A 137,111-nucleotide genomic window follows, 5' to 3' on the forward strand; every position below is an offset into this window, starting at 1 on the left:
AAAACAATTAATTTTCTAGGTTATCTTCTACATGGACTTGGAGCTGCTGATGCCAAGACCTATTCAAGTTATACTTTGTTCTCTTGTGTTTTATAAGCTTTACTGGTACTTGCTTCACTGTGCAACTGCAATATACAAGCAAGAAAATTTCTTTGTATTTTACTGACGTATCTTCCTCAGTAAGTTTTTGAAAATTAAAACATGGAACTTACCACTGGACTTTTAGATTAGGCACAGCGCACTCTAATCTCAGCCTGTTACCTGATCTGTGTTAACTCTGTTCCAGTTTCATTTAGCATATGGCCCAGGTGTGTTGGATATAGAGAAATACATTTCATAAACTATGTATTTTGCAAAATTAAATTATCATATCAATTAAAAAATGCTATTTTAAAGAAGATTTGCAACATACCCACATTGTGTTTGTTCAAGTATATTTGCTGTATTAGGACCACAAATCATCAAATCATAAAAAGAAGTGTTTTGAACATAAAACCAACACAATTAAAGAAACAAACCACTGCAATTTAATAGCAACAATCTCACTTTACAAGATAGTAATGATGGAAACTTTGCAAAGGAATGTGAAAAAAGAATGTAATTAAAAATGACAGATTTAAGACAACAGAAACTTGAAATTAAATAGCACAATAATTCTAGTATGCGGAAGTTCTATTCAGAATGTTTACTTATGCAGCATTCTGATTAATAAGTGACACTGTATCACCAGCACTTACTGACATCTGATAAATACTATTCCTTTAAAGTAGCATTTTTCTGTTCAGTGACCTTGCACAAACTGACAGTAAGTAATCCAGAGCCCAAAACCAGTTCACAGGTGGTCAGTACAAAATTCCTAAACAGAACAGGAAAGGACCTGGCACATACACAATGAGTAAAACATAATTTACTGCTAATATGGTGATCTCAATATTCAATGCACTCCACAGTATTTTAGATTCCTTTTACAACATATATCACTTTCAAACATGAATCAAAGCAAAAGGTGATCTGGCTTCATGGATGGAAAGGAGCATTGACCTGGGAACTAGGGAACTGGGATTCAGTTCCTGGCTAGAGATCAGGTTCCCAGGTAAGACAAATGGTAAGATGGAAATTACAAGACTCGCTTCCTATGAAAGCCTTGAAATTTACTGAAAATAAAGCAATGAATGTGAGTTGGGGCTTGTTATTAAAAATTAAATAGGAACTGTATAGCATTTATATCACTTTGGAGATGACTTAATTGTTAACTTTAGTAAGTGTGACTGCTGCTAATTTGCAAAAAAATAATGGAATGAAACACGATAAATGGAATGTCTACGAGGGATTCCACAAGAGTGGAAGTCACATACTTCCTGTTCTTTGAACCCAATTCATGAAAAAGTGAGAAGAGTGTAGTAAGTGTGAGTATCCACAGAAATCCTAGGAAGAAAACTGGCCCACGGGAAGTGTGACTCCACAGGGAATTTTGGTGATACCAGGATTTCATTTCCAAAATCTTCAGTGATACTTAAGCAAATCATTATGTATTTATCAAGATACAGAGGATGATTTTCTGAAAAGGGGTCTAAATTTCAGTATTGACTTAAGTTCATGAGAACTGCAAAAGAAAGTAAGTCACATGCGCATAAATATGCACAGGAAAAGTGAAACCAAAGTATTTTTCTTTTTAAATAACATTAAATAATGTGATACCCACTAACAGAGGAAAAAATCCACAAAGATACTTTTTGCAGTTTATTTTCAATTATAATTTTTGGATAACCAAGCAGCTCTGTATGGAAAAAGCACAGAAGAGTAATTCTGGCACTTTTGGACAGTACATTTATTTTTCCCCCAAATTTTTCTAGACACATTCAGTCCACTTGCTCGGTCAATAGTCCATTTTATATGAGCATGATTAGCTCATGTAATTCCAGAGGAAACTAACAATATATACAGTCAATGAAACTATCTTCTTGTCTACTCTGGGCCCTTTAAAATGTCTTCTAAGTCTATCCTGGCTAAACAGAATCCACAATATACATGATAGCTACAGAATACACTGTATTGAAATGAGAAATGCTCAGCACAAAATGGGACTCTTGGCATGCAGCTTAAAATAAAAGGTAGAAGTTCAGAAGTTTATAAAATCTCAAATGGGGTCAATTAAAAGGACTTAGCAAAAGAAGGGACTGTTCATTGTTACTGTAAAAAAGGCACTTTGAGAAAATGGGACCAGAATTGGAGGAATCTTAGTTGACATAAAGTTCAGTTTGGTTTCATAAAAAGGCTTCAATGCTAAGGGATGCTACTCAAATTTCCTGCAGTTGTACATTAAAATAAATTGCTGAGTAGTTATATAATAAAGGACATAAAATGTTTACAACCAACTTGTAAAATTAAGAAAAGCATAGTATAAGCAAAATATTACTAAAAGCAGCAATGCATAGCCTTTCATTGAGATAATGCACAATTTTGGACACCATGTGTCAAACTCCTGCTTTTAAGATACTTTCAGTAGCATTATCAACATAAAATTGGCCTACAAAACAAAAGCTTTACCAGCTCCCATTCATAAGGAGATTGAGGTCATAAACCAACCAAAAACAATTTGTCAGTATTTTCAACATCCTGGATGACCAATATCAAGTATATGGAATAACAATCACACTCTTTGTTCAGCTATCTCACTGGAGGCAGCTGTTAAATCAGAGGAATGATTTTAATTCTTTTCTAACATTTACACAGTAATGCATTTAAGTTCTTTCAAATGTTGCTCACCACAATTTGTTTTTCTCTTTTCTCTCCACAACATAAAAAAAAAGAAGAAGAAAAAAAGAAAAAAAATATCAAGCACTTCCACAGAAAGGATATTTGGCAATTTTATACTCCACTGAAGGGTGGATTTTCACAATAGCTCACTTTAGATTGAAAGTCATTAGTGGTCTTTCCTCTCGTTTCTGCCAAGGACTCTTCTTATCTTCACCTTGGTCATCTTCCTCATCCTCCTCATCTTCATCATCGTCATCTTGAACAGATGTTCCATGTTCAGGACTAGTTAATGGCTCTGGTTTGGTATCCACAGTTCTGGTTTCCTCCTGCAGGCTGGGCAGCTGCACACCACTTCTCTTACTGGTGCCTTCTAGGAGGCATCGGAGAGCATTGTCCTCAGGGCTACAAACTGCTGTTCCACACTCGCTGCCACTTTGGTCCATATCATCCAAGTACACAAGCTGTGTGTAAGCCGTGCTATCCGAAACCTTCCGCTCTCTCTGCTGGTGCTCCTGCACTGGGGGGTGACTCTGTGGTGCAGACAGATGATCTCCTCTTCCCTTTCGGGCAGATTTCGGTTCGTTCATGTCAACACCAGAGTCCAAACTGGCATCGTTACTCCCATTCCTACCAGCTCTTTGGAGATCAATGTATGAATGTCTAACATGAGCATTTGAGCGCCCATCGAGAGAAACAAACCATGCTCGAGGATGAGGCAATGGCTTTCCACCTCCTAATTCCATCAAAGCCTTTTCTGTAAGAAGCTGCACTTCGCTATTCATTTGAGCCAGGGATGCATCGTTAAGAGAGGCAGGAATGGAAATAGATTCAGACATGGAAGCATTTGGCTGACTCCACTCAGCTGCACCTGCATCTTGCAAATGTTGCTGAGATATTGCTTGGGATGCCAACTGCTGGGGCTGCAGCTGCTGGGCGGGGTGTGGAAAAAGCCGTGTGTGAGGGTTAGGAAGCTCAGCCTGAAGTCTTTCTATATCAATCTGCTGGTCAGCTGGGACAACCAGCGGCTGGCTAACAAAAGGGTGTTCTCCAGGCAGCTTCATGTAATGACCTGGGATGACCAGTGCAGGCAAAACCTTTCTGTAAACACTGTCATTGACTTGGTCAACAGAATTGCAGCAGATTAGCTGACCTGGTCGAGGGAAAGATGTAGGTCTTTCAAGGTGATCAACTGAACGAGACATCATACAATCAGTAGGTCTGCAGTCCAGCAGCTCTTTTTCAGGGGCTGAAGGTGTGGGGTATATTTGTTCCTGAATATTGTATTTACTTCCAGTAGCAATATGGTTCATAGATACTTGAGTTTCTCTCTCTTGCTTTTCAAATAAAGGCTGAGAGAGCATAGCATTGTAACTTCTCCTATACTCATCTTTGATAGGGGACTCATAGCCTTCAGCTATTTCTGTAGACTTTCTTGTCTTTAGAGGAAAACTATCTGCTGATTTGTGGTAGTCTTTTCTTAGCGATCCACTGGGAGTCAGGTCATCCAAGGAAATTCTGCTCTTGTCTTTCTCCTTGTCAGAGAGCAGTTCCTCTCGGGAGCTAAACTCCTGGGAAGTACTGAAGGAGTGTTTGAGCATAGGTGTATGCATATCTGCTTCCCCAGTAGGTGATACCATCTCCATGTGGGCAGCACTGATTAATTCCTTTGCCCCTGAGTTTTCAGCATGTCCATTGCTAGCAACGGACAATCCACCTGGAAATTCCGACTCACGACGTGAAAATATTAAATTTATATGGGACATTGAGGTTGCTTGATCTTTCTTAGAAGTGTCCAGTGCTGTCGAAAGTTGCAGTTTCTTATGATGTTGACGTGGTCTTAGACATTTTCTTCTACAAAAGCCAGTAACAAAAGAAGTTACACATTTATGACTGTTGTACACAAAAATAAGAGAAGCAAGTGTGTCTTAACAGAAGTTTTTTAAGCAGTGATTAGTATTAGGGGAATTGAGCTTTTATTACATAATCTAAAAATTAAAAGCTTATCCCAGCAGTGAAGATAAAATTAAAGAATAACTAATGTCAATTGGGAAATATCTCAAGTACCAATTACAAATTGGAGTAAATGTCTGGTGAAGGCAAATATAAAATCACTCATTAGTAGGCACTTGCTGATAAAAGTTTAACATTCATTTTAATACAACACCAATAGAAAAATCATTTGCAAATGCATAACAGGTACAATGACAGAGATCTTGAACCTATGCCCATGTTTGATAGGAAGTTACATGGAGAATACAGGTACTCAAGTACCATCTTACCAAAGGCAGGGATTTATATGTTTCATGTAACCAGGAACACAGGAAATTTGATCTCACTGTTTCTTTCAAGTGTTTGCTTCCCTTTTTTTTCCCCCCAAAGTAAAAATGTTTCAATACAAAATTTTTTAATTTCATAAGCACAAAAAAGCTTGTATTTTCAACATGAACTAAGGAACCAGGATGGTGAATCTTACCTGCAGTAATACAAAAGCAGACACAGCAAGACTAGAAGTATGAGAGCCATCCCTCCTAAAATTGCCAAAAGAAACATTGTGTGATAGCTGGTAATGTCGTGTGTTACAACGGGACCTGGAAGGCCAGAAAAGAGAATTTAGACCTGTAATAACTTGCAAACAGGAACAACAGTCAAACAAGGAGAGGGACACCTTCTCTTATTATCAGGGCGCTAAGCAACACTGCTGCTCATAGTCCTGGTGCCTACTGAGCAGACCATCTCTGGAGAAGGGAGCAACTTGTGGAGAAAGCATGTGCTGGTTTTCATGACTGCAAGTCCAACTAGCTCATTCTGTGGAAAAGCAGCTAGTTTCAATGGAAGCATGCATCAGTGAATGCTGCCTTCCAGGTCCTAATGCTGATGCTGTGTGCCAAAGCTCTCACCACTGGAGAAAATCCATCCCAGCATCTCCCAGCACTGTAATGCACGAAGCAACAGGGTGGGCAACAACTGCTCTTTAACATCTGTGGTGCTTCCCACCAAACAGTACAGACACTGCATTACAGAATTCGCTGGAAGATGTGTTGGTGCTCTGAAGTCTAGATCAAGCCAAACCAAGCAGATCTTCAGTAGCTTTAAGAAACAGGCCACTAGTGAAACAGAGTTGTAACTCCAGGTTTAAATAATGCTTAGTAAATGTTCTAACATACAAAGGAATGCACACATGTGGACAACATCTGTTCAGAATTATGCATGAGTGACCCTGTTGGTTTGTAAAATCCTTATGATAATTTTGAAATAAAGACTCAAATTTTCATGTGCAGGCAAGGAGGTACAGCACCAGCTGGCAGACTAACATGCATGTACTGTGAAGGACAGCAAACTTGGTCAACTTAACGGTTCTAGGCCATAAGGTTTGCAAAACCTCATCTGTGGATCTTGAGTGGTCTGTAGAGCCACTGCTAGGAAAACAAAGCTCATTTTTGCCCATTTTTGAGATAAGAAATAAAATAGATTCAATTAGGAGATAAAATATGCAAAAATACATTAACTCATTAAAAGTAACATAAATTATATTGCATTTGGGAAATCTAAATATTTATACATTCTGTCCCACCACTACCTTTACATAATTGATCGTTACTGTTGCTTCAGGACATTAAGCAAAAAGAAGACAAGATAAATCACTTGCATTTTTCATGAAAATGTTCCTATTGCAAAAAAGTTTTAGGAACTCAGATCTAGCCCTAGAGGGAAGGAAAAGTAAAATACAAGTAGAAACTCTGCCATACAAGTTAAATCACAAGGACAAATAATCCTTCTCCTGTTAAGAGTTACAGGCCTTGTAACCTCAGAGTTACAAGCATAATTTCCTGACTAGTGTAACTTCCTTGCAATTGGGGACAGAGCTGTACTGGGAAATGTTTGGCTCAGAGCAGTTGCTTTTTCTTCAAGTACAATTATTTTGTAAGATTCCATTGAATTTAATATGATAGCTTATTCAGATCTGCACCTGCCTCTGAAGTCTGTCCTGCTGAGATATCTAAAGTCTGTTCAGCTGAATATCCCAGCTTTTAATATCTATCATTTAATAGAACCTCAAATAAAAAGCTCGCATATTAGGAAACAACTTCATGATATGTGTAAGTAGACTTTAAAACCTCTCCTCATGTAAGGGTTTGGTTTTTTGGTTATATATGGTTTATTGAGCTTGCACAGCCAAGGCAAACATGTTTTCATTTCTACTGGATTAAGTTTTCAGCTGGAAAACCTAATAAAGAAAATCTGTAAGGAGTTCTGAGTTGGTTTTTTTTTGATTGATTGATTGATTGGCTCTTTTATACACAGAGGTATCTCAGATAACTGGTGCCTGAAGAACTAACACCAAGAAATCTGAAGCAGCCACAGGCAGAAAAAAAGGAAGCAGAAGTTGCAGCATTAATAATCTCCAAAGACACAGAAGCACATGTAATTAATGCCTAGTTCAAAGCCATTTTCTACAGTTATGCCAAGAGGTTTGCAGATGGCAACCAGTCACCTCTGTACCAATGCCACTCTAATAAACCACCTTCTAAGGGGAAACTTCTAAGCTAAGTTATTCTCAGTGTAAATTAATCAGTCACTAAGATGCAAAGCATAACTCAGGGCAAAATGTGCATCTTCAGTGCAAAAGGAAAAAAGTGTCCACCCATCCATCCATCCATCCATCCAACCAATAGTAATAGCTAACCCAGGATAATGCTGATTTTAGATGAATCTGTATCTCTGTTAGTTTCTGTACAGAAACTTCACAGCACCTGTTTTTCTACCGGCTGGAACACCAACACATTGATGCTATGACTCCTGTCATTTTCTAGCAATAGCTCTACCAGGCAGTGGTGACATAAATGCATCAAAGCAGAACAATTAAAAAAGTTCCCCATTGAAATGATACAGGTATTTTGAGCACCAAGGTTGCCCCACACAATCCCGAAAAGATTTTAGCCCTTTACTTTCAGATTTCTGTTTGCTAATAATCCATTATTGATCAAGCTGTGGCATCGCAGATGAGCTCATTCTGAAAAATATACACATTATATATGAATAAATAATTACCCAATGCTGCAAATATCAATAAAATCCAGTTCTATCTTACCTGGGATAGTAGGTGACATAGCTGCAACCCAGTAGCCCAGCTGAGGTGCAATATAAGTCCAAGTCAACTGACTTCCTTCTTGTTGTACAATGCCCAAACTACTCTTCAGCCATGTCCCTGTAAATGTAAAAGTTGTAGGAAGATGTTACAGATATTCACACATTCCTCTGCAAACAAGAGGAAAATCAAGCAGTAATAAAGCCTATCCATGTGCGGTAGGGATTGTTGCTGTCAAGTGGGAAGTTGTGCCTTCTGGTCACTGGCATTTAAGAGCTCCCACAAGCAGTCATCCCCATGGCTTTGTAAGAAGCAAAAAAATCCCAAACATAAAACCTTTGAGATTAAATAAAACTAGTGAATCTTCAAAACCTGTTGAAAGAAAACATTTATCATCATATTAGATTCCCCTATTTTGAAGAAAGATATTCCTGAAGCTGATTATACATAGACAGCCTACTTTAAAAATGTAGTTCAAAAGATTACATCTCTCAGTCCACACGTCAGTTCTATACACCACCTTTCTACCAGCCCTGGCTGTCAATTTGTAGAAGACAGAGGAAAATGCTTCCTCAAAATAGTTTTCCTATACAGAAAGCAAGCTTATGAATGTTGCTGCCAATGACTAGAATTACATTGCACCATCACTTTTTATTAACTTGGTTAATCATTCAGAATCTGTATAATACCCACAGGAATACTGTTTGGTAACAGATGATGAGTTTTTTAAAACATGTTTCTCAAAAGAAACAAAATTGATTTTTTTTAGAATTACGAAATGATTATTTCAAAATAAGTAAGACTAACAATTTTAAAGCAATGTGTTTAAGTTCACGTAACTCGAGTAGTCCAGACTGACAATCTGCACTAGCTGAGAGCTGCTCTACTTCCTGAATATTAATTTTATTCCAAGAGTTGGGTCATGAGAACCTTTACAACTGAACCAGCTGAATGCCTTTTAGTAATTCATTAAGACCTCTGATTCTAGGGCTGTAGGAGAAAAAATCATCTTAGTTTCTGATGTAACAAATGCCCAGAATGGCTTGCAGACTGTTCCTGTATTCATCCTCTTTGAACGAAACACAGAATTGCTGGCCTCAACACGGAGAGCAATCACTGAGAGGCCACCCTGGTGCCATAATAGAGGACATGGACTCCTTAAGGAGGTTCTTGACATATTTTGGTGGCCACTACCAGGATGCTGATCTGTGTACAGAGAAGGGATAAACCCCTCTGCAGTTTTGTAGTGCAGCTCTCTATTTCTGGGCAGAAGGGGGAAGAATGCTGTATTTCCCCTACTCGGCTTCAAATGCTCACTTGAAAGGCAAGCTGCATCATGTACTTGTGATTCCCCTTCCTTTAAGTAAGTCTCCTGCTTGTAATTCCCAAAATAGTGCTTTTCATCAGATGTCACTCAGGACTAAGCAAGAGCATTTTGGATGACAGTCATCTGAACATTCAGCAGTGAGTACAGAACACACAGAAGAGGTGCTGGGGCTGGATTTGTTGTTTTTATAATACATCCAAGATCCTGACGATTTCTTCTGTGTTCCTTAGATTATCCATCTGTGCAAACCCTCTACACATAAGAATGGCTTTTCTGAGTATTTATTTCCTCCCTACTACTGATTTTTCCTATGTAAGACCACTGTCTTAGGTAAATAATAAACCCATCTGAATACAGTGAAAGGTTTAGAAGAATACATGGTTGAGAGGATTTCTAGATTGAGGTGAGTACTACTGCCAGATGTCCACTGTATTTGCAACCAAATGGAATTTGTGGGCAACAGGGAAAAGGAATTGCTGATGTAATTATCAGTTTTCCAAGTATCGTTTCCAGTCTGTAGATGATAGCAATAATCTGTTATTTCATAAAGAAAGGCACACAAATGATTTTGATTTATGGTACTAAAAGGACCAAAATCTGTGTACACAGATTTGCATATGTGGCATCCATAACTGTTGCAGCAGAACACCTTGATGTAGCCACTCATTTGCCCCTCTTAGGGAACCATTTTCAGGAAAAATAGAATGGAATTGTCCACAGTTATGTGTGAAGTTTCTGGAAAAACTAGGAAAAGTAGATTTCTTTTTCTCTACTAATATGGCCACTAACCCTTCAGATTGTCTATCCATGTACTTTCAGGGAAGATGTCATACTAATAGCCCTGAAGGTGAAAAATAGTCCTTAGGGTCACAAAATGTTTTTATCTTGTCTCTAAAATGCCATTTGGTAAAAAATTCTGTAACCTTGAAATTTTTCTTTTTCTGCAAGATTTGGATGGTGAGAATATGCACCAACTATTCAAATACACAACAATGTCAATAACAAATAAAGTAAAACTTTAACAGAGATATAAAGTACTGATTAAAAAAAAAAAGGAAGGACCTGGGTGACGAATACATCATGTTTCACATACTCTTCTTACCATCTCTAAGCCCTTTAAATTCACACACAAGCAGAATGCAGACGTATGAAATTTGTAGCAAAGTTCACTATCTTCGGTGTCTATGTCTGTCGCTGCCTCCTCGAGCACAAGCTATTACCGATTCCCTCACTAGGGGGAACTTGTGTCCAGCATGCCTTATCCACATGATGCCGCATGCCAAAGGACGCAGTCCTCCTGCTGCCTCCCGAAAAGCCTTTTGCTCGGTAATACTCTGCATAATGCAGCGATCAAGAAGCTCAGAGAGGCTGCAGGCTTATCGCTGCGAGCAGAGCTGTGCTGCCGTCCTGCCAAACGAGCAGCAGCTCAGATTGCTCATATTTTAGCAACAACAGGAATCCTTTCTTTGCAGTGGAAGCAAATGAGTCTACTGCACAAGCCTCAGTCAGGTTCCACACTTACCTGCTGCTCACTTAGCTCACCCGTTCTTGCTAACCACTGGACATACTCCAGGCAATGTGCTGGTCTGTATAAACTAAGGAAAAATGTAATTCCCTCTCTCTGTTATGGATAGTTAAGAATTTCAAATGCATGGGAGATATATCCAATATTGGTCATCTTTAAACAAAAGTGATGCAGTTTTTGTTGACCATACCCTACAAATTGGTGTATTATGACAGAAAATAGTTACTTTTTAAATGGCACTGTCCCAAGTTCCTTCATCAGGATGACACCAATGTGGGTTCCTGTGAACCATGAGTACACTATCTCACTGTCGGCTCTTTTTTAATACTTTCATTGTCCGAAACTTTGGTGCTAAATTTGCCTCTTAAACTTTCACCATCTCTTACCAATAGTCCACTAATAAAACAGAGCATCCTCCCACACTGTGGGATGAAGAAAGCAAAGAACTCCATCCTTCAAAACAGCAGCAACAGAACAGTTTTGAGTGGAAACAGCTGAAACACGAAGTCCTGTATTGCTTTCTTTTGTGATCAAATAGCTGAAAGCCAACCTAGTGTTACTGGAGGGAACTGACGTACCTCCAGTATTCTGCAAATCCATCCATCAGCATTTCCAGGTATCTCTCGTATTTCATCCTTTATAGGTTCTAATTTCCTGGCTGCTTTTCAAGTATCATTAAACAAGAAGTGTTCTTGTAGCTCCTTACATGCAATGGCTTGCTGTAATGACTGATGTTGGACCTTCTGTTGAGCAAAACCCAATTCCAGACTGGCTGTGCTCCTACCATTTCACACTGCCTTACATGACCAGGAGTTCATTGCTGAGCAGCCTTGAGAAGGAATTCCCTATCCTGCCTCAGATTCCTCCTTGGAGTGGAAAAAAATATGTTTTCCTGTTCTAAAAGTGAAGCTAATTACCCTCTGTGTCTTCACATACTTGCTGCTGTAAGCAAAGGAGGAGACTGGGACAGTGAGTAAAGAACTTTGTCCATTTTTCTATCTGTTCCTATGCAGTAGCCTGCAAATGGAAGAAGAGCAAGCAGCATTCATTCTTTCTGTGTTGTTAGGATTACAACTGCAGAACTAAGTAGGATTTAGAAGGGAAGAGAGGTCTTACCTCCCTGTATGCTGTGTTCTGATAATTTAATCTGTTATGCTCCAAATACGTTGTAACATCTACTTCTTCCCCCCACCCAAGTCAGCAAAATCAATGAGCTTCACTGCTGATTAATATTTCTACTTTATTTGTAATAATTGTTAAGTAATAAGCAATACAGGATTATTAAAAAAACCCCAAGCTGGTAAAAAGAGCTGTAATGGAAGTGATCATTTTTGTTCAAGACTGTGTAGTTCCAAAGAAAACTTGTCAATGCCTCTTTGGAGCAGAAACAGCAAGCTCAGTATAGTTTGTAAGCACTGCATGATTTAGGCCAATTCACCATTAATTCTTAAAGACTGTCTGGTGCTTCATGGAAAATTTCTATATATAGAGACATTCTTGCTTATAGATCATTTTTACATTTCTCTTCCTCTTTTTCCTCTCTTACTGCTCAGTGGAGCCAACACGCTGATCCAAGATTCAAGTCAGGGGAGCTGTCTCCTGGCTCAAACTAACAGCACAGAGAGAAATTAGGTGTTTAATGCTTTTCTCAACAAAATTATACTGCCTGTTACTGACTTTTTGGAATAAATTATGTAATTTAACAAATCTATTCTTCATTCTTTCTTAAAAAGCTTATGAAGCATCTACCCATCACTCTTTCATATATGAAAATCAAAAGCAAGGTAAGAGAACATGGCAAAGAATATAAAAATGACAGTACTTTAAAGATACACAAATCAAAAAACGATCAGATAAAGAAAGCTGACGTCCATCTGACTGCAAAAATATCAGAGAAGTTTGACTTCTGCAGAGCAGGAGAAACAAATTCTGCTAGAGAGAAGCATCTTAATACTTTGCAGCAACTTGGATTGTGATGAACACATTTATTTAAGGCAGCTTTTAGGACTTGCCAATAGGGGTTAGAGGGGGGTTATCATGAGCAAATTTAACAGCAAAAGGTTTGCACACGAAATCCCTATTTCAAGACACATTCAGCATTAAAAAACACCTTTTTGTAATTTAATTTGGTTTACTTCTGAATCAGACTGAAAAATGGCACTTTCAGCAAGGAGAGTACCCAGAAGGGCAGCTATTGCAGAGAAGCCACTGAAGAACAGCTATTTTAGACTATCCCCCTGCACAACCACTGTAGGTATGGCTGGTTTGCCCAGAAAAGAGACGTCCTGCTGTCTTCAGAGACATCAATTATTTGATGTGACAGCTTGCTGGAACCAGGCAGCACAAATGGATCTGCTTCCACTGTCTAGATACATGACACCTCTAAGTATGACACTGCTTCCATATTTTAAAGCTAGACTTCATTATTTTAAATTCATCTGTAGTAAAATCCAGGGAATGGTATGTCCCTCTGGCTTCCACGTGTGACTGAGCATGCTGGCAATCCCATGCTGCTCCAGCTCAAGCAAATGGCAAACTTCCCACTGACCTAGGTGAGGTAGGACTGCCCCACACCACCATGTGCTCTAGGGAGAGATGTATGGGACTCTTGCTACAGCCAAGAAGGAGGAAGACAACCTCCCCTCTTGTGATCTGGCTGCAAGGGGAGTTTGCTCGCTGGCACCCCAGCACAGATCCTGGCTCTCTGGGAGGATGTACAGAGCTGCTTGCCTCAGGTTTAACTTCCCAAGCTGACCATTTCAGAGCCTTCCAGATCACTACTGCTGCAGGGACTTCTGCTGACTTTGATGGGGTGTTCTTTCTGTCACTGACCAAAATAGTTCTGGTAAATGACTGTCAGAGGAGCGTGCTGCAGCCAGCAACTTCCCCCAAGGACAGTCATAAAGCCTAAGTATCGCTTGTATTTAAATATATGGTAGCTATGGTGGTTTACTTCCATAAATTAATTTTACATGTGAGCTTTTGGTAGAAAATTCTTCCATTGATCAAATACTGTTTGCTTTTCATTTTGTTTCTTTTAACTGGCAACAGGATCATCCAATCCCACTCAAGCAGGGAACCAAACTGTGTTATTTACAACATTAATTATTTCCATCCAATAGGTTTGACAAATAAGAGGATTTAATTAGTCAGAGAGAAAATTAAACATTATATGAATTTATTTTTATTCAGAAGATTATCTTCCTTAGACAAAAGAGCTTTAGAAAGAAAAGAAAGGTACTTCTAACCATACTGCTTAATAGCATAGATGTTTTAAATAAATATTCCTTAATGAGAAGTGTTTTTCTTTCAGCATGGATCTCTTTTGTGCTGTCTACGATGTCTTGTAAGATTGGCCTGCTTAGGCAGAGATTCACGGTTAAACAGAGATATATGTGTCAAAAGGAATGAGGCAGGTTGTTATTAGACAGTGTAGGGCAGCAAAGGTTATTCAAAACATACTAAAAATGCTTCTAGAAGTAATTGATTTAGACACTGCGAATAGCAGCATTATTATGAAGAGTTAATCAAGGGCAAGTTTGTGAAAATAACTTCTTAAAGCAGGTTATGACATACATAAATTGTAGCTTTTCATCCTACCAGTTGAAAGCTGCTTATCAGATTTCTTCTTCTGACTGAAAATCACCCCTAATCTGCATCAGGAGGGGAAGTTTTACTAGACAGGGGTGAGATTTTTTGTTTTACTTTTGTGCATTTTCTAAAAAACTAAAAGCTTGAAATGGAAGTTGAAAATTCCTTCCTGAATATTGGTGGAGCTTACTCTCCTCCTCACCTTCCCCCTAATATACATGGGTTTAAAAATTCATAGTATTTAGGTTAATATTACGATTTTGTTTTCAGGGTTGCTAAGCAACATAAAAAATAAACATCCCTGCTCTGAGAGTCCATAGACTCATTATACTTCCACTCTTACAGAATTTGTTACACAACCCTTCCAGGGCTAAATCCTGCTCCTGTTCTAGCACCACCACCATTATTTCTTTAACTAAAAGGGAAATGCTTTTACCATCATACCTTGAAGATTTTGGCAAGGAAATCTAAGGGCTCAATTTATTGTTTGTGTCTGAGAAGCTCTGTGGGTTTTTCCATCTCTTCTCATTTTCCCCCTTAAATCACCTGTCAAGTGTTTAACAAAAGAACACACCAGTTTTCATTATTTAATAATCTTAATTATATCTAGGCAGAAGGCAGGGCACATTGTACACAGAACTGCTTGCATTGCTTTGGTCTCCTCAGTATTTCCTTCCAGGATGCCAGAACAGAAGGGAATTATTAAAGAAAATGACTTTGATACATAATTACTGGGTAATAATTGTCTTTCAAAAGGAAAAGCTTAGTTATGCCTGCTGGACCACCATTCCTAGTTACTGGTATACGTGAAAGATACTGCCTTTAGAATTTGTTTTACCACACTACTAATCACATTCTCTCAGTTACTGACAAAATTATTAGAACAAGTAATAAATAAAAGCACATGCTCAAAACACTGCATGCCTTTTCCTTCCTTCAGCCTCACATCACACTCACATTCAGTTTCTATTTTTCAAACTGGAAGTGGAAATAGAGGCACACTGGGATTTGATCTAACATTGCAAAGCTGCAGAGGAAGGAGTTCCCAGGTCCTCCTCAGTCTCTTCCAGCCCCATCCAGGCACTTCCCACTCCTGCCTGGATTCCCACCAATCTCCAGGTCCTCTTCAACTCAGGCAGTTGCACAAGCACAAAGGTCTTTTCTCCGCTTCTGAAGTTTTGATGCCTGCCTCTTTCCACCTTCTCCTGCCATGGCTTCTATAGGTGGAGCTACAGGGCCATCTACATGACACTAAATTATTAAAACCTGCTTCCAGAAGCCAGAGACTTGTTTCCAGTTTTCTTTCCTTGACTACGTATTAGTAGATTATCTGCACAAAGATCACTATACTTTGGCATCAACCTGATTCCTTCAGTGTCTCCTTAAGCACCACCATCATGCCATACCTCAGCCACTTTGCTGTATCTGCAGCTCGGATGGTGTATGAGGTGGGCACAGGATTAAACAATCCATTCATTCACTTTCATATGAGTAAGCCACAACATCCATTTTGAAAACACACATTAATAAATAAGCACAACTGTCTCCTACGATCCTCTCCAGAGGAATCATGATAGTGAGAACATACCTCAGTGAGCTACACTGTGAAGTATCAGAGGAAGAGGTTCTTCTCCTTTCAATGCTGAGGTCTGTCTAATACTCTGAAATTGTATCTGCACCTATTATGTAGACATTGTACATGGTAAAAAGCTGGGCTTGGTAGCTGCCATTTCTATGGCAACACACAAAATATGAAATTCTTTGAGAGCAGTTAGTTAAGAACCTGTATTCCTTAGTGTATTTAGTCTTTAAGAATAATTTAAGCTTTCCAGCTGAGATTAAAAAGGAAGTCAAAATCAAATAGTCAAGAAATTTTTAAACTACAGAAATAGCTTAACCTTGAACTTTTGTGGTTTTCACCTTTGCAAACCAATCTCCATATCATCACTGAATCTGGTCTAGAACCATGTGTTCTGGATATGATTATACTAAGCTCAAACTTCTGGGGTGAGGAATGTGATTTCCTGAGTACGTCCATTTCTCAGGCATAGAAGACGCATTTCATGGAAAAGCGCATGAAGTCCCAGGCCACGTGTGCAGCTGCATGCAGCCCAAATGCAGGCCATCCCTCCAAGGTCAGAAGCACATACTCACACCCAGTGTCCAGATCAAGTGACAGGCTGTGAATGTTTCTGTTAGATGATTATCTTCTGTTAGTCACACAGGGCTATGAATGTGGTGGCAGTCAGACATTAATCAAATTCATAACAAAAAAGAAACATAAGACAGTATTTTCTTTGGGTGGATCATCACTACTACCCTGTGGAAGCTTAAATTCGAGACTTTTATAAATCATCTTATTTGCAAACAATGCACAGTGAACTACACAGGTAGATGTACAGTAATCTGCTTACATATTCTGCCTGACAGTAGCTGTTGCTCTCTCCCTATAAACACCGTGAACAAAAAACAAGCATCGTTTCACTTCTATGAAATTGCAGTCAAGTTTAAGTAGGCACCAATACTGCTTACATGTAAGTATATCCTCATTACTTCTTTTGAGCACAGAAAACATTATCTTGATTTTGCTGAGGAAGGAACATCTGGAAATTCCGGTTCTACAAAAATCAATACAAATTTTACCACTGACGGCAGAACATCACCCAGAAAAAACATGTACCAGACTTTTAAATGCATTTAGAAATCTATTATGGCATTAAATGCAGTCAGAAAGCACCAACCAAGAACAGCACAGTACATAAAATACTGTGTTTTATAAAGTTACAAAGAGTTCCCAAAGATATTCTTCTTTATATTCTGCCATCACTTTACATGAACACATGGTTGAAATTTCAGGCACTGGGGAAACATCCTCCTCTGCAAAGAAGCCACTCATTTAAACACAACAAGGTCACGTCCAAGATGCACACCAAGTGTTTAGGGAGAAGGAAGAACACAGACACAGTATTCTGAACTTAATTTACATGTAGTGCACAAGAAATAACACATTTTAAGGAGGATGAACAAAAGGGCAAAGGTTTAACCTTTCCACTCCAGAATCCATTGCCACATAACTGAAAACAGTGCTGAAAATACTTTCCTGTTGATTAATTCAGATGCATCATATTAATAAATCTCATTTTCATATTATGCACACTGGAATATTTGATAATATTTTAAAGTCCTTCATACAGCTCCAGATGTGGATCTAGAGGTCTAGGTTCAACATAATGCCTTCATACCACATGGAATGAAACTGAGGACTTAAAATGGAGAATGCTCACTGAATCCAATGAAAACCAGACACCTTAACATAAAACATAAACCATTTAAATGGGGCCTGAGGAAAATACAACTGAGCAAGTGCTGTGTTACTCAGTCCAGCTGGTGGAAGCTGGAGATGATACAGGAGGCAGAAAGTTTCATTTCTGCTGGGATCTGTGGTATTTCTGACTGAAGAGGACAAGGCTAGAAAGAAGTTTTGAACAGAAATTTGGTGTCCAAGAATAGAGAGATTAATTATACTGCTGTAAATCCTACTGACATCAAGGCAAATACACATGGAAGAAGTCATGATCCCAGCCATCTGTTTACAGATAAAGAAAAAAAGTTTTTCAGCCCCCTCAGATTGATAAATACAACACAGTACTTGCTAGGAAAAAAAAACCCCAAAACCCAGAAAACCCCACTGAGCACTCCTGATTATAGAAAAGAGAAACCCTGTCTTTATGTTCAAACCTTTTAAGTGCATACTGTGAAATAAAACCACCATCCCACAGTAGTGTGAAACACAAGACATGGGTATGTCCACAGCATGGAGCAATTAAGCTGCATTTTAGTGTGCAACATCAATGCATCTGTGTTTATTATTACCAACACCCAGAAATGTTGCAGGAAACAGTGGTGGACCAACACAAGAACAAGATTACATGTATTTGCTTACCCTTAAAACATCTCCAGGGCATTGACAGCTGATCTTCATTTTATTAACTATTCAAAATTATATTATTGCTTTAATTCGCTTGCTGTGCACACAAGGCAGTAGGTTTGTTTCATAATGAAAAATTTCATTTGGAACAGTATGAAATAGATGCAGCAGATTGCCTTATTTTGATGTCAGCCTGTTTTTTCTGGCTGCTTGTTTCATCAGTGTCAGTGGAGCCACTCTCAGCCTTAAGCAGACTATGCTGCTTCTCCTGCTTCTCTCCCAAGGATAGAAAGCACGGTCATGCAAATACAGATTGTTTATGGTAAACATCCTAAAAAGCCATTAGTTATTTTTGGCTGCCATAAGATGCAAATACGCCTCATTTTTGTGGAAACTACGAAAATCTCTGCATTTCCAGTCAGATGCCTTTGGGTTCATATTAGTTCATCATGAGCTCAGCAAAACATATGAGACACTAAGGATTAAAATATATCTGTAGTATTTCTGTCACTTCTCCACATCCTCTGAAAGTAAAAAGTATTTCTGCTTTTTAGAGCAGAAATTATATTTCATGCAGTAATGATGACAACCACATGGACTCTAAACAAAAACAATGGCTTGCACAAACAAGCATCCACTGTACTGCTAATCCATGAGAGAGAAGTGCTGTGTTAGCGCCTGGTAAGACAGTCACAGATTTCTATCTGTGGCATTTACTCACTGCTCAGAGAAAAGCATGTAAATTTAAGTCACTGGAAATCTATTAAGGAGAGACTGAGACATAACCAGCACTGAAAAAAGCAGCCCTGAAATGAAAGACAAAATCAGAATAATAAGGTCAGAGGTCCTATCCTGACAAGGCACAGATCTAGCAGTGCAAGTGGGTTACAACAACTTATCTGCCAGCTAAGGATTTCTCCAGCATGGAGCCATTCCAGTCATTAGCCATCCATCTCTCTCCACAGTCCAAGAACAACAGGGATGTGGAATGACAGGATACCACCATGTTCATGCTACATATGGCTAGTTTGACAGACCTTAGGGTGTTAAAGTAGCCTGCAAAAGGTAGTGTGGCTGCTCTACTTATTAAATTAAGCTACTCCAATTTAAATTGGTTGGGATGTGGGCAAAAATCTACTAGAACTGGCATGCTGTAGTCAGGGCTTAAAATGCATCTTTGTTCAACATCTTTGGTTGAACAGAAAGATGCTTACTTCAGCTGAAGCGTGAGCTGGAGCCTGAGCCTATCATCTTCAATACCTTCCTCTCCACAGCTTTGTGAAGCTAAGTGGCCTGACAAAGATGCATTTTGTTTAGCAGTCCTCATGCCTTCTCCTCCTAACACAAGTGCTCCAGTAGTTTGTCATGAATCAAACAAGGCTGGACTTGTCTCAAGATTGGGAGCCTCAAGCCTGCAACACTAATTAACTAACCCATATTGATCTATACTAATATATATACTGCACACAATAGGGTAACTAGCTCTTTATACACAAAATTAAAAACCATATTCCATACTAAGAGAGAGTTTTTGTGGCCTCACTGCAGGAGAAATCTGGCCATAAATGAGAAAGCTCCATAATCAAAATCTGAACCATTTACTTGCCATGAGTAACTGGCAATTAGACAGGCTGCAGCTCTAGCACAGCTGACAGAAGGACTGGGGAAGGACTGCTTCTTGTGGGGAAAGTAAACATGACTCAGTCTTCCCTGTCTTTTTTTTTAATAAGGGAAAACAAAATAGTTTCTAGAAGAATGATTCAGTTTCGGGAAGAAAATAGTGAAACTTATTGCCAGGACAGCACAAGAGAAGTGTCATTTCCACAGTTAAGGGAAAAGCCAAATCCAATAATTGCACTCTTTTTCTACTATTCCAGTTTATATCATACTCAAATTTACTCTTTACTAAATTGTACTGCTTTGCTCTCTAATACAGGCAACTTCTGACAGAAGATTCATAGGCATGCTGTTGGAAAATACATCACTTTTTTCAGCAAACAGAGGCAGGAAGGAAGGAAAAACATTATTTCGCCCTTCACCTCTCTCTTCCTCCTTTTCTCCGACATGCTGCTTTCATGCTCATTGCTCTACTTCTAGGTGTGATCATCGACTGGCTCAGAACATTTGCCTTGCAGGACAAAGCCCCACTGATTGTCTATACAGACCCACATTTCTGGCTCCTTTTTCTCTCAGTATCAACCTTTCTCACCTTCCATTCTCCTTTATCTTAACAACCATCTGGTTCATACTTCAGATGGCACAGTGCAGTAACTGAAGGGAGATCACCAGGACAAGACTTATGCACTTCTTTGTCCTTTAAACTTCGAAGCTGTAAAGAAGGCCAGTACAGTGTACCAACTAGCAACAAAATAAAGAAAATAAATTTTAAAAAGAGCCTAAAACATGTATTTCTGGGAAAACTCCTGTTCACAATGGCAAACACTATTCTGTAATATAAAAACCTGAGTGCATTTTACAGGTTTTATTAATTAGTCATTCCGTCCTTTCAAAATATTTCATCAATTTTTCATTTTTAGAATTTATTTAAATCATTTACATGTATTTTCCTGACAGTATTAGTAAATCTCAAAGTGATTTACAAAAGAAGTCAGTACTGTATTTCCTATCTGGCAGGCAGGAAACACAGCCTGAGCCAAGAGAGGGACCCAAGGTCAGACAACCGGCTGCTGGCAAAGATAAGGCATGTTTCCATTTCTACACACTTCCAATTCAGTGCTGTAGTGAACACATCTCTCCTCAGTTTGTGGGTGAAATGCAGTTCTCTCAAGTTTTAAAATAAAATATTTAATAATTGAAAAATGGTACATTTATAAAAACTTTTGTTTACAATTGGCACACAGTGCTAGTCAAGTATATTTGCATATATACCACACATTACTTGATCAGTAAAACTCAATTGTCTCTTCTTTTAGATAGAAAAGCCATCTAGGGAGCCACAATGAGATGTTACCTACCAAATTTTTGGTCAAACCTCCATGCTGGAACGTGAGCATTGTGTTTCAGGTTGCTGTTTGCTGGCAGAGGCACTGTTACGTAGATGGGGCCGTTCACGGGGACGGGGGTCCCATCGCTGCTGAGGAGGTGGACGCTGACTGCAGTGACAGGGGTGAGGTCATACCTGGTGCTGTTTCCTAACAAGAGAGTGAATGAACACCGTGACTACAGAATGTACAGAATTTAAGGGATACCTGTGTGGTTCAACACCGCAGTACTGCATCAACCCAAGTCTCAAGGGATGGTAGCAGCAATTTCCTCCCTGCCTTACAACAGAACCTCAAACCAACCAATCAGCCAGCCAACAGACAACCCTCCCCCTGCCAAAAAAAACAAACCCAAGCCACAAAATTGAAGGAAGATGTATATGGTCTATTTTTCACTTAATTTTGGAAAAATGTGAAGACAAAAAAAACTACAATGTAAAAATCTCCTGCATATACTTTTTCATGTTAATTCAGCTTAAATAAACCTGTATGAGCAACACGGCCATAATTGTGGCAAAAAAAAAAACCTCTTACAAGTCTTTATTATAGCCTCAAATGCCCATATTGTTAACTAACAAACTCCAAAATAAACAGTGGCACCTCACAAATGATCAGTCACATGCTTAAGAATGCCAGGTTGCATTTCCTTTGGCTTTTCACTGAATAAAACCATGCTAAATGGTTTATTAGCATATAAAATGTTATCTTCTTATCTAAGACAGTAATTACTCTTTATGTTTAAACTGCATGCCAATGAATGTCACTTAATGATAACATACTTTTAAAAAGCATTATAACCCTTCAATGATTTAACCAAATGAATCGATGACAGGGATAAATATCCCAGGCATATGTACATAGGTGAAAAAAAAAACCTTGAGGTTTAAACCCTTGAGGTTTAAAACTGAGGAGATCAGGAGCTCACAGCAATAGCAAAAGTAGTTCAAATTGGAAGAAATAGAGCTTCCAGTTTTGCAGGGGGCTTGAGCCCCGCAGGCCCAGGCAGCTGCCACAAGCACCATCCCAGCTGCCCCTGTTGTGCTGGCTCTGGGGCTGTGTAGCTGCTCTTCCTGCAGAGGGGCAAATCTGGGAGAAGGAAGAGGGATGTATAGCTGGCAGAGATGGGGCACTGCCCCCACTGTAACCCTGGTGCTGTACATTGCACACTGCCTGTGAGAGCACATTCACACCCACCACTGATGGCACACCAAGAGGTCCTCAGGAACATGCTGTATCTCAGCGACAGTGCTCAACAGGATGAGCACACTTGAGGGAATGGTGGGAAAGCATTGAGACCTTTATGATTTCTTGTAACTCTGGTTAAGTCTCGAGAAATGGCCTTTATTAAATTTGATGTCTCTGAGTAACAGCTCACCAAATAAAGACATCACCAGGAAAGGAGGTGGGGAAGTGGTAAAGGGAAGGGAAAAAAAGGTGACAAAACTTCTCTGAAATTCAAATTCCTTGGATTTTGCAGGATTGTCAAACTGAACAAATGGAAAATAACCAGAAGTAATGTTTGCAAGTGGCTGATTTATGAAAGAATCTAGTCTGATGCCCACTTTGCCCAGATTTCTAGGTGTGTGTCAGTGTTATGTGGCTGGTGTGCAAGGGACACACAAGCTGCCTTCACTGACTATGAACAGAGGGGCAGATGTTGACCTTACAGAGGAATCAAAGTACTGAGAAAACAGGCACTTTGAAGGTGGCAATGCAGGAAAGACACAGAGCTAACAGATTAAAAACAGACAAGTAAGTGTTGAAAATTCAGCTAGATGTAGGGGAAGGTTGCCAGCCTACCCATGCACCTGTAAATGTGTATTATAGGCTCCAGTGGTGCACAGTATTGTCCCCTTAACACCTTAGAATATAAAACAGCAAGATAGAGGAAGGAACTGGTAAGTGAAAAGCTGTTTCTTTATTCCCGATCATTCAATACACTGCCTCTGCCATGCACCTGTAACTTCTGTCAGATTAATGCTTGACCCCAGGACTTGGGCCACTAAGGTTCTCAGGCTGGTATCAGAGAAATAAATTCCTCTTGCCAAGTACTGTATCCTGACGACACTCTTGTATATTCAAATTCCAAATGAAAAAAGGTATAACTTCAGATTTTAAATTAATATAAAGGATCAAATAATGTTTTGTATTTTGCATCTATTAGATATTGAAAGTTTTGAATTTTTCTTTTATTACTGTCTTGATATAGCATATATCTCTAAAAATTACTTTTCAGTCCCAGAAAAAGCATTCTGATGGTGAAACACAATTTTTCATTAAGATGCACTAATACTTTGCTCAGCACTGGGCTGAACAATTTATATCAGGGTGAAGAAATTTCTGAAATCCACTGCATCTTCTAGCAAGAAGAAATATTTCTTCAGTTTGCCATCTTGTACAGTATGTTAATACTCATTAAAAAGATAAAATGTTTCTCTTTTTTGTTGTGAAGGCAAATTAAAATCAATGCTTATGAAACTCTCGCATCCTGTAAAACTGATACACACACACAGATTAAATGGGAATGGACTTCAATAAATGTCAGCTTTATTTCTTGTCATTTTTTGACATCTGGTGACCTGTAAAGAGCTTTAAAAATAATCAGATAAAATTCACTGTCAGTTCAGACATGATGCTTTATAAAGAAACAAGCAGCCACAAAAAGCAGGAGGAGTAATGGTTATTAGCCAGCTTGGTCCATTGAGGCAGACAATGGAAAGTTTTGTTTAGTTGGGTTAAAAGGACAAGATTTTGTGGAACCATCCTCCTGGTCTCCAACTGATAATTAATATAAACAAGAAGCTAACACTATACAGGTTTGTTACTACTTGCAGTGAAATTCTTCAAATTTTTATGTTTACAACATGCTGATTCATGCAATGAATTCTCACTGCTCTGTATTACTAATTCAACACCAGGTGGTATTTTATGAAAAATGCTGAACTTATAGAGAATAGGTTTTAGCTAAAACTACTATGAAGTCACTCTGGACAAATACTGAGAGACCTAAATGGAGAGACCTCACCAAAATGCTACAGACATGTAAATAAACTGAAAAAGAACACAGAAGTAATTGTGGGGTAAGGAGAGGTGGGAGAGAGGGAAGAGACAGTGTTCTGCCAAATTCCAAAACTTCCCATGCAAATCAATGCTAAGTTTTCTTAGAATTCTAAAATTTGTAAATATTCTTTTTCTCTTGAGACCAGAAATATTAAAAAATCAAGCAGGTGTTGACCTAATTTCTTATGCTTTCAGAAGTTTTCCAGGCCAAGTCTTCACCAAGTCACTTGGGAGATGCAGAAAAGGTAGTCAATCCAACTTCACAATTTTAAAGTTTCATGTTTCCACATCAGGAGAGGCTTCTACTAGAGACAGAGGACATTTCACTTCTACTATAGTGCATAATAAAATACATTGCATTTGTAGTCTGTGTTAACACCATACTGAATACTACAGTATTTGGAAAACAAGCCACTTCTCGGTCTCTTAAATACCATTTCTTTGCCAGTCATTTTGGTCTTTTAAAACATAATTCTACCTGAAGGCTAAAAGTCAAATCCAGGGTCCCTGTGCTCAAGAAGAAAAGTCTCTGTCATGCAAGAATACAGAAGACTGAAAAACCCAAGGCTGCATTAATCTGTTTTATAGGGGGATAGGAGGTAAAACAGGAGAAAGACAATGTCTTGGTTGTGCAGTTCTCGTGAGATGGGATCATCTGAAGCCTTGGAAAGACCTGTGATCACTAAATAAATTCAAGAATGGGAAGCTGAGTTGCAGAGTACTTAGGAAAGATTTGGGAAAGAGGAATCCCCCACACACTGCCAGCAGTTTGTTCAGTTGGTTTAGAGATAAAAAGAACAGAGATGAGGAAGTAGACAAATGAGTGAGATCAAATGTTTTCCTTAATTTTAAAAAAGATTAAGAGATTTTGATCAGTCTGAGTATGAAAAGACAGAGAAAACTGAAGGTTGAAGATGAGAATAGGAAAATGACAGGGAGATAGGATGAGATAGGATGAGATGTACTCACTGGAGCAGACAGAAGGATTGGAGTAAGGCTGCAGACACATTTCTTGTTGTAATAGAAAAGGAGATGCACAGATTTGTACAAAGGGAAGAAGGGGGAAGCTAGCAAGCTACCATTTACACACACGACCTAGCATTCAAAGTCACTTAGATCAACACATCACAAGTAAACGCATCCTGAGAAACAGCAGGGAGAGACCCCAAGGGGATATTTAGGCTGCTTCAAAGCAGGCTCAACTATGCCTCTGCCATCCTCACGGGTGACTGTCTAACTCTGTCCAACACCCTCAAACAATTAATTCTACAGCTTAAACCATCCTCACCATAGCAAGGTTTTCCTAATCACTAGCCTGAATCTCTCTTGCTACACTGCATGGCCACTGGTAACTTTCTAACCCACTATGGGCACAGAAAACAAATTATTCTCCTTTTCACACCAGCCTTTTAAGAATTTGAAGGCTTCTCATTGTGGTTCTGCTATTCTTCTCCTACCTACGAAACACGAATTATTTCACTCAAGACTGAATGAAAAGTGGAAAAAGACTAGCAGGCAGTTGCAGTCATAAAAATGTATTACAACTTTGAATTTAACAGTGGTTGTGTTTCTACTATGAATATTCATTGTTTTCTCTTTGGTGCTAGACGAATTTGCACATTTTGGCTACACTCAAAAGTATCAACAAAGCCATTGAAACAACACAGTATTAAATCCTTGAGATATAGGCATTTTATTTATTTTTAGAAAAAAAAGGTGAACAAGAATTTTTATGGCATCCTCAAATTCTCTCGTTCCTTCACATTAATCTCCATCTTTTATGTGCACATGCAGCGCATTTGGAGACTCAGCTCTGAACTAAAAGTGTAACCAACTCGTCTGATCTCCCAAGGCCACGGAGTTTTCATCTTTGCTATTCAGTGGCCCCGTTTAAGGGATAGCAGACCTTGCCCTCTTGCTCACTGGAACAGCATATTGGCAGGGCAGTTGAATGCATCATGTCACCCAAATTTGAAAGAATGTTTGCTGGAATGGGGAATGGAAAAAATTATATGATCAAAAGTCAAGCCCTGGACCAATATGAAATCAGAGCAAAACCAAAGTAGTGGGTTACCTGTTCCATTTCCATCTAATCCCTGCAAATAAGGGAAACTGTCCACTTCCCAGGGTGAACTGGCTGAAGTCAGATATGCTGTCAAATCACTGTAGCTAGTGTTCTCTGGCAATTTCACAGATCTTCTCTGAAAGTGAACTTGTGGCTGAGTCCGTGCACCTAAAAATATTAAAAGTGACTTTATATCCAAGGTGGGCAGAATATTTAGGTGTTCATATTCATGGAAGCACTTTTACATTTTTTTCATTATAAACTGTGGTAGCTTGAGAAGGACAGAGACATCAGAAGTCTATTATGAAAGATGGATAACCCGTATTCTTACAAGTATTTTGCAGTTGGCATTATTTGTCCACAAGTATTCCAGAGCAAAACTGTGGAGGCACCTACTGTCAAAAGCTTTTCTGGCTATGTTGTTTCTCCTCCACTTTCATTACATGCCTCTTCTAATAACTGAAACGAAAACTAAGTTCAGAGGTAGGGTATGCAAAAGCTTAGGAAAGCATCCAGTTCACCATATTTGTTCCAATTTTGTTTTCCCTGAAATAGCAAGATAAATGTATTTTATACTCTTTAAAATTATTTTCTAAGAGACAATTCTACCTGTAGTCTCAATTAACTTATATAACTTCTGTATTTAGATTTTTCCAAGCTTTGGCCATGAAAACTAACTCTAAAACTGAGACCGGTCACTATTGAAATCACTGGATTAAAAGATTCACTTGACAAACTTTGGGTGAAAAGATTTGCCGTATTTTCCCATGAAAAGAACACATCGAAATAGAACCAAATTACTTGGCATGTAAGATTTCTCTCTTTTCCTCTGTCTTGTATAGCGTTAGCATTTCTTTCAAACTCACTAGGTGTTAATTGAAGGGTCTTTGCTGCAACATGATTTAAGATCGTTTCATGTATTATGGCATTTCATGTCTCATTTAAATCCCAGCTTACAAAGTCAGTAGTCTTTTTCAAAGGATACTCACCATTAATACTGTTTAGCAACACACAGCAAGACTCCATCTGCAAGTTTGTGTGCACAACATGCAAATTAATTTTTAAATCAAAAGCTATTGTATTCTCCAGAGCTCATTTTGAATACACACAGAACACTTCCCACACAGCACAAAATCAAGAGGCAAGCAGTTTTCTTCTTAATTCACATTGGACTATGTGATTCAAAGATGTCAACTCAAAACAATTTTGCATCTTTTCCCCCATTAGTCTCTGGCAGCACTTTTAGGTTACATGTAGCTTCAATGCAAGAAAGAATAACAAGCTTGACTTGCTCCTAAGCTTTTTAACTGTGACTGTCATTAACCTAGAGACTGGAATCTTTTCTTGCATAATTTTCCAGCAGGAACTCTAGCTGTGAGAAAACATAAAACTCAACAAAATGTTGTATTGGCCAAGAAAAATGTCTGTATACAGGAGCAAGTACCTCCAAAGAGCTGATTGTTTTTTAGCTGTCATTTCTTTTGTAATTCTGCAAGAAGAAGCTATAAAATTGCTTTTATTTTTTTAATTTCTGAAACATTTAAGTGTTTACAGCAGGCTCTCCAGACTGGCAATACCCGCAAGTGTTTAATATAGTCATTAAACAACACCCGTGTGAAATGGGAAGAAATCTCCCTTAACCAATTTCTAGACTTAAATGGAAAACTATGTAAAAGAATAAATAAATCGCAACAAACTCAGGCAGGACTTATCTCCTGTGTGCTCTGCAATACTGTAGCAGCTTGCTGTACCTCAGGGACTGATCTGCTCAGGCACTTTGGAAACCTCTGACTGCACTGCTAAGTGGGCTCCTACAGCCCATGGGTATAAATATCCACAGTAACAGAACAGGAACACCCCCCTCTCCTTCCAAACAAAGAAACTGGTATTAGGATTATCACCAACAGTTCAATGTAAAATTGCAGGATTTTCTGCTGTCTAAATCTCTGGTTAAGGTGCATTATTTAAGTTGCCAAGAACTGGTGTTTTATTTCCAAAGATGCAAACTAATTAAAAATTAAAACCCAAGTAACTGCTGTTGAGTCTGTAATGCAGTAGTTTATGGGACTTCTATTAAAAAAAACAGTTGGGGTTGGGGTTTGAGCACTGGGAGAGTCATGAACTGCCAAATTTTAACCAGATAAGGAGGACTCAGAAAGCCAACCTCAGCTCCTTCAATCCTACAAGCAGCACAAAGCCTTCTTATGGCTGAGCTCCAAATCTGGGAGGAAACCTGTGCAGCAATGAACTCAGATATAAGCTCTGAGAATGAAGAAACAGCCTCCTCTGTAGATAGTGCATACACAGACAATAAATCAGTGCAGAGTAGTTAATTCACACTCTGGAAAACAAATTCCTCCAGATTGATGCTCACTCAAAACCTGACACTCACCCTGACTCTCCCCTCAGTTCCTCAGTTGGGTCTCCCACACCTGGCAGGAGACTCCAAAGGGGCAGAAGACTGGGAGCTTCCAGAGAAAGGCTTGTGAGGGAAGCAGCTACCAAGGCTTTCACCTTCTCTCACCACCTTGCTACAACATAATCTAATATTCTCCTTTACCAGCGGCCATAGTTGATTTTGGGGTGTATGTTTGGGGATAGATTTATTGAGGGAACTGGAAGTGGGAGAAACTTGTGCTGACCAGACTCTTAAGCGTTTTTTTCACCAAGTCATCACAGCACTGGGACTGGATTATTAGCATTGCTTCTATTACTGAAGATACCTAGTTTTTACTTATAAAATCCAGTTTTTACTTATAAAACCCAAGCACATGCAAGTGTAAAATAGGCATGTTGAGCCCCTTCCACACGGTGTGTGCCATGAGGTAAAGACTGCTGAGCATGGATCTTATCTTCTTTAAACAGCCTCTTGTCAACACATCAGCCATGATTCAAATGCTGTCAGCTCCAGCTTGCCATTACACTCCTGAGGATGTAACCTTAACGAGTCCCTGTAAGGCACCTTTTGTCACACTGGATGTGTGACATGTGGCACCACACCAGCATTTGAGGTTTAATCTATGTGAAATAACATCTGAAGTTTCACCAATTCATGCTCTGATTGCTCATAGGTCGGAGACAGATAGAGGGTCCCCATACAGCTTCCATTCACTGAACGCTGAAATTCAGTCTGTCACTGTGCTGCTATTAAATAACTTAAATGACCCAGTGGTTGGCAAGCCCCATCCCTCACAATTACTGACAGAGCACAGCAGTGGATTGTAATGCCATCATGAAAATGAAGCTGCCTGCATCAACTCAGACAAACTTCTCAACTGCATAATACGTTGCTTGCTTGATTAATTACTCAAATGCAATTGGTAACTTGGGGTACCCAGACAGCCTTTCTTTCCCTTTGACTGGTGCTTCAAACACCAGTGTTCCCAGTCTGTTCCTGGTATAATGATTTCTGGTTTGCTCTCATTTTTGCACTAAGGTAACTCCTGATCAGCTCTTTTGAAACAGCACAAGGTTACTGGGAAGTAAATTAGAGAAAATAACAGAGAAAAACTAGGTCACGAGGATTTTGGATCGAGACTAGAGAGGCTCCATTCAAATACTGGAACAATGTCTAGGCTGTCTTTCATTTAGGCTTCATCACAAGAGAAGTCCCAAGAAAAGAAATGCCGACTGGACTCATAAATTAGATTTTACGGGGGAAGACTGCAAGTTCAAATCCCAGTCCTTAGCATACTCCAGGTACCACTTTCTTCCTTTATCTCTTTTTTCTGCTATCCCAGTAGAACCAGTTACATTATTCTAATTTACATATATTGTTAACACACTGGATCAATTCACTGAAGGAAGGAAGATTATGCTGAAAATATTTATGAGTCTCACTCAGCTGTTAAATGTCCCTCTAGTCCTTTAGCATCCCCCATTTTTTGAAGGAAGCTGTGAATATGAAAATACTGTTCTTTTTCAGTTAATTGCATAATATTAGTACATTTGCATAAGAATAAGAGTATTTAATACAACAGGATAGTGGAATACTGTTGGTAAACAATGTTTCATGTTTTGCCTAATGCCTTGTGTTTTAACCCAGTTCACTGTCCATCTAATTTACCCCATTAGACAATGTCCAGCTCTCAAATTGCAGAATATATGTACAGCAGCTGTTTCTCCAGATCCTTCTGAGCATTCCATCAGCTACCTAATTTGTTGAATGCATTTTCAGTTGCAGTTGTATCTAGTGCTATCATTAATGAAAAGCCTATCGTGTCTGGATGGCTTCTAACTGAAAAAATATGTCAGGAAGGCGTAATTGTATTATATTCTCTCAGATAGAACAAGGTTATCTTGGAATACTATTGAGGGCACTATTCCCTTGTTTATTAACTATCCAGTAGAGTTTAAAATGATGGCAAGCATAAGACTTATTGTGAATAAGACACCACTTACGCACAATAAGAGTGCCCACAGAAAAGGACGTCCCCTTTCTGGTTCAAGGTAAAAAGCTCCTGTTGTTAACAGACTTACCTCAGCCAGCACATCAATTGGATTAATTTACGTCAGACCCCTAGTCAGATGAACATTTTATTCTTCACTGTGCAGTTCAGAAAACACTGTTCCTCTGATTGATACTACAGTTGCTTTAACATGTGTTTGGCCTTACGAAAAGGTTATTCAAACTTTATTCTCCTAACACAGTGGGTTTCAATGTGTAGGATTTAGGTTTGCAGGCAGTCTGACAAGGGGTCCACAGGAAAAGCAAGTTTATACAGGGTATACAACAATGTAGATACAAGAAATTTTCAGTTTTTCTATGCCCTAAATTTCTAAGTCATTCACACTAGGAAGCAAGAAAAAAAATCAAACCAGCGAAAATTCTTAGACATTAAGAACACCAGAAAATGCCTATTTCAAGGATGGTTAAATGAGGCTAGATGAGAAAACATCCAACAGATATCATAAGAAACTTAATCTCTAGCTCTCATATGGCACACTAAAGTCCAAACTCATTTATTACTGTGTAACTTGAATTCCCTAGTCACAGCAGTTAGGGACGAATTCAGCTATTAATTTGGTAAAACAATCCCACAGAGAAGCATTCCTCAGGGAACTCAGAACTCCCCACAGAATACCAGTCTCATTCACAGGACAGAGTTCAGACAGCAATTGGGCTGTCAGGCTTTTTGTGTAGTGTCCCTTAAATTTCAATTCCAACCTCCAAAAGCCAGCATACCTTGAAATCCTGAGACTATCTGGACTACATCATCATAGACCATGAGAGTAGCTGAGCGTTCAGGAAGAAGGCCGAGGCTCAGTGAAGAGAACACTGTGAGAGAGAAGTGGTTTAAGTGGGATATATTTAAATTCTTATAAACATAATCCAACAACGACAGTGGTTACTTTCTTCACATTTTTGCAAAAGCAGGCCACCCAAACTATTAAAATTATATTGTATACATGACAGAAACCACATGCATTTTCTGAACCAAACAGTTAAACTGCCACAGAAATTACTGAACTAAACAAAATGTTCTACGCTTTGACTCCTGCACGTCATGCATGGCAGCTCAAAGCACTGAAGAGTGCAGTGTAAAGCAGGGTTTCATGCTTTACATGAAGCAATTCCCAGCTCCACAGAAAGACATGAAATACATAAAGAGAATTGAAACACTGACTCAGTCTGGCTGAGTTATTTTTCTGTGCAACAGCTATACTTCTTACCTCAGGAATATTTTAATGAAACTTAACTTTTAAGTACTTTGAGATGCTTACATTAAGTCATACAGAAAGGCAAAGTATGATGAATAAGTCTGAATAATTTGCTTTAAAATGCAGCATGTACTTACTGAGTCACCACCTACACCAGGGAAGTGTTATTTATAGCAGAACTACTGTCATCCTACCAGTGGTGTGAAAGGGGATGGATAAACGGTACTTGCTGCAAGCAGTCTGCCTTGCAAGGACCTCCCTTCCCACTGGGTACTGACACTCCTTGCAGGGGCCTGTGTCAGTACGCACACACATCTTTGCAGAGTGAAAAACAGGATATAATTTCATGCCAAGTTCTTCAGACCCAGAAGATCCAAAACCGGGAAGAAATTAGCCACAGAACCCACTTGCCTCCTGCATCCATGAAAACAGAAAGGAGCATGACTGCCTGCAGTCCACACATGGCTTTCAAAGATAGAAGGAGGAGACTAATGCAGACTAGTAATTTTTGGTAATTGGACAGCATCCCACACCTGGAGAGTACTCATCCTAGTCTGAAGTAAATGCCAGCTGAGGAAGGCATTCCCAGAAAGAGTCAATAGAATAACAACTCAAACTCTTCTGATTTTCTGGAATTTTATGAATTTCCTCTACATTAATACACGTTACTTAACCCAAGAGATCATACAGATGTTAGCTACCAACAGGGAGACTACAGTATTTCTGCTTTAAGAAAGATATTCGCCTTTTAAAGATCAGAAATTTTAGTGTTTGGGAGAAGTACAGGAGAAAGGAGAAGAAACTAGGAGAAACACACTGATAAAAACTACCATCTAAAAGATGGTCTTAACGATATAAACATTAAAATAAATAAATAAAAATTAAAAATCATGTTATTGCAAGTACAGCTGGGAATCTTCTTTCCAATGCCCTACAGGTGAAACAGATTTACACATTAGGCAATGTAAGTAAGAAAGCCTAATGCAAGTAGCACTAAGGCCACACAATTACAAAATTTGTCTTTACTCCAATAACTTAATTTGTATGAAGAAAGCTAATATAATTTAGACACCCTGGGGAGCTCAATACAATCAACCATGCCAATGTCTTCTTCCATATATGCCAGACTATAATGAATATATAACCTCTAAACTTCCCTTGGGCTTTTCTGCACAATCTTTTCTCAGCATGACAAAGACAGAAAGCCACACCGTTTAAGGCCAGAAGGATGACAGTGATGATCCCGCCTTATTCCTGTATAACTACAACCTTCCCTGGATTAATTATTGCTGCAGATTCAATAGCTATACCGAAACTTGAAAACATGTTGTAGAAAAACTCCAGTTTTCTTTTACAGGTGTCCAGTGGTGAAGAATACACTGTAATATCAGTGTTCTAATAAATAATTATGAGGGCAGTTAAACTATGTGCCTCTTTACCCATCAAAATTTATAGAGGTTAGATTTCCAGCCATTTGATCTTCTTTTTATACAAGCCTGCTAGACAGAAGAATTCTCTCTCACCCGTTTCCTGTTCTCTATGAGGGTATTGATGGACTATGATCAAATTACCCCATGAACTTTCTCGCTGGTGAACAAAAAAAATTAAGCACTTCCAAGTCTTTCCCTGGAAACCATATTTTCCAATCTTTTAATCACCCCTGATACAAGTCCACAGTTTCAAACATTCTTCTTGAAACGTGGATCCAGAGCTAGCTACACATTTCCCTGAATGGATATGCCAAGGACAAGTCCTGAAACACTATACTCTGCCTTCCCAGTTTTTACCTTATTTTACAGGTAAACAATTCCAGATGAGTTCTCCTTTCCCAAAAATACTATAAACATCATCCTCTGCTCCTAAAACTGTATTTCACCACATTGACAAAACCATGGTTTGCTTTGACTGACTGTCCTGGTTTCAGCCAGGATACAGCTATTTTGTTCTCTGTTGCTGGTACAGTGCAGGGTTTTGGATTTGGGATGACAATAATGTCAGTAACACACTGATGGTTTGGGTGTTGCTGAGTAGTGCTTACTCTAAGTCAAGGACTTCGCAGTTTTCCATGCTTTGTCAGTGAGAAGCTGCAGAAGAAGCTGGGAGAGAGCACAGCCAGGACAGCTGATCCAGACTGGCCAAAGGGATATTCCATATCACAGAATGTCATGGCCAGTATATTAACTGTGGGGAGTTGTCTGGGAGGGGTCAACTGCTGCTCAGGGATGGGCTGGGCAACTGTATTGTGCATCACTTGCTTTAACCGGGTTTTACTCCCCACTCTCTTTTTGTTAGGTCTCATTCTTATTATTATAAAATTTTACTTTATTTCAATTATTAAACTGTTCTTACCGCAACCCATGGTTTTTACCATTTTATGATTCTCCTCTCCACCCATGGAGGCTGGGGGGGAGCAAGCAGATGGATGGTACTTAGTTGACAACTGGACACTGACCCTACCAACTAAGGGTCAACTTAGTCTGAACTGTGCTGTCTCAGCAACTCCCTCTCTTCATTGCATACACTGCTCCAAAAGAAGCGTCCTTTTTAAATAAGGATTACCAGTCACAAATGTTTTCTTCCGAATTATTTACAAAGAAAAATCTATGCTTAGTTAAGACCAGACAGATGAACACATCTTCCATCATGAACACTTCAACAACTCAAGTGATGTTAAATTAATGAACTGTTAATAAGTGGAGTCATGGCTCTGCTGATAAATATTTTAATGCAAGAAGAGATCTTAAATCTTTCCCTCCTACCATTTATCACAATGTAAATAAATAATCCTCCTGTTTAAGCAGTAAAGAGCTAGTAATTATTTTGGTTAATGTAAGAAAAGTTAATTTCTGTCAAATTATAAGAACAGAAAACCCTCGATGTTTACTCCTTGAAGCTACTACAACAATATCTCAAGTTCAATGGCTGCACAGCTTTTCAGCATAAGGCTATAACTAATGCATATTGCCTGTGATGGAAGAATCCTGATCCTTTAGGAAAGTTCTGCTACAGGACTTTACACATTACCACCCTATGGCTTTCAAACCTACTCCCTGCTCGTGGTTATCCTTTTCCCATTTGAGGTAAATACGGCCATAGTCCAATTACCACAGCACACAGGATGGCATATCAGCTTAAACACTGCCCTGGGTGGAATGCTGCTCAGAATGGGGGATCTGCTCTCTGAGGGACAGCTCCTAGGACTGTTAAAAAGCATTTTTGGGAAATGAGGATCCAGCTGTATGGGTGTGTCCAGACTGCATACTGCAGAATGAACATTGAGATATGCTGCCTGCTCCCCATCATTCAAGCCAGCGTAAAAATAACAACAAAACAACTTGCACATTTTTCAGAACTTCTGTACTGTGCTAGTTAAAAGCATGCTAGGCATTTAAATACATGGCATTTAAATAGAAATAGATCTTGGAATGTTTTTTAAAGACTACAGGCATTTTAGTCAGTACAAAAAATAAAAGCCTAAGTATCTTGGTCCTTAACTTTTACGTCATGTACCTTTTCAGGACTAATTCAAAATCTACATAGGGCATATCAAGTTGTAACTTGTTGTTTCTTTAATCAAAGAAAGGAGTAAGTTCAAGGTACCGAAAGCAAAAGAAAGGATTCCACTTCCAATTAAATCAATGACAAACTATCTTCCAGTTTCAGTGGGGGAGGATCAGAGGTGAAACGAATCTACCTTCTGAGCTAAGCTCACATTTCAGCCATGGAAAGAAAGATTTTGTGGAACCTATACAATTACTGCTCTTTAAACTTCAATGACTTACTAAAACAAGAATGCCCTGTTTAATTCTCTTCCCTCAAAATCAGTACTTAAGAAAAACAACAAGCAAAAAACTAACCAAACAAACTCCAGGCTATGGAAGGGTACATCTCATTTAAAAGACCTAGGGTACGAGTCAGAAAGGTAAGAGACACAAGGCAAGGTTATTGCATACTTTAATAATTTAAAAGCACATAAAGTATGCTGAGGAAGCTGCACTTCATCTTACTGAAAGAGAAGAAAACCCAAAGGAAAGTGCTAAACAGAGTCACAGAACAATGATGGCTGCAAGGGACCTCTGGATGTCACCTGCTTCCACCAAGCAGGGCTTGTCCAGTTGAGTTCTGAATGTCTTTAAAGATTACGATTTCACAACCTTTCTGCTGCTGCTGTAATGAATTGTTGCTTGTAATCTTTGTTGCTGCTGTAATGAATTGTTGCCTTTTACTTATTTGAAACTCTCCTGGCAGCAACTCTTCAGTTGCTTCTTATTCTTTCACTACACCCTAAAGAGCTTGACTAAAGTCTTTTCTGTAGCTCCATTAAGTAGCTGAAAAACATGGTGGAATACAGTACAGAAAATGTGGAAGAAGCCACTCTTATCTGAAGCAATTGAAAGCAGATAAGTAAACAGCATGTTGAAATGCCTAAAGCATAATTCTGGGTTTGAAGAGATTCACGCTCCTTTCTCCTTCTGAAAACACATTTGCTACTTGACTTTGCAGCAAGTCACACAGTCCTTCTGGCTATGTTGATATTAATAAATAAAATGGAGCCAAAACATGGAATTCAACACTGCCCTGGGAACATGTATACTATTTAAATATTAGTGCACTTAAAACCTGGCATGGCTTTGGCCCAGGCTAATAATCAAATCTGAGGTGTGTGTTATTTAGGTGTGATTTGGGTGTAATACAAGCCTGGGACCATTCCCAAATATCATGGACCCGAACCGTGGCTGAGGATTACAGGAAAAGCAGATGAAACTCAGGATGTGATCTTCATATAGATGTTTCATCTTGAGGTTTGAAAGCCACCCTCAATCTGCTCTTTTTAGCAGTACAGAAATAGGCTTCATGACTCAATTTTTCCTCTCATATAACTAATGTAAAGTTCTGAGGCATTCTGATAAAAACTAACATGCAAGTATTATGCCTGTGGAAGAAGCAAAGCCATGCTAATGTACCAAAAATCCTTACATCTGGATAATGTAACTGCAGATTAAAACTGTTCTATTGACATGGCTAAGAAGTAAAAGACCAGGACTTTTTTCATACACTACAGCCTATGGTGCAACAGTTGTTGCTACACCTTGGAAGAGAAGCAAGAGTACATCACAGCTGCTGAAACAAGGCTCTTAGAAATGGTGTTTCCATAAAGAAAAAGATCTGGAACAGATTTCTATTTTCTATGGAGCTGTAAGAGCACCAACAAATGCTTGAAAACTGATGTAGCACTGTATCAAGGACTGCCAGAAGGAGAGTGAGTCTCTGCTCAGCCTTGATGCTGCAGTTTAACTGAGGTAGAAATGTTACTATTTTTGAAATGGGCCGATGTTTCTCCCCCCACCCAGGATCTCAAGCATTGAAACACATCATACAAAACTGTGTAGCTTCCTTTAGATGCAAAATCTTACCTCAGAACAAAAATAAAGATCTCTTACCAGGCAATCTTACAGGTTTCCATGGTGCAGAATTTGGCACATATGCATGTTTACTAGCAGTCACTATCAGCTGATTGCCCAATTTATACTGAAACTTGAGGAAGGCAGTGCCATCTGCTCCTGAGGTTCCAGATGCAATGGAGATCTGGTTGGTAAAAATCTCAATGAAGGCTTCAGTTACTGGCTGATGGGTGCTGGCATCGCTTACATGGACCTTCAGCGTTACTTCTGTAATGACAAACAACCACAGTGATTATTGTCTGAAAAGCTTCTGTGGAAGGCAGCAGTTAGAACATGCTGACAACACCAATGACTGAAAAGACACCAGCTCTGCCATTTTGGTGCCATGTACAACTTCTTATACTGGCCCACAGCTCTCCATCTCAGGCAGTCACTCTTTAGAGACACTGCAGATTCTGCCACAAGCCAGACCAGGTCCTGAATTACTGCTCGACAGCTAACTTCAACTGTGGAGGCATCTATCTTCCACCTGTGACCCACATGCAGCTGGGCAGCACATCACCAGGGCAAGCAACATTCCCTTCAAGGGGCAACATGTCAACCACACAGTACTGTTGCACTATAGCAATTCCAAATGTGTGCTATCAAACACATGTGTTACCAACGGACAGCAGGGCATGGAAACTCTCTGTACGGTCCCTGCCTTGCTGCACCTCTGCTCCAGCCAGCCTTCTCCAGCACCAGTGGGGAGAGGGAAAGGCTGAAAGTGGGGTATGCTCCTCACTCCTTCCCAAAGCAATTTTCTCTGTGTAGCAATGGAATGGAGGAAATGTGCATGATGGAAGCCCAGGAAAAAAATGGGCAATAGAGTAGGCTGCGCTACAGTTGGGAGATTTTCAGCTCCAGTGGGAGAGATTGCCCCAGCTGGTACAAGACTTCCCCAGTGATGCCTAACCAAGGTGGTGAATTCCCACAGGATCATGTCCATGTCCTCAAAGCACAGGACAACCAGGTGGGATGCAGAGTGCTAGCAGTGACAGCAGGAGCCCTGACACTGCTGTATCACCTGTCCCCACATACAGCTGGTGAGAAGCAAAGAAGTGATGGTTAAGGCAGTCAGGAGAATCATACATCTTGCAGGTATGCAGTCAGAAGCCAACACAATGGACTACATTTTTCTTGAGCAATTTGCCATTTTTCCAGAAACTAATTACTAGTTTAAATGTTTCCAGATGTACAATATTTGTCCACTCTGGGCACTCCTATGACTAAACCATGCACAGTGTCACCAGGCTTTTGTTACATAAAATGGAGTGGCTTGAGCAAGACAGTCCCTCTGGAAGGCATTCTTTATCTACCATTATTTTTCTGTGCCTACAATAGTACCACTGCCTCATGCTATAAAGTAGCAGTTGTTGCCTTTCTGCAACAACCATGACTTAAATGCAATGCTGTGTTGAAAAGACCCAGCAATGATCTACTGCTTCCACCAAGACACTCCTCGGGTTCTTTTTGCTTCCAGTTGCCTCTTTCTCTTAAATGAACACCCCCCTCCCTCTTTTCTCTCCCATTCTCCCCTTTCTCTCATTCCCATCCTAATTTTTGAAATTCTGTTGTTCTTGCATAAAGTTCCCCACCTCAGCGTACTCTATTCCCTAAGGTAGTAGATGGTATTTTGCAAACTCCCTTATTGTGTCAGGAGACTTCAGCCTCTCACAAGCAAGATGCTCACACTCCATGTGCAATGCATTTCTGCATGTGATGCCCAGAGAAGAGAGCATGACATCTGTGCTAGTTTAAAAACAGTCTAGTATTTAGTGGGCGGGAGAGAAGCTGCTCAAACTTTTATGTCCGGCACAGAGCCATTCACTGAAGGCTCTGACAACGGGCAGGTTCCTAGCCCAATTAGACGAGTTAGTTAATGCCTCTGTGAGGACGTATTTAAGGAAGGAAAAGCCACAGGAAGCTCTCTTTCTTCTCCCGAGGGGTGGTGAGGAGGCTGCCGGGGCCCATCCCAGTGGGGGGAGGGCACTGGGCCCCATCCCGACTCCCGAGGCCAGGACTGCGTGGCCAAAGCCCTTCTGAGGCCGGAGCCGCCCGTGCAGTGCCAGTGAGGACCATGCGTCCAGGACTGGCCATGCGGTGCTGGCAGGGACCACGTGGCCAGCAGCAAGAGACATCATGAGCAACTCCCAGATGCAGAGCCCGGATGAGATCAACCACTCAACTGCAACTTACAGACACAAACTTTCTTCCAAGTCAGAGAAAAATGAAAAGTGAGGACACGTGAGGAGAACCAACATGGTGGCACCGAGGTCAGTGAAAAAAAGGAGAGGGAGGAGGTGCTCCAAGTGCTGGAGCTGAGATTATCCTGTGAGCCATGGTGAGGACAATAATACAACAAACTGTTTCCCTGTAATTCATGAGGTGCATGGGGGGGTGCAGAGATCCACGCACAGCCCATGAAAAAGAGTACTCACACTGGAGCACGCGGATACTGAAAAGCTGTAATCTAGTGAGGAACTTGAACAGAGAGAAATGACCCTTGCTTTTAGCAATAGAGAAAAAGAGCCTTCACTTCCAAACTAAAACAGCTCACCCTTAAAAGACTAAACCCCTCGAACTGAAATGACCCATGCTAGGCGGTTGTGGGAAGACTGCTTGACCCGTGGGAGGGATTCATGTTGCAGCAGGTTTGGGCGGGCTGTTGCTTGTGAAAGTTAAAACCACACTAGAAAAGTTCGCAGAGAACTATCTCCCATGGGAAAGATCCCACGGCACAGCAGAAGAAACTCTTTTCCTTAAGCATACTAAAGAAAGACTTTTAAGAAGCTAAATATTGACCAAAACCCCCGTGTTTTGTTTCCTTGCGCCGTTGGTAGGAGGGAGAGACTGGGAAAGAAAGGTGTTCTGAAGGTTTCCTTTGGTACTCATTATCCTTTTTACTTTCAAGTCCGTTAATAATAAATTTTCTTTATACTGTTTAAGTTTTAAACCTGCTTTGCCTTACACTGTTTATTTTTCAATAATCCTTATCTCAACTCATGAAGTTTTTGTTTTAATTTCCCCTCCTCTGCTTAACTATAGCAGAGGAAAATAAGTAGGTGGTTTTTTTGTGGGTGCCTGGCACTTAACCAACTTCAAACCATGACAACCTCCTGTTCATATATATTCAAAAACATTACACTGATTTCTATAGAACAGTACTGCTGGTACAGTTCTGTTCTATTACTAACGCCTTGTAAGAACTTATTTTGGTGTAAGCCCTGAGCCAGCAAGATATAACTCCAAGAATAAAGAAAACAAAGAACAAAATCTTTGTTGTGAGTTTCAGTAGTGAAATGGCACAATTGAGTATACAGAGAAACACACTGTAACAACCTAAAATTTTAAAATGATGTCAGGACCTAATACAAAAGTATCAGCACATCTGTCTTAAGGGCATTTCAGCCAGAAAGAACAATATCTTGGGCCCTTTTATAAGCAGGGACCTTCTCTCTGAATCCTACAGTACTGAAAATGCCAATATCAAGCAGCCCTGCACAAAAACCCCATTAGACAACTCATCATCATCACAGCCCTTGCTTTAGAACTTGGCAATGGAGGATGCCAATTTAGACGGGAGCAGCATGAAATACATTCTAGTTATTAAAGATTCTGGACTTCTTCCCAGTTTTGCATTTAGTAGTCAAAGGAAGCAATGTACATTGAAAATCAGTGTCCACATACTCTGGTGCCCAGTACAGAGTGCATCCTTAGAAATCCTGCCTTGACCACCATGCAACTTGTGAAATCTTGTGTATGTGAAAGGCAGCCACATTAATCAATGAAGGAAAATATATATATGCATGTATTTACAAACATGAGGACAAAAACCAGTGTAAGTTTTATTTCAAAGTGGAGGGATTTGCTTAGATCCAAAGCCAGACAGCTGTGCTCTTAGCACTTCCCACTTTGAATTTCCTAGGGAAAAATGCAAGAATAGATGAGGTTAAGAATAATGGGTGATACATTAAAGAAAAAGCAAGAGAACAGGACAATTTCTGTTAGCAATCACTGCTAGCAATTTCAATAACATGGAAGTTTAGCCTTTTCTAAAACAACCACATATAACACGGAACCAAGGAGTTCTGGATATTAACTACTAATTAAGGAAGAGGGTAAGAAAACAACAGAAGTATCAAATCAATTTAATTCCTTATATACATCCAAAATTCTAGAATAGAGACTACTACTAAAATTGATCAAGAAAAAAAACAATAAAATTTTCCTGTATACACAAATCCATCTTTCTCTTCCCAAATCAGTGAGCTAGGCCATGGGTATCTCCAGTAGGAATTTCTTTATCTTTCACTCCATAGCTACGTAAGGTCTTCTGTCTGCATCCTTCTTTCTTTCTGCATCCTACCCTCTTTCTGATAAGGAAGGATAGGGGTTTCCAAAATCCTGTTTCTAAACAGAAATGACAAAGGCAATCACCCAAGATGGAAGACTGATGTCCTGAAAGGCAGCAGATTGGAACTGCTGCTCCAAACCCCACAGTCCCTAGATCAGACACTGGGCTTGTTTTCTCCTTCTCTTTGATATTTAACATGTTTTTTTCCTGAGCAGATAGAGAAAACCCCAGCAGCCTGAACAATCCCAATTCCTTTTCATGTGTTATCTTCCCTGACAAACATGTGAAATGTATACTACTTGCTTAATTCAGGGCTTTCTCCCACACAACAGCTCCTTTTTCTTATCTAATGCAGCAGTGAAATCACGAACACTAAACCTCCGTTATCACTGTAATTTTCACAGCAACTGAGTGATTAAAAGCTTAAAACTGGAAAGAAATCGTTGAAGAAAATATCCTCTCAAACAGTGACGTGATGAGAACACGTGAAGAGAGACAGTAAATTTCAGAATTGTTAGGATATATTCAGGCACTTCTTGAGCATCAGGAGAACTGGAGAAGGGAAATAAGACAGCAGAGTAAGGTCAAGAAATGACCCAAGATCAGTCTGATCTCTAATTAATAGGGAGGTTTTAGATCAAAAGACTAGGCATACTGGATGGAATCAATTAGAAGCTGTTTAAAAGACTTATTTTTAACTATGGAATAGAGTATTTAAAATATCTGGCAAACTTTTTAGTCGGTACTCTCAGCAAACAGTGGGTATAAAGCAGATACATTATTCTTGAGCTTTGCAGCCTGCCACAGCAACAAGCTCACAGAGAATTAAAGACACACGGACTCAGAAAAGAAGGACAGCTGTAGACGAAGGCAGGGAACTGAAAGCACTGCAAAAGATGAACTCTGAGAACATGAACTCCGAGAACATGAACTCCTAAAGGAAAGCCTGCTTCATTCTCACACTATTGTATGTACAGCAGGAGTATTTGCTAAGTTGTGGAGGGGCTTTGTTCTGTGCTACTAATGAAGTCCTGGAGAAAGGAAAGGGATCTAAAGGTGAAGAGTGCTGAGCACTCATGTGAGAGCAAAGCAGAGATGGCTGAGGTGACAGACCCCGGGCTGATGAATTCATCCAGGGAAGCTGTGGTCTCTCACTTCCCCAGACAAGCCAGCCACAGTCAGGACAGGCTGTGTATGAGCCATAGCCCTGTCTGATGTACCTGCCAGGTGTGGTGTGGTGTGAATGCGTCTCTTTCAGAACTCATCTGTCTGACATGTACTTCCCTGGTGGCTGGTAGCACTGGTGGACACAGGTACTATAGAGCCAGAGTCACTTGCCTGTACCACTAGAGTCTGTCCTGCCATTACATTCTTACAGGAAAGATTCAAGTCCAAAGCAAGAACCACTTAGGATAACTGTCATTTCCAGAAGATAAACCACGAGCAAAGACATCCTTTCTGGATGGGAAAAAAGCCTGTGTCTCCCTTTCTAGTGCAGGTAAGAATGGGCCACTCACACATGTTAAACAGTGCAACCCTTCAACTCTGCTTCAAGAATTCCAAAGCAAAGTGGGAAAAGGAGGTTAGTGGGAAAAGAGCACATACAAGTAGGAAATGCAGGGGTAAATTCCACAAAGAGATCAAGGTTGATGTATATGTATGCTCAAGCAAGTCTAGCGTAAATCTGTTCTCTTGTAGTTATAGTCCTTTGTCTTCTTTTAAACAATAACCTCCTACTTGTTTTTCAAATGTGTGCAGACCTAAACTACTAGTTACTGTGAAAACAGCTGCTTAAGTGCAACTCCCTCCCAGTTTTCTGGTACTAAATTTATTGTAAGCTATATAAAAAACCTCCAGCATCTTCAAGGTTATAATTTAGGAAAGTGAAAAAGACAAAAACATCCCTAAATGGTAGCATTCCAATCCAGAATCCCATCTGTCTTCTTAATCTGATTTTTGAGATTTTACTAAGTTTAAACTTTCTCTGAGCAATCCTTCCTGTGCCATCTGCTCTATGAACCCTACTGCCTCGCCTGAAATACAATTAACCTTAAGAAAACTATTTCGGCAGTTGTAACCCCTTCTTACACTCACAACTGCTCTTTACATTGCTGTGAACTCTCAGTTTGGGAATGATTTCCTTCAGAACTGCTATCATCATCGCTGTCTTCTAAAAGCACTGGTTTTAGGTGTTTTGGGGTTTTGTTCGTTTGTTTGTTGGGGGTTTTTTAAGTCATTAACGTATCGAGAAAATAAAATCCTGAGCAACCTGAGCAAAGGCAAACTGTCACATCCCAAATACTGGAATAAACAGAGAAAAGTTATGACACAGATTGGAAACCAAAGATCACAATCCTATTTAGATCCCAATCCTGCAATTTGGTTTCTGTGCACACACCCCTCTATCAGGCAGACTCCCACTGACGTCTGGTGGACAGATGATCTCTTTTGGGAACAGGCTGACATAGGCAGCTGCTATCACTTAGCTTTTCCTTTGGGGGTCCCTTATCCATGGACAATGACAGGATATTACCAAAGAAAGAGATATTTAAATGATCTAGGTTTTGATTAGAAAAAGAAAACTTCCTGCTCATTTAAAAAATGCTGTTATGAACTTTACGTAAAATTGTGTACTCTGCTCTGATTGAGTTTACTGGCAACATGCCTGGCTTCGAATCCTACATGCCAAATGGATAAGCTTTTCTTAACCTTTTGCCCATGTGTGAGGTCAATCCTCAGCCAAACAATAGGATTTTCATTTATCTAAAGGAAAACATTTTCCTAGAAAAAGGTGTGTTCCCCATGCTTTAGCCACAGATGCCAACGCTAGCATTTACATATCGAATCTTTCTAATGTGCTGCATCAAGAAAGCTCTACTGACAATCACACTTCAAAATAGCAGCAGAGTAAGTTTGTATGAAGAAAAAGAAACGTGTATGTAACATCCCTCCAGAAGCACATAGACTCTGATCTTCATTGATGTTGTCAGCTGAAAGCAGGTTCTCAAGCAGCACCTCAAATAGCAAACTACATATGCTTGAACAAGATTCACAGCAAAGATGATGACATCCTCTATTCAGAACTGGCTCTGGTGCTCATTACAGGAAAATCAGTAGAGCTACACAACCTTCCCAACCACCACAGATGGCCCAGGTTTCAGCTGGGGTGAGTGAGTGCCACTGATTTCCAGGGAAGCCAACCATGCAGACGGTGGGACACAGGACGTCTGCTCAGTGCCTGTTCGGCAGTTCTCCAGATGACACCATGGCTGCTGTAGTCCCTGGCATCAAGAAGAAAGTTCTTTACTGCACTGGTCAGAAATCCAGTAAGGACTACACAACACAGCTTGGTTCTCAGACTCAGATTCAGAAAGGATTTAGAAGGCAGAGGGGTTCAGAGAAGAGCCATATAAAAACCCAGGGGACAGGGAAGCAGCATTGGGACTGGCCATCTGAAGAACATGACCTCCTCTTCTTGCAAGAGAAGGCTGGATCACTGTGCATAACAACGAAACTGCAAAAGACCTAGTAAGCTGTGGACCTTTAGTCTTGCCAACAGGGACAGCCAACAGCTGTACACTGAACCTAAGCAAATTCAGGTGTCATTTCTTAGCAATAAGAAAGCAGCTTACTAGATAGTAGACTCACTCAGGCTGTGAGAAATTTTTTTTTTAATAGCTTTTAGTTCTAGGTGTTTAATTAAGGCTTACAATTAATGTTAAGAGTTAAGAGTATTAATGTTTGATTCTAGCACATTTATGAAGCCAGCCCAAGTGGTTGGTTGTGGAGCTTCTTTTTAGCACTGGAATATGAATTTGCTAAACACTTTTTACTTTAGAGATCAAGGGGAAGACTATCAGTAGGGTCCTCTGCACACTGAGTACTTGCAGTGTGATGACTATAATTAACTCCCACACCTCAGAAGTCAAGAAGGAACTTTCTTCCCCAAACGCACAATTGATTGATTTCTGAGTTTTTCTTTTATTCCTCCCTCTTGCTCTTCCTCAGAAACAGTAGAGATCTGATGCAACAGGAGCTGCATATTCCACTCTTGGCTGACACAGAGAAGCCCCTAAATGATACCTGATCAGAGCATTCTGCTCACCTCATCTCTGCGGACAAGCAGGATCCAGGACTGTGGAGGAGGCTACTCTTGGGTAGCACGTGAGGCTTTTTCCCCCTTCTCTGCAGCTCAAGTTGATTCATCTGTATTTCTCATCTAACATTCCTTGCTGCTCCAAGTGCCTCAGGCATTACTGGCACTGTGGCTGGTTCCTCTAGTGCACAAGAATTTAATTTTATCTTAACTAAAATAATTAGACTTAATCCTCAATATTCAAATAAAGCACAGTGGTCTGTGATATGAAGGACAGGCAGGTGCCCTACTTACCTCTGCAGGTTTAAAATCCATTGAACAAAGTGTTCATAAACTAAAACGATAAATACATTAATTTATCTCACAATGCATTATCTCCTAGGGATAATGCACACAAGTTTTAGTAAAATATCACAAAAAGAATTCTACTATATGAACTAGAGCAATTTATGCCACATGCAGTGAAAACCAGGCTACTATACAAGCCCTGTATTCAAAGGGGAGGGAGGGGCAGTAATGGGATAATAAAATAAAGACATTCAATATGCAGCTGTCCAACATGTAAAAGAAGATTTGCATATTCTGACCTGCTAGAGCCTAGAGCATTACCACCAAAATTAATTTCTTGGGAGAAAAGGTAGGAATTTGCTTTAATTAAAAAAAAAGGGAGCTATATGCATTATGCCCAGATGAGACTCCGATACCCTATTGTTAAGTGATTAAACAAGCATTTATAATTAACTTGAAACTCACACGGCTATGAAACTCATGAATAGCAATAGTTGCATTAACAGGTCTGCCTTTGATCTCTACAGGAACTGTGCATGACACAAACTAATTTGATTTCCAAACCTTGTCTCTTAGACATGGAATTAAATAAAATACTGTCATGGAGCGCAGATGGAAGTTGAGTTTCAAAGCTTTAGCTTGCTGCACACATAATGTATTCTTTACAAGACATGAAAAAGTAATCCCTCTTTTTTTGTAATAGAGCTCTTTGAAACTCTGTTTGGGGATCAATATGGAATGAGAAGTTAATGCACTGATACTTTCTAGTTGCTCAGCATTAGAGTTCTCCACTGACTCAAGACCACAGCTGATTTTGTGACATCAGCTCTGAGGATAACACCACATCGAGCTCAGCTGCTGCGGAGCTCACAGGGGTTTTAAGCCAAATTTACATCTACTGCACCACCAGTCTAGTTTGGGGAAGGAAGGCTTGGATTTGCTTAGCCACAAAGGCACGTGTTACATTTTCTCTGAACAACTTCATCCTATCTATTAATAAAGTATGCATCTGATGAAAGCAATTCAAAGCAGATGTATCCTATGTTTAAGCAATCCAATGTATGTTCAGTGGGGCAGCAAGGAGACAAGCACTTTTTTTTGCTCATTTTCAAGCAGCTTTAATCTTAGGTTTAATCTCTAATTTCCAAAGCCTGTTGTGAAAGCAAAGCTAGATATCACTTTGGAAGAAGGTATTTTTACTTGAGTTGTTTGTTTTTAAACAAAGCAGTGTAACAATTCAAACAAACCCATCTCAAGTGCCTCTCTACATTCCCATTGCAGCCTGCAGTGCAAACTCCCACTTTCATCTCAGTGCTCCACTGACGTAAGTTCATGCACATACAGAGGTGAACTACTGCACTAAAATTTTATCTAGGCACTTGCACGTTCCCTTTCTTCAAATAACTCGACAGTTGATATAATTGCTTCATTCCTTGCAGAAGTTATCCCCAGCTGGAAGACAGGAAAATTAAATCATAGGTGAAGCTACACATGGTAACCATCTCACTCCTCCAACCCAGCCAGTCTGAGCAGAGAGCTCTGCAGAGTGATGAGGAGTGCAGCACTACTGTTCAGCTACCCCACAGCAAAACCAGGAGCATACCTTCCCACCCCCCTCTGTGGCCTGGCTCTGAACTCTTGCTCCTTCCTTTGGGCTATCCCACTTCTCCTTGGACTTGCTGCTGTGTTGGTTGCATTCACTAACACAGCACTGCACCAGCCTAACAAACCAAGTGGCTCAGTGCCACGTTACCAGCCTGAACTGCTGAAGCAATGCAGCCCCACGTGCCAAAATCAGCAGAACAGGCAGGTGTGGGGGTGGAGAGTGGTGGCCAAGTGCAACACTGGCAGAGGAAAAGAAGGAATTTAGGACCACCCCTGCTGGTTCATGGGCAATTCAGCTCTGTTGCATCCCTACGGTCACTTTGAAAGGGTGACGGTCCATCTCCTGACCTAGGCAAGCTTAAGGTCAGTATTCAGCATGTACAGTTGCAGTAAACCTTTATTCTGCATTTATCCCAAATCCCATACCGATTCTTCAATAATGTCCCAACCTCTACTGCTGCATACTGGCACCACAGCCCTAAAATCTCCTGGCTCCATCACGACAGGATGCTGGTGACAATGCCAGGAAAGGGCTGGCAGCAAGGACATTTGCACAGGCATTACACAGTGTTTCCAACTGCTCCTGAACACCCAAAAACCTCTACAGTCAGTTGGTATCTGTGACTGGGTGGATGGAGGAGGTTACTGTTGTTTCCTCCCAACCCGAAAAAGCTTCCTTTTATTAACATCTCTACATGCCACTTCCTGTGACTTCTGTCACAATAGCAACAGGATTAAATGCCACCCAACTTGTCCACATTGAAATTTTCCTATCCTCCAAAAATATTTATTTCCAAGTTTTTGAGATTTTTCTGTTTAAAACAGTATTTCTATTTCCTCATCTGGAATAGCTTAAAAATTTAATTAACCTGTGATCTAGGTCTTCCTCGAGATAGTGAATAAAAACTTCAAATAAAATAGGACCCATTACAGTTCCCTTCATGCTAATACTGTAAAGCAACCCCAGCTTAATACATGGCCATTTATCATGACACGTTGTTTTTTCTTTCATCCAATCTCAGTCAAATAGAAGCAGCCTTCTGATCCAAGTCAATTAATTTTTCAATTAATATTTTTTGCACCAGGCTGCTGTACTGTCTATACTTCAGCTACGATGACTGCATATATATGCAGAGCATACATAACTGACTCAGCAACCAAAACTTGTGTCAGTTTAAATTACCATAATAGCCATGGTGATCTTAATTCTTGGCAGGGGATTAATTTTTAGAGCCATTATGATTTCATGAGAAAAAAAATTCTAATCAGATTAGAACTCTGAACTTTGAAAAATTATTTTCTATTCCCCTACACAGGAAGTCAATTATGTAAATCAGAAGTTATTGGCTCTTCCACAAAATCATAATGGAAAGGTACAGTTACACTTGCAACATTCATCTTTCTTAGACTCATTGTGTATAAAAACCACAATGTGACAATGAGGGTTTGACATGCTGCTCACACACCTTATCTTGCTTTCCAAGATGGGAAGAGCACTGGAGAACACCTTTGTATTTCTTGGTCACCTTGCAGCTCTGATTCCCAGAGCTGCTTATCACAGTCCCATGACTACCACTGTAGCTAAAAATGAAGTTCTGGAGGTCCACGAACCAGGCTTTGGGAATGGGTGAAAGTAACTTGGGAGTAGCATGTTTGCTTAGATAGTATATATAATTGCCTATCTCAGGGGGGTGTCTGAAAGGGATGACACTCTGCTGAAGGACTCCTGGGGTTTACAAATCAAAATGCTAAAAACCAATGAATCACAGCTGATCAAATAGATCAGTGAACGATCTGTTCTATTTAGAGATCAATCTTGATGTAAAATGCTGTGACTGGCCAGAAAATGGCAGAGGAAGGCTGAGAGGAGATGGGCAAAGGCTATGTGCCCTGAAGCTAAGGGAATAATGCAGGGTGGGACTGACCACAGCTGCTGCAAACAGGGCTAACTGTATCTCAACACAAATGGCACCCGAGGGTCGCCTTTGTGTTAGATGAACAGCTATGTCATTTGAGTGAATCAACTGACTACACCACAGCTGAGTGGATCAAATCTTTCTCCAAGTTCATTAAAAATGTGAGAATGTCTCCCAAACTAGCACAGGGAAGGCATATATACATGGCTCAGACCAGGAAAGCACGTAACAACTGAACAATTAGCAACATAAATAAATAAAATCAAAGATAGCCGTGTGCTGGTTTCAACCAGTGTATTCCTCCTCAGCAGCTGGTGATGGCCAGCATCACGATGGGGAGCATATTATAGAGACCAAGAACTTGTACCACATACTGTGTAGTGATTGTTATTGTTGTTAATGTATTTCATATTAACAAAGTAAAAATTACATTGGCATTGTGATTTTGGTATAATTTTTAACATTTGCAAAAATCCCACGTAATGTTAAATATATCTTCAAATAACTAAACTTGATATTACACATATGGCCTACCTAAAGGAGTCCAGACAGAGCATACATGCTTCTGGAAAATGCCCATATTTATTTACTAGTTTGTCCATTTGACAACATCAAAGAGTTACTGCTTTTACTCTGGCATAAGCTCATTCTACATGTTTATAGCTGAAAACAGCACTCTGCTCAAGCTCTTTCCCTCAGCACAGAAGCCCTCAAATTCTTTCATTTCACCTCCTCTGTTTCTTATACTTGTGCTACAAAACACACATCTGTTTAAAAGTAACACTATCACACAGGGCTGCTGGTTTTCAGTTTGACAAATAAGGCCACTTTTCCATTTACAAGCAGATACATAGAACTGAAAACATTCCAGCAGCACGCTCTGCTTCCTTGGCACAGACAGCAACATGAATATTTTGTAGGCTACTTAGTCTATGCATTAAGCAAGCATTATGAAGTATTATTATACTGGTTTAAACAAACAGCTGTATGCTTGGAAAGTGATCTACTGTGTGCAAACAATGCTTCTAGGAGAAGCAGGAGGAAGGCCTTTCTAAATACCCAAATCATACAGAGGCTAAACTTACACAGAAGCTGCATTAACAGGATGTGTTGCAGGAATTTGCTGGGATGCAAATGAAAAAGGAGATATATGAGACCAATAATCAACTTCTAAAAGGGCAAAGTATGCTCTACTACACATTGTGCCCAGAATAAATATAATATTAGCACCTGGGGACATGGTTTTGTGATGAACATGGCAGTGCTTGGTTAATGATTGGACTTGATGATCTTAAGAGATCTTTTCCAACCTTAGAAATTCTATAATTAGCGGATAAAAGGTTCACATATGTATGTACACACACGTATGCTAAGTTAAACTGAAAACACAAGGCGCAGCTAATCAAACTAAAAATTACAGCATTTACTTAAAAATTTCCTGGACAGTACCAGTCCACATCACTTTCCTGAAACCCATTCAAAAACCAAGTTTACAGATACTTTCCTGAAGTTAAGAAAATGTGTAGTTCACGCAGGGATATCTCCCCTTTGTTCATTTGTAATTTATTCTGTTCTCACACTCACAAAAGAATCACTAAGAAAAATTACAGTATTCAGCAGTTAATCATTACTTTAAAGGAACCAGTCTAATAAATTTAAAACATATTCTACCATATTTAGTCATAAATACAATTCCAGTGAGTATTACAGGAGTGTTAAGCTTCTTGTAAACATGTAAAATAGAGATACAAATTCCTCATCTTTCCTTCTTGAATTTAATGGTTGTAGGAAATCTATAAATACCAATTTTTATCAACATATTCAGTATCACTTCATGCTTTGTATTATTTTGACATTCACTTCTATAAATTATGATAAATTTAAAGTTCACATAATTTCAACATGACCTGAGATTTGGGAAATTAGTATTTCACAACACAAAAGTAAGGTATTCTTTCTGCTTTGCTGAGCATATGTTCTAAGTCAAAATTGCTCTTTACATTTTTGGCCCCCCTTCACACTAAGATTCTGGAAAAAAACCCCAACCCACACAACTCAAAGGATGTGTGTGTGTATATACTCATCATCTGCAGCACGCAGTTATACAGGAAGGCTGATTTATTTATTTCAACAACAGGTCTAACAACCCAAGTGGTCAGTTGCTCTCTTCAGGTTGCAAAATTACTTAAGGGAAGAGGGGAAAAGGACAGTAGATTGCTATTACTGCTCAAAGCCAGTCTGAATTCCCAGCTAGTCTTGTGCTACCATAACAGCATGACAGAGATTTCCAGCCATCACCTGGCCAAGCACAATATGCACCCCTTTAAAGAGCATAGGAAGTGGAGAGGTTAGGCAACCCTGCAGCACCCATCCTGTAGGAACCAGAGGTCTGCTGCAAGGATGCCAACAACCAGTTCAGTTGCCTTAGATGTTTATAAAGAAAAAAGGACTTCGCATCCACTGCTCTAGTACAGGATCAGCAACAAACACCGCAACAAAATAGTGACAGTTCTTATTCTATGTAGTTACAATAAAATTCTACAGACACATTAACATCCTGTACCCATATACATGTGGATGCAATATAGGAGAAACAAAGCAATTAAAAATCCAATCGTCTTAAATGGCAACTTAAAACAGCTTATCTGCAGACTCAAGTTTCTCCCAGAAATGGCAGAGTTACTCTAATCCTAAGATGCTCAAGGTGAACAAGATGGATTTTCACTTCAGCTTTGGAGCATTCAATCGGATACTCCCATCTGAGTGGGTAGTTAAGTAAAGAAAAATTGAAGAAAGTAAGAATTATTACCAGCTAATGGGAATGAAGCAACTTCTAATATTTTCACTCTAAGTTCATCTTCCTAGCCATTAAATGATTATTAAAATTAACCTGAAATTATTTGGTAGTTACATTCACATGGAGCCCAAAATGCTTGGGGTCTCAAATAGCACGTAACAGCAAGATAATAATTTGGCTAAGTACAGTGACTCATAGTGTATAGCTACTCCTTTAAAACATGATGATTCTTATGTTAGCTGCAATACCAAAGCCAGGCAAAATACATTTCATATTCTTTTCAATGGGTATGCTTACATATAAAACACAGCTGCCTACTTTGGAGTTTGGTTTAGAAACTCATTTTTGTTACTGCCATGCTAAAACTGCAGTGAAGTGGGTGGAATTTCTTAAAATCTCTTTTTAACTAGGAACCTCAGCCAAAATGTTTTTGAGAGCCACTGCTCCAATTCCCTTGGTAGAAAGGACTCTTAGAAAATCAAATAGGTAACTATGAAACAGAATGGGTGAGATTTCATGATACACTTAGGGATGCAGTGCTAAACTCGCTGTCAACACAGTGGTAGAAGCAGATGGCTCTGCAGGCCATAAGTTACTTTTGCACCATGCCTATCCTTTTCCACAAATTAGAGGGGTTTCCTGGCAAAGTGCCCTGGGGACTGCCTGTTACGCTCGCAGTAACAAAGCCTGGACTCTGAAGATGTGGCCTTCACCTTGACAATTCTCCCATTTCTGCTGCCCAGGCTACATCACATGCAGAAAGGGTCTGTGAAAGGCAGCTGCACTCCAAGCCAGGAGTCCTCTGGCAGGCAGAGCCATTGCACAGCATCTTCCCCAGCCTAGGTCCCTGGAGCAGCATAAGCCTGAGGGTCTCACCCAGGAATCCTGGTCTGGGCTACTTTCTGCTCTTGCGCTAAAGACTCATATGGCTTAAAAACGGCCACCTCTTTGGCCTGGTGACCTACTGCTGAAATAACTTGGATAAGGTGATATATTTAGACCCTCAGCTATTAATTTTCAGAACTGCTTGTGAAACGCCTTTTATTTAGGTACCTTTGTCCTAGTGTTCTCATGCTCCAAGACTCCATCACTTACTGATACACATTTTTTTAAAAGGAAACAGAGAAAGCTCTGCTAAATGCAATTAATTGTAATAACCTGAAATAAACTGATTTACACTGGAGCAGTATGTCTTGTTTAAACTTCCATTTTATTTAAGTAGGAGTGGTAGCAAATACATTTAAGCAGCAGACCTGCCACAGTTTAAAAAACAAAACAACAAAACACACATACATTACTTTGGCTCTCTCTGCAACCGTTTAGGTCAAACCATTCCAAGTTTCACATGAGACTATACTAACATGCAGAGAAAAACAAGCTTCAGAAGTTAATTCTACAAAATGTACAGAAATTTGAAATTACTTTTTAAAATAACAGTTTTCATTTTTCAACAGCTTCATTGCAACCCTTGCTGCTTCTCCCCCCAAAAGTGTCCTTCTGAAAATATGCATCCTTTTTAGATCACTTGCAGTGACAGCAGGCACACTGATTCCAGCAACTGTAGCAGCTCAGCTGTAAAGTTACCAAACCTTTTTGCCAAATCAACCAAACCCAGAGTTACAAGCAGCCCTAAAGCATGTAGCAAAATATGCTGAATATCTGAAACATGGTATGATCATGAAGGTCAGAGCAGCGAGTAGGCTCCTTGGTATAGCAGAGTTCTGGAGCTCCTTCCTCCAGGGTGAGGATGCAGGCTCCAGCAGACTCACATAAAAGCAGCATCTTCTGTCATTTTGTGTGGGCAGCCCCACTTGCTCTTGCCTATCACTCAACTGCAGCAGTTAACATACGGGACCTGACCTACTCCATTTTGAAGAAAGCAATCACCGGCCAGTCTGTTTTGGTTTTTCCCCTCCCGTGGCAGTTTTTTTTCAGGCTACAGACAAGGCCCTCGAACCTATAGATTATATCAAGAGTCACAAATGACACCTGAAAAAGAGAAAGTCATGAGGCTCACCAGTGTTATATGGCCATTTTTACTGCTACTAGATTTTTAAATATATTTTAAATAGGATCCATAAAAGCAAAAAGATTAATAACTACCGGTGAATGATGAAGGAAGTCTATTAAAGATGGCAGTGGGCTTGCTTCTTGGTTTAGGGTTCTTAAGAAACGGTCACAGACTCTATTTAGGAAAAGGAGCTCTGAACTCAGAAAGAAAAATTGTACAATAACAGAGTGAAAATGTAATGAAGGTAGGGCAGCATCTAGCTTTTGTATGAGTTAAATGAAAGCCTGTAGATAAATTTATTCTAACAGTTCTGTAACTCGCAGAGAATCGACAAAATATTTCATGTTCAGTGGGACTTTCACCTCTTATTAGATAAAAAAAGATGAGCAAATGTATCCTTGTGAAAGGAAAGGCCTTTGGGCTGAGCTGGGAAGAGCAGTAAACGGACCTTAACATGAGCTAGCACACAGCTAACACAGCTGGGAGCCCCGCTGGTTACCTGCCATGTCTGCCAGCCTGGGTAAAATGGGAGGGGATAGGAAGACGAGAAGAGGCGGACAATCTCCATTCACTGCAACAGGGAAACGAGAGTGAGGACAGATGCTTACAGGAAAGTCACAGGTCCACAGATGTTGTCCCTCCATCTTCCTGGAGTTTAAAAAAAACCCCATAAATGGATTTTTCTCCCTGAATACTGGACTCTTCTTCCTTTTTAAGTCCTTATCACATTCCAGTAATTCCTGTCAGCTCTAGACTGACTGACTGTTGCTATTTGCTCTTACTTGGACTGGCCTTAAAACTGATCCAAAAGTATTCAGAGAAGCAAGGTACAGAGAAAACTTTTCCTTGGTGCAGCAGTGAAAGACTAAGACCTACATGATGCCACAGGCCCTGCTCGCTAATACAGCCATCGCTCCACTTCCCTTAGGTGCCAAGGTCTCTGGGATGAAGGTGTAAGGCAGCAGGGGCAGCGCACAGCTGTGTTCCCCGCCGACAGCCAGGGGCTCTGCTGGGGAAGCTGCCCCATCCCCCACAGCCTTGGGTGTACACACTTCACTGACATCATCCAAGGTTCACTCCCCTTCCAGCACGTCCACCCTAGATACTGACAACATCTGCTTTGGGCCAGAATACCCTAGCCTTTTGACTCCAGACTCCCATTTCTCCTTTCTCTTTGGGATCATTTGCTAGTTTTATTTATCACAGCAGCTGGATGCTCAAATTTAAGATCCTCCGATACATGTGGGCTTTGTATATGCAAAGTATCATCTCCCCCTGTGTATGCGGGTGTTGGGCGGGGGTAGGGAGGAAAAAGAGAAGTTGTGTATTTCAAGCCGCTCACTTTGATTTTGCGGAGTAAGTACATCACTGCTGCACGCTGAGACACTTCGGTGCAAGGGCTGTACGCGGCCGTCACGGAGCCAGGTCACAGAACCAGGGCAGCTCCACTCCAGCACCAGCATATGGATCACTTCTGTCTCTTCCCTCACACAGATACCACCCTCAGCCCACCACCTCAGGGCTGTCAGCCAGCTGGCAAGGAACTGAGGTGGGGAGGGGAGACCAAAGAATCACAGACTCCGCTTTCTCCTGTCACAGCAGTCAAGACAAGCTAAGAGATACAAACTCTTGCCTAGCCATACATTGTGCTGTGATGCGGCTCAGGGGCTTGCAGGATTATTACACCCATCCCCTTAGAGGCACAGAGGAACTCACACCAGCACTGAATTCACACCCTACAAGCATCAAAACCAGCAGCAGGGTATTGGGGGCAGGGGAAGGAATATCGAACAGCATGCCCCGAAACCACCCAAGCTGTGCAAAACAGCAACTCTGGTCTTGTGCTATGGGATCCAGGGAAACACCTTGGCTCCGGGACTTGTACGCACTCCTTCAACAGAGCCCAGACCCGTGCTGGGAGGACACCTAGGAGTATGCCATCCCTCTGAATTTTGCAGCTTGTTTTGCACAAGATGATTTTTGAAATGGCTGGGTCCCACCCTACCCAGAACTGCAAAGCACATGGTGAACCCCTTCTCCTTTGGCATAGCTTGCATGACAGCACTCAGCATCTGGGACACTTGCAAGATAAAACCAGAGCAAGCTGCAATCAGAAAGGCATCTAACACTAGCATGGCTCTTGCAAACACTTAAGCAAACCACAGTAGCAACATAAGTGCTAGAAGACAATCTGCACATTGCTTTATGGGGAAAAAAAAAAGTTGAATGGAAAAGATTTGTCACTCAGAAGAGATGAATGGTGGTGTAGGACATCTATACACATCAGCAAACAGATACAAAGCAATACCTAAAAATACCCAAAGGGAAAACTAGTAAAACAGTATGCTTAAATGCAAAATGTGTGTCATAGCTGCTTTTTATATCCTTCGTTGCCTCCAAAAATCTTTGTGGGTTCCTCTGAAGTTAAATGTCTACAGATTATTTTAATTTTTTTAAATCAGTTTAATTATGTTCCTTGTGGACAGTAAAATATTTGCTAGCTTTTACACAAGAAGTTTCCAATAGTTTTATTTGGAACGCTCACTGGTGTTGCAACAGACAGCTGTAGGACTCTCACTTGCACATTCAGCTACTTCAGAAACCACAAGCTTTAGCAAATCCAGAAAACTAAGTTTTCTTCAGTAGTGTATACAGAGCAGTCTGTATACACCTCCATGATTCCAAAGGCTGTAAGGATTCAGGCTCCTGTGACATCAGCATACCTTGGAGAAAACGTCAAGCAACATTTGGAGAGTAGGTTTAGGCTATTTTTGAATGCTCTGCCTTTATACATCTAACAAACTAGTAGTAAATTGTTCAAATAATTGTTAGTACAGGAAGAAAATAGTTAGTTCTTAACACTAAGACAATTTTACTATGAAGTACCTGAGACCATACAGAAAATAAAGAGGGTTTACCAGGTGGCTGTTTGGTTCTATAGCCTACACATGTCCAGCTAACAGACCACCATAAATGAGCACCCAGAAAAGCAAATTTTTAAGGTTCAAGCACATGGACAACACCTCCAAGGCCAACAGCACCAGAAGTGTGAATAGCATTACGTATAATATCTATCTTCTATAGACTCATAAGCTTCCTTTGCAGTATTTTGGCTTTTACTATACTGGGATTTTTGAGAGATTAACAGCTGCCATTGGTGAGGATAGCTTATTAATAAACAGAGATTAATTCAAGTTTTATACACTACAATAAAAAGATTTAATCAACCTGTGTTTTTAAACAGAACGCACACAATAAATTTATAGTTTACCAAAGAACTTCAAAACCCACAAAAAGCAGGTATTTAAAATTATTCTTACTTATGTCTGGTTTGAAAAAATCTACAATAATTTCTTCACAGGAATTGATCTTTAAAAAATAGTAAGAAAAAAAACCTAAATCATCTGATGTGTATGAAACTTGATTCCAAGAATACCACTTTCATAATAGTTTTAACGTAGTAAAATGGGCCGTGAAGTTCACCAAGTGACCAGACCTCTCCCATTTTCAGCCTGGGTCCTGCCTAGACTTGGAAACAGATGCACATGGGAAGGCTAAAGTTTTGTAAGGAAGAAAGGATGACAAGCACTCCTAGAGTCTGAAGGACTATAGTCAGACATGGGAAAAGTTCCTCTGTTCTCAGCACTCCATATGCCAAGGAAAGTGGCATGTCTAGCCAAAGTGCTCTTTCCCACATTGCTCCCCTCCAGGAAAGTGGGACAAAGATGCTACAGGAAATTGATGTTTGTATTAACTTCTTTTTTTTTTGTTTGTTTTGTTTGGGGGTGGGTTTTTTGCTGTTTTTTAAAGATAGAAATTGATAAGAGCTTGATATTTTGTGACCTGAGTGGTGACCACCTAGAAGTATTTCTTCATTGTGCTGAAGGGAAGACTGACTGCCTGGCAAGTATGTTCACAATGCCTCTTTATTCAAAACTAGCTCAAGAAGGCTCACAAAGGGGTGAGTGGGCTGACGATGACAACCTCTTTGCAAGAACAAGCAGGAATCTGGTGACGCACTAATCGCTGCCTTGTTTTTTGCACTGCAGAACCCCTTGTGTGCCTGTTTCAGAAGCCAACTCTCACCCTGCTTTGCTGCCACAGCAACACAGAAACCATCATGTAGGAGTGCTGAAAACAGATTTCCTTGTATTACTGAAACCAAGAGATCCAGCAGTAGACAAGGAACCAAGCACCATTCTTCTACCGTTTTGTGGACTCATCACACTCGAGTCTCAGAGACAAAGCACAATTTGAGGCTCTTCCCTTATCTCAGTCTTAAAACAAACACACGCACACACACTCCTGACTTTTCTTGTTCTTTGAGGAGATGACTGTTTTCTCAGCCCGGCCTTAGGCTGACTCGAAGATGTACAAACTTACACAGCATCTCAGTGGAAAACAAAGACTGTTATTGGGGTTTGGGCTTGCTTTGCAAAGATGCTGCTGCCTCTTTTCAATTTACAGAAAAAAAACCCACAGTGAAGGAGAAAGAAAGGCTGTGCAGATCACTGAGGCATCTAATTACACTTTGCTTTTTTAACTTCAGGTAGATTTGCAGCTTTTTGACAAGTCTATAATGATACAGTTTTTCATTTTGCATTATAAACGTTAACAGTCAATACCCCGACAGCTACTGAAACAGATAATAGGTTGCTGAAATTCTGTAATGTAGAAAATTCAATCTGTGGGTGGTGTTTTAAAAGTCGCAGTTCCCCTCCTGTGCTCATAGGGAGGGGAAGGTAACAGCAGAACACTCACTAAAAGCCCACTGCTTTTGTCACACTCTATGCCACAGACCAAGCATAACTTGGCCACCACACGAATGCAACACATTTTACTAGTATACACCCTCATATAGTTTACAATTATTAGTGATACTACCACGTGGCCTATCTTAAAATTCTATTTTTACACAGGAGAAGGAAAGAATGTTTAAGATGAGATGTTTATTGAAAAGGAAACAATTAAATGGGAAGTTTCTAATTTCCTTCCGCAAAGCTAGAACTGAAACATCTGAAAATGAGAGTAATCACTTAATTTCACTGCCTCAGTGTATTCTCTTACTTGGGTGACTATCTTCCTACAAAACTTTGTGGGTTTTATGCATTACACTTCTTATGCATTCCCTCTTTAATAGAAGTACTGGTTCAGAGGCATAAAGGAGAGTGAGGACTAACTTCCTTGCAGTTAAATGAAGAAATCATAGTTTTCACTTCACATGGGGTTTGCTTCAGGGCTGGAATAATCCATCATATGGTATTAATACCAAGCTAAGAAACCCAACCAGAAAGGCCTTAATCATACTACAGTTGTAGATGAACTTTAGTTCAGCCCCATTCAATTTGGTAGTTGTTTAATTCTATGGCAAGCAAAAACCTACTCTACCTGATATTTTGAGGACTAGCAAATTCCAGTTGTAACTCAAAATCAGGAATATTTATTTATCACCATACGAACATAATATGTTTAAGAATTGAAATATGTCAGAACAGATGCAATAATGTGGTGTGGCTGCTAGAATCATCATCTATGCACAGCATGTCCACTGATAAAAAATTACCTTGATGCAAAATCTTAGTGACAGAGACAGAAGCAGAACTCTGTGAAGAGTCTTCTTTCCCCCTGGCCAAACAGACACCACATCCTGGTGGCTGTCAGACAGTGCTGGGAGCAGGATGATTGTACCACAATGGCCTTGGTGACCTCCGGGTCTACTGAGGTCATTCCCCATGACTGGAGCTCCTCAGGGGCTCTGCAGATTCCACCACCACAAGAAAGCAACAGGACTGCTCCAAGCAGGACTGCTACTCCCTGGCATTTGACTTGCTTTTCAGATCTTTCATCTTACTTTGACTTCTTTTCTTTATGGATCAAAAGTGCTGCAATTATCAGACCAAGCTCCAAGAATGTAAAAGTCCTGCACTGAGAGACATAATGAGGGATTTTATATCATCTATTTTATGTTGCCAGAAGCATTCAAACCCAACACCTTCAGGGAAGGTCAGTATTTCTCCAGTGACAATGCAGAACACAGCATGCTTATTTTAGTACTTCTATTTGCAAGCAAGTTATACACCCATACAGTTTAAAATCGAGATGGAAAAACATTACATATACGTACATGAAGATTTATGCAAAAAAGTCACAAGGCAATTGGAAAAAAGTTTATGGTCAAACTGTGTCTCCAAGGATACTTGAAAAGCAAAGGGAAAAGGAGACTGATGGAGCAGCATTCCCTTTAGTTTATTAAGTTCAGATGTATTCATTTATTTAATAGATGTCAAAGACAACAAATCATTATTTGTCAGTTTAGAGCCATTTCACAAAGCCATCTTTAAAACTCAGTGGTATTATCTCTTTGCTTTCTGAACACTACAAAGCTGCTAAAAATGTACTTAATCAGCCTGCCATCAATATTGATACCACTATGAAGGTGAAAAAAATGCATTAAACTCTCATAGTTTTCTAGGAAATTATCCAAGGCAATTGGATAATTGAGCAATATTACAGTTTTCAAATGTTTCAAAATTCCAGCTTTCCTGGAATCTCCATTAAGTCAATCCACAAACACACTGGTAACAAAAACAACTGCCTACAAAATTAAGATTCCTGCATTTGGTATGTTCACCTCACCTTTTAATTACACCTAAAAATGAAGAGGGTTGAGATTTTAGTTGAGATGTCCCATATATTGCAACCATGTGGTTTTCTGCCCACTGTTCACTGTGTTTCAAAGAGAGAGTGGATGCTGTACAATTTTATATAGCAAGAAACACAGCTCATTCAAATTGTGCTGCAGTAAGTTATCTTATTCTAAACTATGCTGGAAGAGAGAGCTTGCTGAAAGATGTACTTTAAGAAAACACAGTGGAAGAGTTCTATGGAAAAGACAGAACACTAAAGCAGCCTGGAAACTGGTTTAAAAAGCAATTTGTTTTTTCTCCATAGTTAACAGAAAACATCTTCATCAAGCCACTTTTGAAAATCAACTGGATTCCATTTCTCCTTTCAGTGCTTTCCTTCCTGATGCCTCCTAATGACTGTTTGCACCTCAATTTCCTTTGACATTTAACGTACACATTAAATGCTAGTCGAAGGTGAAAGTATCTTACTTAATAGTTCCTATATATAAATATAATGGATATATCACCTGAATTACAGCCAATTCCCCTCCAAAACAACAACCAAAAAAGCCCAACCACAAGCAGAAGCCAGAGCTGTAACAGTGCATTAATTTACCACAGCGTCATAAACAAAGGATAGTAGTGGGCAAGCTTTCAAAATACAAATTCTTTTACTGTGAGAGTCCTCCTGTTTTCAATCTGTTACAGCTAAATGCCCATGCTCATTAAAAGCATGCTTTGCACAAACAGGACTTAAAGAGCAATGAAATGTTTACTTTCAAGTAAAAATGTGGTTGCTCACAAGTCAACATGATACAAGAAAGCAAGAAGGGAATGTGATGATGCAAAATCAGCATCACTTACCTGCCAAGAGTAATATAAATCAAACAAACCCACATTGCTCCACTGTATTTTTTCCAATACTACCTATAATCTTTCACTTTTAGCCAACTTAAATTGGCTTAGATGACTCCCATAGTTTTTGTGTCCTTAAGGTTGTTAGTCAATTTAAGCATCGGAGTAAATGACCAAAATGTTGGTAATCCATAATTTTGGTAAGTATTTAGGAAAGTTATTCGATGCGTGCCTTCAATTAGACCTCCTTGATGAGTGGAGTGTAGTTTACTAACTACATTAGTCTGCATTTCTAAAATACACAGTACACACGACTTCAGACAGCCTACGCATGGAAAACAGAAGGAGAAAAAACTACATGAGTGAAGAAAGAGTAAATTTAAATCGTCAGAAAATGTCCTCAATTAACTGCATGAACATTTGACTGAAGGGATGTTTTTTCCTGAATATACAACATGTAAGAATACTACAGCCCTCAACCCTTACCCCCATCTGACTTTGTGCCTTGGGCTGGAGAAGGGGACAAAAAGAACAAATGTACACAGTTTTCTTCTGAGGACAAAAAGCTCCTCTGGCACACACCACTGGAAAACAGCACTGATGCAATTATCACATGGAAGCAAAGCACACAGAATTTCTAAGTGTAATTTGATTGCTTTCCCATTTTTTAAAATCACTTTTTTTTTCTTCAAGACACTAATTTTGGTTAAGTACAAACCTAACTGGCATTGTAAGAACGTTAACTTCTAATGGTCAGAACTTCATACTTGGCTGTACCAGAACTGTTCTGAGCTCCTTTAGCAATAGCACACAGACACCACTCATTTTGTGACTCTAGATTAGGCAACACACCCCACAGAAAGGATAACACCAAAGAAGTTAACCATTAAGGGGGTCCTTTTCTCTAAAGGAAGCTTGGTTAGAAAGATCTGGAGGGTCTGCAGCTTTATCCATTAAGTATCTCTCTTGCTCTGTAACTTTAACAGTGCTATTGGAATATGACTATACTGTCTGGATAGGAGGGAAAAAACTCCACTAGGAATGTTAATATTTATGGGCACTTGAAGTAAAGTAATTTATATTTTTAGTAGCCTCATGATCATGTGTAACAATTCTTCAACTTTACAGAAAGTAACGCTACAAGGAAAGGTCTCCATCTTGGATTCAGGAATGCTGGTTATTACTTTTTCCAAGCCTTGGCTTGCTGCTAAAAAGAGCGAATGTGAGCATATGTGTGTGTACGAGAGGAAAGGAGGGAAACCTGCTATAAATACTGATGCATGATGACCTTCAAAAAGTACCAGATGAGATTCCAACTTGGTCTAAAAAGCTACTTCATTTTTTCCCAAGAGAAAGATATATTTCCTCTCTCTTCTTATGCCCAACTATCAGCTTTTTGCCCTCCTACATCTTAGCAATATCATGTACATAAAAAAAACCAGCAAAAAGTCAAGCTCTTCTTTGGTTTTACTCAATTTGCTGCTTCCCAGGTGCTGATTGTACCCATAGTCCTCAGGTGTCTACTGTACAGATTTACCTCCTGTGGTAAGTCATGATAGTTGCTTTATTGTCTTTAAATATCAACTTTTCCATAATCCACACATCCTAATAATCTTGCCAGGGAATAGATCTGCTGCAGGTTGGAAAGAGCACAAAATGAACACAGTTGCTGGTATAAAAAGACAACCAGACACCACAGTTCCAGTGAGACAGAGGAAGGTTGTAGCCTCTTGGGCCATAAGAATTTTGAAAAGGGCTTTTTCTCAAGATAAGAAAACTATCTAATCAGAAAACTACCCCAGGCAGTTCTAGGAATGTCTGAAATCAAATTCAGTGTAAGCCACTGTCAAGCATGGTTAAGTTGTATCTTGACAGCAAAGGCAACATCCACAATGGAGCACGGATTGCCATCAACCTCCTCAACTAACCACTTAAAATCAGAGAGTCTCTTACTGGCCAGTCATTTTATATGTGTTGAGACATCAACAACGATGATGCAAAATACAAAAGTGAACCAACTCCACTACTGAATGAACTTTTGAAAAATAGGACTGTATTATCCTCAATAAACAAACATATCCCAATTATTCCCCTACTACAACACAGGGTACAGTGTCCTTTAACTGACAACAAGCGAGGCAGAGAATTGACTAACCCATTGATTTCTGTTTCTGTGTTTGAGATGGGTTTTAGCCACACAAATTTAGGGTTATTCGGAGCCAGAGGGTAAGTACAGTGCACCTGATAGATCCTCTGTGACAGGACTCAGTCAGTGCTTTGACTAAAACCAAGTATCAACACTGGGAAATGAGGCTGAACCACTAAAATGTGCCTTCAGGCAGTTTGGGTGGTTTTTTTTAATGGCAGCTGCAAATATTACTTTACAGATCAGAGACTCCTGAATGATGTATATGGGCTGAACTCAAACCAGTGATCCTATAAACTGCATTATCCTTTGCTGGGTTCTGCAATTTACTAGTGTGACTACTGAAATAATTAAACCTATTCACCTGATTAAACCATTATATTGACATTCCCAAAGGCCATACACCCTTTTACTTTCAGACACAGCTTAATCTACCCTCAGCCTCAAAATAGACAATTATTCTGTGGTTTGGATTAAGTTAATCAGACTTTAAACTAACAGATATATTTTTAAAAAATTAAAGAATGAAAATAAGATTTGCCACACCAGATCAGGCCACTACTGTATCTAATGTGGTATTCGCCTTCAGCATTGGCTCAGTACTGTGGACTATGACAAGAAAGTGACAAAGTCAGTCTAATTAAAAAAAAAAAAGTTACATTACATGCATATATGAAAGTAAAAGAATAAAGGATAGGGCAAAGTCTCTTGTCTTACATAAAATCATGTAATACATCATGCATTTGTCCAAGAGTTAATTCATTGTTCAAGGTTATAACTCTGCAAGCAGCCAAGGAACAATTAAGAACAATATCAAAGTATTCTCACAAGCACTACAAGTGAGAGCAAATTTAGAAATACAACAGATAATGGTATGATGACAGATGGGGCTCCGTCTGTCAAGCACTTATATTTGATAAAGTAATTTCAAAAGAACTAATGGAGATGAAAATTTTCCAGTGGGTGCAAGAAGAGACACTCTTCAGATGTGGTTCCAGGAGAGACTTATCTTGGTTACAGTTGCACTTAAATACATATTTATATATATGGCCTGGTTAATAGACTCTAGTTAAAAGAAGGGAAGGATAATTTTTTTTAACCCAAATCAAGTCACTGACATGGTGTGATGGTGGGCAGTGATGGTCCTAGCACAGCCAAACGTTGGTAAAGGCAGGTGAGTGGCTGGGGCCAAGAACAGTGGAACTGTACCCCGATTTTTACATATGCAGAAATACCAGTATATTCACTTTTCTTACGCAGTCTACATTTTGGCAGGTGAGAATTCTTGCTCACAACATACAAGCTTTAAGATGTTCCATGGTTATCAAGGAACTCCCCATGAGGGACTTATTTAGATAACCAGGAAATAATTCCCATATCCATTTTACTGGGGGTGGGGGGGAACAGGGGGGAGATGTTTTTCATGCAAAAAATTGCTCTGTTCAGACTGAACTAGGTTAAAAATCTACATTTCTTGTAGACAGACACAATAGCCATGGGATGGCATAGTATGCTGTTGAGGTCCAACAGAATTCTTAAGTAAAGGAGAAAATAAAACCAGTCCATTCCCCTGTGCCACCTCCTTCCCTCTCCCCTGACAAAAGAAAAATCTAGGAAAACACTTGAGAAAACTATCCAGAAAAAGATCAACTTGCCAGTTAAGCCACAGTGGTATAGTATGTACCACACTGGAGCAGTAAGCAAGGCACAAGACAAGGCCACACAGCAGATAAAGAACTTGTGCCTGGTGTCTACTTTTACTGCAATTTCACTTTGATGAGGTTTCAACTAACAACCTAACAACTAACCTATCAACCAACAACAAAGCCAAATGTAAAAACAGAACATTCTTTGACTAAAAAATTGTTAAAACATTAAATATTATTGAAAATAGCTAAATAGTTATTTGCAGTAAACTTGGGCAGACTTAGCTCTGTGTGAGACTTTGTGAAGATGGGTATTCCATAACCCAAAATATTCTCACAAAATACCTAAAGTACAATTCCCACTAAGAAGCATACAACATACTAAAGGGAAAGACTGCCATTATTTCCAAGATCATGGTTTTCCACAGACAAAAGCTAGGGGTTTCTGTTGTTCTCCTGAGGAACCTGGTGATATGATGTACCCAAGTTAATACCTCTGCCAAGGTCCCATTTTTGGCACTATGAAAGGCAAAGAAAAAAATTACCATATTTTGGCAGCTTTACGAGCTTCTCCAAACAAGTCAGATCACTTCCTCTCCAAAGCAATTTGATTTGTATACTAAGTGAGCTGAACTTCATTAAAACTTTATACATTTTGCACAAAGAAAAAAATCGAATGTTTCTACAAATCTGAATTATTTCAGCTGTTGGTCAAAACATCACACTGTAGCCAAATATGACATCAATTAGCTCCTCAAATGAAGAGTATCTCTCTGGTCTTATCCAAGTGGTAAGAATACTTGGACAGTTTATTTAAAGCTTCAATTTATGCTGCTTTATCATCCAAGTCTTTTACACTAAAATGAGCACACAAAGAAACCCACAGACTAATGTTCTGCAAGCAGATTTGCTGGAGAACACAGGCATCCTTAGATACATTTCATTCCATCAACTCAAAAGCCAAGGTGTGCAGCAGTCACACCTTTGTGAGATCACAGAACAGGCATTTAACAGACATTTCATTCTTCCCAAAATTAGGAGCTGCATTTACAAGTTTCCTTTGCTTTTCAGTTCCTCTTGCTATCCAGTGGTGGTTTTGTATAAGTGTTTAAAAACAACCAAATCCACCACAGGCAAGAAAGCAAATTCTTCCATATTGAATACTAATTCACATCAGCCCTGAAATGCAGTTACATGTTTTGCCTTTCAATCCCTTATCTAACACATTAATTACTTTCCATGTGCACTGAGAATAAAACTGTAACTACTTTCAATTGAGTACAAATTCTTTTGCAGCAAGAATGGAAAAAATTACTTTGAAAATAATAATCTGTATAAAAAATTACCAAGGAATACTAACATACAATTCCTAACTGTAACCCAAGTACAAAAGAAACTGTAAATCTCAAGAAATTAGAGATACATTTTTTCCACTTCGTGTGTTGGCTTTAGTTTTTTATTTAAATACTGAATTACCTCAGGCCATTTTTAGAACAGGGGTTTTTGTTGCATTCCACTGAAAAGCAAAAACTAAAAACAAAGGAAAAATATTTTAGCTGGATCTTCACTGTACTATTACATTTTTCTGTGTTTCTCCTCACTTTTTCTTAGTAGTAAAGTTTTAAATTAGAATAAAGAACATGAAGGAATCTTGGGGGTAGTCAGATCCAGGCCTCTATTACCAGAAGAAACATGCATCATTAAAAAAGTCAAGATTTTCAAGTTCTGTCTTAAAAGAGGTAATTACTTATCTTCCACACCCACACAATTGGCTGCCTGCCAGAACCCCACTTCTCAATGGCTGCTTCTTTCACCTGCATACTTTTCTCAAGGCCAAACCGTCAAGTGTCATTCTTTCCTTAAACAGGTCCTTTCTGTATTTGCAGAGAGAATCACTGTTTACTTTTATTTGGTGTCTTATAAAACAATCTGTGACTGACCAATACTCTAATATCTCTTTCTTCCTCTGTAACGAAGAGTTGGTAAGCTTCCATTAGAAATTGATGTTATTGGTCCCAAAATAGACAAATTAGTACTGTAATATAGTTGTTTCATTTTATAAAGACTCTTATAAAAATCAAAGCTTTATACATGTTTTTAGAAAGGCGAATGAAAACCTACTAATGTAACTATTCAGCATCTGTGTTTGGTCACACAGAAATAATTTTGCAATGCCAAATGTAAAGCAAGATCCTTATGAAACACTACTAACAGCTTTGTTACTACAGGTTTGGGGATGTAATCTGAAGAGGAACAACACTATTTTCCCATTCAATATTAACAGGAGCTTATGTGCAATGTTAACATGTTAGAGAAAAAAGATCCAAACCAGCTTCTGCAACAGTCTATTTATCAAAATCTCAGTTTTGTACAAAACAATTAGAACAGTAAGGGATGTTCTTCACCACAGCCATTTCCCACCTCTTACAAATAAAGAGCAAAAGTACTGTAACAAAACAAAACATCAAGAAACACAACCAACCAACAAATCCCAACACTGAAATGCAATTCAAGCAAGGTAAGGCAGCAGGTCATATGGATTAACCTGGGGACGGCAGAGTCCGGCCTTCAAACAACCAGCTTGAGTAAGAAACATCAAGAAATCTTCCCTAAGCCCTTCCCATGCGCTTTTTTTTTTCCTCCCTTTTTTTCTTCCCTTTTTTCTTCTTCCCTCAAAATGGGATGAAGTGTTAGGTCACAGAAAGCTGAAATTCAAAATAGAACATAGCAATCTGTACTAGACAAAAACTAAGTTAATTGTGTTGTGAGGTAAAAAATGCATGATTGAGCAAGTTCATGTGTAGTTCAAAAGCTAGGTAGGAATGAACATTATACAAACAAAAAATAACGTTTAATAATTCATTTATTATCTCAAATCATCACACACTGATGTGTAGATGAGTATTCAGGGCCTGAAGCGCCTGTTTCCTCCTTTCTGGGAAAAGAAGAAAAAAACCTGAATGTAATGGAGCTGTGCCAGGTGGCACAAACTGATAGCAAGACAATAAAAACAGTCCCACATGGCTTCACCAAGCTGTGCGCTCAGGCTAGCTATGACAACCTTTTCTGTAGAGGTAAATAACATTCCCTTTGGATTAAGCAAAAGAGTAAGACTGCTTTTTGATTGGGATCAAATACTGCTAGAACAGCTGCTCACTGCAGATACCAAAGGCGCATGAAACTGTAATCACAAACATCAGTAGCGGATTCCCATGCTCAAGCAGCCTAGCACCATCCCTCATCTGAATATTATTACTCCTCCAGCTGAAGGACTGCAGAGTGTTACGTGAGCACACCTCATCCCTGTCTGTGCAGCCAAGCAGTGACTCCATGCACCAACACTGCTCAATGCTTTTGGTGAAAACCAACTGAACTTGTCCCAACTGTGGAACAGGGATCTTGCAGTAACTGCTGAAACATCCAAAGCTGACTATGCTAGATCTGAAAGGAAAATACGGTAATATTTTAAGGAGGAAGTAGTACAAGGAATATGTTATAAAATTGCTTATCAAATAAAATATAGATGCCAACACATATGGCACTAAAAGCATACAAGCAGAGCACCACCACAGCTCAGTATATATCAAATTCTATATAGCCAGAGCACTTGATAGACAGATGAAGTGTGAAATCATTGCTCCTGAGACCAAAGGCAAAGGCAAAACATCCAAAATTTCTGGCAGTTCACCTTGTATCATTGCTGTTCGTATTTTAACAACAAATGCTATGAAAGCAATACAACTCTACTCAAAATAACCTGGCACACTGTACACTTCTTGGCTCTGGTATGGAATTAATTCTGAGGAAACATGCAAGGTTTGATTTCCCAGACAGGTATCCTTCTACCTAAAAAAATAATTAGTAAGAGTTCGATAATTTTTTTCAAACTCAGAAGTCTTTCTACTCTTTCTGGTCTTAACAGTAGCAGCACCTTCTAGCCAAGTACAACTTGGAAAAACCAGCTTTGAATGTGGCATAATCATGCTAATACCATATGTCACAGTTTTTCCTCACTTCTACTTTACTAGAAAGATGATGGAGTCAGGCACTTTCAGTGGTCCTCAGTGACAGAATAGAGGCAATAAGCACCAACTGAAATAAAGGAGGTTCCCTCTGAACATCAGGGAACACTTTTTCACTGTGAGGGTGTCTGAGCACTGGCACAGGCTGCCCAGGGAGGTTGTGGAGTCTCCATCCATGGAGATACTTGAAAGTTGTCTGGAAAGACTCCTAGGCCACCAGCTCTAGATGGCCCTGACGAAGCAGGGAAATTGGACCAGAGGTAGCTTCCAAACTCAACCATTCTGTGATCCTATCTCCACACTATTTCAGTGCCTACCTTTCCCCCATTTGATGGATATTACCCATCCTTATTTCCCTCCTTTGACTTATCTCAATATTACCTTACCGAAGTTAAAGTCAGAGCAATTGTATTGAGGTATCTTCAAGTTGAAAAAACAGCTCTGTCAGAGAAATTGATAAAATCTTTATGCCTGCAAGCTTCTCTCAGTTTTTCAATTTTACAAGATGGTCTAAAATATTATTGTTCTATGAAATAGGACCTTGTGCAAGCTACAATCATTTGGATAATACTAGAGAAGTATGAGGGATTATCAGGTTCTAATTACCTTACCACCTGAATAAAATTTACCAACTAAAAATTAATTGGTGTATCTTCTGAACACTTGCGGTTCTGTACAGCTAAGTGTTTACAGCATCTCTTGGTAATGACCCCATGTGCCCAATCTTTAGTTTGTAAAATTTTTAATTCTTCCTTTTTTTTTTTTTTTTCCAAAAACTGAGTATTTGTACAACTGCAGCCTTCACTGAACTCAACCAGATGGATCAAGTTGTTGGGTTACAATCCTGTCTATGCACACAGCAGTAAAAGCCAGAACATGCTGTATTTCATGGACTTTAATATTTCAGTTGCTCTGGCAGATAAAAAGTATTGAAAAATTTGCACAATATTACTAATAACAGTGAATTCCTTGAAACATCCTCTGACTCATAATGGTGAAGTCAGACAGAACTCAGTTTTAAGATGAGGTCAGTGAGATTCAAAAAATGCTTACAAGGTACTTGCTAAAGAGATGAAAATCCAGTCTGTTCCAGTACCATACTCCTACACTTTCATAGGGTTCATGATTCATATTCAGAACTGCGTTCCAAACATTTTTGGTCAAAGGCAGAAGTTAACATACTGCTGCACTTCATTGCCTTTCCCTACAAAGAGAGTTGTGGGCACATCCTGCACACCGCCTGTAATTTCTGCAGTATTACATCCACAGATCGAAGGGCAGAAGGGCCACTTGGTATGATCCACAATATAATACCAAGGAATTTCACCTAGTCCCCACTTCTGCTCTATATACAAGCACCAACTGCAACCATGCAGACCAACATACTCATTCTCAAAACAACACGCAGTCATTCTGCACACCAGGAGAAATGAGAAAGGAGAAATGAGAGAGCCTTCCTTTACTTTTAGCTTGCAAATATTTGCTTTCCATGTTCAGCAGGTAACAATTATCCTGCTCCAGGCTGAAAGCAAAGCAGACAAGGTAGACTTATGAGACCAAAGCAGCAGAGAAAAAAAGTTAAAAAATAAAAAAAAAATCAGCAATCCAAGAATCAAATACAGGCCATTGCTGGTGCCTATAACAGCTCTCAGAAAGTCAAATAAACACAGATGACTAGCAAGGAAATCTGAAGTTTATGTAATACACAAAATCTCGAGACTATTAGTGAAAGTTCTAAGTGTTCTAAAGTCTGCAAATGGCCCCCGAGGAAATAATTCTAAAATAAATAATAAAAAAATGAAATCACAAATTGCATTTATTCTGGCATAAGACCTGTATATTTCTGGGAATTAAATATCTGTCTTTCTATTAAAAACATCCATGTTTGTTCATGCTGGGTTTAAAACATGACCAGAAGACATTTGCTAGATTAATACCCTTGCTATCATGTTTTAACTCTTTAAAAGAATCACACTATAAAAAGTCAGCATCTGATTCTCATCAGTTGACAATAAGATTCATTCTTTTTATTAAAAAAATATTAACTTTATTTCTCACTCAAAATATAAAGAAAGAAAGTAAGGAGTTAAAGCTGTTTGGCAGCTGTTACTTTAAACTCCTTTGGGTTTTACAATTTGCAGAGCATGTCAGTTCCTCCACCCTGGAACTTTTTGAAAACACCCAAGCAGAGGAATGTCACAGCACCATCATCTGCTATCAGTACAACAGTCAGAGATATGATACAGCAGAGGACCTCCTCCTCCAAATCTGTCACTTGTAATAAATTATGGCATAGCCAGGAGCTGGTTGAGACCAGACAGACAGAGAAATCAAAATTAAGAGAATATGTAGAATGAGACATGACCTATATAGAAGTGACGGGTAAGGCTGATGAGAGCAGTATGATTTCTTAGAGGAAGAAGATATGCAGAGAGCAGGAACGAGGACAGAGCCAATGACTACTCAGTGAAAAGGGCAAACAAGAGCATGTTATTAAAAAGCAGCAGTTTGAATCAGTATTCAAGCACACAACACACTGGTTTCTTGCTAAAGGTGCTCAGAAAGTAAAGACCAACATATAGCACTAAAACTCAGCCACAGTGAATTTAGATCAGAGACAAAGTCTGCAATACAAGACCTTCTGGGCAAGGGTCACACAGCAATCAGATACTGTCTTTGAACAGAATACCCAGAACAGAAGGTTTTGCACAAGAAAAATAAATGCTTACAATTCTTCAAACAAATACCCTTTTTCCATAAGCTCATCTTTTCCACACCCACTGAGAAAGGCTATTCCATCATACAAACATCCCATCACTACATCAAGCCCCTATATCTGGGCAATACAAACCCTCTCTCAAAGCAGAGAAACCCAATGTAAATTGAATAAAGAAGTTAACGTTTAAAGAAAGATAAAATGCTACCCTGTCATTTCATAGCCTTGCACTAAGTTTACTTCCTCTATTAGTATCTACTTCCGTTAAGTCCAAGCTGTCAACAAGACTAATAAACAGAAAACTACACTCCAGCTCGTACTCAGGACTGCAAGACAGCAGCTCTGAAGCACTCCCCAAAATGCCAGCCTTTGGCAAATAAGGGTGGACACCTTCTTCACCTACCAGTTTAGAACAAGCAGCCATAACCAGTAAGACACCAGTAAGTACCTTTCATGTTTTCTATTTTGTTTACCTCTTTCAACTATTTGCATTTTCAGATAAACTTTTTTCCTGTTTCTACATTACTTGCTTTTCTCTGTTGCACACCGTACAGCATTGGAAGTGGCCACAAAGCAGAACTTCTACTATTTAGCTCCCTGGCAATGGAAAACATTAGAAGCCACAACATCTTGACAGATTACAGCCCAGCAGAACTCCAGTCACAAGCTGGAGCCCCCATGCACTACTGCTATCTCTGGATATCTAACAGCCAAGCAAGAAGTTACAACGGTGGTAAGCAGTGCAAGCCCAGCATCTGCAGGTATTGAGAGCAAAACAATGAGACATTTGTTCCAAGCTCACGCAGCAAGGCAAAAACAACTGCACAGCAGCCACCATTCTTCTGAACAGGAGCCAACAAGATGAATGTTTTTTCATTTTCCCCAATGAGTTCACAAAATGTTCATAAGAATCATCCTTTTAATTATTGCAGAGATCCATACAATCTCGATGCTTTATCCAAAGAGCAGCAGCAGTGGGGCGTAGATGAGGGTGAAGAACAGGAGCACAGCCTGCTCATTGTTGTACATTCAGCCATACCAGCCCACGCTGAAGAAGCTGCAGTTTAGGATCCTCAGTTGACAGAAAGCCAGCACAACAGACCTTCTAAGTCTGGAAGCAACATGTCAAGAACACAAAGGACTGGCCAACGCGACAGCAGCTGGCAGCCATGAGATACTGCCACAGCTGTCAAGCTAATGAAGCTTTCCTCAAGTATGAACAACAAGGAAATGCAGTGCTCACTACAGCCTCATCTCTGCACATCCCTCTGTGGTAGTGAAGGCCAGCAAAATGCCTCATTCCACCTACACATTGAGCATCTCTCTCCAAGAACTACTGAGCAACCAAATCCTTCTCAGTCTCTTCTGATGGGGATTAAGAATCTTGGAAAGGAACAAGACACATGGATTAGAGTCCTTCAGAAGCTATAATGCAGCTGTATTTCAAGCAACTGGAATGACAGATTGAAACACTGCCAAGTTGTCAGGGACTTACAGTTACTAGCAGGGACCCAACTAACTCCTTTATGAGATGTAGATGAGGCACTTAAGGACACGATTTAGTGATGGACTTTGCCTGGTTTAGTGACGGACTGTTGTACCAGATGATCTTAAAGGTCTTTTCCAATCTAAATAATTCTATGGTTCTCTGAGTAAACATCCAGGTAACAGAACTTCTGCAATGCACAGTTGGAAACACACGTGAGAGGCAAGTTCATGCGAATGCATAAAATGTCTCCAGAATCGACACAAGGATGTGTCTGGACAGCCTCCAGAAGAAAGAATCAGGAAATAGCTAAGCAACTCTTAGCAAAACTCCCTGATGAACTATCCAGCTTCTTCATACTTTGGCCTCAGCATGCTGCTTACTCTAAGACAACCACAGCAGCACACTGAGGAAGACATATGTTCATCTCCTCTGAAAGTCAAGGTCATCATGACTACATGAAGAAATTACTGGCCACTCCACCAAGGTGATTAACTACACCCGAACTACCGGCAATTGAAGTTGTGTTGTCAAAAATTACAAGTATGGCAGAAGATTCAACTACCAGACATATTCTGAAGGGATGGCTTGGAGCATTTACAAGCCATTTAAAAAAAAAAAAAATCCATGTACAAGACACACCATGTTACCTAAATATGCATCCTTTTTTTTTGTTGTTTTATATTCCTGATACAGAAAAATTGACAGCATATCAGTTCCAAACAAGTCTATAGGAACAGTTAGAACCCAAGGACCTACTATTACTACAAAAGAGAAAAATTTACCAGTACTGATTTTCACTAATGTCATTTACAGATTAAGACATCCGATTCAGCATCTGGTCAATTTTTAGGGTATCTTAACTGCTCCACTTATCTTAATAGAGATAAAAATATAAACAGTAGATTAGCTCTCCATTTCAATGCTAAGTGTATTTGTGTGTCTAGAAAGGATAATTTTTAATAGTATCAAAGGCACTATCACAGCCTAAATTGTCTTCAGCTACTAGAATGAGAGAAAAAATCCGAAGTGCTATAGTTTTACATAAAAGATCTAAAAGTCTAATATTAAAATCCACTTTTTCTGATAAAGTTGTAAATTTTTAAGAACTCCCAATAATAGTATGAGATACTATGAAAACTGCAGGGGAAAAAACCAACCAGAAGCCAGCAATGTTTAATTAGAGGTCCCAGATTGTTTAAAAATCCTGAACAAGGAAGTACACATACTCACACACTCAATTAGTTCACATGCTTTCTATCTGCTAGCAAGGGTTTTTTACAAATCTATTGCCATGAACAAGAAAGAACAAACACATCTGTATGCATCTGCAAGCCAAAGCTGCTTTGAACAAAGCCAGTGAGCAGAAAAGACGACACAACTTCTGGTGTTATTGAAATATCCACAGCAATCCAGGACAAAACTGATGCTAAGTATCCTGGAGAATACATTAATTTCACAGAATAATGACCATTTACAAAGGGCAATCACTGTAAGTTGTTCAAAGTACAGAATATCATGCCATGAACACATAACTGAAAATGGTGGAAAATGCATTACAGTTTTACTACTGTGAGGTAAGCTTTGATTCATTCCATATGGCCTTGCAAGACAAGCATGTGTGCACATCTGCACATGTGTGCATGAATGCTGAGGTCTCCAACCAACTGCAGCCATCCCAGATTCTTAGCTGAAATAAGGAGAAGACAGGATTCCAACAAACAAATACATAGTTTTTCAAGAGTCACTAGGAGAAACTAATCCTACCAACTTACAATTTTTGTCTCAAAAACCTGGTAATTAAGACAAACTGAGACAAACTAAGGTGTGAAAGATAACTAGGAATTATACCGATACTAATTATTATGCTCATATTTGTTTTCCTCTTCACAAGTCTTAAAAAGCTCCCCTAACAAAATCAATCACACTAGTATGTGAATAATTCATGACAAGGAAAGGGATCAATGGACTTACAGTTAAGTTCTTTTATTTTTCCCTATTCTTTTTAAGGTGGTATAAAGCACATAGTTTTTTATTTCGCCCTCAGGCAAAGTCCAGTGAATACACAGCTACCTCATAAAAATCACAGGTCATCAGTTTGGGTTTTCAGTAACAAAAATGTTAAACCAAATACTACGCTATAAGCATGGAGAACATTGACGAATGCAACTGGTTATCAGCACAATTCCTGAAATCAACATTTATCAGTGTTGTCTCATTCTCCAAATTAAAATAATTGCTTTCTATGGTATTTTCTGTGTTTTAACTACAGACAAGTACCAACTTTTAAAAAGCACCTTGAATTTGAGGGTTTAATCCTCCTGCTGCTTCAGAGTATGAAATGAGATTCTGATGTTACCCACAACATCAAGTTTTGTGAGTATGTTTGAAATACAAATTTGTTTACAAGACTATGTTTTAAAATGTAGGTTACCTTCTGCCAAAATGAAATAAAGTTAAAAATTAGGCTCGACTCAGTAGGAAAGGGAAGGTGAGGAAAAGTGCAAGAAGAAAAGGAAGAAGGATCTTAGCACTCATAGATGGAATCCATTCAAACTTCAGTTTCTATATAGGAACGTTAACATGCCTTCCTATCACCTTTATGATTTTTCTTTTTGCCTCCCTTTTTTTAATCTTGTTACTTTCTTCACATACATATATTCACAAACAAAGCTTGCCATTCATTTCGGGGACAAGTTGCTGTGTACATAAAAAAACCCCCCTCAGATCTGAACATCAGTGTAGCAGGTGGGGGCTTCTCTGCCTTCCCAGGAGGCTGAAAGCAAACCCAGACTGCTGACACACCACTGTGCTGCCCACTGCCAGGCCACTTTCTGGCTTCACCCTTTACCTTTCATGCAGGTCTGACAAAGAAAAGCATGGAACTACAAGAAGAGGGGGAATAAATCTGAACATTACTTCACAAGGGTCCAAGTGTGTAGCAGGTTGAGTTCGAAACCGGGCAGAAACACCAACTGAATGTAGTGGCTTTGGTTCAAAATATTCATTACTTACTTATTTTCCTTCTGTGAGATAAGAATTAGGAGAAAAGCAAAGCAGGCACAAACCTTAAACAGTTGCAGTACAATGAAAGAGTTTTATTACTAATAGAATTAAAAGTAAAGACAAAATAACAAAACAAAATTAAAGCACATCCCCCCCGCCCCTCCAGCACTTCTCTCCTTTTACCCAGCTCACACAAGGGATAACAGAACATGGGATGTTAGTCAATGTTCCAGTTCTTGAAAAGTCTCTCTCTCATGCTTAAGGAAAAAAAGGGTTTTCCTTCAGTTGCATGTGGTTCCCAAACTGCCACTAACAGCAGATCCGCCCGGAAACAAACAACCTGCTGTGTGTAGAACATCTCTCCCATGAAAAATCTCACAGTTCCTTCACACTACAAAACATGGGCCATCACATGAGGTTATTCATCTTTTTAAGGATAAGTTATTTTGGCCTGCACACAAAGACTTTTCTTCGCCACAAGTCTCTAACAGCCTCTTACTACTTCTATATAGCCTGGCATAGGCATTCTTCACAATCTTCACAGGCACACGAAGATACTCCATCCCCTCATGTTCTTCAAATGGATTAAAGAGACAAACAGTTTGTGGTATTACAGTTTCTTACCACGGCATGCAAGAAGGTTTCTTTTAAGCTGCGCGCCAGAATCGCGGCACCGCCCTCTTTTCTCCCGTCGCCATGCTCAGCTCCGTCCCACGGGACTCACTTCTCTTTCTCTCTGACTCTGAAGCCACCATGTTGAAGGGTGTTCTTGTTCAGGCTTTACGGCGGGGAAAGCCTCGCTCCCTTTGTGCTGCTGGCTGTGTGGTGTCCTCTTCAGTTCAGCACGAAGTGTGCTGGCTGCAGACAGGAGGCTCTGCCGGCTCCCGTTGACTCCGCCGGCTCCGCATGGAGAGGAGAGGGACCCGCCTGTCCCCAGAAGCCGCGCTGGAAGGGTTTAGCTGTGGCAGTCCATGGCTGGTTTTAGCTGTGGCAGTCCATGGCTGGTTTTAGCTGCCTGCGGCTCTGGGACAGTCCCCCCAGTGACCCAGGGTCCGTGCCGCAGTGTTGGGAAAGGGGGAAAGAGGTAGCGGCCCCGGCCCGGCCCAGCGGGGCCGGGAGGCTCGGAGCCCCCCCCCACCTCCCAGCAGGCGAGCTCCGACAAAAGGGGAAGTCCCGCCTTTCTGTGCGGTTTAAATATGTAAATTGTGAGAAGCGTAATTGGTCTTAAAGACTGTCCATCAACTCAGGGTCAACCCAATACAAAGTAGAAACTTCATTACTAAGTATCACTTAATTCATTAAAAAGTTCCCAAATCACTGAAGTAAAAACGGCATGAATTAAGAACAAACTCTTGTGTGGGCTTGATTTACTTTCCAGCCCTGACCTACACAGTGTATCATCATGGTCACTGCACTTTCTCTTTACTCCTGACCTTATTTCATGCACAACAGACATACCTTCCTCATCCTGTGACTAGAGAACAAGCAACGAGCCTTTCTTCTCCAAGGAAGGTACTCTCCTTTATTAATTTGAACTTTTATTACTTTTTTTATACACTCAAGAAGCTGTAAGAATAACTTAAAAGATTAAGCTCATCAAGAGAAAGTGCTGTTCCTTTTGGCAAATATACCCATCGCATTCAAAGCCTTTGGGCTGTTAGAAGGTCTTCTGAATTATACCATTTATTTCTGGCCAGCCCTATATGTACCAAGGCTCTGTCAGGATGGACTATTTTCGAGTATATCCTTACCAACTGTTATCCTGTACAGCAGCAGACAGAATGGCATGAAGTAACAGTGAGGCCATGAGACTTTCTGTCCCATGTCAGCATCATGGTAAGGAAACAGTGCTGTACATTTCTTTTTCCTCCCATTCAATATATTCCTTCTTGGAAATGTTAACATCACCACAGGCACAGGCACACAAAGTGCCTGAGAGAGCTTGGCCCTAAGAATTTAAGTTTTAGTATTTTCCCCCAAGCAATTAGGCTAGGGGTAAGGGAAGATGACACTTGATCACTCCAAGCAGCTAACTGATGCAAGACTTGATCCTAGAATAAATCAGATATTAAAAAGCATCTTTGTTTATGTGCAATCATGTATGGTAAGCAAAGATTCTCTACTGCTCTGAAGGAACCTACGGGTCTATCACTTATTTATGAGTCTGACCTTGAGAGCTCATATACATTTTTTAAAATTTGTTTTTTCACCACAGAAAAATGGAAGTACACTTTAAAGCATGCATTAACTTGCACACGGGAATAAACATTACCTTTCTAGAAGCCCACCACAAAAAGTGCTCTACTCTGTTTACCTAGTCCCTCACCCCTCAAAACTCAAGGCTATTTTTCTGTGCCTAGAAAGTCAGCTTGTGACATGACACTACTTTGACCTCCTTTTTAACTACATCTGCTGAGAGGGCTCACTCAGCTCTTTAAGCAGCAATAGTAAACCACGCCTTAAAAAACCCCAAACAAATGAAACACACCCCCCTCCCCCCTCAGTTCACTGAAAGATTACATACAGGTAAAATTACTAACTAAAACAACATCTTCACCAAGACTCTGAACATAGCTAAAGAATGGCAAGTAGTTTTTGCTGAGCTAAAGCCTCACAGAGCACGTAAGTATTCATATCTGACCTGACCTGAAGAAGGAAGGCCTTATCAAATGTCTGGAAAAACTAATGGTTTTCAACAAGACCTTTAGTATGTTAGATTCTCTTCCTTCAACGACTGATTTTTAAAGTACTTTTACTAATTTAATATTCCAAAGCCCACTGCAGTTATAACTCAGTAGCTTACAGCAATAAGCAAACTCATCCCATTTTAAGTTCTAGCTCCTACTGCTTCAGGCTGCTTGAAGCAACTGTATATTTAATTTTCATGTAACATGCTAACAACAATATTTTCACTGACTAAGTCTAATGCCATAGCTCCCTCTAAAAAGTTGCAACTATCAGTATACTAAAGAATGAAGTAAAAATTCCTTTGTTCTTATAGGATAGTTAACTTTCGAAGAAAATAAATGTCTTCAAATTAAGGTTTTTGTAGTAGGGAAAATATAATTGTCCCCACACACAGGTACACCACAAAACAACAAAAATACAGCTCTCATTTCAAAATCTGTGTTCCTGGGTCCTGTAAATCACACATCATGAACCTAGAGACTGGCCCAAGCTTAAGTTATTTCCCAGGACTCCAAATGCTGAAATAAGCTGTGAATATTGCAAGGATATTCTGGGTACTAGCAGTAAAGCTAAAAGAGCAAGTATATCGCTGTGCTTCACTGTGTCTGTCAATGTTATTACCCCAAGAAGCCTTTTTAACTACTGCAATATTTGTCCAGGTCAGCATGCTACTCAGCAGGTTTCAGAACTTGCCAGGAGCACAACACAGAGGGAAGTAAAGAAAGCTCCCATCTTGAGCTGATGACTCCCATTCTGCAAACAGAATGCAAAGCCTGGACAAGTTTATCCCCTCCTGCCCAGCGGTGTGCCTCCTGCCCTCATCCACCTCACCCCCTGCAAACCATCAGTCCTGTCTCCAGAGCTCCTGGATCCATTTACTGCCCTAGCAATGCTTGCCCAACTCAAACAGAAACAAGAGAAGGCCATGAACACTCCCTAGCACACCTTCCTGCCTGTCATCAGCAAACACAAACCAAGCCTTTCAAGATACAGAGGGCCAGCACTGGGACAGAAGGAGGAAGCACAGGATAAAGAGTGAAAAGTTCTTATCTCTCAGCAGACACTCTAATCTTGGAGACATCAATGCAGAAGTGCAGTAGCTAAGGAAAGTACAGCAATTAACTGAAGGAAGGTGGGAATCACTCTAGCTGACAGATCAGAGAGGAGCAACCAGACACTACCAGGCATAGCTAACCATGTCAAATCCTATGTTAATGACTTGCTGGCAAAGTTACTCTACCAGAAGACTGTGGTAAGTGCCAGTACTGCCCCATGTTTCTTTAGCATTCAAATGAACTGAAATATATAATTTCCTCTCAAGCCATTTAGAACATCCAGAGAAAAGACGACTCAGGTACTAACTCACCTGCTGCCCTACAACTGGGAGAAACACTCCTGAGGACTACATGTCACAGTACACTTGAGTTGAAACTGTGGATGAAAGTCTGTTTAAACTTCCATGCAGGGTACAAACCGGAAATCCTAGGCAGGGATAAAAAACTGTTCTGACAGAGACAGTTGCAGATGAAAGCGCCTCAAATCATCTGCCAGCACCCAGGCCCAGGTCTGCCAGTATTAACTGTATAATGCAGTTTTTTGTCTACTGTAAGCAAATAGGTTTTTCAAAAAATTCTTTATGCTTTTACTTTTGAGTGATGGGGTGGTATCATATTTCCAGACAAGAGCAGTTTCCTTTAAGTAGTAACTTTTAAAACAGTTACCTTTCTAAATGCTGTGCCTTGCGTCTTGTGCTTTACTTGTACAAAAAAATGCAATCCTGCATCAACTGGCACGGCTGCCATGAAGTCCTTGTTTTCCATTACCAGCTCCTCCCAGCCCTTTCTGCTGCACCAGCCATAGCATTTGTGTAATTTCTCATGAATCCAGTCAGGGAAACTATCCAGGTGAAGACTGAGTTGATGCATACAAGAGTTTTCAGTTGGATAACTTCCTTGATCTGGTTTACCACATTGCTACACAAATGCCAGTATGAGAAAACAGACAAAGATGAGAGTACCGATGCAGTTTAATCCAGAATAAATCAACCCTTGGGAATACAAAGCTAATTAAAAACATGGCAAAACATATAGGCAAGTCCAAACAACTCTACAAGCCTCCTTACTTGTTCCTAAACCTTTCTTTTTGTTTATTTACTCTTGGGAGTGAAACACTTAGACTCATAAGCATAATGCTACAAAGACAAATGGTTTAGAAATGTAAATAGACAATAACTCTTGTTTGAGTCTTGAAAAGCACATAACCCAGCCAGGTAATCCAAGTGTGTGTTCCTTTACATAGTTTATTACACTGTATATATTCAGTAGCTCAAGGCCAAGCCAGAGGGCAACACTGAGGGAGGCAACACTGAGGGAGGATTTATCTGACTAAATGGGAATACAAATGGTGCTGTGTAGGCTGCCATGCTTGTCAGTGGAGATTCACACAGCACGATTCATCGGACCAAACGTCCTTACTCCAGGTGACAGGAATGATACTCAGCTCCATTACCTGAGAAGATTAGATCCTCTTGTCTGTAAAAGGACCGTGGGTGACTCACTACAATGCAGACACTTGAAGACTGCAGACACCCAAGTCAGATGAGATGCCTCCTACCCTGGATGCAAACTGCATATCCCTCACATGAGGAGTATTTGACATGTAGACTGACATATGAGATGTTTGGATCTTAACCTTTCACCTTGCATAACTTTTCACAGTATGGTGAAGAGCAAGAGGGCTGGACAGAACCGCTGATACAATAATTTCCTCACAGCAGCAGTACAAATGCAGCTTTTAATTTATTTGGTGCTGTTTTCTTAACAAGTCTCACAAAATCACTTGAGAAATGCTGCTGTGTATACCTTTGCTTATAAAGGATGAAAGACAGTATATTTCAGTAATGACAATCACAAAGGTGGGATGAAACAAGAGGAAGCACCCAATATCACTATCACTTCTGTTAATCACTGCAGGAAGAAGAAAGGGCTCTGTTTTCTTTAACAAAGCCGGACTACTTTATGCCTCTACCTCTTAGTTACCTCAGCACTTATGGACCGTCAAGGTGAGCTCCCCTTTACTGTTAAACCCTCTCATTGTATTATACCTACCACATAGTACAGCAGCTCACAGCACTCGTGCAGCTACAACTAAACTGGAAGCATTATGCACCTCATTGGATTCAGCTGCTTTGTTGTTCTCAAGTTGAAAGGATGCTGCTACTTCCTTCCCCTTGGCTTCCCCTCCATGCTCCATTTCCTCTCCGCTAACTTCAGTTGCCACTGTGTCTCTCAAAGCCTGGTTCCCACAGGGCAGAGAGGCTGAGGTTGGCCCCTACAAGTCACTCCAGCTCCAGCAAGGCCTGTGTGGTGTCCTCTATACTGCTATGTGTCTTGCCTGTCCATCTGAAAAGCACCCGTTACAGCGGCACTTTGCCATGGTGCAGGTTCCCACTCACAGCGGCAGGAAAGCTTCACCTGCCAATACATGAGGTGTACAGATAATGAACAAAGGCAGGAATTCACTCCCTAGAGTACCTCCACAGAATGGCACAGGCAGTGACAGCTCACAGAACTGCAAGAGCTAAGAGTAGGAACAAGTAAAAGATAGCTTCAGTGTTGGATTTCCAGGGACTCTTGTGCCCTGCCTGCATAAACTGATTCTACTCAAAATTTACTTTTATATCAACAGTAGCTCTGTTTAAATACACCCAATCCCCCAAGCAGCTAGTCATGACCCACCAAAAACAGGGAGTCAAATTTAGAGTATACTGTACATAAATGAATTTTTCCTTCAGTTTTTCTCAAGATCTGTTGCTCTTCAAGCTAGCAAGAGTGGCACGGGTATATCTGAATCAGAACATCACCATTTTACAGAAATGAAAATGTTGCTCTATGTTGAAACAAACTTAAAAATATTCAAGGGCTCAGATGTGCCATTATGTCAACTATGATTCTGTCTTACTATTTTAAAGTGGAAGGTTCAATGCACTTAGAAAAAGCAACAAGAAATTATAATATGTTCACATTCTTATGGTTCTGTATTTAAAAATACATACATATTTTCCAGTTTCTAATAAAACTAAAGATAGTATTTGTAAAAAGCATGTGTATAATGCTTATTACCCATGCACAGCAAGCCAGATATTACATTAACTGAAAGCTTAATGTAAACCAGCTTTCAGGATAACGTTTCTGGAATTTCTGAAGAAAAAAAAAAAGCACTCAGTTCTCTTTGGCACTTGCTAAAACAAAATGTTTTAGTGTATATTATTAACATGTATTATATTAGTATTATTAAACTGATTTTTCCTAGTAAGTACAACCATTTACACAGGCTTCTTGCCTCCCTTATTTGTGCTCCCTAGTATGAATATGGTAAAACCATCGGGACCTGTGGGAGAAGCAGAATACCAACAGCACAGTTCTCTCAGAAGCTGCTTTTCTTTGTAACTAAAGGCAGAACAGATATACATATATATATATACTGCAGCAAAGGAAAATTGATCCTACAAAAAATGCAGCTTGCATAAAGTAATGAGAGTATAAGCCAACAGAAATACTAAAAGTGCATACTTTGATTTCAAGTTGCAGGTATTTTTGGGAGATTACTTAGTTCGCCTTTGGCTGACTGGAAGAACCTCCCTAAATTATAAGCTCAAGGTTCACAACAACTGTATTGATCCAGTGTACTAGAATTTGAGATGTGGAATAGAAGCATCGCTCCCAACAACACTGCTATTCAACAGCCAGATTTCAAGCAGGGCTGTTAAGAAATACCACTGAAGCTGAACCTCCAACCTGCCAGGTACAGCACATTCCTATAATGATATGACCTATGCATTGTGTTTCCTTGGCAGGCATTTTCTTCTTGGTTTTTCTCCTGCACCAAGACTGGCTTTGCCCACAGCAGACAAGAGTAAAAAACTAATCTGAAGTTTGTACTAACAAGAAGCAGAGTGACATTTCCATTCCTCCATCTCCCAAAACCACTGGAGATTTCTTACATTTTCAAAAAATCTAAACGCACAATTCTTCTTCCTCCCCAGCACACAAATACATATAGCAAAGCTTCTGTTAACCACTACAATTAAAATTGTAAAACTGCATTTCATTGCTACCAGAAACTACTACTACCAGAAACCATTCACTTAAAGGTTGACACAGCCATCCCTAAAAGCTTCATGAACCCAGTCTCAAGCAGGAGAAGGCATCAGTGTGGTGTTTCAAAAAAAAGACAAAAATGAGGAGAGAGGGAGAAACACATGGCAATTAATACTATCTCAAGATACGAGTGGGCAAAAAAACCACAAGACCCAAGTGGGACAGCAGGGAAAGCCAACATATGAATTTGTCACTTCACAAGTGCATACATGCGTTATTGAAGGTAAGTTGAACCACTTAGTGCAAGGTATTAGATGCCAAAACAGTGAACACAAATGCTTAGGAGAAAAAGACTGCAGTTTTAAGCCCTCAGATCACCTAGGTAACTTGTTCATCTGACTGAGAGAAATCAGTTACTAGGCATTTGCAGGCATTAGTAGTTCAAGACAAACATGAAAAAACCCTACCAAAACCTAGTGCTTACCTGGATCTGATTATTGATAAAATCAACAAATACCTCATCTTCATTAACATTTTACAACACTGTAGTACTCAGTAAACAACTGGCTCCTCCACTAAAATAAAGCAACATTTTTTGTACTGCTTTAGAGCAATTTAGCTTCTATTCTGAGGAGTCCATTTGTGGTCTCAATGAAATAAACCTTTGGATTTGACCGTCATTAGTAATTTGCAGCTGAATGAGAAGAGGCAGTATGGCAGTGCAAGAGGAAAGAGAGAAAAGACTATTAAAGACTATTTCTGCATAATCTAAACTTTATCATCACTGTTAAAACCGCAAGCTTCGAATGACTAGTTTAAAAACAACACCACAAAAAACAAACCCAGAAATGGAAGGTCTTCTCAGAGCTGTTACTGTGCTGTCCACAAAAGCAGACTTTGCAGAATGTCCATCTGAAATGGTTGTGAAGTTAGTTTCCACAAAGTAATGGAATGGCTGCTCGCAGACAATTCCAAACAGCAGCACTCAAGCATCAACCCTCCTGTCCTCCATGCACACAGAGGGGAAAAAACACTGCAGATTCTGACTAAGCAGCAATATCTGAATTTTTATTCACCATCATTCTCGAAAATAATTACCTAATCTCATTCTGGGATTGTGAAAGTGGGATTTCCTGTGCATATTCGTCTACTAACAGGCTAGTATTTCAATTGGGTGCTATTTATTACTCAACTGTTACTTTATTATTCATAACTTCTTAATTTTGAACAACTAATAAAATAGGAAGACCAACTGAAATACAAGTTAAAAACAATACACACCGCAGCAGACAAATATAATACCAGATTTCGGCACTACAACAGAATATTCTAGGATTTCTCTTAAAATACTTCCCTAGCAGCTACAAATGAATGATCCTCATCTTCTACTGAGAAGCAAAGTTTACAGGCAATGAAGAAATTTAATCCCTTCCCAAATTACACTGATTATGCTTACACTCCCCCTGGGTTCATGTTACCTCTTCATATAACTCTTACATTCCTATTTGCCAAGGGTCTGTTAGGTTTTACCTATTCATGTCAAAAACATGCACCGCGTATTTTGTGTACTCACCAAACAAACCACCAATGCCAATAGGAATTCAGCTTAAGGGTTAGTTTGGGGGCTTTTTTGTTTGTTTCAAAATTTTCACACATTCATTTCAGCATTAAAACAAATTTAAGTTCTGGAATACCTGTTAGAACAATTTAAAAACCCAAACAAAAACCCCACAAAACTGCAATTTAGTCCTCATCTGAAATACCTGTCAGGTTTTACATACTTGAGAGAGGCTACAGAGGTAAAGGTTCCAAGGTGAACCTTCATGGACATCTAACAGCCTCACTGCTGGGGGTCTAAGCACCAACACTGTCAAAAGTGAACGACTCATCTGTGAGAACTTTCCCTTATTAAAGAAAACAAGTTGCTGAAACTTAGAGGATACCTCTGTGACCTTCAGAGGCCCCAAGAGATCTGCATAGAAAATTCATTCAATTTTCTAAACACGGTGCTAAGTGCAGAGCTTAATTACCAGTACTTTTCATATGCACAAATTACGTAATCAGTCTGGCTGAGGAGAATTCGAAGCTGGGACTGTCTGAACATACGTCTGAGAGCAATAAAGCAGAGAAATAGTTGATGCAAAGCATCCCTCCTCATCCCTTCCTTAATTAGAACACTGACTACAAATCCCACCTTCAAAAAGCTCCAAATCCAAGACCTATTTATTTGGTTTGCTAACACAGACATGGAACATCTTAACCAAGTCTCATCCGATCTGTCCCACCATGAGGAGGGTTCTCCACCCTAGTCTCATGTAACCTGTCCAACAACGAATACTGCAGCTGAAGCAATTATTCCCTAAAGGCATGCTCTGGCTTTCTAACCTCTATCTTTATTTCAAGCCCTTGGTTTTTAACTAGCTTATTCCCAGCCACAATGGGAAAGACAGTCATCTGCAAACATCCCTGAACTTTGGCAATGGCTATTTACTGGGACCTACAACTATGACCATGGTACTAAAAGGGGAAGAGGGAAAAACAGCTAGTTTAGGTTTTACAACCGTTTGGCACTTACTGTGCTGTGTGTATATAAACTGGGAATGTACCTGATACAAAAACTCTTTTCCCCAGAAAAGCATCACACCTGATGTTCAGGAACTTATTCAAGGCTAAGGTGGCATCACAAAACTTTCAAAAAAAGATTCACATTAAGTAGCTGATAACTAGGAAGCAGAATACACTTTGATATGAGATCAGCTCTACGTATGCCCTTTTACCAATGCACACAGCCGAAGAGTAAAAGACTGGGCTTGTAACCAGGCTTTGGAAAATGAAAACTATGAAAACTCAAATGTTAGATAGAATATAGAAATTAGACATTTCTATTTTGATAAAAATGTTCTCTACTCACTGACACAGCTGCTATTACCCAAATAATCAGCCATCAGTCTCGATGTGGATGTAGCAGCTACTGAGACAAGCCTTTCCATGCCATCTGAATTAAGCTTGACAATAGAAGACAAAATCAACAGGGCAGTTGAAAGGCACTAATTTTGCCAACCTCACCACTTTGATCACATACATGAAGGAGTTTTTCCATATGATACAAAAATTACAGTAGATTTTTATATTACCTTGGTATCCAAAATGCCAGCTTCATGGGCCAAACACGGCTCTGGTTTTCTGGCATGCTTATCAATAAACTCAGTATATCCTAAGTTTAGTGGCCTTTGAGTTATAGTTAGTGGTTCTTATTTCAGAACTGCTACTGTTTTACCCTTTAAAAAAAGCAAAATCTGGTATTACATGTGATGTCAGATAGGCAGGTTTTCCTACAAGACACCTTTGCCTTTTGACTACTCTGTGTGCGAACACATGCCCACCCAGATTCTACTTGGTGTACTTAAATACAACCATGAAAGAAACAGTCCAAAAAGGTTACTTTTAACATTTTACTTCTTGCGGCAGGCATTGCTTACTGATTGTTACAACAATCAGAACAGCTTTGAGAAAACAGGACATAAGCATACCTTTCACGTGGTGCACGTCCACCCCACCGCAGCGGGAAGAATGCTGCCAGCCCGATGCCATGAAGGCCCAGCCGGTGTATGATCGCTCATCCCAGATGACACATTTAGCCATTTGACAATACATCCCACAAGGCCAATACTGACAACAGGGGAGGATGCATTTCCTTCTAACACGTCTTGTACCCCTGTTTACACAAGTTTTCTGCATCCTGACATACCCGTTGTCCCGGAGGCGCGATGCCGCCGCAGGATCCCTGTCGCAGCCTGACGGATGGGTTGCCCTCCTGCCACCAAACGCAAGGCCGAGGGCGAGCGGGGCACGGCAGCGTCTCCCCCTCCTCGCCGAGTTTTCACACGGGGAACGGCTGGAGGCCAGGTGCACCTCGCCGGCCGAGGGGCTGCCACACCACGGCACAGGTGAGGATCGGGGCTGCGCAGCCCAGGGCAGGACCCGCAGCCCGGCACAGGAGCATCAGGAGCTGCTCCAGGTGCCCCCGAGGCGCTCGGGCACTGGCTCGCTGCGGCTTCTGCGCCCGCCCGGGCGAGGGCGGAGGGCGAGGACGACCCTGTCCTGCCAGGGAGCGTCTCTGCCCGCCTGCCCAGGGGCAGCGGTGACAGACCCCGCCCGGCCGGCGGGAGCCACCGCGCCGAACAAAAGGCCCGACGGAGGCCCGGAAACGTCCCGGGGCCGCGGCTCAGCCGCGCCGTCAGCCCGGGGGGCGAACCCCAGCCCGGCGGACCCGTACGGCCTGCGGCCGCCGGTGCCCCCTACCCGCCTCTCACCGCCGCGTCGGGCCCTGCAGCGGGCACGGTGAGGAGAGGGGAAACCGGGGGGAAAAGGACGCAATGCAACAGCTCCGGCGGCACCGAGGGACGGAGGGAGGAACGGAGGGGGCAGCACAATGAGGCCAGCGCAGCCCCTGCCCCTGCCAGTAACAAAAGCTCCCCAGCCGCGGGGCTGCCTTCGCTTCGCCGGGCTGCGGGGTCCGCGGCGGCCGGCGGGAGCCGGGAGAGGTCTCACATCACCGCCCCGCTTCCCCGCTGTACCCTCGTCCCGGCCCCCCGCACAATGCAGCCTCCGCCGCCCCCGCACAAAGCGGGCCAGTCCCGCCGCCCATCCCGCACCGACCTTGAGCCGCCTCGGGCGCCCCTAAGGTTTTGGTCACCGCCTTCCACACGTTGCAGCCCAGCAGGCAGAGGAGAAGCGCCGCCGACCTGCTCATTTCCACCCGCCGCCGCCAGCCGCCGCCAGGGAGAGAATCGCCGCCGGAGCCGCTGCCCGGAGGAGGAGGAGAAAGAGCCGCATCAGGGGCTGGCCCGCTCCGCGCCTCCCTCCATGTTGCCGTGTGCTGCCCCTCCTGCTTTCTCCGCCTGCTGCATTGTCGTCCCGCCGCTGCGCCCCGGCTCCGCGTCCCGCACTGTCCCCCCGGGCGGGCGGCGGGGCGGGGGGGGGGGGAGAAGGAGGGGGAGGCGGGAGCGCTCCGCGGCCCCGCCGCCTGTCCGCCCGGGTTTATTCTTTAATTCCGCCCCGTTTATCCCCCCGCTCTCCCCCCGGGAGCAGCCCGGGCTCTCCGCCCGCCCCTTAACCCTTGGTGGCACCCCCTGCCCTGCCTCGCAGCGCCCCCTGCCGCCCGCACCCCGCCCTGCCCCGCCGCGGGGCTCCCCGGCAGCGCCGGGTCCTGCCCCCGGGGCGGCCGCGCGTTCCCGCAGGCAGCCCGGGCCGGCCCCGCGCCCGCCGCCGCCGCGCTCACCTGCCGCGCTCACCTGCCGCGGGGGCCGGGTCCCGCCCGGCCGCGCCCGCCGCCGGCTCTCCCTCCCCGAACGGCTGCAAAATGGCCTCCCCAGCCGTGCCGGCCCTGCTCGCCTCCCACCGCAGCCAGCGGGAGGGACGAGGGGGAAGGCGGGCGCGGTGACCTGCTCTCCGCACGGCTGGGACGTGTCGGGTCGCAGGGTCCCCCGCGGCCCCGCTGCCACGCGTGACCTCCGGCCGGGGCCCCTGCCGCTGCTGGAGTATTTAAAACGAAATAAAAGCAAAACGAACCAACCAACCACAAAGCAACAGCAAATGCACCCATCTACTGGTTTTAATACAAAATAGTTTTTAAAAATGCTATAGCAAACTGCACAGGAACGGTGAACTCTGGGTTGGAAATCGTGGCAATGAGGGCTGAGACTGGGCACGGTACCTCCGGCCCCGTGCGGAGCATGGCAAGGGTAGCACTGGGGACATTCTGCCGAGGGTAGGGTGCTCTCCCTGGGGGCTTTCTCACTGGGGTGGTTTGCATCTTCCCTAAGAGCATCTCTCGGCTTGCTTTCCTTCAGGCCAGCGGAGGCAGAACACAAGGGCACAGACGTCACTCCTCCCTTCCCGGTCTCTGCTGAGCATTACGCGTCCTGAGGGAGGGAGAACAGGCGCTCCTCATGTTTCCTCCAGCACGGAGATTGCTGCTCCAGACAGCTATTATGGCAAGTCTTTACACAGCTGTGCAAAGCAAAGCCTCTGCCCCACTGCCTCGCGGATTTCCCACGATCTGCTCCCAAACGCTGCCAGTGTGCCAGTTGGCCTGTAAGACTGAAGTTTGTATACCTACAAATTTAATCTCTCACTGAGGTGTCTTAAAGCTTCAGGATTAATTAGTAATATCTATTTTTAAGTAAAATCTTCCAATAATAATGCGATGTGTTATAGATTGATTTTTAGAAAGCAGTACAGTTGTTTATTTTGTCATTTCAGTATTTGACCAGAGTAGCTACATCACAAGCTACAGGTTGTTTCTTTTATAAATTCTATGAAATTCTGGTACCCCAGAAGTGTTAAAACTGATTCTACAGATCATTTTTAGAGACACTCCAATTGATTACAATGTATTTCACTTTGACAGATACAACCACGCTTGCAACATCAGTGGATAACAACTAAGGCTGGAAAGAAATGAGATATTGCACAGAGAAATCACAGAATCATTAAATGGTTTGAGCTGGAAGGGACCTTAAAGATCATCTAGTTTCAATTCCTCTGCATAAGCAGACACTTTCCACTAGACCAGGTTGCTTAAAGTCCCATCCAATCTGGCCTTGAACACTTCCAGGGATGGGGCATCTACAACTTCCCTGGGCCACCAGTTCCAGTGTGTCCCACCATGCTCACAGTAAAGAATATCCTCCTGCTATCTCATCTAAACCTGCTCTCTTTCAGTTTAAAGCCATTCTCCCTTCTCTTATCACTACATGCCCTTGTAAAAACTCTTTCTCCATCTCTCTCTTGCAGCTCCCTTTAGGTGGTATAAGGCTTCCCCAGAGCCTTCTCTTCTCCAGCTGAACAACCACAACTCTCTCAGCCTGTCTTTATAGGAGAGGTGTTCCAGCCTGTGATCATCCTCATACCCCTCTTCTGGACTCCTTATTTTGGGGCCCCAGGCTGTTCACAGTACTCCGGGCAGGGCCTCATGAGAGCAGGGAGTAGAATCACCTTCTTCACTCAACCTGCTGGTCACTTCTTGTGATGCAGCCCAAGGTACAACTGGACCTCTGAGCTGCAGGTTTTGAAAGTACAGTGTGTATAGTACCACATGCTCCCTGCATTCTTCTTTATTTCAGCACAGATATCCTTACAGACTATGCTGGGCACACAGGGCTTGTCTCTTATCTGAATAAGCTAAATTTGTCTATATAATTACATGGTAGCACTCTCATAAATGCTGCTATTCATGTAATGAAACTGAGCTATTCCTCCAAATAGCTTCTCTTGAAATGATCTTTTCTCTGTTGCTTCAGTGAGCACTGAAATATGCAACACTGACATACTGGTAATGCCATTGATTCCTGGATGAAAACTCCCTGTGACACAAGGGATAGTTGACATATTATAGCTCAGTTCAAATCCTCTTCAAACTTAAGCAAATATCAGTTATATCCCAGTCACATTTCCATGCCTTGTTTGCTGACACCCATTGGCTAGACACCCTTAAGGAAAAAAAAGCAGACAATTTACTGCAGCCTGAGTAAACACCACAGGAGCAGTGTCAATAAATAACATAAAAAAAAAATCGAAGTCAGGCTGTAGTGAGAGCTCAGTTGCAATTTAGGTCATACATGAGCCAGCAGAATGCTCTTGGAGCAAAGAAGGTTAATGGTACCCCAGGCTTCATTATTCAAAGCATTGCTAGCAGATCAAGAGAGGTGATCCCTCTCCTCTACTCAGCACTGGTGAGGCCACACCTGGATTGCTGTGTCCAGTTCTGCGCTCCTTGGTACAGGAGAGACACGGACACACTGGGGACCATCCACCAAAGGGTAATGAAGATGATAAACGGACTGGAGCATCTCCCCTTTGAGGAAAGGCTGAGAGAGCTGGAAGTGGCCAGCCTGGAGAAGAAAAGGCTCAGAGGGAATCTGATCAATGTATATAAATACCTAAAGGGAGGGTGCAAAGAGGACGGAGCCAGGCTTCTGTCAGTTGTGCCTAGTGACAGGGCCAGAGGGAATGGGCACAAACAGAAATAGAGCAGGTTCTCTCTGATCATCAGGAAACACTTTTATTTTGAGAGTGACTGAGCACTGACCCAGGCTGCCCAGAGAGGTTGTGGAGTCTCCATCCATGGATATATTCAAAAGCCTTCTGGACACAATCCTGGGTAACTGGCTCTATGAGGCCCTGCCTAAGCAGGCAGGTTGGACCAGAAGACTTCCAGAAGCTCCTTCCAACCTCACCATTCTGTGATTTTTATTCAGAAAGAATCCTTGAGCCCTAGCACTGGAGGTGCAGTGGGAACTAGATGGCTGGGCCTATTCCTAACCCAAGGTGGGAAATTTTTCCTTTCAGCGTTTCCTATTTGTCCAGTCCATGCTGATGCTATGCACAGTACATTTTTACATTGTACAAACAATGTAAATTATATTTTAAATTGTACAAACACATTTTCAAATAGCTGACTATTCAAATAATGAATACTAATATACTTACAACATGAGTACCTATTAATGAGACTCTCTGTACCAGTCATTAGTAGACAGACACATTCAATGAGTGCCTTGAAGACTACATGGACTAGTTTGCAGGTAGGCTTATAGTGAAAATTTCCAATTTTTAATTCTACAATATTCAGACACCCTTGAAAGGTATGCTGAATATGCTTAAGCAAAAAGATGGGCTAATTAGTTCTTTTCTGTTCTTTCTCACAATGTCTACTACCATATTTCTTGTGGTATTATTTCCACATAGACAAATACAAGTTATGAAAGCAGTGCTCAGATAGCCAATGACAACTCTATAATGGAGGATTAACAGTTAAATATTTCATATATAGCAAGTGAATTCAGTGAACCAGAAGGTGCAAATATTTATAATAAAGACGTAGCTCTAGCAGGCTGTTATCTAGCCTTTCTGGTTGGCAGTAGCAGTGTGTGCATTTGCTTTGAAGTACTTTTATAATTTCTGGAAGAATACTTGTTTACCAGTGCACAAGTTACTTTACACATGGAAGATCACACAAACCTAAACCTAGAAAAAAAAAAAAAAATAGAGTGAACGTCACATATAAAGCCCTGAAGATTATTTTGCAGTGCTCCTGGTAAGCTGAGCCAGCTACAGATTATATGGTATTAAACATTTTACATGAAAATTATAGAAGCTATTTAGTCGTGGATCTTTCAAAGAGAAAAGCAAAGTTTTATGACCAGGACAACAACTATTGCATATCCTTACGAGAAATCTAGCAGTCATTGAGTACTACTGTTGTTGTAGTTGTAGCCATGCTGAGTGTGGATACCAAAACATAATGCTGTCTTTGGCATGAATATGTTTCACCCTGAAGATCTCAGATCATTTCAATATTGTCATACACATGCTGTGCTATTAATATGAAAGTCAACTAGTGCCTATATGTGCTTGTAAGGTAAAGAAATGTTTGGCTCAGCAAGACCTAAATACTTGTTTACATAGGGAAGTCAGTGTGAAACAGTAATGTGTGAAATACATCCCCATACCTGACTTCACACTAAATCCCTTAGTAGACAACTGCATGTGGACCAGCTTGAGACTTCAATAAATATTAGAGCCAAAAGTAGCTTTTATTGCCCTATTTCTATATTAAATAAACTTTTATTTATCTTATTGGAGCTTCCAGAATAGGACTAGGCTGAGATTAAAAAAAAAATATCTGTAAGCATTGCATAAAGGTTGCAGAGGAAAAGCTGGTAGGGAGTCTTGAAGTCAAAATGAAGGTTTTAGGAGGCCGGGCTCAGCAGCGGAGAAGGGGCTGGGACATCTGAAGCAGGAATGAAAGGATGACGAAGGAGTCAGTGGGTTTGGGGACAGGGGAAGGAAGGATGAAGGAGGGGTTGTGTGGGGTCTCTGGGGCTTTTGGGAGCTATGGGAGATATCAGAACATTTTGTGACTGGCAAGGGAGTTTTTTAACCTCTAAGGTAGTTCTGTTTTCCAGATTTTCCTGCATTTCTGAAAGGTGAATTTAAAAGAAACAAAAATATCTGAGAGTCCCATATGAGTCCCGGACTCTTGAGAGTTAAGGATTTAGTAAGAACACCAACATAACAATATTCTGAATAAAAAAAGAAAACATAAATACTAAGGATTATTATAAGGATAACACAGACTATAATTATGAGGAAGTTGTTATTCAGCATTAAAAGTCCTTGTTTCCCCTTTTCTGTTATTTATGGCTCCATTCAGCTGAAGGGATGACTGTCATTTGGATATCAGCTAGGTGAACTTAAAACTTTTTATGAACAAGGTTTGATTTAAACTCTGCTGGATATTACTTACACGATTGTCTCAGCTGCCACAAAGCTCTTATGATACAACAAAAAATATGTCAAATTAAAACAAACCAAACTTCATGCTACAGCAAATGATGACAAAAGTATACCAGTAAAATAGAAGCTTTCTAAAGTATATTTCGGTGTAATGCCTTACTAAAACCACTGTCTTCCTAAAGCTCTTGATAACTAAATCTAAGAGCCTTCCCTCTCTGTTTAATCTCTTCGATGAAATACACTCAAAGGAGTTTAGATCTGAGTTCCTCACCACCACACCAGTTCTCTCCCGGAGGCCACCGCAGCAGTACAGCTCTTGTGGACACAAACACCCATCCAGGCACAGCTCTGTTCGTGGAGTTTGTGAGTGTTTGTGATTCCTTGTGCCTCCTGATGACAGTTCATTTGAGTCAGCAAAAGTAAAATGCAAGAGAGTCTTTCTTAATGGCCTTGAGGTGTCATTACAAGTCCTGTACAGATTTTAGTCTTTGGGGGAAGAAAAACAAAAAAAAGAAACCACTTTATAAATCAATACAAAACTGGCAAACATTGTTCTCAGAAGCCATAATCTTACTAAGATTTTTAAAACAGATTTTCTCTGAAGTTCTAAAGTCCATTATGTCTTTCTGTGGCTCCCCTTCCTCTCCTCTCCCTTTCGCCTCTGCTCTCACATCTCCTGACATCCAGGACACTTCATTTATTCTCAAGATTTTGGCTACTGCCTATATTTACCAAAATCTAATTTATCTTTCTGCTCCAAATTTTATTTACTTCAAACTTTCGTTTCAAGGGTAACAGTTTTACAATTGGAAATTAAAACATTCTACTCAAAAACCTTGTCATTTTCTTTACCATTTAAAACCTGATTACTGTTCCTTCTCACCCAAACTTCTAAACAGCACTTGCTTTTTTTTTCCTTGTCTTTTTTTCCATTTGTTTTATCTCATGCATTTATACCAGTTTATAGTTCTAAACTTTGCCATACCTACTGCCATAGTCTTGTTCAAGCAGTTTTACCTAATCTCTATTACTACAGGTACTCCCACTTCCTACTTCAACCTCTTTCCTTCTTTAATCTAAATTGAGGAATGGGGATTTTTTTACTGATCAGAACCCATCCCTTATCTTTGGTTGGCATCAATACACCTGCTGAGTCAAACAGACAATGCTGCATCAGTATGAATCATTGTTTCTTCTTAAGAGGTGGAGACTTGCCATTTCTAAAGCTCAGGGATTTTTTTTGCAAATGCCATTATGCAGCAGCTTTAAAATAGCTCACAGTTATTGGTAATTTGCAAAGATAGAGAATTGTATTGTAATCCTGGAAGCTCTGTGAAGTGTAATTTTCCAGGCTCTAAGCTTGACTTTTAAAATATTTCAGGTACTCATTCCACCATATTATGTCACAAGTTCTTACTGGAAATAATTTTGGGAATATTTTAACTGCCTAGTTAAAAACCCCAAAACATTGTGGCACTTATTGATATAATTTTTCTCAGATGACTGTTCTGCTGCATCTGCCTGCCACACACATCCCATCACGCCTTAGTAATCCTTTCGACAGCTACAGCTGTGCCAGCAAATACAAGTAGTTTCTTAGCCCCCAAGGGCCCAGCTTTGAATTAGTGAGTGCTAAACACTGTCCCTCCCACAACAATTTACGTGATGCATTTTGTGATGGTTTTTGTTTTCCTTCTGTCACTAAACTCAAACTCAGAGTTTCCTACCAAGCTGTTTCACGTGACACATAAATATTAAATTCTACAATATTAGTATGTGGAAACTGTTTGGTTTTTCACATGTTTGTGCTTATAAATGGTTCTGATGGTTTACTTGCTATTATTCTGAGTCTTACGGGTCCCAGAGTTCAGTGTCTCAGGAGGCATCTTGGTGTACTCGTGCTTTTTTCCTTATCCTGCCATCTCCCATTACTTTGGAAATAACCAAAAGCCAAACCCAATATCCTTAAGATTTTTATCATTCCCTGAAATCTTTATGCCTGAAAGTAAAGATAATCACAGTCCTGCTGTTTTCAGGTTGCCCCTGAAGACCTGGAATGCACTTGTTCTCTGTGCATAGCACAGAGGGGGGAAGCAACAGAAATTAGTTTCTACATGAAGCAAAGTGTCAAAGGAGCATCTGGCAGGGAAGAAAGGCAATGCCAGAAACCTGTTGGAGGAAGGTGACTAAAGGACTGATACACAGTACAAATGTTTTTGTCAGCTGGGGGAAGAAGAGAGGACTGTGTTCTCTATGCCAGAGTTCAGGAGAAAAATAACTTAGTCCCTGCTTTAGTGAAAAGGAGGTAGCAGAGCTTTCACTATGCATTTAAAATACAACTGATTCAATTAAAAATAAAGGAGGTTCATCTGCAGTCTGAAAGACAATTTAAATGCTCCTTTTTTTTTTTTTTTTTTTTTTTTGTGACCCGTGGCTTTTCTTTTCTGAGTGCACTGAGACAGGACATTTTATGTAATCTAGATTCAGTCAAGAAGTTATTCACCATACTGGAAAATATTTATACACTTGTACCAGAACTTCTCCAGGTCAGGGTTTGCATATCTTCCCTTGTATTTCCCTGTATACCTATTAGAAATGCACAGAACTCTGTCTGCCCTGTTCTCTCCTTTTCATTTTTCCCCCATGTTTGTCCAAAGCATGGTGTAGGCACATGGTGTGATTCTTGGTCCTGTGCAGCAACAGGAGTTGGATTTGATGATCCTTGTGGGTCCCTTCCAACTTAGGATATTCTATTCTATTCTATTCTATTCCATTCCATTCCATTCCATTCCATTCCATTCCATTCCATTCCATTCCATGGCTGAATAGTCTGTTCATTTTAACTGTGATACTTTTCACAGTAAGTTTGTATTTTTCTTGATATACAGTAGATCATACTGACTGAAGACATACTGAGAGAACCCATCCCTGACTGCTAATGAAACCTGACATCTGTGCTGTTGATTACAAATGTATTAAAATTGAACATTTGTTGAAATTTTTATTAAATGGCATAAAAAAGATAGGAGAGTGGTTATTGTCTCAGTTGCTATCTGAGAATCAGCTCTTCCCAACTTTTTGGAGGACTGTATATCTGAAATAGATACAGATTTTCAAGGCAGGGGAGCAGGAATGAGAGAAGGAACATCTGTAGATGGTTTTGCCTGAATTAATCATCATCTGGAAAAGACAGAGTTTAAGTAGTGTGCAAGGTAAACACAGTGAAATGTGAAATACTGAAATGATGGGCAGGACTGTATTTTTATCTCATGAGTGAATAAGACCAGGCATTGTAATTCTTCAGAAATGGAACTGGCTGTGAGGGACTCGTCTCATGACTACTTAGGGAAAAATTGAGCCTTCCTCAAGAGGCACAAGCCTCAGGAGATATGGGCTGAAGTGTTGTGAAATGCTTTTGTCTCTGGCATTCTGAACCCTTTGAACACTCATGTGAGCAAGCCTGGCTCTAGGAAAAGCAAAGAGGGTAGTTGTCTATTGGAGCAAATTCCTGCGGGCAACAAGCTTCTGCTGTTCACTGAAGCAGGGATCAGCTGCTTCTAGGTAAGGCAGCAAACTTGTGGCTTTCCCAGGCCCTTCCACTTAGCTTGGCTCACAGGCTTGGCCTGATCTGTTGGTGTTTCCCACCATGCTGACACACCATATGCCTGCTCTGATTACAGATTACCCAGTTTAATCTTACACCAAACCATGTGCTGCTTCCTGAGGAATATTCACAGCCCCTCACTGAGCACTCCTACACCTCAAGATGCCCAGGAACAGCCCTCCAGCTGAAAGTATGCCTTCTATAAATTAAAAAACCAAAAACCAAAAACCAAAACCAAATACCAAAACAAAGAACAAACAAACAAAAAACAAAAAAAACCAAACAAAACCAAACAAAAAAAGAAGCTGTTATTATCAGCTTCTGCATCCAACATAGAGAAAGCTAAGGCAAGAGAGTTTGTGGCCATATGTTGGGTAGACAGGGTAGAGACTAATAGGAAATCTGAAAATGTGGTGGGTTTTTTCCTCAGGATGGAAGAAACTTATGGGTCTGCTGAGTGTGGAATTGTGGAATAATGTCCATATGTAAAAGCCAGGCTATCCCTGTAATGCAAGGCTCAAGGACACAAAGACTACTCTGTTTCTCTTACAACTCTTGTACACTGCAAAATAATATGGGAGACAGACTGGAAAAATATATTGAGATCACTTATTGAGAAAGGTGGTATGGCCATCAAATAGAGTACAGAAGTACTGTGACACAAAAACTGAGATGCTTGCAGTTTCTGCTTTCAACTGAAAACATTATGCAAATAAAGACATTCATTGCAATGTGTTCTCCAGAGCACAATGAACATAGCTTTTCTGGGGAAACCCAGAAAAGGAGACGTGAGCTCATTACATGTATCTTATGGTGCTGTGATTTTATGTAGCTTGAAAAAATGAAGACACAAAGGAGTGGGTTTGACCCGAGAAAAATAGTCAAGCCTCTAAATGGATCACATACTTGCAGAGAGAGGTGCTCAGTAAGCCCTGCATTTGGCCTGGTTTTAGGGACATTATTTCAACATGAGAGTGACTCAGACTAGTCCCAGAAGTCAATCTGTCCAAATGTGCACTGAATTTGTCTGCCTCTGCTTCAGACTGGCCTAGCGCATGCCAGCCTGCTTTTGAGATGTGCTGGCTTTGCATTGAAGGACTTCAGTACCTCTATCAGGCACAGTGTTCATGGGAATGCTTAGACACATAATTCCTATTAAAATGAAGGACTCAAGCTGGTAATAGCCTACATAAACACTAATGAAATGTTCACTGTAGGAAACTGAAACTCTTCAAATATTAGGCTTAACCATGTATGCATTCATATGCATGTGGATACACATAAACTGTTGAAAATGGAAATGCACTAGGACCAACATGGAAGTTGTAAAATTTAAGCATGCTTTTCTTGGATTTCTTTTCCATGAAAAGCATTTATTTATGTATTTGCAATGCCACCATGAAAAATTGTCCTTTTTCAATCTTTCTGTGCATACTGTAAAATTATATGTAGATAAATATCAAGACACATAAATACATATATGCAGGCATAAAACTGTATCTGTGCATGGTAGGCAAATGTATATATATAAACATACAAGGAAAGTATTAACTGAGTAAAAGACTTTTATTCTTTGTTTAGTTTAAAATCTCTGGAGTTAGTATAATTTTTTTAAAATTACTATAATGTATAAAGACACACAAATATTACATATTCAGCAAAAACTTCTTGATAAAACAAAAGCACATTGGTACAATCTTACAGCTCATGCTCTTACTTTCCAGTCACTAAGGTGTGCTTCAGACTAATGACATTAGAGGCTAAGCATGGCAGTGACTGGAGTCCAGGCTAGTAAGCCCTGCTGGGATAATTAGCATGACCTCCCTGCTATTGCCATTAAGAGACATTAAATGAGGGAATGCCCAAGGAGGAAAACAGAAATGGAAAGGACCAGACAAAGATGAAGTCTAGGGACTGGGAAAGTGGACAAGGTAGTTGCAGAGAGTTCCAAGCATGAAAATGTTGGGAACAATGGTTTCATATTCTGTAATATGATGTAATGGTCCCAGCTGGTCTTAACCTTGATGGAAAGGCTTTGTTTAAGAACTATAAAAAACTTTTTTTTCATAAACTCTGAGGATAATCTGGGAAGAGAGAGAATTTGTCTTATCTGAATTATGTGGTCTTTGTTCACACTGTATTCCTTACTGAATTTAGGGAACAATATGAGAGCCCTCCTGTGGCCAGCTGAACACCTGTAAATTCCCTTGATTGCAGTCAAAGACGAGACAGCCCACTAGATCATTACCTTGTGTCTGATTTCTTGGTTGTTTTTATCACACTATTTATTGTGCAGAGGTGTGCATGGCATTCTCAACAATATATCAAAGGTGACTGTCCTCAAACACTGATCATCTAAGTTAGAGCATAGACAGAGTGAAGTGAAACACAGAGGTAACACTAGCACAGAACATAATGACTTATTATCTATTGCTGTAAGTCAGCACAACTCCACCAACACAGACAAAAGAAGATAAGTGGATTGAAGAGGTAGCCATATGGAACACTTTAACAAAAGGCAGTGGAAAGGATGGCTCCAAGCACCAGTCTGTGTCTTCATACACAATGCACTGACATTTACACCAAGACGGAATAGATGTGAAAATCTGGGCTCTGACTGGGTATTTTTGATATATCCCTTTGCAGAATTTAGATACTGTACAAGCTACCCCACAGGATTGTTGTTAATAGTCTCCTACTTCTAGACAACTTGAACTCTACCAGGCTAATCCTCATTCACATCAGCTTGGTTTACAGAAGTATCAGAACAAAAGGATTCAATAGCATAAGAAAGGCTGAGAGATCACGCTTTCAATATCTGTAAGATTTCCAGTAAAAAACAATTCTTTTGCTGAAGGGGCAGAAAAAGATGCTATGCAGCCTCTTAAAAAAAGTGAGTAGCTGGTCTAAGTACATTGAGACCTTGAAAGGTTAGGAAAAGAACAACTTATATTATAAAGGCTATGAACCAAAAGAATCCCTTTAAAGCTAAGAAATTTTAATTCAATTTCTTACTTTCATAAATACAAAAATGCAATCATTTTTATTTTATATAGTTTAATTCAAGAGGACATACTGAGAAGCAACAGCTTAGCTCCTCTGAACAAATGTGCTCTAAGTTTAGCCTGAAGAACCGAGTGTGTGTCCTATGCAATGCAATGCATCACATTACTGAGCTCTTTAAATGGGCATAGGCAGCTGAATTGTCAATTGGGAGAATTGTCAAAGGTAATTTACACAGTATTGCTGATGATTTTCATTTACATGAGTAAAAGTGCAGGCAGGAAAAGCAGTATTTCATCCTTCCAGTGCAACATTAATCAGTGTTGCCTACCATACAGTCACCAGTTTTTCATGTTTTCTAAGTCAGAGCAAAATGCTGTTCAAATAATTTTTATCTGCAGTTTTTCCAGCAGCAGATCAGCATTACCCCAAGCTCCTAAATAGTTGCTCCCTGCAATTTTTGAGTTTCATGATCTTTCTAGACTTCTAAATTTAGCTGTCTTTGCCCTCCTTGTCAGGCATGTACATGTGACAAACTCTGGTTCAGTAAAAGAATTTTAACTTGTGAATTAAAATCTGCAAATCCAAATCGGTCCAAGTGGGGGCCTTTCTCTCTTGGTAATACAGCCAATTGATCAGTAGATGGTGGTGGTGCACTGTCACCTGATGCAGTTGGCCAAGGACAGCACCCAGCTGTTAAAACATTTTTATTATAGAGCAGAGTAACGGTCTTGGACATGACCGAGTTTTTAATATATCAGAACATTAGAACATTAAGAAATGATAAATACTAAATATACGTGTCTTATAAACTAGGAGAAGTTGTATTTTCTTTTTTTTCTTCTTCTTTTTTTCGCCTAGAGTTTCAGCAAACTTCTAATCTTCCTTTTCCTCATCCTGTATTTTAATTCAGTGGGAAGAGAGTCCTTTACCTTTTGCTGTTTTCATATATTAATTAAAATGATAGAAGGAAGGAGAAATAAGAGTGCGAAGATGCCTAATGAAATTGCCAAACTCCAGAAATTCTTTCAACATGGTTATTTGCCGCTTTCCCTCCCACATTGACTTTGTCACGCAGCAACTCTGGAGGTGAAGAGGGAGAGAAGGAGCTGGTTTCAGTCTCCTTTTCCCAGGCAGATAGGATGGAGAGGACGAGCACTGGGGACATCCTTCACCTGTTCATGGACAGGATTCTGGCACACCTCTGAGTCTTGATCTGTTTGCACTGCTGTGGGTATTTTAGAGCGTCTTTCTAGGGATATATACAGTATTATGCACCTGGAGCCAGTGTGCTTGTCATGGGGAAGGACTGTATTGGTCTTGGGGTCTCTAGTGAGAGAGAAGTAGTAAAGTCTTGGAGCAGGACCACAAATGAGTGAATTAGAGCTGCCTTTCTGAGCAGTACAAGTGCTGAAGCTTTATAGCAGGACCTCTGATGGGAGTGACATGCTGAAAGCAGTCATGAAATATTGTAGGCTAGGGACCCCATAGCAGGGGCAGATCAGATTTCCAGTTAAACACGTTTGCCACCCACTGGCCAGGCTGCAGATTTGCCTGTTGCTGCGATGGGAATTAACAGCTTGTAGTTGTAAGTATTAACATATGATGGATGATTAGGATGTAGAAAGCATAGTTTAACAGTAGAGTATATTTGAATATTTATAGGCTTTTGTTTACCATATTAAATGCAATGACTCCAGAACTGGGCAGTGACAGGGCCACACTAACACCTTTAATTTACAGCTCGCTTCTGCCATCAAAAACAATACTTTCTCAGTTCCTAGGTCATACTTCCTAAGCTGACTAACAGATTATGTTCATGAACAATCAGAGCTAAAGGAGCCATTTCATTTGGGCTGTGCATAGAGTCTGTTATGAAGGTAAAACCAGACATTAATTCAAAGTTGAACTAGTACTTGAGAAGAGGGTGAGAAAGCTGATCCAAACGGTTCCTTTTCCTCAACCATCTGGTGCCAGAAGAATCTGGTGTCAGAAGAGAGAACTGAGGGTGAAGTCCAGACAACTTGGCTGAAAGCATCTTCCAATAGTATTGGTTCCTATTCAGTTTTGGTTTTGGTCCTATCTTCACCCAAAACCAGAACTGCATTGCGAAGGTGGATGAGTCTACCTCATATCAAAAGCAGTAGTACAAGTTGGGCAGAGAAACAAAGAAAAATGTGCCTCAAGGCTAGCAGGCCAGAAACAAGAAATTACCTTTTCAGATTTACCCAACATGAGTCAGATTATTTTTCTGCTTTCCTCCCTCCCTACTTCACTGTAATTTTTCTATCACCTAGAAAGAAAAGCATGTTTAAAGATGTAATATGAAGAGTAATTCCCATGCTGCCCATTTTGGATTTGAAAGCTGGTAAGAATTTATTGCTCAGTAAGTTATACCTGATACTGTGACATTTCTAAGGGCAATGGTTATGTAAATACATCCGTATATTGTCTCTGGGGTGCCACTGCAAACAAAAAACACAGTCCCCGCAAGGTAATGATATCACCTTTACGTGACTGAATACAGAAAATGGAAGACCATAAAAAGAATGTTTTATGAACATTTTCTCTGTTATTAGGTCTTGGAAAAATATGTATTGTTTCGAAGGAAAAAAAAAGTAGTGAAGGAGTGAGAAATTTAAATAATTTTCATGGTACTTCAAATATTTAAAAGGGACTACAATAAAATACAAAGAAATTCATAAACTCTGATTTCCCAGTTATAATTAATTTTGCACTCTGAAGGTGTCAGTGCAGAAACATTATCCATGTCAGATAAAACATCAAGTCTTAGAATGAAATTAATATCTTAAAGAAAAATCATAGCACAGCTTGTACTGTAAGGCTTGGTCATTAGAGAAGTTATTTTGTATAGCTGTTTCTTACCCTATAATTAAAATGATAAGTTAACCATAGTCATGACAGTTCTTCCTTGATTAGTGTATATTATTCTTATATCAATCTTAGGATCATGAACTTCTGGCAAATTGGGTCTAGAACCTCCATATGGAGTCATGAGGTTTTGCATGCAAATGGAATTTCTCACCCCATAAACACTCAAGAAAATGTAAGTATCTTCAGTAACCAGATGGAGCAAATAGTCGTTTAAGGCATATGAAAGTCATGAATATTGCAGGAGAATAAATATATATTTTCTGTATATATATATATATATGTATTCGATGTAGAGTTAATGTTAGTTATCACGCATTTAATGTGAAATCTCTTTTTTTCTTGAATAAATGCATGGCAAAAGATTCAGGGACAAGGTACTACCTAAAGATAAATATCATTGTCAACACTGCAATAAAAAATACCAAGGTCCCTCTGTTCCTTGCTATGTTATAGGGCACAGTACTGCACTCTCTGATTTTGTAGATGATGCCTAAATGCAAAGAAAGGCAGACAAGAAAAGTCAAAATTGGGTCTTTGACTTAAATGCAGTAATTTATTTTGTGCTGACTATTACCTCACTGAGAATGTTTCCAAGAAAGCAACATTTAGTACTAAAGGTGAATTTCGTGCTTTCCAAGGCATGCTGTGGGAACTTTCCTGTTGCCTGAAGAGCAAATGAGTTTTTCAAGATGATACTTTAAAAAATTGGCACTCGGCTGATTACCTCTTTCTACTGCTGTTGATAGACTTACAAGCAGTACTGGGAAGACTTCCAGTACTGGGAAGAGCACTGCAAGGTTGCTCTTGCCATTCTTCTGCCTTAGGCTACACTCAGTCTCTGCAGTTCAGCCCAGTGATCCAGACATTATGTCCCAAGTCACTCCCCAGAGAATATGATTCGTATGTTTCACTGCTCTGCCTGTTCAGAAACACTTTCTAACATCTAACCTAAACCTCCCTCAATGGCATATAAAGCTTTTAGGTTTTTATCCTATCCAACATGAACATGGCAAACAGATTACTTCCTTTCTCTTGCAGCAGCAGCTTTTTACATGTCAGAAGCTTATGTCTGTCTCCCTCCTCATTCTTCCCTTCTTTTGGCTGTCAATCTTTGCAGACAGCTAATCATTCTTACCGCCCTCCTTTGGACCCCTTCCAGGTGATTCACATATTTTTAAAAATAACTTGAGTGGCCAAACATCCCTTATAATGTGGGATTTCCCATGTTTAAGCCTCAAATCTCACATGCCATGTTAAAAACATGTGAAATATTGCCTGCTTGAATATTTCCTCTTTATTAAAATAGGTGACATGGGTTTTGAGGTTGAAACATAAAAACTTGCAGCTGCTTTCCTGCCCATTCTTCAGAGCAGCCTTTGGCAGCAAAGAGCCATGACTTGGATGTAGCTGAGACAGAAGTAAAAGCCAAAGCATCCCTAAAAGAGCTGGAGAAGTCTGAAGAACAGTGCACACCCTGAAGCACCAAGAAGGCGTATCAGTGTTTTAAAATTCAGAACCCACCAATTCTGAGATGCTGCCCTGCATCAGGTGTAATCCTTCTCCCAAGGACTCACCAACATAATAAGAAAATAAATACTCCGGTGTTTTGTAGACAATGCTTTTGTTTATACAGCTCAGGAGATGACATTTTAGGTCCCTGACTACTGTTTGGCTTGGGATTCTCCATGCTCTCTTCTCTGCAAAATGCTATTCAGCAAATCATGCTCCATCCTGCATTTGCTCAGTTGCTTATACCTGATTACCTAAGGACCTTGTCTTCACTGTGCTTCCTCTTTTTCTTATCAGAAGACTTTTTTAATTTGCCAAGATCATTCTGAGTTTTGGTCCTTTCTCCATTACTTTTGCTGTTTCTCCCAGCCTGGTGTCATCTGTGAATTTATTGCCTCCTCACCTTTCAAGTATACAAATTATTTTAAAAAGAACCCAAACCAAAACTATAACCAGACCTTGAACAGACCTTTGAACTCTATCTTTTTCTGATGTATCTGATGTAACTTTATCTGATGTATCTTTAGTTTCAACAGAGAATCATCTACTATGTTATTTGGAGCAAGTCAGCAGCAGAATGGACTCTACTCCTCAGACACCATTTCCATGGATACAATGAAACAAGGTATGAGTTTGCTTCTTCCACTTCTAGTTGTATGGAATTACTGTGTTGCTTGTAGAAGCCAGATTCAACTCTTGTCTCTGGAAGCAAAAACTGGAGAGTCATTCTGAGTGTCCTCAGCCCTGTCCACTGTGGGAGAAGCACTGTTTCAGAGACATGAGTGCACATCTAGCTGGGGCAGAATATGAGATCAACCCAAAGGAATAAACATCTCCTTTCAGAGCTAAGAATACTCCAGCACTAAGAATGTCCTCTGCAAAATACCTACTACAGCAAATAGGAATAATTTTTCTTGGAGTCGCTAGGTAACTGATAATATAAGAGAGAAATTACAGCCTTTTTCAGCCTCTAAGACCTGTGACATTCAAATACAGCAGTGTCCATCACCTCTAAAAATATAAGCTGTAGCAGATCCCAATTGCATGAGAAGAATTTCCTTCAATATCATCAAAAGGTCTGGGATCTCCCACTTTGTGAAGACTTTTAGAGGAATCTTTTAATAGTTTTCTATGAATATGTATGAATCTTTCCAGTCTGGCGCCTATCTGAGGAGTGAAATTTGGCATTTAGGAAATACTTGAACCTAACTCACTTCCTTTTTTCCCCCAGCATTCTGACTGATGACATTTCAGAGTAAAAGAAGACTTTGCAGCTGACCTTTCTATTCCTGCCAGAGAGACCTTACAGGCAGTGGCAAATTCTGTCATTACACAAGGTGAAAAAGATACTATTCATCCTTATCCAGTCTGGACATCTTGGCAGGATCAGAAATCTATTTCTAGTTAATTCAGTCCCAATGCAAAGCTTTCAGTGACCAAAGTAGGTGAAAGGGAGTGAAGAAAAGAAACTTAAACAATGTCTAAAGTTAATTTCACTCACTTATGCTATTTTCAACTGAATTTCTAACTTTTAAACCAATAGCTATTATTATCCAGACCATTAAAAAATAAATTCCTGTTGAAAATGGAGATGGTGGTTTATACCATCCACTTGCCAACAGTGAGAATAGAGGTGGCTGGAAAGATATGAAATGTATAGCCTGTGCTGATAGAACATGGGCTCACAGGATTTATATGCATTCAGGGACCACTTACAGGCCTGTTTTGCACCTGTGTGGCCAGAGATGTGAATGTCGTGGGCTAGTTTTTCTTTGGAGCGATGCAAGGAGGTAATAATTCCCACATTTTTCTCTCAGTGACAAGGGGAATGTAGCTTTAAGAGCGGGAAGGCTGAGGATTGGGACCTCTAGTTTCTCTAAGGTGTTTTTAAAAGATTCTTTAACTCCAGACACTTTGTATTACTAAGCTCCTTATAAAATGATGATGTTTGTGACAATCATTTTTCCCTGTGAAATTTCCTTTCTGCTCAAGTATTTACAGGAAGAAAAAGTTTTCCTTTTTCCTCTGTCAAATCAGCAAAGCTTATCCTGTGAGGATTTCTGAATGAAAGGGGGAGATTAGTGTTTCAGGAACATACCTTAACTCACTTTAGAAACATTTACTGGACTTCCCGCCATACCTCCTGTCCAGCTGGCTGTGCAGCCACTGCCCTGCCTCCCTCTGTGCTTCAGCTTTATTTTATTGGAAGGAATTGGGGAAAAAAAATCCACAAACAAGCTCTGAGATGCTTTATATCACAAAATCCCACTTGAGATGTGATTGTTTTTGACTAAAGCAGGGAGCTTCACTAAATGGGATTAAGGAAATTTCCAGCTGCTTAGAGATCCTCCTTTTCTCTGCCTCTCACTGACAGGGGAAAAAGTTCAATTGTAATTGCATTGCAGGATAATACATCCAGTGGCTTTTGACTCAGCACCCACAGCTATCACTGCCTCAGCTGTACAAAAGGGAGCCAACTGCCCTCAGGGGTTTTACCAAGACCTATTTCTCACCAACACAGAGAATATTTATTTTGGTCCTTAGATGCACCTTGACATTTACAGAATCATAAAATCATAGAATATACTGAGTTAGAAGGGACCCATCAGGATCATCAAATCCAACTCGTGGCCCTGCATGGGATCCCCCAACAATCCCACAATCTGAAATTAACAGCTCCAGTTTTTATGTTCTGCTCAAGAAGTTTGGGAAAAAATGCAAAATATCTTTTTTTTTTTTTGAACATTAGGTTTTCACAGAAAATCACTTCAAACATTTTCTTTCCTATGTCTTTTAGTTTTGGAGTATGTTTCACTGTGATAGTGATGGATCTGCATAGTAGGATCACACAACAATTTTGTTAGGACAAAATAAGATGTAGAAAAACAGCAAAATACAGCAATCCATCTTAAAAATAATAATCCCCACACCACTGCACAGATTACTTACATTATGTTTTTGAGATTAGTACAGTATGTTTCAGAAAGTCAGTTACCCTTTTACCCTACTCTATGAGTTTATCTACTTTCATTGGGCTTGGTTTCCCCAAAAAATTTAGAGGGGATATTAAAAAGGGGCTTTTTTGAGATTGAGAACTATCTGATCAATATGCTGCTATTGGGTTTTTTTTTAACAGCATAAGTAATCTCTAATTGTACTTTTGATATATATGTTTTGTTAGTATAATTGTATCTGGCAGTAAATTCATAGTTAGAAAAATAGCCCAATCCATCAGGGTTTTTAAAATCAAACCGGTCATAGAGTGTTGGGGTCCCTCCCCTGCCATGGAGCCCTGGGAGAGGGGCCCTGGGGGGGAGACACGGGGTTTCCCTGCCCCTGGTCAGTCTCATTCCCCATTGGTTGGTTTGTGTTCCCTGGGGTGGCCAAGGACCCTCAGGTCCCGTGACTGCGGAGTTCCTGAGCTGAGCCCCGGCCATGCGGCTGGAGAAATAAACATCTCTGAAACATCTACCACGAATCTGTCCATATATACTTCGTTTCCACAGGACTCCTGGTTTGAAATATACTTGTTGCAGTAATCCCCGCTGCGACAATAGAGGAATTGTATAATTTAAAAAAGCAGATCAGTACTTAATTATCTGCCCAAACATGTGTCGTTATTTAAGGTTGCTTGCTAGTTAATACTATCAGTGACTTTTTATGAGGGGAAATTAAAATTCTGTGCCCTAAGGAGCTTGTGAAAGGTTTCATCAAAAGAAAAAGGTGCAAGTGTTCATTAATATGCCGTGTTCCAGTTTGAGGCAGGGAAAGTATGTGTGACACCCAATGTACTTAGAACTTTTCTACCTTATATTCTACTGTCCAAAATCTGTTTTACCTTTTCATTTCTCTATCAAAGTCTGTTATGCCAGCCTATGTCAACGACAATCTCTCCTCATGATGGAGTAGAACCAACAATGCTGCTCATCCACCAGGATGCCAAACGCACCTGGTGCAGGGTGTGTGGGCACTGGGGTCCTCACGGAGCAGCCCACTCTGCATCTGAACCATCCCCACCATGGAGCGCTCTGTGCCCTCTCCCCTCTCCTTCATCTATGGGCCTCTATACAAATATGCATGATTTCTGTATGTGCGTTTAATCTTTGATGTTTAATTCAATATATGAAAGTACTAAACAAGTACAGTTGTTTTAATGAGTACACCAGAATTTTTTCCTAGATGGATTTGAAGAGAAATTTTGCTTTTACTTTAAACATTTCCAATATAAATGTCTACTTTCAAAGGAAATATAAAGCTTGCAGAAACTCTTCAACAAGGTGAGGCATTATCTTCTAAATAAGTTTTCATTTTTTCCTAAGGAATCCAAAATATCTGGAATCCAAAAGATCAAGAAAGTTGTAATTAATATTCTTTGATTTTGCAGAAAGACTTGCAGGAAGCCTCAGGTATTTTTATTAGGAGGTTATTACCTTAACTTTATAATTTTTTAATGTAAATGAAGCTGTTGTTAAATGCTAAGTAAGGTTAAATCATGCTCTGCAGAGATTGCTAAGCAGTTTGACGTGAATTTGTGCTCTCCTCTTGACTACCTGATTTTCTTAGGAATTAATCATTTCACTACTTCTCCAATTGCCATAGAACCTAAACAACTTATTGAAATGAGCCAGAATTCCCAAATAAAACAAAAACTGCAGAAAAAATAGAACAGTAGCAGGAAGAGAAAAAGTTCTGACTGGTAGGTAGGAACAAAAATTTCATAATGTATTCTTCAGAGTGTGTCCCACTTGCACATCATTCTTCCAATTAATCAGATATTTAATCAGCCATAAGAATATCAATAAAAAATAGCCAACCTCCATATTTCTTAAAAAAGAAATATATAATATTACATTGCTTTTCATTAATATGTTACTTTTCAGTGCTGTCTCTTCACTGGTTTTTTTCACCATGTTCCCCAGCTTTCACCCACAAGCCTGCTAGAGGGGCCTCAGGGCTCCAAAGTGCAGCTTGAATGACACATTTATCACTACTGGAAACTTAGAGACTTTATGCTCACCTGGTTCCTTGGTGCCTTCATCACTTAAGCACATTTTTAATCCAAGCATTTCCCAAATGAAGCCCTCCACAGATGACTCCCTTCCCAAAGAAGGAGTTTTGTTATTCAGTTAGTTAACATAGTTATTTAGTTAACTTAGTCTTGCTAAGGACTGTTGGCCAACAGGAAAATGTGTGTCTGAAAAACTTAGGTTATGTCCATATGGACAGGTTGAAAATTTGATTAAATGTTTGACAATAACATATCCAAAGTGTTCAGTTTCCATAATGCAGCAGGCTCATTCTCAGTGTCTCCAAAACATCAGGAGAGAAAAGATGCAACAGTAGAGTCTTTTATGTAGAAAATACTTGGCAAATATACAGGCCTGATGAAACATCCTTTGAGAGGCTAAACAAATTTCTACTTGTAACTCTTTTACATCTCCTTTAAGATGGTATTTTCTCCCCTAAATACGATGTTGAAATTCTACTTTTAGCAAGTTTAAAAAATAAGAGTTACATTTTCAAAAATGAAAAACAAGCCTCTGTGAATAACTAAATCCCAAGAACTATAGCTACAGGGCTACAGACACAGGCATTCCACCACTCAAAGATTTCAAAAAATGCAGTGTTTGAGCTTAATAAACCCAGCATCACCTGCAAGCCAGATTAGTAAAAGAGTATGGTCTCCTGCCAAACTTCAGGGAAAGTTCATATTTTCAAGAGTTCATAACCCAGTTGTAAAATGTTAACACAACTGTTTTCCAGAGTTCTTTTTGGTATACAAGTTTCAGTCGAGAAATCCTTCCATTTAATCAAATATAGTTCACGTTAAGGGACAAAGAAACAAACTTTGAATCTATTTGCAGTGTTTTGTTTATAACACTGAAGTTTTACCATTGGGAACCATTGTAAGACATAGAATACAAATAGTTATTTGTACAAATTGAAGAAGCAATGTTAATTATATAAGCACCTAGTTTTGCATACTACTTTTCACCAGTAGATTTCATGATGTCAGATGTCATACTCCATGTTAATTAGATGAGCACCTAGTTCTGTGCAGTACTTTTTACCAGCAGTTGCCAAGAAGTCAGGTTTGAGGTCTCTGATCTACAATCAAAGAAACAAGTTGAGTGACATATAAGCTGATCTACCAGATTGGGAACCAAGGTAGGAAAACCGTCTGGGGATCTTTACTCCTAACTGGGCCTGCTCACCACAAAGCAAGTTACATTTGTAGTAAAACGTACAATGCACCATCTTCACACACAAATGTGTATTACAAATTCAGGTCTGTAACAGCCTGTTCACCTACACAGCTCCAGCCATGGGCATAGCCATGGCTCGCTCTGGCAGAGAGAGACCAATAGCCCTACATGGCCCCAGGGAGGGTTTCATTTGCCTCTCAGGGGCACCAGGAGTCTGGCATCCATGAGCTTTGGAGCATGCCATGCTGGTATTTTTCTTTAACAGTAACAGGAGATAATTATTATAGTGTTATGGTATCCTAAGAAACAGGTTTTAGATAGAGATTCTGCAGCAGTCCTAAACACCTAGATATCTAGATATTAAACCTACAGTTTTTAGTGGTACGTAAATTCAGTTCCCTCTCATCGCTCTGCAAAACAAAGCAGGGAACAAAGTCACCCAGTATTATCCTTCACCTGAACACCTCTAATGTCAATAGTTTTGTAAAACTTTCTTTTACAGTATCTATTGAGTATGAGCATTCTCCACTTCATACGGCAATATCTCATGTGCGAAATTTTCTTCTGTTGCAATTTCTGTTTCTTAGCCTATGAAAACCTTACAAAAATAATAAAGGTCCTAAAAGAATATATAAAAAGTACTGGTCTGATTTCTTGCTGCAATATAAAGCTTAATCTTCAGTCACCTCTGTGAGCTTACTCATATCCCAGCCCAGGCACTCTTATGACAGTGCAGAAGGAACATCTGTCTATGCAGAGCAAACAATTATTACCCATTATGAGGACAGCACTGGAACAGAGATATAATTAATTACAGTAAATTTAGCACCATGAATTGAAGGACTCAACTCCCATTAGCAAACAGGGGAGGGAAGCTCAGTAGGCAGATAACATCTTTTATAGGCAGGGATCATATAAATGCTCATTTCACACTTATTTAATCTTGCGAAAACACTGTTAGGAGGAAAAAAAATTGTTCCTGGAAAGCAAATGAGCTATTCAAAGGCATTCAGACATCCCCATACAGAGTTTGTGTTCGAGAGAGCCCTGAGCAGTCAGGACAGCCCATGATCCAAGCTGGCAGACCTGCTGGGACACGATGGAGCCCTGAGTGCCCCCATGGACAGATGCAGAGCAGTGCTGCCAAGGTGCCTGCCTCACCCCTTTGGATGTGTGCCAAGGTAAGGATGAACCAGCATCCATGCTCTGCACCACAACCCACATGTGGTGCACACAAGAGGCTGTCTGGGGTGAAGGATACCAGGCGGGGTAAAGAAAAGGGTGCAGCGCCGCGCAGGCACCCTGCCCAGGGTTTAAAACCTTCAATAAGGTTCTGCAGTGAAAAACAGTGCGTGATTACTGGCATACTGCCATTCTCTGGAGGTAAGAGGAGCCACCAGAGTGGGTATGTTCTTGTGAAGATTCCTGAAAATGAGACCACTGTATTTGGGACCAAAGTGTTATAGCACCTTTCTCTTTATTTCCCAAGTATGCAGCAAGACAAAGCAGAAAACAAGTTATTAGGAAAACAGCAATGGCTTTGAGATGGGAATGTAATAAAAAAATCAGAAAAAACCAGCTCACTCTACCATATCTAAAAACCCAACCAGCCAAAATTTCAACTAAGATCTAAGAATTAATATATGGACTGACCATGAACTGCTCCAGATATGTTGGAGGCTAGATGGTGAAGTTTCTACAGCACTCTCTCTGAACCACAGGCTGTATCAGAAAAAGTAGAGCAGGAAATACTTTCAGAGATGGAAAGGTCTGTTACATTCCTTAAAATATTGGCATCTAGTGCTGGAATCTTTTTCCTCTAATAAGGTACAGGTCATGAGAACAACACAACAATGAGGAAGGTCCCTTGCACTCTCTCTGTAACACTTTTGTCAGGGAAGAACTAAGAAATGTGTAACTGCTTTGGTAATTTTGTAGCCTTTGGTTCACAACTGAGTAATTGGTGCTGAGGATTCTAGTAATGTCTGGAGGAGACACCAGTACCCTGTTTTTGTGTAGTCACTTTTTTCATAGCCTGTAGGTAGGAAACTTTAATTTAAATCTTACTAATAACATAAAATAAAAATAGCTATTGATTTTACTGACATTTTAGCATGCAAGGTATTTTTAGAAATTATTTGGAACCTCTATCTTCACAGATAGCTATATTTCTATTTTACTTGTGAAAGAATATAATTTAGGTGCAAAATGTTTCAGTTAATTCCTCTCTGATACTACAAACCTTTTCTTACTTAAATCTGTAAATTGATGATAAACACCATCAGCTGCAGAATTCTGTAATGTAATTTTTAGTTACTCAAAACACACCATGTCTCCAAATTATTGCAAGTCATGTAAGTGTCCAAGTTAGCTGCTAGCCCTGTGTGAAACTGAAACTTGGGCACCAGGGATTTTGTCACAGGGTCTGAGTGTTCATTAAAAATGACAGAAGTAAACAAGACATGGAAAAAAAAGGTGTAAATTCAGAAAACTAAAATCTAAATCCAACACTTGGCATCAGTCCCTTGAGACTTGAAAACCACAGTTTTATTTGCAGTTTTCTCCGGATATCAGTTGAAAGTCAACATGAGTGTGCACAAGCAATGCACAGATCTGGAAATACCGCTGTGTCAGAGTCTTGGCTTTTACCCCAGACAGTGCCAGGGTGTGTATATTAAATTGTTGTGGCTTTAGAGATGACACTGTCTTCCTTCATCCATGACCCCCTTGCACAACTAGAAGGACCACCAGCAATACCAGTTCCTGGCCTGGCAAGTGCATTGTCCAGACCAAAACACCTAAAAAAGTAATGTTAGTGATTAGAGAGAAACAACTTTCCCATGGCAGCACCCACAGAACTGTCTTTCATGTTTTTCTATCATCAAAGGGCTAAACAGTGATCAGTGTATGACTCTACAACTGTTTCCACGGATATTTTATAATTCAGACATCATGTCCCCCAAAACTTGTCATATGTAAATGAAATTTCTTTATGAAGCACTTAAAATCATGTCCTATGCCCTACAGCTGTGTTCAAATACTTCCAGGTCAAGTAAAATGTATAGCAAAATCAAATTGGGTATACACAATCACCTGTAGTTTCTTTAAGCAAGGCCACCTCAGAGAAGCAAGAATAATAGTCCAGGAAATGTTGAAGAGATTTTTTTTCCGGCCAATATACACAAATCTACAGTTACTTTGCTACCAGTGGCCAATTTTCCTGCACCACACTGTTGGGGAAGATGAAACAGGAAAGCCTTATAAATATGATTGCCTGACAAAAGATTTTGGGAATATGAAAACTACAGGCGACATCGAAATGAAGGCCACTTTTGAAATACCAAATCTTAGTTACTGAACAACTGGAAAACAATGGTATGGCCAACTGAAGGTAATCCCCTCTTGATTGAACAATACCCTCTGCTTGCAGGCAGGTCCAAGGGTCAGAGCAGACCCTACTAGCTCAGAAGAAGGGGTCCAAAGAGTAGTTTTTAGAAGTTAAGATGTAACACTATGGTAATATAAGAACTCTTATAGGCTGTATGTAAATGCTATAGGATTTGTATCTTGTATTAGATTGGTTAGTGACAATTAGAATATTCAGTACAGAAGATGATTTATTGTATTGTAACCAGGACTTCACCATTCCATCCTTTTCTCATCACTTCTTCTTCAATTCCATTCCTCTCTTACTCTTCGCACACTCTTACACTCTCTCTCTCTCTCTCTCCTTACTTACTCGCTTACTCTCTTGCTCTCTTGGGCCTGCTCAGAGCTGTCAGCTGCAGCTCTAAGCAGTGCCCCTATACCCACGCCCTTTGCAATAAACTGCATGTTCCAAGATCTGCTTATAGAGATCTCTCGTCACCGTCACCGTCCGTCTCTGTCCATCCCGACCGTCCGAACCCCCCAAGATACCCACACCACACCATGAAAATTGTTGCTTAATCTGGCCTGAATTTTTGTATATGTTTAACAGTGCTTCCCTGCCACTGTTCATCTGTTATAATAAAACAATACTTCTCGCTTGTTTATACTTCTAGCTGATTACATTCACATATTCTTCACAGCACAGTTTTTTACAACAATTCAGGAGCCTCCATCCCAATAAACTGGAATGATAATCCTGAACAATCCTTCCCATCCTAACAGTCGGAATTTATTTCTATGCAATTTCTCCATCAGCTACAGCCTTTGCAAATCTTATCTAACACTGTCTCATCTAGGGAATGTTCTAAAATCAGATTCATGCACATATAATTGAACTTTTTGCTTGGCTTTTCTGCAATTTCTATTCTGTAGCAAAGATAGCATTTTTAGTTCTGACAACTCTCAGAGATTATTTGAAAGTGATGTATTTGCAGATGGATTAAAAGTATCTCTGTATTTTAGTTATGGTATTTGCAATACTTGTCCCTTGTAGTGATGGCAACAGTCAATTTCATCTAATGATACTTTCTGTAAGGACATTACATTTTTATATTTGTAGACCAACCTCTACTTATTTGAGTTAATTTCTGATAGCACCTCTGGCATACATCCTCTAAATGTCCAGTTTTCACCTTACTGCTCCAGGAGATTTGTATTAATGCAATTTATTGAAGTCTAATTCAGACAATCTGGGTTTGCCCTTACCACTGTTGGTGAATCCCAACAATTTTGTCAAGCACCAGTCCCAGATTTTCCAGTTACAGTCACCTTGCCACTTCATATCATTCTGTTTGTTTTAAGGGACCCACCTTGAGCTTAAATCTCTAATTCATTGCAAAAGCTCTTCCTGCCCTCAGGAGCTCTGTATTAGGACCTAAATGGTTCAACTAATCAGGCAGCTAACACCAAGCAAGTCTCAAGTTAAGGATGAATAGATGGGAACCCAAGGGGACAGGAAAGACTACAGCAGAGGCCACAATGAGCTGGAGAAAGAGCTTCTGGTTGTAGGCAGTCTGCAGCTGCTGATATTGTCAATATGCCAGAAAAAGGAGCAGCTGCAAGAGAGGGAGGAAGGGAGGACTGTATAGGACCTCCTGACTTGACCCCACACTGCTGCAGTATAAATTTTTCCTCCCTCTCCCCTTCCATACTCCACCCATAAAAATTTGATTACTATGATTTCATGCAGGTGAAGTGAATTTCACTTTTAAGGCTTGAAAGTTGTTTCATTTTCAAACCCTAAGAGTTTACAGTAAGAGAGTGGGAAATGAGCTCTGAGAGATCACGGGTGTGATTTTACGTGTAGGGTTTTTGGGCACTCAGTTTCAGGAGCTGGTTTTTTAATACTGCTGAAGGAACTCCGAACTGAGGATTGCAAGCTATCAGGTGAATGCCATAAAATGAAATACAGTCTCTGCAGGATGTGGTTTGTCTGTGTTAAATTTCACATCTGCCAGTCATAATAGCATCCTTGTAAACCTAAAAGAGTCAATGTTAATGTTATTCTGTATTTAAATGAAAACATTAATTAAAAACCTATTTTAAAGCTTGTCATTTATTGATTCATGTCTTACAGAATAAGCTATGACTTTTCAGCATATAGAGTGACTATAAAAGAGAAACTGTAATTTCCTATGTAGTTAAATTTTTTCCTGAGTCCTTATTGCTTATCTAATATAGTTTGGTCATATAATTATTACGTGTCCAAGGGAATGTGTTGTTTCCATACCTGAGCTCTTTATTAGATACTTCTCTTGCAAAACAATTCAGAACTTTCCGTTCTAACTTTTTCCCTAAAACGCACAACTGCAGTGATTGCACACTTAGTTGGACATATTCATGTAGCAGATTTCAGTATTTTCTTCAAAAATCAGTGATTCTTTTTACTATTTAAAATATGTTAATATTTTGTAGACAACTTTACAGCTGATTTAGACATGTCTTTAAAAAGAACCATAGCCCTTTGTGGCAGCATTATGGCCTGTGGGAAGCTGGGGAAGAAGACCATGGGCTACTGGGACTACAAGGCTGCTCAGACAGACATTGCTCCTACCTGGGCCAAAGCAGCGCCAAGTTTGTGAAAGGTTCTTTGACATAAGAAGCCTATGGACTGTATGAGAAGAGCTTGGGTTTGGTAGCTACAGTAGGATCCAAAGACAGACCAAGAGAGATGGATGTGTGCAGGATATTGATCCTGACTGTGGAATTGGCTGGGTGCTCCAACAGAGACTTCAGTTTTCCTCCCTGTAAAAAACATGGGGTGTGGTAGGAAGAACAGGGCTGGTAGGACAAACATCCACAGCTCACACTGGTAAAAGACTTATCAGTCTGGGTGCAGGAACTTTTTCAAATCTGACTGTTCATATGTTACCTATGGACTATAGAACCCTGCTCTTTCTTCCAAATTCCTCATTTTCCCTAGCATCAAGAAATTTTAGTCCTTGAAAATATATGGTGGAGTCTTTCACCCCAAGCGTTCTTTCCTGCAGCTCTCAAAGGATGGCCACTGCTCTCTGGCTTACTGATTCCTTATCTAGAGGGAAGCTGTCCTGCAAGCACTGCTTAATAAAAACATGCCATCTATCACACGTGATAAAGATGAAACACAGGGAAGTCAGACAGCAAATATAAACACTCCCACAGACCTCCTGCCACCGTAAAATAATTCATGGGGTTGGAGCTGGAGTGGCATTCTGTCCCTGATAACGTTCCCAGCTGGCTTACCAGCACCTATAGATTCCCTGGCTGCTTGCAGAACACTCTCAGCTCTAGTTTCAGTTCAATAACTTACTTTATTTGTGACCTGCTGCTAAGGAAATCTCAGATGTGGTCTCGCTCACTGAACAGAAAATTGTGTCAGGTGTATCAGAACAGCCATCATTAAGCTCACTTTAAGCATTTTGGCTTTTTATAGAATAGTCTCAAAAGTCTGTCACCAACTCATTTTTTCCTTCCTGAAATGTCTCTCACAAATCACTACAAAAGGTCTAGGCAACAAAAATCTTTCTTAGATAAATAAGCCCAAACAGAGCAAATAAAAACAGTCTACGCACATCATTTAATATAAAATCCAACACTCTTCCACCTTCAAACCTGTAATTTTGTGAGATCATGTGGGAAACTACCAAAATTTCCACCTTTTTTTCCTACAGGTGTTATGTAATAGCACAGTTTTCAGTGGGGGGCACAGTTTTCTCACCCTATGAAATTTTAATAACATTCTTTTGGCTCTCCCATTCACAAGAATCTTTTTAAAAGAATGCTAATAATTGGTCTCTTGGAAAGTCAAGTCTATAGGAGAAAACCTGAATGGAAAGTGCAAAAAGAAGGTTTTGATTACTGTAAAAGCCTTTTCTGAGAAACAGCTCTGAGTTCAAATGAGAAAGATTCAAGCAATAAGTAGAGGAGAGAGTTTGCATGCACTAAGTCCTTTAAAAGATACAGCTAGATGTGGTGCCAAAGAAATGTCTATTATTTTCTACTAGGCATGGGAAAATTGATGACAAAGAATTAAAAAAAGAATGATACAGAAAGAAGGTGCCAGTGGCAACTTGGGGCCCCAGTAGAACACTACTATTGCAGTCGGGGATTCAGAGGCACACAGCAGCAAAACAACATTCACTGAGGTGTTTCTGTCAAATTTCTTCTCTTCTGTTTTTTGACACCATCATTGCAATAGCCTTTTTATTCCCATATGGACAAAAAAATCCATCAAAAATGTGAGAGCAACAGGTCAACTGAAAACATTTCTACACTTGAGTGATAAGTGGCTTACGCTAAGACACAACCAAAGGTTGATCTCATATAGAACTAACACTGGGCTCTTATGAACATAAATCTATGGATATGCAATGCAAAATTCATTGCAAAATCTACGTAACATGAACGAGCTGCTTTTGGTTGAATGCTCCTTCCTTTTCCCTGTTATTTCTCTACTAAAACAAAGCATGTGGCTGTTCTGAGAATCTGTATTGCTGAAATGAGTTGGTGTGCATGACATTCACTGCTGTATCACTGTATATTTTTCCAGCACTAACAAGAGAACTAGAATAAGTATCTGAAAAGAATTTTGTTCCATTATAAACTCAGAAACTTAGAAGCTTGATTAATTCTTCACTCATTGAACTCCATTGCAAAAAGAGGGGTGGACCCAGTGTACTTTGGATAGAGGGGAAATGCATTGGCAACACATCATTGTAGAGAGTGTTTGCTGCACAAGAACAGCCTGAGCTGAGAGGTGGAAGCTACACTAGGTAAAGGATTTAGGGGAAGGGAAGTATTTTATAGAAGTCATGGAAGTTACGATCAGCAATCTGGATCCAAATCATAAAGGAGCTATCTCCTCTGTAAAATCTCCTGCAATTAAAATCACCTAAGTTCGAAAGGAAAAAATAATGTCTTACTACATTCTTAGTGAAAGCCAGGATATTGGAGTGTCATTACCTGAAAAAAAGGAGGCTGAAATTTTGAGAGCCTCTGGTGACAAATATAAAAGTCAGCTTGCAGTAAGCCAAGACCAGATTTTCTTGCTGATAATACAGTTAAACAAAGTAATACTTATTTGATTAAGTATGGCCTGGAATTTTTTCTGTTTTAATCTCTTGAGTCACATAAAAATACACTGTGAGTTAAAAATCAGTATAATTAAAGTAATGGCTATATTTATAAACACTGCTACTTCTTGTGCCAGGTCATTTGGAGTGTTCTGCAGCAAAATAAACAGATGTTGAAGATATAAACACGCTAATACGAAAACAGCCTCTGAACATTTAAACAAGGATCATTTGAGAAAAACACAAAAACTAAAATAAACAACCAGGAGGAGGGAAAAGAGTGGATAGAGGCAAAAAATATAAATCATAGATGAAATGTGGCGTAACTGAACCCCCTCTGGTGCGGAATGCAAGGACAGCCAGAAACGCCACCTAAGATGCTGTCTTATGATAATGTGTAGGAGAGAGATAAAGCCTTGGCACCAAACCAGAAACCTTCTAGTGCCAAAACTTGTAAGAAAGAAACACCACAGACATGTCCCAGGGGTGTTCCACCTCTGCACTGCAAAAAGAAGGAAAGGAGAAAAGATGAATGTTTTCTCCCTTGCAAAGTAAGCATTGGAACACTGCTCTCCAGGAATTTGTTGCTGCCAAAGCTCATGGGGAAGCAAACTTCACAGGACAAACCAGTCCCATCCATGCCCTATCTCCAAAGTGAGAGACACCTCAAGAAAGGTGTCGCTGCCTGGAGGGGACTGTCTGTGCCTTTGACCTCTCTGTTCCTTTCCCTGCCTTAACCAGTAAGTTGCAAAGCTGGAAGAGGGATAGTTTGATCCAGAATGTCCTTTAAGGATTCAGGACTACAAGGGATTTGGAGCAGGTGGCAACAAACCACAGCACCCTTGGTGCACAGGAAATCTCCACAACTCCTAAGTCTGCTGAGGCCCCTAAGACCAGATGAGCTACCGACATGTTTAGCATTGTAAACAGCAAGCAGAAAACCTCCTCTGATGGAGACAGCTCCCAGCATTGTGGGTCTGTCACCAGCCATGACAGTGCACAGGAGTGACCTTTGAACCACTCCACAAACTGCTTGACATTTCCAGCTTTAGATGTTGGACTTAAGAACAGAAAAAAAACCCCCTCAAATCCAAACCAAACATGTACTTTCTTCACTTACAAAAGTCTTTGCTTTTTCCTCCATAACTTTAAGGCTTCAAAATTAACCACAGAAATTTCCTGTCTAAGAATAAATAAGCCCTAAGTGATTTCAAGACACTAAACACCCTCAGTACCACTCATTCACCTTTCTTTAAAAGAGAAACAACCCTTATATGTCTCTTCAGTAGTTCTGTGAGGCCTGAGGCTCCCACCTCACAAAGTATTTAAGCAATTGCCTAACTTTAGGCACTTAAACTCATGCAGGGCCCAGAGCAGTAACACAAAAATGAGAGTGCAGATTGAAATGTAACACTCTGTGCAACAGATAAAAACAATGTATTGTTTTGGTATAAACCCTGGCAAATAATAATTTTTTTAAAGAAAAGACCAATATTTTGAAATTAAACCCTAATCTGAGCTTGGTTCTGTGTTCTAATAAACACATAAAACTCTTATGAAGTGAATAAATGTCATTAATGTGAGTGTAATACTGAAATTAAAAGACTGCGTGGAGATATTTAACTGCCTCAGAAGGGAAATTGAGGAAATGCTTTCGGGTTCTGCTGCTCAATGTGAGCATTGGCTAAACTATAAAGTTATTCTCATCACTGGTAACACCTAAGCACAATAGAGTGTTGAAAGGCATGTCTGAGTTATGGACAGAAAATCTTGATCAGTGGTATTTTTATAGAAGCCATTCAAACTTTAATTAGGAGGAATGCTGGGTACTGAGTGTGCTGAGGCCTGTACGGAGTGCAGAGTTTCTGGCTTCAGAAATGTAACTCTTCATAAAAACTTAGTAACACTTTTCATCGGTAAGTACCGGAACAAAACCTTGGGTAGCCTGAGGATACTCAGACTAGCATGCAGTGTCAGAGATATCAATGTACTTGTAAAAAGTCTTCCTAGTCTGGGCACACAAATCCTTCCATTTATACAATGCCTGAAAGATACACTCTTTAAATTTAACACAGTAAATTATCAGTAAGGAGAGTTCTGGGAACATTTGGTGCTCCATATTCTTAACTGCCTTCATGACAGTTCTGCTTTCTATGTCTTAATCCACCTTCCTGTCTTAGAAAGATCTGTTTGATTTCTCTACTCTTAGAACAATTATGGTAACCACATCTGAAGTGGTTAAAGTGAATTGTCGCACAATCTGCCTGGGCTTTAGCCATGCTTGAGTCCTGGGGGAATACAGTATGGGGCTGTACATTCTCCTCTCAGCTACATGCCTCCTTCCTCTGGCCCTGGCTCATGCAGTACTAGAAAAACCATTCTCAGCTGTAGAGCTCCTGGTCCAGAGAGGTACCTGACCTTGAGTTGTTTAATTTTAAATAGTCTTTGCTGAAGAACAGTTAGGGAAGAACTGTTAGGTGACTCCGAGAGATTGGCCTTTCAATGGTTTGGCATAGGGACGTGGACTGGAGTCCCCGCACACAGAGATCCTAAAATCACGGGGCCAAATTTATTCTCAGTGTGGCTGTATTGGCACTAATGAAGTTACATCTGGGATGAGTTTGGCCCTTAGCTTGAGAAAATGGAAACCATATGAAAATCTATTGCTGAGTTAATGACAATGCTGAGCAGTAAGCAATTTTCCAGCAGGTTCCAATACACATGATAATAAATTGTTTTCCTTCTTTATTGGCAGCCAGCCCTGTTTAATCAGGCTGCTAGAAGGTGGTAAGTGTCCAGAAATCCTATTTGCTCTTTGCTCCTAGAACACAGTATCTTTCAGGGCTAGAAAATGACTATATGTGCACCTGTGATACACCGGCAGAGAAGCTTCTCCTGACAGGTCTGCTTTGCCCAGCAGCATCCAGACACAACCTCCACTGTTTCCAAAGGGCTGGGGTTGGTGGAGAAAGCAAAACTGATGTCCCTTCAGAGTGGTGGAACTGGACAGGTCCCTAATGCAGTAAGTATTAACTTGAATGAGATACAGCTGGTGATCAACTCTCAGGAGAGAAGGGGAAAAATCTGTAAGGATAGAGTCCCACTGAAACATGGCCTCTGCCTGAGATGGTAAAGCCTGGAAGAAAACCTCACCTCAGCAAGCAGGATAGGTGAAGAAATGCCTGTTCCCAGTGCAGCTGTTTTACCCTGCACTCTTGAGAGCAACAGCATATGTACAAGCGGCTTTGAAGAAGGCCTGTATGGGGCACAAGAGTGTTCACCGCGAATTCATGTCCCTGCCCCAAATTCTCAGTTCTGGTTGGAAGGGGATGTGTTTCCATCTCACCAGACCTTGCCACTGAAATCAGTTTTGCTCTGCAAGATACTAGGATTTGTTGTGTTGCTGTAAAAAATACCAGGAAGAATAAAATACTTTTTTCTAAACCAATTTAATATAATGTTCCCAAATGTTCACAAAAAAGTAATTTTAAAAAGAGAATTTTAAAAAAATCCATAGAAAAAAGGTTTTCTAATAGCCTTTGGTTTTTAACCTCTTTCCTACCACTGAAAACAGTGGCCTCTGTCTAGCATTTATCTTTTCTTGTAGCTTCACAGAAACTTCAGCTGGAACATCAAAACCTCATAGTATGCGCTGTTGCTTCACACTAACCATGCTCTCATTATTATGACACAAATGAATGTATCTTTCACAACAGTCATAATACCTATAAAGAACTCAATGGCAGTAGTATCTCTAAAGACCTCAAACAACTTAATGAATTATAAACCATTCTAGTTTTCCTTAATTGGAGTGAACCTTTCCAGGTGTTCTTTAGCCAAATCACTTAAGCAGTGTCCAGGTTAATATACAAACAATGTTCCATTTGCTAGTTTATAGTTTCCTGTCCTTTGCCCTCTTTAAAATGTGAGATTCAAATCTGCTACTTAATCTCCAGGAATCTCTTCTTGACTCTTGTGATCTTCTAGAAAATGTTGGTGAAAGGATTGCAAATGTGCCTTTCCTAAAACCTTACATTATCTGGACTTCAGGCTCTGTTTGCTTTTAGTGCACCTAGAGTTTTTATAGCTGGTACTGCTGTTATCTATAACACATGGGAGACTCTCACCCTCCTTTTCCTTTCTGCAGACAACTACAAATGAGCTGCTCAACAATTGTTCTGTTTGCTATCATCCAATATCTATTCCTCACTATCATTTTTCATTGACCCTATGATTATCCTTTGTCTGGTATGTATATATACATATATATATATATATAAGATCATATAACATTTATCACACTAACCACATATAAATTCCAGAACTGGACAGTTGTAAGACATTATTTTATGTGGAACCAAAGTCACTTATCTGAATGATTTGCAGATGTGATCTCAGAGCTGCCTCCAAGTGCAGAGGGAGGAATGGTTACTGTGACCAACAGCCTCCCACTCATACTGGAACGGGACCGTTTGCAGTGTCCGAATCAGCCTCGGCCTCAGCTCCTAAGCAGTAAGACAATCAAGTTATGCAAAGTGGGCAAAAAACGCGTTTAATGACATAAACATGAAAAATTATTTTCAACTCCTTCAGGAAAAACAAATCCATTAATGCTTGTGCTTGGGAGAATATGCTCAGAAGTATGTGGTGGATTTGAGGTGGTCCCACTGATGATGACTCTGTCACTTTACGTTGGGGCTCTCTGCATGTTTTCTGGAGCATATTGGAAGAGCTGACAGTGCCCTAATTGCTCAATAGAGGACTCCAATGATGTCAGTGGCAATGTGGTTGTTCTTGATTTGCTTTTGAAATGGTCTGATATATTTTACTTTCCTCAGCAGTCTCCTAGAATTCTACAGCCTGTGTTTCTACACAAAATGTAGCGTGTATTTTGTATTTACTAGCACCTTTTCTTGTTTATTCTCAACCTTTTGCCTGTTCCATAACTGTAACAACCTGTGCTGTACAATGAGGATTGAGAATCCAAAAAGTTACTAGTAAGCCTACTGCCACTTGAGGTATTGTTTATGTTGCTTAACAATTCACTCCCTAAAATTGTATCTATTTTTTTAAGCTATCTTGAGGTACAGTAGATATATTTAGTATGCATTATTGAAACTAATTTAAAAACCATCACCAACAAGTAAAAAAAAATTCTACTCATTGTGACATCCTTCTTTGTAGTAGCTGGCCCCAAAACATCCCCCGTAGTAGAAATAAAATTAATTTTATTTTCCAGGTGGGAATAAGCACCAAAAGCCAACTTCATTTATTCAAATAAATGCAATGAATGTATTTGTTACTATACCTTCAGCTACGGATGTTTGTTTGTGCAGTAATAAAGTAGTGATTGGCAGTAAGAAATGAACTGCTTGATGTAGCTCACGTGCATCACCCAGCAGACACTAAGTAAATCACAAGGGCAATGTGATTCTCCTGAAAAGACTGACATTTACAAGGAGAATTTAGCCTTTAAATGTTCAGTAGGTGTATGGTGGGATGTCATCACATCTTTTCATTTTCCCCATTTTGTTCTGCAAGGTTCCCTTTGAGCTCCCCTATCCTGGGGTTTGGATAATAGAGGTATCATCTGATAACTGATGTGGTTTACAGATTAAGGGGAAGTTTATTTTATAGAGATTAAAACATAGTAAAGTCAACAGATTTTAAAAAGAAGTTATCCTGCAGTCTCATTATTTGATTTTCTGCAGTATATCAAATTTTATAGTCACATAGTAAACTGTGGCTTTTCCATAGAAAAAGAGAGATTAAACTGGTCATATCCTATCAGATAAATGTATTTTCCACCAGAAACACACACCAGTGACTTTGCTTAAAGGTGTCTGTTTCTCCCTGACAAGAGTCACGTTAAGCTTTCCACCTCTCAGTAACCCTCAGTTTAATGACAAACGGTGCTTTACAGCTAGTATTTAAGTACGAATATTCGACGTGGACTCCCTAGTCCACGCTAGTTGCAGTGCAGGGCCCGCACACTGTTACTTTCATTATTTAAAGTTCCCTGAGGTCCTTACGGCCTCCGGAGAGAGCCGGGCACTCACACCGGCCCGGCCGCGGCCCCGCTCCCCTCACGCGCGGGGCTGGGGCACGCGGGGCGCGGCGGCCGCCGGGGGGCGCTGCGCCACAGGCCACGGACCGGCCCCGAGCGCTGAGGGCGGGCAGCGGCCGCGGGCCCGGGCGGGGGCTGGGCTGGGGCCGGGCTGGGGCCAGGCTGGGGCTGGGGCAGGTGCCCGAGGGCAGCGCAGTGCCCTCCTGTCCCCTTCCACTCGGCGGATACAGCCGTGTGTCCGCGGAGCTCCCCCGGTACAGTGCAGGCTCCCGCCTCCCCCAGAGCCGACCTCAGCCCGACCACCCACCCCTGGAGCGGGCACAGCCCGAGCCCGGGGACAAAATTCTGCAGGCAGAACCCTGCGGAGAACCAAGGACAGCTCTTGGCCTCAGGGCAAGCACCCGTTTTGTTAGTTCTGATTTAAAGTTAAAAGCAACTTGTTTTGTGTCATTGAGTCCATTTAAAACTTACTTTTTGGCTTACCGTAGAATCTTCACAGAATTGTAGAATCGTCAAGGTTGGGAGAGAAGTTAAGATCATCAAGTCCAGGTGTCAACCTGGCATTACCACTGGAACCCCTAAACAACTAAACCACAGTGCCAGATCCAGACACCTCCTAAACACTTCCAGGCATGGTGACTCCACTCCCTCCCTAAAAGGGGGCTCGACTCTTAAGGGGTTGAAATGGCCCTAAAAGATGCTCTAGTCCCAATCTCCCTGCTATGGGCAGGGACATCTCTCACCAGACCAGGTTGCTCAAGGCCTTATCCAACCTGGTTTTGAACACTGCGAGGGATGGGACACTCACAACCTCCCTGGGAAATGTGTTCCAGTATCTCACTACCCTCACAGTAAAGAATGTCTAAAAGAACATCCTAATGTCTAACCTAAATTTTCTCTCTTTCTGTTTTCTACCCATTACTCCTTGTCCTACCACTACAGTTCCTAATGAGGAGTCCCTCTCCAGCTTCCCTGTAGGGCCCCTTCAGATACTGGAAGGCTGCTATGAGGTCTCCACGCAACCTTCTCTTCTCCAGACTGAACAGCTCCGACTTTCTCAGCCTGTCTTCTTATCAACTTCGTGGTCCTCATCTGGACTTGTTCCAACTTGTTCCATGTCCTTCTGACGTTGGGGACACACTTCTCTGGCTTTTTTCCCCTCTTCATTTTTATATCTTGCTCCAAACTTTTTGCATTTTTTATTTGTATTTTCAAAACAAACAGAAAAAGTGCTTTCTTCTGGTTTGTGTGCAGCCTCAAGGTATCGTTCCAAATATTTTCATTTACTTTTTAAAAAAATCCATATATTTATCTGTGTCTTATTCAGAGTGGAAACAAATACTTGAATATTATGTCAGTTCCTCTCAATTCTGCTGCTTGACTGTGATTACACAGCACTATCCGAAATACCCTTGAGACAGTGAAGTGGCTCAGAAGTGCTGTTTACAGCCTCTGACAGAGGCCCTGTTCCTCTTCCAGTTCTGTCTCCAGAGCTGATTAAAGCAACCACGGTATAAAACGGAGGTTGGGGTCATTTGTGTTGCCATCCTGGTCAAACTGGTTTTGGTCCAGAATTAGAGAATTCTGACTTCCTGGACATTATATTCACCTTTGAGAGTCATTTGAGAGACCCAGCAGTCCTGGGCAGCTGGCTACAGCTGTCAGCCTGATTTGTGGTCAAAGATGATGTATTGTATTTTAAACATAATATTTAAATTAAAGAATTAATGAATTTTTTTTTTCCCTGAGAATTCATAAAATATCATAAACAGGCAGAAATTAGACCACATATTCCTTGATATTTCTAATCTTTAGACAGTTCTGCAGAGTCTTTACTTTCAGCTGTGCCAAGAAAGCTCTGACTGGCACATTCTGCCTAAGTGGCAGACAGTAGTGGAAGACAGTGTCACCTGAAGGGGAGAACTGCAGACTTTCTGTAACTGAGATTAATTTTGTGGGGGGGAAAAAAAATCATACCATCTCCTGCCATGAATTATACTGTCAATTGATGACATACTAAATCAGAGAAAACATTTAGAAATATCAAGATCTGGTGGTTAAATTCTGTCTTTTTTCTCTCTTTCCTAACAGTCATAGTATCAAATAGGGAATCTTAAGAGCCCTCCCTTGAAAGAAATATGAATTTCTTACAGCCACAGAAAGTTTTCTTTCCAGCTTACATTTTACATTGCAACACCAAGTTATATTTGCTTTTGTGGGAAGACTGTACAGGTGGCTGGAGAGCAAGTAGGACTAAACCTTGGGAGGCATGTTGAGAGGAGATGAGTCAAAAGAATTGCCTAGAAGAGACAAAATTTTTATTTAAAAATATTATGTCCTTTTTTTTTTTTTCTTTTTCTAACTTAATATTGGGCATATGATTAACCCAGCAATGTGTGATGCTCATTTATTTGATGACCTTGCAATGAAGTTGTATCCATTTCCCATGTTTGGCTGGAATCATGGAACCTTACAGCAAACTGTAAGGGACTGTGACACAGACCAGGTGCTGAGAGGCAGTGTACATCGGGTTTGTCACAGTGCCACACCACTGTGATGGCACAGCTTCCACACAGGAGCTGGCTCCTCTCACACCAGCTCAGAGCTCAGGCAGAATGAACACATGTCTGCCCAAAGCGCCTCAGGTTTCCCTGAAGGTAAGAAAATGCATTATCTTGCAGAATATACAGATTGCTCTGTGAGTCCTGGCTCACATTTGTGCAAATGGTACTGATTTCCGTATATTCCTGATTCATGTTTAAGACAACAAATCTTCAGAGTTTACTAGCTGAAGCTCTGCTCCTAAAATAGACTGTCCTGCCGATTTTCTAGAGTTCGTGTGCAGTTTCCTTGTCCTGTAGAGTCTGGGGAACTGATACTTCGCTTGATGTGAAGAGGCTATTTAGGAACTGAGCAACAGTTCTACGATGGTATGAAGCCATTTATGTCTTTCCTGCTGGGTGCTTGGGCAGCGAGCATATGGGTTATGCCATCTTGTACAATGCACAGCCACATATTAATATACACAGAAACAATCCAAACTGGAATTCCAGTTCTCCACATTCCCATCTGAGAAACATAAATGAATCCCAACAGAACAGGATTTTGCCCTCCTGACTATACCAATAACCATCCCACATCCTCCAGAATGTTCTTTCATAGTGTGTTTATGGGATACATTTTTCCCACTAAAAATCACCACAGGAACATTCTCTGTTCATCAAAACACGAAATCAAGTGGTTCCTGCTTCTTGAAAAGCATGAAGGCGTTGTTGTGAACATTGTTCTAGTATGTACAGGGGAAAGGAAAAAATAGCAGTCTTTTAGAGAGGTTTAACTCAAATCCCTGTGTGCAGCAGTGTTGCCTCCAGCCTAAAGCCAGTGGAATTTTTGATGCTAAGCCTTGCAATCTGAAGTTATCCTGTGGTTCTGCAGTTGTGTTTATTTTGGAAGATACACAACAAATAACAAGAGGAAGGATATATGAGATAACACAGAGAGCTATAGGGTAAGGGGTTGCAGCTCCAAGGACAGGGGGAACTGTTTGCATGTGGCCTCTGAAAAACAAAAAAAAGTCTGTAGATAATATTTGCTTTTTCTACGCTCCCTTGGGCAAACAAAAATAAAGGGCAGAGGGAAATTATGTTTTTTCTAAATTATAGCCCTGGGTTACTAAGGGTCAGATAATGTTTTAATCAGTTGATCTGCTGAGGAGGAGAGCAGAAAGTTTTAGCCTCAAACTCCTGGAGAAGGCTGTAGAGCAGACAGGAAATCCACGCACTGTAAATAGGAATCTGCTGTGAGCTGGTGGAAATGCTGAAGTTCTGTTCTGGGGGAAAAAAATATCTACCATCTGAATTTGTTTCCATCTCAGTTGGAATGAAAAGTTAGAATTCATACTCTCCCATATACTAAGCAATCCCCAAAGCTGAGTTTTGGGAGTACAAAAGTGGCCTTATCAGAACATTTCATTGAAGTGAAGTCATTGCATTTTGTCTTGATAAAGTCAACAGACTTTGTTTCAGCTTTTGATCTAGAAGCTCTTTGACAGAAAAAGATGGAAGCCTGTTCTCTGAAGGATGTCTTGCTCCCTGGAAATTCTCATGGATTGTTTTTTCAACCAAGCTGGGGCAGAAGTAGTTAATTGGAATATAACTCTGCAGTGATGGCCAGCTTCATTGTAAACCAAAAGCCACTAAAGCATTCTAGTAAAGGGCAGTATTAAGAGTGGCAGCAGCTTGGAAATCCTTAGTGCCGGCAAGGATACTACATTTTATAGATACATACATATATATATTTGTGCTACAGTGTAATGAAATCTATTAAAAAACTGCAATGTTTTTCAGTAACATTTTAAAGGAGCATAATTAAAAAGATAAGGTAAAAGAAAAGAGTTGTTAGTACCTGAGCAGTTACTTGTGACTGGTCATGTGTTTTTAGTGGTAACTAGCACTTGTTACCCTGAGGTCAACTCCTCTAGAAAACGCCAGGATAGCCTTGCCAAGCAGCCAAAAACCAGGAGAGAAAAAAAAAAAGGATGGAAGTGTTATGAGTAGATTAAGTGTTCATCAGTGGGAACAAGGAAAGAAAGACCAAATTCAAGGGAATTATAAACGCAGCAACCTAAGGAACCTTGCAAGCAAGAAAGAGAGGTATTCTGACTAAGAACAAGTGAAAACACATTATCTTGGCCCAAAAAGTCCATCATTGCTAATTTTCTTGAAAATTAAATCAGATGCAGATCCAAATATTCACTAATAATTAAAGAGGTGATTTAAAAAAGTGTAACTAAATGTAAGAAAAAATTTCACAGGTGAGCAGGTAAGGGAGAGGGGGACTATTGACCACAGCTGATAGAAGCAAAATGCACAGAAAAAGCAAAAAAGAAGAGTGATGAAAACTGATTTTTCAGCTGCACTTGAGCTCTTAATGGAAACAGACTAATTTCAGGTTCTACAGGAGAAAGACATGAAATATGTACTCTATTATCTGGTCTGATACTGAGGAGGAAGGCAGTTATTTTAAAAGAGATTCATATGGCTGATAGGGAGGAAGGAAATAAGGACAAGTTTAGATTAAGACATGGGAAACCAAGGAAGAACAAAACAACAAATAGTGTCAAGGAGATGGACTAGGTGACCTTGCAGGTCTTCTCTATGTCATGTTTTCTTGACTCTTTATGAAGAGAGCAGGACCTTAGTAGCAGATATTTAGGATATCATGTTAATAGCCAACTTCAGCAGACTTGTCTCACTAGAAAGAGTCTGTTTCTTTGCAATCTCTTTAGAATAATGAAATTACTAAAATGCAGCTCTGAGTTTCATCATATCACCTCTTTAAAATACTGTCAATGAGCAGAGGTGTAGTTTTTCTCCTCCTACTGTCTAAGTGTAGTGGCATCTGAGTTGAGAATTATTTTGGTGTTTTTCCAGCTGCTTTGTAGTCTGCTGAGAATAACCAGGATAACTGTCTGGGCTGATCTGCAGTCACTTCACACAAAAGCCACACTGTCCACGTAGGGGCTTGCATCCAGTTTGTATTTTTGGGTCACACTCCAGTAGTTCGCTATAGCCTTACACTGGGAGATATCACAACCCACCATTTTATGGAATCCTAGAAGTGTTTGGTTGGAAGGAACCTTAAAGATCATCTAGTTCTACCTGCCCTGCCATGGACAGGGACACCCTTTGCTAGACCAGGTTGCTTAAAACCCCATCCAACCTGGCCTTGAACACCTCCAGGGATGGGGCAGCCACAACTTCTCTGGCCAGCTGGTTCCAGTGTCCCACCACCCTCACAGTAAAGAATTTCTTCCTAGCATATAAACAAAATCTATCCTCTTTCAGTTTAAAACCATTACCACCTTCAACCTATCACTGCACTCCTTGATCCAGAGTCAGTCCCCATCTTTCCTCAGGGCCCCCTTTAAGTACTGGAAGGCCACTATAAGGTCTCCCTGGAGCTTGGCTAAACAACCACAGCTCTCTCAGTCTGTCTTCATAACAGAGATGCTCCAGCACCCTGATCATCTTTGTGGCCCTCCTCTGGACCTGTTCCAGAAAATCCATGTCTTTCCTGTGCTGGGGGACCCAGAGCAGAGCAGAGGGGAAGAATCAGCTCTCTCAGCCTGCTGGGCATGCTTCTATTGATGCAGCTCAGGGCGTGATTGGTCTGCCTGAGTATATTGCCAGCTCATATTCAGTTTTTCATCCACAGATATCCCTAAGATCTCCTATGCAGGGCTGCTATCAATTCAGTCATTGCCCAGCCTGTGTCCGTATTTGGGATTGCCCTGACCTGACCTTGTTGATCTTCATGAGGCTCAACTTTAAAGCCTGTCCAGGTCCGCCTGGATGTCATTTGTTCCATTCAGATTATCAACTGCAACACCAGTCAGCTTGGTGTCATCCACAAATTCGCTGTGGGTGCACTCAATATCACTGTTCATGTCCCCTATGAAGATGTTAAATAATGTTGATTCCATATGGCCCCTGAGGGACACCACTCATCACTGGTCTCCATCCGGACATTACAACTGTTTGAGCGCAACACTCTGAGTGTGAGCATCCAGCCAATTCCTTATCCACTGAGTGGTCCACCCATCAATTCCACGTCTCTCCATTTTAAAGACAAGGATGTTGTATGGGACAGTATCATATGCTTTGCAGTAGTCCATGGGCTATTCTGGATGTCTCAGCATTGTGGGACTAGAAAATTCTAGTCTTTGCACCCAGACCCGTGGAAGTGTTGAAGAGAATTGTTAAGGGAATAGCCAGACAGTCCCAGGAAAACCATGCACTGTTGAATTAAGTCGAAGGGTACTAAGATGATAAACCAGTGGGGCCCCCCTATTGTCTGCATTTAGATGAGCTGGATGGGATTTTTGCACTGGATACCGATGTCTTTGATTTGATTCTTGCAAAAGAAGTAACTGGATGGTGCTGTACAGATGTATGTGGAAATCCAGCTGAGAGCTAGTGATGCTGGCTCTAGCCAGCCTGGTCAGGTGCTCCTCATCCCCAGCTTTTTCTCTCTGAGAACACGCATGTTGGAAGGAGCACTGCATAGGAGATAAATCTCTAGTCACAAATCACAGAATTACAGAGAGTCTGGGAGCCTTCTAAGTCCTTAGTTTTGGGCACATGCAAGGTAGTTGCTTTCTGAGTTCTCCTTCCCAAGAGTCAACAAGAGTGACTACAACTGGGGAGATGATAGTAAGGTACTTTCTAGTAGTCCATCCACCAGTCACTTCCCTTCTAAGCACTTATTTTTATCCCTTCTTGCCTGTATTCTTTTTTTTGCAGTCATGCCTTGACTGTTAAAAAAGACAGCTACAGTGTGGTGCAACAGGCATGACTGCTGGAAAACAGCTTCTCCAGAGCTGCATTTCACCCCCTATTTTTCTTTGTTGGGCAACCTTCTCACTTATACTTAACCCCAGCCCCTGCACAAGAAGCATTTTAGAATCCCCCTTCAGGGAGGGTAGACAGCCCTTAGGCAACTATTTCTGTCTTTTATTTTCATGCAAAGAGCAAGGTGTTTCAGTATAATGGGAAATAGTCTTATTAAAATGCATGTCCTGTTCTGCCTGAGTGGATTCATCAATAGTAAAGCAAATGCTTGTCCTCTCATATTTGCATTAGCACCAGCAAGAGCACAGGCTGATTCCATCTCACGGGACATGGTATCCCTCCATTTAGAGGGGAGATCAACAGTTACAAATCAATAGGTTGGGTTAGAAGCTTTCAGTAGCCCCCATAGCCTAATGGAAGGGGCAGTTCCCAGACTGTCTGAAATTCACTCAGATATAAAAGGATGCAAAGCAAACCATGTACTTCTAGGACTATGTACTCTGACAGCCATGCTCTTTGTGATGTAAGGTCAATGCCAGCCCTCAGATGTCTTGCACAGGGAAAGCTAATGGAGGACATAAGCTGACATCAGCACTGCAGTGTTTTTTTAATGACTGGCACCTGTGATTACTGAAACCATCCACTGCAATTTTCTTTAGTTCTACTATCATCATCATCATCATCGTCATCATCATCATCATCACCATCACCATCACATGCATGTTTTTTAATGAAGGAAACACAGGAAGCTGTTGACCACTGAAGGACAGCAGATCTGTAGTGCCAGTTTCCTGCAGAAGCCTGCCCTCTATTATGGTTTAAACAACAGACCTTGATGATCTGGAAGTTGTTTTTTCAGAACCCTTTGGAGGAAGAGGAGGTTCTGTACTAACAAACTCCAGACACCAACTCCAGGTAATGTTTACCAGTCTTGAGAAAACTGACTTTTCATTAATATTAGTGGCTTCTTTTTGGTGCATCAGCTTGCTGCTCAGTGTTTGTAAACTTCTCAGTCAGTTCCTCTAGGGTCTCTGAAAAGCATGGAGCTGCCACAGCGCCCCAGTGGTGCAGTTGACACGCAGCTCCTCCAGTCTGTCCCTTGCTTTGACAAATCTCAGTAGCAAACTAATCTGAAACACCAGGATCCACTACCATAAAATTTGGGAGCAAGGTGGAGGCTCAGGCTAATCAGACCATCTGTTGCAGATAATTTGTCCAGCTTTAGCTTTATAAACAGTGTGTAATCTGCCTTCTACCACTGTGTGAAGATGTGGGAGACAGTGTGTACAAACACAACTGGAAAAGCCCCTGGTACATACTGCCTTGTAATCGACTATGTCCTAGAGAGGAAAAGAATAAGCATTAGCAAACAATTCTGACTTTCCCCTTTGCAATGAAATCATCCTATAACTTATGGTTTGATTTTTTAAAGTGACTTTTTATTGGATGAAAAAGCTTATGTGTGCATAAAAGTTCATCAGTCAAGAAGATGTATATATATACACACAACTCCTAAAGACCAGGAAGACCAGGCTTCTTTTTAAAATTTTTCCTTCCCCCTCAAAAAAAAAAGATAATCACGAAGAATGTCTTGTGTATGAGTTGGAATCCAGACAAAAGTGGAAAAAACTTTGCCCTTTTTGTGTTTTATGGCATTCTACTATCTTTTTAAAGTTAAGGTTTTTTGTGTCAGCACTCAGCAGATTTTAGGTGAGATAAAGCATCCATTCTTTTCTTTTTGCCTCCTTTTTTCTACTATAGCATCTGGGATCTTAAAACCTAAGAAACCCCCTTGTGATTTATCATCCCTAATTGTCTTGCACTGGGGTTTCAGAGAGATCATTAGCACACTCAGACATAAAGCAGATGTGCCAGTGATGACATGTCAGCAGAAGGGAGTGTGTTTCTCTTTTGCCTCCTCCCTCTTTCTTATTCCTTATCAAATCTCGTTCCCCTCAACACATTTGTCATTTACATGGGTGTGATGTTTGTTGGTGGGAGTGGAGGGGCAGGAGCAGCTCTTGCAGCACGTGCACTGTGAAGCCACCTGTGTACTGCGAGGCGTGCCCTGCTGTGCCTGGCCATGGCACACCAGCACACGGGTACTGTGGGTCAGTACTGCAGCAAGGATTAGTAGCACTGCCATGGACACGCAGGCAAGTGGCTGTGTTTATGTGTCGCGCCTGAGAAAACCATCCCACCACAGTTACCTGTGTAAAACAGCTGCTGTCCTGGCTTCATGTCCCAGCAATGAGGCCCTTTCCATGAGGGTGTTCATTTGCCAGCTGCCTGGGTGGAAAAGGCTCATAACAACTCAGCTTCTGAAGCACATTTATTCAAGCAAAGTATTACTTATGAAGATTTTCCTTTAAAAAATAGATGTCCTCTGGCCTGAGGGAAAGCAATAAATGCTCTAAATTATGTTCACAATCAAGAATTAATCTGGATGACTGGACAAGGGAGTAAAGAAAGGAAGAAGTAAGAGCTTCAATTTATAAAGAATCCTTTTTCCCCCAGCTGCCTGGCAGTCTGTGTTGGGAAGCACAGAACCTAGGGCATATCTGAGTCTGAAAAGGCAAAAAAAAAAATTGTGATTATATCTAGAATTTTAAAACATTTTCTCTAAGAAAAAACTCCAAGGAGCAGAAAAGATGAGAAAGATCCCAGAGAGCCGTCTTGATAAGAAACATTTCCCAAAGAAAAACCAATGGAAACCCTGCCAAATCAGGATCCTTAGTGCATGGTTATATATCAAATTCTTCTCCTTTTCCCTTAAAACTATGCTGCATGCAAGATTTATTTTGTTCTTGTCAAGGTAAGTAAATCCATGGCTGCTTTCCATTTTAGGAGTAAAGACCAAACTTTAGGTACAATTGCAGCCATTTTA

The 137,111-nt window shown here is 40.4% G+C and overlaps 1 protein-coding gene and 1 long non-coding RNA gene across 3 annotated transcripts; both read right to left on the reverse strand.

Annotated features, from left to right (window-relative positions):
- Nucleotides 1-504: 504 nt before the first annotated feature.
- Nucleotides 505-89,781, reverse strand: FAM171A1 (family with sequence similarity 171 member A1). Of its 2 annotated transcripts, XM_032113215.1 has the most exons (8): nt 89,463-89,556; nt 37,444-37,671; nt 31,527-31,619; nt 26,351-26,509; nt 21,190-21,366; nt 7,847-7,963; nt 5,231-5,345; nt 505-4,608 (listed from the first exon to the last, which is right to left on the reverse strand). In XM_032113215.1, exons 1-8 carry the CDS (start codon nt 89,554-89,556, stop codon nt 2,904-2,906), a joined length of 2,688 nt encoding a protein of 895 aa, XP_031969106.1. In that variant the 3' UTR covers nt 505-2,903. The 2 variants fall into 2 exon arrangements, with proteins under 2 accessions (XP_031969106.1, XP_031969108.1); XM_032113217.1 differs by lacking the exon at nt 26,351-26,509 and having other exon boundaries at nt 89,463-89,781.
- Nucleotides 89,782-93,268: 3,487 nt separating this feature from the next.
- Nucleotides 93,269-109,443, reverse strand: LOC116446023. The gene is made up of 3 exons (XR_004241000.1): nt 106,665-109,443; nt 95,377-95,591; nt 93,269-93,833 (listed from the first exon to the last, which is right to left on the reverse strand). It is a non-coding gene; the product is annotated as an uncharacterized LOC116446023 (long non-coding RNA).
- Between the last annotated feature and the right edge of the window lie 27,668 nt (nt 109,444-137,111).

Source organism: Corvus moneduloides, chromosome 1, assembly GCF_009650955.1.
Source record: "Corvus moneduloides isolate bCorMon1 chromosome 1, bCorMon1.pri, whole genome shotgun sequence".
NCBI lineage: Eukaryota > Metazoa > Chordata > Aves > Passeriformes > Corvidae > Corvus > Corvus moneduloides.

Coding starts and splice junctions, on each gene's coding strand:
- FAM171A1 (XM_032113215.1), bottom strand. CDS start 89,556: ATGAGCAGGTCGGCGGCGCTTCTCCTCTGCCTGCTGGGCTGCAACGTG. Junction 31,620..37,443: donor GAAACCTGTAAGATTGCCTG/GTAAGAGATCTT, acceptor TCTCTCTCACAG/TGTTCTCTTCACTGAGCCTC. Junction 5,346..7,846: donor TATGTCACCTACTATCCCAG/GTAAGATAGAAC, acceptor CTGGCCTTCCAG/GTCCCGTTGTAACACACGAC.